This window comes from Melozone crissalis, unplaced genomic scaffold, assembly GCF_028551555.1.
Source record: "Melozone crissalis strain CALT ecotype California unplaced genomic scaffold, PUWL_Pcris_2 ptg000006l_1, whole genome shotgun sequence".
Taxonomy (NCBI): domain Eukaryota; kingdom Metazoa; phylum Chordata; class Aves; order Passeriformes; family Passerellidae; genus Melozone; species Melozone crissalis.
Genome location: NW_026535784.1, coordinates 17028550 through 17147951, shown reverse-complemented (window position 1 = coordinate 17147951; position 119402 = coordinate 17028550). Strand labels below are relative to the sequence as shown.

Below are 119402 nucleotides of genomic sequence, written 5' to 3'. Positions count from 1 at the left end.
TTCTGTCCTGTTTCCCTCCTTTATTCCACACTTTTGTTTTTCCTTTACATACGTGATGTGGCATTCCTCTTTTCCTACAACTTCCTTTTTGTTCAGTTAGAGACACAGAAAAACAGTGAGGGATTTACTTCCAAATGTCTGTACTTTAATAAGTTATATCCTTAATCAAAACCAGAAAGAAATATTTAAAGAGTAAAAAATGTTTAATTGAAAATATTCATAACAGTTCAGAACGGATACTGAAAAAGAAAACAGTAGGGGGAAGTGTTTTTTGTTCCTGCCACTCATATTACAAAGATGGCCCTGTGGTTTGTCTTTGGTGCAGATGAAATACAGATTTTGTTTGTAATAATTATCAGTTTTATTGCTACAGTAAACCAAAGTACAAAATTTATCAAAAGCTAAATAGTTACAAATATCACAAAATAGAAGTGACATGGCTGTTATTAGGCCTGGGGAAGAGATGTGTGATGTAGTGATAGAGCTTCCCTTGCTGCTTGCCAGCCAACACAAGCAGTTCTGGAAATAAACAGAGGTGGTTAATTATATTCTGAGATATAATAGCAGATCAGGAAAAATAAAATAATCTAAAAATTCCCCAAAAGAACTTGAGTACATTACTGTGACGTACAGCTCAGTTTTCACATAAGGTGTTTGCAGTAGTAAATTGCAATTATTGAAACTATTAACATTATTGAAGAACACTGTTAACTCATTTTCAGTTACCATTAAAAAAAAAACAACTGAAGTCCTGGATCTAAGTCTTTGGTATAGACAGAGCCATGCTCTCATTCTTAGAAGGATGAGTATTTCAGGCCAGTACTTGCTGTTTCCTGGGATAGATTCTGTTAAATAGGCAAGTTAAGATAATGTAACCTGCATTTTAGATTTGCTCCTTCCAGTTTGTGCCCCTCTTGCTCTCTCTCCCCCCACACTTAAACCTGTGCTGGAAGAGCTGGGGAAGTTTGGATGATGCTGAGATCTTCAAACTTCTCTGTGCTACTCAAGCACACCTGGTGTTCAGGAACATGTTCCAAACCACAACAGTTCGGGGATGTTAATGTAGTCATAGAGGTAAACTGAGTTAAAGCACAATTTAACAACCAGGTAAGTTGCAGTAGCAAAACCTACTGATGTTTGTGTGCCTGAGGGCAAACAGGTGATAGAATTAGGTCTCAAGTTACCTGAGGCATTGACCCAGGCTCCTAGGTAAGATTCCTTACTAGGAAAAACTCCAGAGCTGTCTAGAATGAACCCTGTTAAGTAAGTACAGACTGTAGGCCATACCTGAATTTACTGGTCCTCATCTTCTAGTTTAAGGTACTCTGTGCAGTCATTTATTTTCTTAAGATCAGCAATGTTAATCCTTTCAGAACACATGGGACACACATTTTCAGTCTGTAACAGGCTGTTTTAAAGGAAGGGTAACTGGTCAAAAGCAAATTCTAACATTTTTCAAAGGAAGTTGGGCCTGAGGCACAAAGCCTAGACCAGAGTTCTGACCAGTGCTTGTAACAAGTGCAGGTCAGAGCAATGGCTGCTTCTGTCTACGTTTTCAGCATTTGAGAACCACATGAGGAAGGCTGCTGTTTGCATTTAAACATATAACAAAGGAGGTTTTGCTGATACTGGAACAGAGCTAACCCATTGTCACATGTGATTATGAGGGACAAGACATTTTTGCTGTCTTAGTCTGTACCCAATTCTATGTGCACTTTGTTGGTTTTGGTGATTGCTGATGTGTCTGTGTTCCTGCCCTCCCCCCATCTCAGGCCTTCTTCCTGGACAGATCTGAGAACTTACACAAGCTCACCATCCATCTTCATTACTGTTCCAGTTGGAGCCCTGCATCCCTGGCCCAGTTCTTTTATCATATCCTATCTTTTTGGTCAACTTTGAAGCAAAGTTCTCTGAGAGTCTAAGGTGCAATTACCAAGTAAGGGGAATTCTTCCACCCAGCCCAGCCCTATTACATGTTTTTAGTACCAAATGATCCATTAGCTGCTAAAACATGAAGAAACATTGGAATACTGCAATAGAAAAAAATCCCAACTTACTTCTTGAATTCCGAGTAGAGGGCAGGAAAGTCACAGTGTGGGCAAACTGTCCAGTCATCGCGCACCATGTGCCGACCCTGCAGACAGAAACTGCTGGTAACTGAGGGGCAAGTGCTGCCTGCCTACAGCGCATTTCCTTTGGACCTGTTACTATGAGAAAGCCTCAGCAACTAACATCTTGAATTAAAAGCCCCACATAGTGTTACTGTAGCTTGATTACTGTGTAAATTCTGTAACTAGAAAAGGAGCTCTCACAGATGCAGTGTTATCATTTGCATTCCTCTTTTTAAAATGAAAATCTAGGAATATACTGAATTTCAGTGTTTAAAATTCTTCTTGTTTGGCAATTCTAGAATGCTATCTGTAGATCTGTACCCAAAGCTGTACCTAAATCTGCTGGCATTTTTGGTGTTGTATGTAACATACCAAAAATGCCCCCAAAAGCCACAGCACCTGAGCCCAGTAGGTCACATTCAGCACTCATTTGTGAGCCTGCCTGGCCTTTGCCTCTTTACTCTACACTTTCTTTTTTTTGCTACAGTTTACTAGTTTACTTTTGATAGAAGGAATTTATATGTATCTTTTTAATACTGTAAAAAAACACAGCAGCACCTTGACCATACTGAGAGATTTATGCTCTAATACAATATGCAACAGCAGACTGTTTTGACACTGACTCTGGTTTGATATTTGAAAATGCCACAGTCCTAATATCTGCAAACACTGTGACATAAACAAACTGTGGCCAAGATGGAGCCTAAATAAATATTGTGTAACATACATTAACATGTACCTTGTGTTTGGCTCATAAAGTTCTATTTAAAATCCTTTGTTTTCCTAAAGATATTACTTCTAAAGTATACCTGTCATCTTATTCTGCTAAACCAATAGAACAAAAAGACCCCCATATAATGGATATTAATTTTTTTGTGAGACTTAATTCTTTAGTTTTAATAAAGAATGTTAACTCAACATTTGTTCCCTGTTCAAGTAAGTTCTCTTTTTTTTCCTGCAATTATAGTATAACAATTCACATGAACCCAGTAAAAACTATATTAGTTATACAGTAGCTGTACAGGAACTTATATAGAATGCATGTCATCCCTTCATTTTCAGTACACTTTAAAGAAACAAAAAATGGTAGAACTTCTCATTTCTGTAAAGATGAGTAATGTGAGAAATGCTGAGGTCACTGCCTGAAGCATTAGCATTGGATGCACCTAATTTCCCAAAAGAGCTTTCTGAAGTTTTGTTGATTTTTTTTGTTCGGTTGGTTTGTTTTCAATTTTTGTTTTTTAATTTTAAGTCTTGGTAGCTTAGGGGACGTGAGCTGTGACCTCCACAAGCTCTTGTACATGGAAAAGGAAAGAGGGACTTCTGTTAGTTCTCTGAGCACTTGAGCCCCTGGGCAAATGGCTGAGCTGGGAAGGCAGCAGCAGCAGTAGCCTGTGTTCTCCTCAGTGCACCAACTACACCAAATGTGTGTGCTGGGGATTCCTGGTGCTGCACCTGCTTTCTCAGGAAGCTGAAGTCTCCCAGAATGTCTTCCTGAATTTACTGGCACCCTCAAGTGCCTGCTACTTGTAGGTAGTGAGTGAGGACACTCTTACAATAGTCAAAGACAAAAAGAAATTTGGCAACAGATTAGAAAAACCCATAAATGCATAAAAATATCTGGCTTGGATCCACTAGCAAACTGAAGAAGTTCAAATGAACTTATTTTTAGAAGGGAAAGCAGCTTTGCCTTTACTGTCACACTGCAGAAAGCACAGCAGGCACTCACAGTTGCAATGCAGTATGGAAGGTTGTTTTTACAGCTGGGACACAGAAGTTCACACTCTGGGAGCTGGAAAGCACAGTAGGGACAGGCTGTGGTTGGCTCTTCTGTCTCAGTTGTGTCCCGACGTCTAAAACAGAGATACAGCTGTGAATAAAACCCTCAAGCTGTTTGAACTTTAAAGCTGGTTTCTAATGCCTTTGATATTTAGCAAGTGTTCTTCCTTTGAGTTACTTGCATAACTTCCAGCTGTTATTTTACATTCTATCAGCTCCTTCCTTTTAACTATCACCCAATCTTCATCACAATTATGTCAACTCAGAAATAATAGATAACTTTCCATTTAATTAGAAACACCACTATCTTTTAAAAGGTGTAACTAATCCTAATACTTTACAAGATTTCAAAACTCAGAGTCTATATGTATTGACTATAAAGTTATGGTTTCCTTATTTCAGAGTTTTTCTGTGGCGGGACCACAAAGAATGGGAGTAAGAAAAAACTGTTTTCATGGTAAGATCATACAGCTTCTAACTGCCTCCAGAAAGGCAGAAGAATGTAAGAATTTCAGAGAAACACCATAAAAACCAGTATCCATAAAAAGCTATGTAAGCTGAGACTCTTTAGGTCCTGAAAAGATAAAACTGATAGAAGGGAAATAAATAAATCATGTTTAAAATCATAAATTACACAGAAAAGGGTAAATCTCTCCCAAGAGGAAAACCTACGAGGCCTTAACTAGCTAAGACCAGTCTTGACACAATGGAACTTGTTTTAGGAATCAACTGTCATTAAATATGTACATTTAAATTAAATATTAAATATTTTGTTTAAGCAGAGTGATTGGATAAGCTCATGGAGAGCTTACAGACTTCACAAATAAATACCTAAAGCATCAGTATGAGCTCAGCAAGTCCCTGAGCCTTGGTTAGAGACAAGTAGAATAAATGAAAAAAGTGTTACATATGCTTGCCCTACTGTTCTACTATTACCTATGCTTCCTCCTCTGGCAGAAAATATTGACTAGGATCAAAATAAAACTTCAGATAAGGAAGAAAATGCCAGGAACTCCTATATTTTATTTGCCCTCCCATTCTTTTTTATCTTAGCAATTTAGTCATCTAAATCACAGAAGAGCACAATGCTGCTGCTGTAGTAGCTTGTGGTGGATTCTGGCTGTGGATTCTCAAATAGAAACCAACTAAGGCTCTGTGGCTGCACTTGTGTTTGTAGGGAGAAGATGGAAAACACTATTGCTGGTTAGGAAACATTTTAAATGCACATTGCATTTAAGGCTTATCACATTCAAAGAAAGTCTTTAAATCTCAAAGAAGGGTGGAAAATGGTTCTTAGCCTTTCAAATATAAGACAGTGAATTAATGTGAAAACACTCTACAGGCTTTATGAGCAAAAACATAAACAGTAAAAAACAGTAAAGCCTTGAAACTGTGTGCATTTGATTAACATCACTCACCTGACCATTGTTTCAATTTTCTTTTTGTATTTTGGATCTATTTTACTCCGATACTCAGGTCTCATCAACATAGCAGCAAAACTGAAGGCTGAGTTTTTTAATCCTGCTCGGTGACACTCAATCACAGCTGAAGTCAGGATTGGCACAATATCTGTAATCAAATGAAACAATTATGTCAAATATTTACCAATATTAATGTTTAAAACCTTTAAGCTAATACAGCTAATAAAGTACTGATGAAAAAAGACTATTTTTCTTCTTTGTCATGGTACACAGTTGTACAATACGGGGCATTCCTGGAACCATCTACAGGAAAACCATGGTTTCAACTCCCACTGCCTCACACTCCTGAAGCTCAGCATGGCAGCAGGAATGTTTTGATTTTAGCCATTCCTCTCAAATCCTGTCTGCACTCTTTAAAGCCTACTTTTTAGTCTACATTTTCCATGTACCCAAAAATAACTTTTAAAAAAGATCAATTAAAAATTGGTGAGGAAGTTCCAGAACCAGTCAGTTCATTACACACAGTCCTGAGACTGTGTGTGGCTGAGGCTGCTCAGTACTGCAGCAAAGTGAGCACAGATTGAAGTGGGTGAGGATCACAGCACTGTGTATGGGAGAGCTGCCTGGAGGAGCATGCAGAGCACACTGTGCAGTCACACTCTGTTGTTGCCCACAGGATGACAGGGGTGGATGAACCTTGCAGGGCAGTGCTGATTAATGAGCTGCCCCCTGTAGAGCACAGCTCCTCTGCTGTCAGCACTCACGTGATGGGAACTTGCTGATGTTGTTGGCCACACGTATGAGCATCCGCGCTCCCTTCATGTGGTCACCACGTTTCACGTGAATCTGGAACACAGCACACAAACCACATTTACTGCAGCCATGGGGGAGAGGAATTCCTGCAGCCTGCTCTTGGCATGCATCCATCCTGCTGGGAGCTGCATGCCAACAGCTCCTTCATGAAACTGAGGAGAGCTGACCACAGAAGGGACCAGAGACCTCAGCATGGCCCTTCTCCAGTCCTTCTGGCCTTCAGCCCAGCACTTGCAGCTCTTGCCTCACTGCTGGTAGAGAGGGAGGCCAAAGCTGGCTGTAGGAATGGATATCCTGATGGGCATCCATGGGTTAACAAAGAGAAATCATTTGAGCCCCTGCTAAACTTCATTTACAGAAAAGCAGTGATCTACTTATGGATAATAACCTCAAATACAACAACAGCAACAATAATAAATAGTTGTAGCATAGTATTTGTAAGCATGAATGCAAAAGAAAAACAGGAAGCCATATGTAATTTTCAATTATCCAGTATTTAAAAAAAGAATACCCTACTCAAAGAGGCAGAAACAACTATGGATTGTCCTCCTGAAGCTTGCTGTTGGCATGCACTTGGATTCTGTGATACAATCTATATGACAATATAATTTATGTACACAGACCATCCATACATACAGTTCAATAAATCAGACACTGCAACTTACACATCCTTACCTTCACTAAAATATAGCTGTGTAGAATCATAAGGTTTGTAGCCATCTCAGAGGAAATTTTAATCTTCTGGGTCTTTAACTCTGAATACATACTGAAAAGAACATCACGTGCATTTCGATAGTTTCCTTAAGAAAAAAACCCCAACAATTAACAGTAAATTTAAATTTTTCATAACAGTATCTTTACTAATGAAATATAGGGAAGCAGAAGTTATGCTGATCCTTTGAATAAAATCACTGCGTGACAATTTCTTTGGAAAGCCACAAGTAGGTGTTTGTCACAGTATCCTAAACAATATCAGCCAGGAAGTTTAAAAAAAAAAAATTACACTAGGAGAAGTAATCTAAACAGTAGCAAAATATATATGATATATAAATATGATGGCAATTTATATAATGAACTTTAAAAGTGGAAGATGTTTTTAGAGCATTTAAAGATTTTTTTGTTGTTGTTGTTCTCCTTCAATGTCAGATATTCAAAAGCCACTTTTTAAATATTAATTTAGTATACTTTAACTTGATCATTTACTTTGGCAACTCCTTGCCTCTGCAACCAAACCCAAAACCTGTCAAGGGATAGTTAAAACTTGAATGTTATTTCACTAGGTTGTGCTGTTTCAAGGTATGATCAAGGATTGTCCTGAAACCACAGGATTTCATTAAACAATCAATGTAGCTGAAATCAAGTAGTGTTTTGCAATTAGTCTATTCTTAAGATGTTTTTTTCTTGTTTTGTTTTGGGGTTATTTTGCTGATTGTTTTGGGATTTTTTGCATTCATAGAGGCTGAGAAAGTCATACTCTTCACAGCTGGAGGCATTTAAAGGAAATTCTAGTTATTTCAGCAAACATTCTCCTTTGCCTCCCTGTATTTCTCTATCAGCAGATGTTTTCACTCTACAGAGCAATTTGTAATGTTTGTTATACGCTACAATTGAATCTAACTGGCAACTGGTGAAATTTGTGTGAGACAGCTAAATGTCACTTCAGAATTACTTGCTGGAAAACAACATTATTCTTTTATATTCTATTGCTGACTCTCAATATAATACAGTCTTAAAATCACGTGATTACATAAAAACAACTTCAAGCAAAACTGCACTTAAAATGGCATTCCCAAAGAAAAATACCAAGCAGTATGACTTAAATATTATAATTGGATGGATTTTTAAGGAAAGAACAAACTATATTGTGCAAATTTCACAATCAAGCTCACTGAAATCTGCGGAAGAAAGAGGATGCTGATGTAAAATTGCCTCTCCAGAAGAAACAGTTACTGCAAGATTGGTGCTTTTGATGAGACAAACATGGAGCTTCTTATTACACTGTTGCAGAACATATTTATACTACTAGGGAATATGAAATACACCATGGGATACTGCATTTTAGATACAAGTTTTCAGATTCAGAGATGCTAATAAATATTTAAACCCTTGAGCCTTTGCATTTCCTGCTTATATAATTAGCACAAATACATTATTCACTTCTATGATGAATTGGGAGATTTGCTTGCCAAGGGTTTCAGAGGTTTTTCCACTCCTTAGCCCAGTGCTGAGGAGCAGCCAAGGAGCAGCCCATAAATGTTAATTTGCCTGGGTTATTCCCAAGACTGCTATTTTTCCTCTATAGATTTTTCTTTTACATAATTGAAATGAAAAGCAAGCAGTGTTATGGTAGGGTTGTTGCCATGGCTACAGAGAAGAGTGAATAATGGAGGTGGCAGCTATTTTGCTACTAGCCCTCTCTCTTCTTATTTTTTTCTAACTTTAGCAACCCATTACAAAGAAAACCAAGCTTAAAGTAAGCATATGTCTAGTCCTTCAACAGAAATCAACTCCTCTGCCAATTTTCCACTGATAAAAGATCAGTACCAACCCAGAAACCATTTGCAGAAATAGCAATTCTATGACCTGTAGTAGACAGAAAGGTAAAGCCACAGGCTGTCTCAATCACTATGTTTACTTGAATGTATCAAGAACACAGTTATTTTCCAGAAGTTTCTTTTCCCCCCAGTATTTAATATAACAGTGTGAGTCCACAGGTTTTCTCCAAGTCTACTTCCAAATTCAAAACTGAACTTGAATATGATTAAAAGCACCAGTACATGTCTTCTCTAAGTAGAATTCTACACAAATAACAGCACCCTAAGTAGGGCACCTAAGGAGGCAGCATGAGAGTTGCCATCACATCAGAGAAAACAGACTTACCTGAACACTGCTCCTCCCTGGCAATTATTATGGCAGTTCTGGCAGCATCTCGGTGCTGCTTCAGGGCCATGTACAAGCGGAACAGGTACCTGGCATCCTGAATGAAACCATACAAAAGCAGTTAGTACTGACCAAATTCATACTGCTGTATTCCCTTTCTTGACTTGCTCATCCCAGCAGCACACCCTCCAAAGAAAGCAGACAAGCCTGCTCCATGAAGAGCTCTCTGTATGAACCCCTGCAGGGTTTGGCTGCTGCCCAGGCACAGAACAGCCACAGCAAGGGCCCGGGGAAGGCAGTGCTGGCAGGTGCTGGCCAAGCCCTGGCAGGAGGGTGCAGAAAGCCACAGACTACCATGCACACAGAGAGTTGTACAGGGGGAAACCAAACAGCTCCAGCTGTGTGGGCATTGACAGTGTCAGAAAAGAACCCAGGGACTCCTTTTAGAAATAGAAGTCTTGCCAGAAATGCTTAAATTGTGTTACGGATCTGGATGCAGACATTGCTTAGTGTGGATGCACATGACAAAATCTGGCCCCCAATGAATGTATTGTTCTGGGACCAGATGGTGGGCATCCAAGAGAACTAAAAAATTGAAAATTAGGGGACAACTAGCTGAATAAGAAGCATAAAATTTATGATTTGCTACACCAGGAACTTTTGATAATTATATAACTCAAGAATGGCAAATGCAGCAAACAGTTCACCCAAAAACTGGCAATCTAACAGCAGGCAAATTAGTGAAATAATTTAAAAACAAAACCAAAAAACAGGATGGCAGTATTGCAGAAAACAAACATGAGTTCTATTTTTGTAAGTGTACTCAAATGTCTAGAAGACTACTAAAAAAAATACCAATGAGAGAAAGAATTGTTCTTTGATAAGAAATCAGAGTTTGCTTGGTTTTGAGAAAATTGGGACTGAGGAAATCCTCAAGAGGTAATTCCTAAAAATACAAAATAAAATATAGGAATAGAAAAGAAAGAATAGAAAAAAAGTAAATATAAAAAAATATTCTATTTATTGCTATTAAAGAAGTATAAAAAATAAAAAGCAAAATAAAATGACCTTGCTTATGTTGAAAAGGAAATATTAAGAGCAAAAAAATTGGATGAGTGTCACTATTTTATATCATTAGCAGTGATTTCTAAAATGGGGTCAATAAAAATAAAGCCTGTACATGATAATCTTATAACTAGTAAATTGGAATTAAATTAAGCTAAATATTGTATATAATGGTATGGTTCCAACTTAAATGTAAAAATAAAAAAAAAAAGATGACACTGGCAACTTCTTGGAGAGCTTAGCAAAAAAATACAAACCAGCCAATTCTGCAATATTAGTAGTAAATCCAAACACCTAAAGTGTATTCTATATTAAAATGGTATAAAAATTACTACAACAATAATTGTATTAATCAATGTTGTGTTATTCTCTGGAATACTGTGTGTGTTTTGTATGTAAGGCTCAGGCACGGCAAAAAAAAAGCAGAAATTCAAGGGAACAGATATATTAAAGATATAAAGATATTTCCTCGTAGAGAAGATGACTGCAAAGATTAGACTGTACTTAAGCAAAGAAAGAATTACAAAGAAAAAAAATCACGGAAATGAAAGCAAGAGAGAAAGAAGTGCACATGGAAAGAAAAGAGAAGACAAAATTAGACTTCTTTCTAACTTGAATACAAGGAAAAACTTGAGGTGACCAAAAGGAATTACTGCTAAATTAATGATGGAATTTTAAGCAACACATGATCAGAACATCATTAAGAATTGTAACTTAAGAATAATGTAATAGTTAACTCGATAATAAAGTAACTGCAACTACTTACATTAACAGATATTAATTATCCACTGTAAACTGCCTTAAAAAGAAAAACTGCTATTCCCTTAGTGGAGTAAACGAAAAACTAATAAAATTAGTGGGTTATAATTCTTTCCAACTTCTGATATCACCTAATGGCCACAGATGGCCATTCCATTGATGATTAGCAGAAAACTGCACTATCCCACCCAGGCTGCTTCTCCCCTTTCTCCTGCTGCAGCAGGAAATGATCCTGTCCCAGCATGGACCAGTGGTCTTATATGGTGTTTGCCATGTTCCTAATTATATCTGACTTAAATAATATATTTTAAATACTTATCCCTCCAAAAGAAAAAATAGAAAAAAGGAAAAAAAAAAAGAAAAAACAGAAAAAATTGAAAGTAATTCAAGAAAAAATATTCCCATGTTTTACTTTGATACTCCTACCTTTAAAATCAGTAAGTTAAGGAGCAGAAAATGCAGGAAAGGATTTTCTAATACAATACGTTTCCTAAGGTCTTTGGAAAATTTGGTATTGCAATCTGATTTAGTATTAGATATTCATAATTTTAGTTTAATTTTCTTTTTAAAATGTATGTACTCAGAAAATATGCACATGGAAAACAGCAGAACCTTGCTGGTTAATGTCCCCCGAAAGAGGGCACATGACAAATTAACAATATATGTTGAAATTAACAAACACAATAGTAGACATAATCAGACATCTAAGAAATAGTTTATAATTAGTCAGACAATAGTGTAGCAAAATTTTGGTGAGCATAATACTTTTGATAATATGACACTTCATTAAAATGCCAGAAAATTGTTGGCTGTGAAAGATTTAAACCAATCAGCCAGTCGGTAATGATCTGGTTTGAAGATCAATGTTTGAAATGAGGAGCAAGTTTCTGCTGCATGACTACCAATAAATTCACTCTTACTTTCAGCTTTACAAAAATGCCACGACATAGAAGCTTCTATTTTCTAAAAACAATAATATCTTGCTTGATAAATTTAAGAACAGTCTCCATAGCATAATGAAGATAATGATTGTTTTTAAAGCAAATCTATATGATTGGATAAAGTAAAATTTTGTTACTCACTGAGAGAGACTATGGTAGATTGGATTAAAGCATTCAGAAGAACAAGAGAGAGCTTTTAAATAAGGAAAACAAAGCTCTGCACTGAAGTTCAAAACAATGTTAAATATAGCAATAATGGCATTCAAAAAATTCCCAAATCTTTTCTAAAATCTTTAGAACCTCTTCACTATGGAGATCATACTGTAGCTCACTTCCCTTACACATTCGTTCCCATGGAATTTGAATGAGGCAGCTAGACTGCTGTTCTGAGAAAAGAGACTGGATGCTACAATTTCTCTCCACCCAGCTTCCAGCACAAATATGGAATTAGTCTTGCTTACACTGATAGTGCATAGGTTTTTCATCCAGTGCCTCCAACAGCTTAATTTCCTTTGGGCTCTTGCAGTTGAATTCTGTTTGTTTTGCTATGCTTTGCTTCTCTCATAATTTTATTGAAGTTCATATTTCATATTAGAGGTAAAGTAAGAGGTAAATAATAAAGAGATAGAGGTTTGGTTTGGCTCTCCTTTTTTTACCTTTTACAAAAGCAAAGTTTGCTTGGCCATCAAATGCCCAACGTCTCTAAAAGTCTAAAATCTCAAACCTTTAATTCATACAGAGAGGAAAGAGACATTTTCTAGCTTCCTAACAGAATTGTAAACCACAGCTGTAATATTAGGGGTGAAATCAACTTACTGCACTGAGCCCCTGTCATATCCATAATTACCAAGCCTTATTGCCCTCAGCAAGGCATAATTTATACTTCCATATACATAATATTGCACCTGACTGTATTTACCATGACTTTGTATGAGACCCTAAATTCTTTAACTAAGCAGTTGACAGTAGACTGCAACACCCTCACCTGAGGTCTGACTTTCCCCAGATAGCTCACATTCCAGGTCTGCTGTAACAGGCAGTAAAAATTCAAGTGGTTCAGCCACTTAATTCCATGAACTCAAGCCCAAACACGACTGAATGTACAACAAGCTCTATTATCATCAAGGCCATTCAGAAATCAAAAAGGAGTTGCTGATTTTTAAAATCTGTCTGCAATATTTTATGCCTTACACTGATGTTGAACACAAGAACTATTGTAGCCTGGTCAACCTTGGGGTTTTGACCTGTATCTCCTACTTTGTACCTTACTTTCTTCCACTGCAAAAGTCAGACCAACTCTGCTCCTGCAGGAAGAGATCAGTGCTGTAGCTCATCTCGAGACATAACACATGTTGAGAGTCCAGCTGGGAAAGGCAACAGCCAGCTGGCAAACTGGCAACAACAAACAGCAAAGTTTTGTCTCTTACTCTTATTATGAGCATTAATTTGGGCCTCCTCTGTCCAACTACCTGCTTTCATAAAGATGACTGAAGAAAAAATATTATATCTAAGACAGTTGCTTCCTTTCTTTTATTCCTGAATCTGGAGTTACTGAATGACTCATGGAATGATCATAAAAGTCTTGCTCCCTAACGAAAGCAAAAGCACAGTCTGTGCCTACCAAGAATTTTAGGACAAAGTAAGCTCAAAATATCTTGTAGCACAGAAATGTGACACAACAGCAGTGATAAAAATACAATACCTGGGGCATGCCATCCCCCTCTCCCATTAGATAGTCAATCAGCTGATTTGTTAGGGTTTCATCTTTTGCCCGTCCCACCTATGAAAAAAAAGACACAAGACATTTGATATGAAAGAAGAAGAGAAAAATAACTCACTTATAAGGAGCCTTTCAATAAAGCACTGAAACCAGATAGATATAGAATATGATTTTTTTAGTTCTGTTTGTTCAAATCAGATGATTCTTTGGTTCATCAGCTTTGACATGCAGCAGTTTGTATTTATTTTCTAATGTGTTGAGAATTTTGGACATATTTAGATATCTTCTTTACTGATACAGTTTTCCTTCTATTTGCAATCTAACCAAACACACTCAGTGATGCTGGGAAAATGTCATAGTACTGAATGTAAAGTTCTCAAAAAGATGGAGAATATTTTGTTTTAATGAAGTTGCTTACTGTTTCAATTGCCATTTCCATAGCTGAATTGTCTTCTGTGCTTGGACTTTGCAAGAAGTGCCTTAATGCCTAAAATGATACAGAAGAAAAGTTAAAATTGAGATACATGAAACTCATTTTTTTCTAATTTTTATCAGGTTCTCTCTCTGTGCATTTTGATAAGACAAGTGGCACACTGAATGCTTATCCCAACTACAGAGGTAGCAGCTGCTCTTGAAACAACTGAGACTTTGTCAAATTCTGGTGTTCACCTCCACTAACTGTGAAAGATGTTCACAGCAATGTGGTGAGAACAACTTAATGATTACTGTAATTAATGTCACAATGTGATTAATGTGACGATGTTTTTAATGTCACGGAGCCCTCCATGCCACAGCAGAAGGAGCTGTCATCTACAATGGCCACAATTTGCAAAAATCAGTCTTTTTTTTTTGGTATGTGTTCAGTATGCAAAAGTCAAACATCTAACAAGCATCAGTTCACAGACTTGTAACTGATCAAAAGTGTGTCTAACAACATACTTCAATTAACATATTTTCTCTTTTTAAAAAAAGCTTTCAGTTAGGTATGCTACAGCAATTAAATGAATTAGTTACTCTGCAACCAAGTCTCCACTGGTCAAGCCAATGAAATGTAATAAATTGCTGCTGCAGATCATGACATTCAGAGATTTATTGACAATAGTATATCACTGATTCACCCCAAGCTTCTACTGCTATGAAAAACCTGTGTGCATGGCAATGTATCATTCATGGAACACAGCCTAGATAACTGTAAACATAAATAGTTCGCTTACATTTTCACCCTTTTAAAAAAATATCAGTATGTCTTCAGTTAAGGCACTCACAATCTAATATGACCTTTCCTGAAGACTGTATCTTGAACAGCTTCTATAAACATTTCACTTTCACTGGCTTATCCTTTAGGTACTGACCCGTCCATATTGACCACACAGCAAGAAAAATTTCCCCGCCTGAAAATGTTTCTTTTCTGCTTCAAAATAGAGTGCAATGCTCTGATAATCTTCATTGGTAGTACTTTCAGAACCTGCAACAGAAAGATCTGAGTGACAGCAGGGTATTCTTATTAAATAAGATAAAGACCCTACTGAATGAACATATTCCTATTCTACTTTGTTTTTCTACTGACATTCAAAGAAAACCAAAGCCAGACAGACTCAAATTATGTCTTGCACATTTTTTTACTATTTAATCAGACTAAATGTCAGACTAATAACTGTTTCCACAGGTCTTACACCATAATGAGATTTCTGTTTTTCACAGAATCATAGAATAATATAATAATTTGGGTTTGATGGGATCTTAAATATCATCTAGTTCCAAGTTCCCTGCCATGGGCCTTTTGCTAGACCACCTTGTTCAGAGTTCCATCCAACCTGGCCTTGGAACCCTTCCAGGGATGAGACGTCCAAAACTTCTCTGGGCAATCTTTTCCAGTGCCTCACCATTCTCACAGTAAATAAAGTTTTCCTAATATCTAATCAAAATCTACTCTCCTTTAGTTTAAAACCATCCCCCCTCATCCTGTCACTACATTCTCTTCTAAAAACCATAATGAAATGGTACTGCTATGATCTGATAATGAATTTTTCCATCATGTCCTGGCAACAATAAAGCAGGGCAAGTGAGGATGAGATTATCACCTGAATCACTTTCACAGTTTCAGAATATGGAAGCACACTTGTACAAAGCAAGGCTATCAGGGACAATGCAACCATGTGGTGGCAGGGAGTACTACTTAAGTCTTCTAACCAAGACTCCATTCTGCTGTACACATGTAAAACAAGGACAGACACTACTCCAAAGATAGTTTTAAACACCTTTTCTACCCACTTAGATTACAGCTTGAGACATCCTATTTTGGATAGAAGTAAGAAACTGTAGAACAATCGTGGTCACCTTGACAATCACCTGTAACCATACATCTCCGAGCTAACTCTTGCCAAGCTTTTGTTTCTTCACAATAAGAAACCAACGTCTAAACAAAGAGATTAATTGAAAACATGAGAATTTGGGAGGTAACATATGTAGAGGTGGTAGGTCACTCTTCAAAGGTGCCTCACACAAACTATAAAATTTGGTGCAAATTGACAAGGTGGACTCTGACTAGCTTGATGGCCTAAGATAAAAGGCAGCTTCTCAGTAAGGTCTCCTTTCCAATTCTCACTGAGACACAAGGAGGCCACAAAGGGTCTTAAAGAGTAGAAAAGGGGAAAAAGTGACATGTAAGAAAAGAGCTGGAACCAAGAGAAAAAGAAAAGGAAACAAAAATCAAGAACTGTACCACTGAAATGCTCCATTTTGTATCAAGGCCAAAGAAAGGGATTTGTCAATGGGCACAAGAAAATAGTCTAAATGTCTTATCTCTATGGACAAACAAAAAAACCTGTAGGACAGGCAAGATTTGAAACAAAGAGATAGCAAAGCCAAAAGCAAAGTCTGGCTTATAGGCCTGAGGTACACACGTTACCAAAACTGGGCACGATGACTGGAAATGGGAAACAAAACTAAACACCCATTGTCTTATGATTTCAAATTGGTTAAAATTAACTAAAAGAACAGTAAAACACAATGTAAGCAAACTATGAGCCTGGAATACTCACTGATGATATCAGCATAAATCTCCATCTTGTTGTGCTGTTGAGCTAATGTGAAAGCTTCATTATTACACTTGGACATAACCAGGAACTGGATGGCAGAACCATAGTCGCCAAGCCTCAGAAAGAATCTAATCCAAATGACAAATTAACACCTTAGTACTAATTAGCTTAATGAATACACCAAATGTTTTAGGAATATAGTACATAACATACATACAAGTATGACACTTCTAATCCATTTTGTATCTTGATTGTTTTAACTAGGCTCCTAAAATTAACTTAGTATTAATAATACAGAATGGCAATTTTTATTGTCTAAACTTATTACTTCAGGTTAATATAATTTTACTCAAAAAGTCAACAAGAACAAAAAAAAAAATCAGTACCTATGTAGTTGTCCAAATCTTAGAGAACTCAAATCAATTAATTGAATTACACAGTTTCTATCCAAGTACATATAACCAGAGTCTAATATGTTAGCAAGCCTCATAAAATCCCAATAGATATAGATCTCCTTTGAATGTGCATAATATGATTGTTACCTGGCCACCATCTTTGCTCCTTCAAGAGACTGTGTTTCTCTCACTATATTAACAGCCTTTTCAGGATTATTTAGGTGATCCAAATATAGTCGAATTACACTATCCCATTGCTTTGCATGTTCATAAGCTACCACAGCTTCTGTGTACCTGCAAAATAATGGCTCCACATCAGTTTTAAATTGTAAATAACTCTCTATAATATGGTGTGAAGGAAACAAAGTATTCTATATCTGAGAGATTATTTTGTGGTAACTTCCTTTCAGTTTGCATGTAATCACATTGCTCTGCATTTACTATGTTGTTTTTGGTTTCTATTTCATTTTCTCTTAGGAGAATGAAAAGCAGAGTACCACAATACTATTTTTTACCTACTCTGCCAGCATTTCTTTTGCTATATATTAAAAACAGTTCATCTCTTCCACATGAAATCCCTGGAGGGCAAGAGAACAATAAAAACCAAACGTGATAGCTAAGTGCACAATTTTAAAAACAAGACCTCTTTTCTGTTCTGTAGACAAGATCAAGAAATTTCTCATTCTTTCACTATGTAATTGACAGAAACAGTATTTTCTAGTCCCATCATTGCAAACATTGAAGTCTGGTGCTATTTCATATTTTCAAGTACCATTATTCTGAAGCAGTTTACTTACACTAAGGATTGAAGGAACTGCATTCTGTGATTAAATATAACCTACCTCGGGTTTTCACTTCAGCTAATAACTTTGCATTATTATTATGCAAGTGCAGCCATTAAGATGTACCAATAATGTGATTCTAAAATGAAAAATTTTTTTTCATGATTATTCTCCCTTTGAGTGACCTCTAAAATCACAGCTGAGGAGTTGCTAGAAACAAACTGAACTTGAATACTCTGCTAAATGGAATGATGTTCAGTACTTCAAAACCTTTGATGATTTTTGTTAGAAAGACTGGAAAACAATTAATTAGAAACACATCTTTGACACCAGATGAATGTCCTTAGATTATGTTTCAAATCTTTAATACACAAAGGATAAACTTTAGTTTACGTATTTTGGAATCCATTTTTACAAGACTATTTTATCCAAGTTTCAGTATGCATTTTAATTTATTTTACAAAAGCACTCATGTAGAATAATAACAACAGCAATAATAGGTTTTATATTAAAGAAGAGCATTCAAAAGTACCTGCCATCTGCTTCCTTGGCCTTTGCATATTGTAGGTGAATCTTTGGAGATGAAACCTGAGGAAGAAGTTCACCAACCTTTGCCCTAGAAAGATAATAGTTATTTAATAAATACAGCTGGTTCCAAGCTTTCTCTGGTAAAACTGGCATATTTATATCAACCTTGAAAAGGAGTCTGATAGAAGAAACTGAACATAATGGATAAGCTTTGAAGTAATTTTAATATTTTCAAAAAGTAGCACTTTGTAAGAAGTGGAAATTAAAGATTGCTTTAGGAGCACACAGGCTTGAAGACAGTCTCTTCTCTTTTTTTAAGTCTGAGGTGTATGAGCATAAGAAGTGCCAGACCAACAATTTTTACCTCAGGTGTTTTTGGATTAACCAACAGAAGAAGCATAGCATTAAAATTGTAACCTGAAAGATGTATAAAAACCAGCAAACTGAGCAGTTGGCCTTTCAGGACAAAGGACATGAGAGACTCAACAGAGGCTGACCTTAAATCTCACCTCTCTGACTAAAAGATGGGCATTCTTCAAACTGAACCTCCCTCTGCAAGAGTAAACAAAACTTGTACCTCCCACTTCCCAAATTAAGATTATCATTAGATGCAAGCCACTCCCCTTCACCAACCACTCTCCTGGCTCATTTTGATACCACTGACAATTCTTAGATGGGATAAAATTTTCATTTTCCAAATAAATGCACATAATATTCCAACCTAACCTTTAGAGCACTCAATGAAAGAAGTCTTACTGAACTGTCTGATTGGTTCCTAATGTGAGGAGTCCATAAAATGCAATTAGACCAGAACTGAGTCCTTAAATGTCTCAGAAAATTGGACTTTTCCAATGGACACTTCACAATAATCAAATTTACTTAAAAAAAGAAAATTATGATACTGGCTACTCTTGAATAATTTCCAACTGTCCAAATACTCAGTCTCAGCTATGCATGTTATAAAACTAAGAAATATAATTAATTAAACTACACAAATATAATTACTATATTCAGTGTGCACTAAATTCAGCATGGATGTGTGCGTGTGCATGTGCACACACCCACAAAGGACTTGAAACTGCAGGAAACTTTAAACAAAACACACAAAAAAGGGAAAAAATTATTTGCCATTTGTAAATAGACTATATAAAAACAACATAAATTTCTGAGAGAATATTTAAGCCTGAAGTTGGAACAATAAAATTAATGAAACATAGTTAATGAGGCATATTTTCTATTCAGAGAATCATTCTTTTCCAAATAGTACCCCAGAAAATCCTCTGAAATGTACCATTGCCCTGAAACCTGTACTTACCAGTTTTTACACCGGATGTACACTGATGCTGCCTTGTCATAATATTGTCCCTTTTCATACAGCTGAGCAGCTTCTGAAAATTGCTACAATATTGGAAACCATTAAAATATAATTTCTAAATTAAGACCATAAATAAATTACTAACCTAGTGAAATCACATATTCAGCCTTATATGAACTCTCTTGAGTACCTTCATATTCTCCAGAATGGTTCCACAGTCTCTTTTTAGTACCCTGCTGGGATGTTTCAGGGCCTGGTTCACCCCTCGCCGGACATCCCCCATTCGAATGGACATCTGAGCCACTCCAGCAAGGCAAACTTCATCGTGCTCCTGGTACTGGCAAGCAAATGGAAAGCAGTAACTATAGAGTACACATTAGAAACACCAGGTCACAAAAGAGACTGTAACCAAGCATTGAAACAAACTAACAAAATATTACAGACTTAGTAACATTTAATTTCGAGCTGAATTTAAAATCTGGAATTCAAATGAGTCTGAAACATGACAACTTAATGTATATTGTGACAGTACAATGCTATCATTACTAAAAAGGAATTACCTTGTTGTTTCCAGTGATTCCCTTCTCATAATGTGCCAGAGCATTTACATAATCACCCCTAAAAGAAAACTGGAAGTTATACAGAGAATATTTTCAATAGGAAGAGATGTTTGACTTCCTACCACATTATGCATGTATCTGTCTTGATTTATACAAAATGACTACAGAGAAGGTTGTGAAGTATGTAGAGGTGGACATTTACATAGGATGTCATGGCACTTCCTATGGACTTAATCAAGCTCTTAGTCAAAGAGGCAATTCCATCTCTCAATTCTGTTCGACAGGGACCAATAAACCTCCCTTGAAAGGCAGAAAATAGAAATAATCTATCTGCAAAACACACCTAAGTGGTCTCAGCTCTATTCCAGATTTTCCTGGAAGACAAATGAAACTAATCTTTGAAATTATTTAGAATTTTTGCAATACAAAATCAAAGGCAATTTTTTTTCTGGAGTATATTCAGAACTCAAGTTCCAGATGGTTGCATTGTTTCATGTGTGTCCATTCCTTCCCTTCTGTGACCAGCAAGTGTCCTCTCCCTCTGAATGGCAGGTGTACTGCCAAGGGAAGGGAGTTGTCTACAAACTATTAACAGGTAAGTTTTTCCTCTTGACTTAGATATTAAACAGGCCAGGCATCATCTGGGAAGAGTTAACTATTAAACAGACTTTAAAATCATGTCAAATGATGTCTTGTCAAATGATATCATGTGTTCTGTCTTTCAGGGATTGGCAGCCTTGAAATTTGACACACCTCTCCCTAAATGATTTAAGAAAATAAAGGCTTATAGATATTTAAAGAAAGACAGGCAAAAGGCATGGCTTTCATCCAATGCAAGAAGTATTAGATAATTTTGATATTTTCTATTTTCTAAGCACTTGCCTGCGCCAAAGTATGCAGTAGATGATGCATATAGTATATAGTGGACCTACCAGTGGCAAAGAACCTACATATACCAAAATTAGGAACTATGACTTACTAACATGTCTCTAGCATGAAAGATTGTTTGCAAAACTACTCTTCCTCATACTAGAGCTGTAAGACCTCACTGAATTGTCTCTTAGCAATGCAGTCATCTGAAATATCTTAGTTCTGTGTTCTATTGAGCTTGAGTATTGGTTTACTACTATTATACTACAACCTCACAGGAGAACTTACATGAATTCAAGCTGCACTGCATATTCCTTTGATATGAAAGGGATCTGGTCCAGGGCCAGGCGCTTAGCCAGCTGCAGTGCTTTGTCCCAGTGCTGCAAATCTTTTCGCATCTATTAACAAACAACAGTAACATTGGCTGAAGCAAGTATCAAATTTGGATTTCTATTCTGAACTTTAAATTATTCTAAATACAAATATTGAGCTAATATTCTAGAAAGATTCAGGCAATTTGAGAGATCCTGAAGGAAGGTCTGTTAGGTTGACCGTGGAAATGACAGGCCTGTCAGTCACACTTCAGTGCCTGGTAAAATTATGGAGAAGATTACTCTGGGAGTTACTGAAAAACACTTCAAGGACAACACACTCATTGGTCACAGCCAGCACAACTTCATGAGAGCAAAGTCCTGCTTGACTAACTTAATTTCCTTTTATTAGAAGGTAACCCACTTAGCTGATCAAGGACAGTCAATTGATGTAATCTTTTTGGCTTTCAGTAAAGCTTTGAATGGTCTCATAGAGTTTGTAAAATGTCCAGCCCACAGCTGTATAAACACATCAGGGGATGGGTGAGCAACTGGGTTATGAGTCAGACACAAAGGGTTATAGTGAATGGGGAGACATCAGACTGGGGACCTGCCACTAGTGGGGTCCCACAGGGCTCCATTTTCAGTCCTGTGCTCTTCAACATCTTCATAAATGACTTGGACACAGGATCCAAAGGTATAATAAATAAATTTGATGATGACACTAAATTGGAAAGAGCTCTTGACTCCCTCAAAGGCAGGGAGGCTCTGCAGAGAAACCTTGCCAAATTAGAGGACTGGGCACTCCCCAACTGTATGAAGTTTAACAAGGGGCAGTGCTGGACTCTGCACCTGGGACAGAGCAAGTCTGGATGTACAAACAGCCCGGGGAATGAGATACTGGAAAGGGACCAGGGGGTCCTGGTCCATGACAAGTTGAACATGAGCCAGCAGTGCCCTGACAGACAGGAGGGACAACCCTGTCCTGGGGGGCATCAGGCACAGCATGGTCAGCCAGGCAAGGGAGGGGATTGTCCTGCTCTGCTCTGGGCTGGTGCAGCCTCATCTTGAATATTATGCGCAGTTTTGGGCACCACAATATAAGAAGGCTCTAAAGCTATTACAGAGTGTCCAAAGGTGGCCTACAAAGATGGTGAAGGGCCTTGAGAGGAAGCCATATGAGAAGTGGCTGACGTCACTTGGTCTGTTCAGCCTGGAGGAGACTGAGGGGAGATCTTGTCACAGTCTACAACTCGCTTGTGAGGGGAAGATGAGGGGCAGACACTGATCTCTTCTCTGTGGTGCCCAGATACAGGATCCAAGGGAACAGCCTGAAGCTGTGTCAGGGCAGTTTTACATTGGATATCATTCAAGAAAAGGTTCTTCACCCAGAGGGTGGCTGGGCACCGTAACAGGCTTCCCAGGGCAGCAGTCACAGCATCAAGCCTGATGGAGTTCCAGAAGCATTTGGACAATGCTCTCAGGCACAAGGTGCGACCCTTGGGGTTCTCCTGTGTAGGGCCAGGAGTTGGACTCAATGTTCCTTGTGGTTCCCTTCTAAATCAGGACAGTCTATGATTCTAGTCACACAATGGCAAGATCAAAACCATAAAAGGACAAAATTATCAGAAAGTAAAATACTCCAGCATTACCCTGGAAACAAAACCAGCAGAAAATATACACATCTTAAATGAATACCTCAAGAGCAGCAATAGGACAGGAGGATGCCAGATACAAATCCTGAGCCAGATTAAAATCACTAGTAAACATTGCAAGATGTCCTGCTAAAAGGTTGTGGTCTTCTATTCCCTGTAGAAAGACATAATAGGTGCAGAAGTAGTCCAAAAGAAAATAAATACTGTATAAATAACATAAGCTTGTAAGAAAAATAAAGCAAAATAGTAAAACTAAATATCCTCACATTTTACAATGAAGTGTATTGGATTCTACAAACCAGAAAAAGCCCTCATGTGCCACTACAGCTAACACTGTCTAAAATCAGCAATTTGCAGAAGTATAATTTTAAGGTACTATTTCACTTTTAGATGTACAGATGCAATCTGGTTTTATTTTGGAATTTTTTTAATAGCAGTCTTCAACATTTTCTAAAAAATAACAAAAGGAAATAAGAGCCTCCCAGTGCCTGAGACATGAATACATTCTGTTCTGCTGTTCTCAAGCAAATGCAGAAAGAAATACTGTGCATTACAGTAGAGATTGCAACACTCCAAGAGAAAACCAAGCAAACAGTCTGTAGTTTGGACACTTTATCCTCTATATCCCTTGAAAGCAACTCAACTTCTGTTTGAACAAAAACAACCCTTTCCCCCCCCCAAAAAAAACCCCAAGAATTCAGCAATGCTTAAAGAGGAATTAAATTACCATATTTCCTAGGTAAGACTTTATATTTTACCTTTACTTGCTCTAGTGACATCACCATCCCAGCATTACCAGATGTTCGATAAACACGGATTGCAAAATCCACCTCCATATGATGTAAGCAAGCTTTGGCCAGCTCATTCCAACAGGACTGGTCATTCAGAAGCCTGCAAATCTCCCATGCTTCAGAAAACCTATAGAAGGTAAAACACATTCACAACTATTTTAATTTACTCTATTTTACAACTTAATTTACAACTATTTTTATCATACTCAAAACTACCTCTCAACATTTTTTTCTCTCTGTTAGAGAAAACATGAAGACATTTACTTCTAAACCATGGAGAGAGAGATGTATCAGGAAGAATGGAAAAATACAAATGTGTTCCTTACAGTTCTATTTCTCCTGTTTCTACCATACTTTTTTAGGAAACCATCTGCTTTCCCTACTCCGGCATTCTTTCCATTATATTAATTTTGCATTGCTTCATTACAGTGGGAGGAGAGTACAACAGAAGCATCCTCAGCCAGTTTCGGCAGAGTCACTGTCACAAAATCCCAAATAAGTCTTGAAAAACATTATTTTAGGTTTTTACTTGACAGTGAAAAAAACTCCCAACCATCACTGGGTCATTTACTTTGCTTGGTCTGGAGAGCTATGTGAACTTACAGATCAATCTGATTTATTAAAATTCAGCAGGACACTTTAAAATCACCAGGATATGATATATTGAACTATAAGCACAGAAGAAAACAATTTATACAATATAATTAAAATGCAGATGTACCTTTTCAACATTAGAGTCTGAGTAAGCATTTGTCTCAGCATATCAGGTCCAAAGTCTTTCAAATTGCCAAGGAAACCGTGAGTACTTAAATAGATACTGTTTGTTTTCCCACTTGGAGTCTGACAAGTTAATTCTCCATTGTACAACAACAAAGGTTTGTGGGAATAGGGGACTTCCGTGCCACCTGCCAAAATAACCTTTGATCCTAGATTCAAAGGTCGGGAAGAAAAAAGATGTATTGTAAAAATCCTTACATGGTAAAAAGTATAGCAAGCAGCTGAAAACATGTATATTTGCAGGACATTAATTCAGTGTCTGTAATTCTGGCAGTCAGCAGCAAGTACACAAGCACACATCTTTCAGTAAATATACAGAACGTAAAGCTTCTAAACCAGTAAGGTCCTTTTCCAAATGTTGGTAGGTAAATTTCAATTTTTCTCTCTTGCACATATAGAAATGGCTTTGTTTACAACTTTAACACTTTTAATGAATACAAGTTTTGTGACCCTGAGATTTTTCTCATGAAGGTTTCAACATACAACTGAAGCACAATGTGTAACTTTCAGATGAAATATGATAATAGCAAGAAGCTTATGGAGTTGACACCAAAATGCCTTGAAGCCTTATAGAGAAACCTGCAAAGTAACTAGTTTTCTATACATAAGCTGCACTTCAAATCTTCTGTAGTACTATTTATTTCTGTATGTATTTTATTTAAGACAAATGAAGATTCAGAACATGTTTTACTTTATTAACTAAAATAGTATAATATTTAAGAAAAAGCTTTTTAAAGAGCTTATGGTACCTTGAATGGTATCCTTGTGAAAAACGTAAGTGTATACTTTATCATCATCAAAAGCAACAAAAACACCTTTATCCATTGGCCAGTTTTCCCACAGGATTCCTTTAATGGTTGGTGAGAAGTCTGGAATCTCATATACTCTATCATTTACCTACATATAATGCAAAAGTAAAATTACTACTAAGTGACTAAGGTGAGAAACAAAATATTCATCCCAGCTGTGATTAAAAATTTTAAAAATAACATAAGTAGTGCAGAAATATGAAAATTGTTTTAAGAAAAAGTTTCCTTATAAGCAGTGATTCTGAATAACACAAGAATTTAAATTTGAAGTGGAGAAAATGCACATTATATAAATGATATTTACTGTTTTTTAGAAAAAGGTATGGAGAGGGGCAGTGAAGCTGGGTAAATTATCTGTATTTAAATACACAAACACATACATTTTTGAAAATTACTGATCAGGAACTTAGTATAATGGAATTGTCCTGATCTAGTATGACAGATTTTATTTCCTTACATTACCATTAAATTATCTTTAAGTCTCCTTGCCAATTTCTTCTATCACCATACATACTGGAGTGCCAAAATATTCTTCATTTTCCAACAAAAACACTATATAGTTGAAGAGCCTGCTTGTACATATATTGTATGGTATCCCACACTAACTTACTGGACAATAGACAAAGCCATCACTTTTGTCATCTATGAAAGCCATTCTGGTTCCATTGGGATCTGGAAACACCTTTCTCACACTGACAGGATGTCGATATTCATTCACAAATTGCCAGTCTTCAATGAAGAAATAATTAATAACTCCAGTCTAACGAGAAATAATAGAAAATGTCAATAATTACATCAATAAGTGGCAAGCAGGTAATTAATTTGGCTGTAGTGTCTTCCATCTTAGAGTAGCGAGTGTTCAAAAAAAGTACTTCTAAGTGGGTTTTTTTGATGCATTCTCAAACCCTGTTTTGGGTAAGACAGGCAAAACTTTTGGGGAAAAAGAAAGGATTTGGGAGGTTTGAGGGGTTTTCTGTTGGTTCTGATATTTATCTCCCTCTGCTTTGTGGAGACATCGGTGCAGGTCTCGAAATAAATGAAATGTCTGCCTCATTGCTGAGAGAAGCTAACCTTCAAAAAAAGCTGTAAAATTTGCTTCCACGGAAGAACCACACATTCTTAAGAAGAGAAGCACCTAAGTCAGGGAATAAAAGCAATCAAACTGATTTGTAATTAAGGGTATATTAAAAAAATGTGGCTTTTGACATCAGTGGTAGTATTTGCACACATCAAATTGATCAGTTGCAAATTTAGTACTTCAAATTTACCAGTACCAGTTTAGGTGCTGAGGAGGTGTGAAAGGCCTCATCTGCTACAAAATCACCCAAGTTATTAAATCAGTTATTAAACCAGGTCAATACATCAGCTGATATTACAAAGAGCATGATACTACAATGCCAAACGTGTCCTGTATTACTAGTGCCAGAAAATATTAAAAGGACAAAAAACTACCCTCATACATAAAAAACTCCAGAAAAATCAATAAGCATGTCCACATCCCTTTTCAGTGCCCTCCTTAATTCCTATCCTTGTTGAAACACATAAAAAATATTGTCTTTTGACAAAGGCTTCAGTAGCAAATGAAGGCTTTCATTTATGCTAAGACATCTGTATACATCAGTACCTTTTTGTCCACATTTTTCACATCACCACCTAAATCAACAAATTTGCAAGGGAAGTGCTATGTTTTTACCTATATGTGGAAGACATTTTGATTGCCAATCCTCTCACTAATGCAATAGAATTAAGTTCTGCTATAAAAAGCAATGTTTTGCAACAAACACTAGTAAAAGCAAAACTTAACTTTCCTGCCAATGAATGTCCTATAAATGCAACAGTAAAGGAAGCTGGATGCAATTTTGACTGTATTTGCTCAAAGTTCTTGTATAGAAAATAATCCACTCTAAAAGTTCACAGATGCACTTTTTGTTTTGCTAAAAGCATGAGAAGTAATCAAAAAATTAAAACATAAATATACTCCATCTAAAAAGATCTTTTGAAGTAAGTAATACTCACATCTGTACCAAATATGAGGAAGTCACTAGTTAAAGCATGGCACAAAATTCGGTATTTATCATCATCTGCTGGGAAAAGTCGAGTTTCTCGTTCTTCCTGAGCACCCAAAGCCCCACTTTCTATCTAAATATAAAGAACAGAATGAACTGAAAATCTCCACTGTTAACAATAGGGTATCATAGTGTTGCTTTTATCAAACTGTAAGAAAATTATACGGAAAAAAACTTGCATGTGCATCTCTTAAGAACCTAGCATCTGCTTCTGTCACATTACCAGAGACCTTTAAAATAAAACTTGTTAAATAGCTGACAAGAAAATGTTTTTCTTCACCTGTTCTAGTCTAGGTTGTATTTCTAAGTCTACAGAAACTCAGCTCTATATTTTGCTTAGTCAACAAAACTATTCTGGAGAATTTCAAATATTTACCTCCATTAACTGAACATCATTCCATTTTATTTAATTTTTAATATTACATTAACTTGCTCAGCTTATCAACTCATTAGGTAACTGGCAATCCAAATTGCCAGAGCTCTTACCATATGCAGCTGGACTTTACCCTCAAAGAGAGCAGCAGCATAATCAGAATTAAGGTGCATACTTGCTACTGTCCCCAGGTACTCCATATCTTTAAGCTTTTTTACATCTAAAGGATTCAAACAGAAAAGATAAGGTAAAAATATTATGATTTTGTACAGGTCTTCACTTAACTAAACTTGCAGTTGAGTAAGGAGATGTGAAAATCTCACAACTAAGTAGAGAGGGGACAAGTCACACATAAAGAGACTTTCCTCTTGGCAGTCAGAGACCTGGTTAGGAACTACAAGAGAAACTCTTTTCCTATGCAACTTTGACTTGTATTGTTACAGTTTTATTTAATTTACTGTCACTGAAAAAAAGGGATGCTTAGAAAAACATGAAAGTTTGAAATCCACCATCTAAAATTTGGACATAGCATAACCAACTGTTCCTTATCCCATACAAACAACATGAAGATCTGCCAAACTGAAAATTTAAACTCTCTGATCATAGTTCCTAGGTACTTTGCCCAACTTAGTACTTTAAGACACAGATATATAATATCTCAAAAGCCTGAAGTCCTTAATTGATTAACAAGGTGATGTGAAGAAAACAAGTAAGCAACAGTCTACATTTCATGACCAATACCTCACATCTCAAATGAGAAGTTTTATTTCTATTATTTACAATGTCTTGCCATAACTGCTTCAGCCTGTGAAAATTATTATCCCATCCTAGCAGGACCGTTGGCAATTCAAGGTTTTATTGTACAACGTGGAATGTCCAGAACTGCTAAACACAATACTAAATTAATAAAATAAAATATAGAATGCTGCATTAGTTTTAAGAGAACTCAATTTATGCTTACTATTCTCTCCAAGTGCATAAAACCAAGCCCGGTTGTTCATTCCTACAGCCAAATGATAAACACCAATAGCAACAAAACTGGGCTCTACTTCAACACAGACTGTGACTGGTAGCTCCTGTAAGAAAACAAAACAAAATAAAACAAATTTCATCCACTTTCAATGCTTACTTTGATTACATCTACATGAGGTTTAAAAGTAAGAGGTTATCATACGCTTTCCACATGATTTGCTATGGTGACTTCAAGCAGAGAAGTGAGGTATGCAATCCGTGTACTGCAAGCATCTCCAAGGATTGGAAGCTTTGTCAAGAAAACATGGAGGGATCCTCTTCGTGTAGATACTGCCAACAGCTGTCCATCATCTGTCCAAGCCATCTGATCTACACCTAAAATATTCACAAGTTTTTAAAAAATAAAAAATACAGTTCTTTCTGTAACTACTGTAACCAACAAGCAATTATTTTGCTCTGAACTGTGAAAACTGTAGGAATTAATAGCTAGAATATATGTACTAAAGATAACCTATTAATATAATTCCAAGATGAATTAGAATCACTCAACTCAAACACATAATTAACTAATACAGTGTTTTCCTGAGAGTGAAGACTTGACAGAATCACAGAATGATCTGATCTGGAAAGGACCTTAAAGGCCATCTAGGTGCAACCCACCTTCACTAGACCAGATTACAGATCTGTTACAAAACTGATCAACATCCTTCCTCTTTTCAACACTGAAAAGAGCACATTCAGTTCAGGCAGCACATTCAAAGTGATCCATAATACTGGAAGCAGCTGAGCAGAATTCAATCTTACTCCCCTTACTGCCAAATCAGTAAGCACTAAACACAGGAACTGCTGTTCCTCAGTGTCTGTAAATGCCATTAGAAAAAACATACTTTAACTGGCTAATACTAATATTCCAAGGGAGACAGAGAAGTGTTGTGCTGAAAATATCCTAGATTTCTTAAAAAGAAAAAAATTTTAAAAGGAAGTTTTCTAGAAATAAAAATGCTGGAGGCAACCATCTACTTTACAATAACTGAAGCATTTACAAACACTACATGAGGAGACAAGGGTGGAAACTCACTACTCAAGAAAATGGTTTTGTAACACTGTTCTGGAAGCCACAGGCACAAGTCCTGTACATCAGGACAAGAACAGATCAAATATCAATGTTAGAACAAGACATATCGAAAAGCACCAAAAAAAATCATGGAAAGAAGCAGAAACCAGTTAAGTGTATTATTGTAATAATCTGAATACATTGTAATACAGATTCAAAACTGCACAACACTAATTGATCAAATGTTTTGAGAGCTGTACTTCTCTACACTTTGAATAGGTAAAATATGCTCCCATATTCCTACAGGTCACCTAATAAATACAAGTTGGGAAAGCAGGAGTTTTTGAAAAATTCTATATTTAAACAGTTTTTCCAACAGCAGTACTTTAAGAGCAGAGACACTGCCAAAATTCCAGTTTACTTAATTTGTAAAATTTTCTATCCCCATGGAGAAAGTTAACATACCTTTGTTTTCATCATCCAAGTTTATTATGGCATACATTTCTCTCATATCAGTCAGATCATGGATTTTGATGCTAAAACAGAAATGAAGAGTCAGTCATTCCCACCAATCCAAATCTCAGTAATCATTAACTGGAAGAAACACAGTCCAATCAAGACAGCCTAACTGAGCAAAAACTAGAACACGGATGCAAAATGTCTTCAATTTCCTAAAAACAACAGATTATTATCCATCACTGTAAATAGTGTATCACTGCATCACAGAACAAAAATATTTGCTCAGAGAACTAAAATTTGAGGAAAAGGCACAAATCCAATTTGAAAGAATAGAAGGTTACGGAACATAGATTGTTATTCCCTTTTGATCTGTTATAGCATTTTAGTTTTAAAAGATATTACTGATGGACACACAGGGCTTGAAACATGGATGCAAAAAATACTTTCAATTCTCCTGCATATAAAGGGAGAGAGCAAGAGTTTACTTATGCTATCACATCACTCTTGATGTACAAGTGTCATAAATCAGCAGTTGGTCCTACACAGAGCTGAGAACACAGAGAACTGTTTGACTCCTCTACTATGACACAAGTCCTCTTTTGCTGAAGAATTCAGATACCACAGAATCAGGGATTAGCAGATGAGAAACTAAAGGAGCTCTTCTATCATATGCACAAAACATTTTGGAAAAACTCCAGTGTATTTAATTCCAGTTATTTATTTCCTTAATTGCTCACACTTTTCAACTTTTGTCTAGACTGCAGGTAAGACCAAACACTGGAGAGGAGGATATCAGGTATCCACATTTTCAGTGCAGATTTAAATTAATTTTTCTCCTGTTGTTAAGCAGATGTTTATGTTCAATCAATAAATCTCAGTAAAGAAGTTTAGACTATCTTGTTGCCAAGCAACATAACAGAAAAAAAATTGATCAAAAGGAAAAATACATACAAAAGTTTATTTCTTTTTCTGTTTTCAATTAATGATATTAATTACAGTTGCAGAGATTTTTGTCAACAATAGCTTCTCCTAGCTCTAGGCAGAGCAGCAGTTCCACACAGCCATTAATCTTACCTTTTCTAAATTCACTTCTCAGGGAGCCTTGAAGGCTTAGGAAGCAGAGTGTGAATGCCCATTAGCTCCAGTCCTGAGAGATGAATTCTATTCTTTATATATGAACTACCACTTACCAATTGTCCCCACATGATGCAGCTTTGTTTAATGACTGTGATATAGCAATGCTGCTAAGATAATCCTTATGATTATGAGCTTGAAAGACTTCTTGTCCTATTTCACGAATGTGCGTAGAAATGACTACAAAATACCCTTGTGAGAAACCAATCATAATGTAGCCATCACCATACCTGTTACAAAAAAAGTAACATTTTAGAAAAGAGATCTATTAATGCAATATGCAAAAAGCATTTTCTTTCAGACTGCTGGGGTACAGTCAATGCCTCCCAGTAACAGAAAAGAATAAACAAATTATGGGTATTTATATATATCATGTTGAACCATATAATATAAAATAGGTTAAGGAAAAACTATCAAAGGTCCCTGAAGGACAGAATCATGCCTGTGCCCAGATGCCTTGTAAGTCATCTTTATTGTCTCCTGTTTGTTTTAATGTCACTTTATTTTCAGCAAGCTGTACACCTGGCAGTGATGCCAGGATAAAGATTTCTGGTATCCTCATTGAAATAAGCATACAAGAAGATGGCAACTTTCATTTCAAGGTTCTGGCCTATGTGGTCCCATCAAAGCCATGTTAAAACAATAATGCCAGTCACTGTGCCCTTAAGGGCACTGCAAACACAGTGGCAGTACCAAAGCAACAAATTTGTGAATATTCTGTTTACTTTTCATAGTATCAAGCAGAAATGATGAGGTTAAGGCACAAATAGTTACAGCATGTAAAGATTAATTCAAACAATATCTCATTAGCTCAACTGCAAGAAAAATCCCTGCAAGGGAAGCAGCCCAGGTACACCTTGTACAAACGGTCATAAACTAAGAAGCATATAGCTTCAGAATTTTTAGAGATGTAGTATAAAGGGATGTCAATGCCATGTTGACTGAACAGGCATTAAAAGACAAGCTGTAATGATTCAAAGACACAGAAATAGTACAGCTACGTTTTTGGTACAGATCTGAAACTTCTAGCTTTGGTTTTCTTCATAGAAACATTACCAATGGTATTGCACAAAAAGAAGGCTACAAGAACTTTGCACAGCTTTGCAAACCAACAAACTAGCTGAAGGACACAACTCTACCCCTAGCTCTTGCACCAGTTACTCATCCAAACAGAAAACAACCCATAAACCCGTGAGTTTAATCATCTGTCACGACAGCAACATACTTTTGTTTAAAGCCGGGCATACCAACAGTGATTCTGTTGGAAGATACTGTTTTACAGCTATTGAACAGTTAGAAAATGTAGACTACCTTGTGTTCAGAAAAGAATTACTGAAAAGTCTACAATGCAGCCAACAAAAATCCAGTCTGAGCATGGGATAGATGATTTTGTTTCCAGCATTTATCAGAACTACATGGAAAATCTCAACTTCTTAATACTAGAATAATTAATTAAGAAAGTTTTGCTCACCATTTGTAGCTTACAATACTGCCATAAGGCTGCTGAAATTTCAGATCAATTGGGTTATCAGGATCATTCAAATTAAAAAGGAAGAGAGTCTTCTTGCCAACCACTACACTGACCTGCCAATGAATGAAAAGAAAAATTAACATGACAAGAATGGCATTACTTTAAGGCCCTATATTTTCACTAGAAGATGAGATCTAGGAATTTGAATAATCCTTAAGAAACCCATGGATCTGAATTCTGAATCTTCATCAACAGCAGAAGAGATTTTCAGGACATTCCCCTTCGTAAGCCCGTGGTTCACAAATCTAAATGCAAGCTTAGAAGAATACACTCTCAAATCTTTACAATCTCAAATTCAAGACTTTCCCCTACAGAAGTCAGCTCCATTTCCTCAGAAGAAAAGGCAGCAGGTCACATGGAGTTATCCTGTTAGATTATTCCCACTCGAGCTACAGTATTTTGTGGTGACTTCTTACTGTGCTTTCCCTGGTTGATACTCTGTCATCAGTCTTCATAACTGAGAACTGCATGTCACTGGGATCTGAGCTGACTGAGGTCTGCAAGAAAGAAGTGCAGATTGAGAAATCAACAGTTAACGCAGCCCATGCTGATGATAAATAATGGCATTACTCCTGCCACGTATAATTTTGCATAAGGACAGACAGGGAAAGTTACTACTGCATTTAGTACCAAAATCAAGAAAATCACTGGGAGAAGACATGACCTCAGTTTAGGTCTTAATAGCATGTTGGCATAAAATGAACACTGAAAAAAGAAAAAGCTCCTGGTCCTTGAAAGCCCTGGGATTCAAAATGCACAAGATCCCATAGATCCCAGCTTTCTTGGAAACCAGTGCATCTTAAAATCAAATGTCCATTATAAATACTACCTGTCTTATAGTATCCCCCTCCTGATTGCTTATAGTAATCATTCTATCTTCACCTCCCAAAGCAAGGAGGTTTTCAGTACTCCAACAGCCACAAGTAATCCTCTTGGTGTGTTTACCTGAGAAAGAAAAAAACCCATAGAACACAAATCAAACACAACAACAACAACAAAAAGTCTGTGATGGAAATATACACCCTTCAGCCAGTCACTCAAACACAGAATGTCAGAATGTGAAACAATCTGTCAGAGCAAGAGCCTTTTTTAAAAAAATCTGCTCTCAGATGAAAATCTTTTGACTTTATATGAAACAGCACAGCCCTTGTTCTTACATTTATTTGCATCACATTTCTGGGGAATGTGTTACATCCTTAGCCTTTATGCCCAGAGGTACTCTAAGCAGGTAAGAAAGAGTAACTTAGCAAATGAACAATCACACAATTCCTTGGCAAGAAAGGTAACACAAGTCCCCCAGGAGGCAGTAAGGCAGTGTTAGGTATTTGTGTATATATACATATATAACTTAGTATTCTCTCAAAATACTCTCCTGAGTACACCAAAGTAAAAAGTGCAAGTTGAGTATGACCACATTTTTTACCTGCATGTTTATATAGAGAACTGGAAAGGAAACTATGTATATTAGCAAAATTCCACTTTCACATGTGCCAGAGCAGTTTCAAAGCAGTCCATACCAAGGACAGAAATCTTGCGAGAAGTCTGACGGTTATATATGAGTAAGTTTCCCTTTGTTGTTCCAACAGCAAGTAAAGCTCCTACTCGAGACCATAACAAGAAAGACATTGCATCCCTAAAACAAAGAAAAAATTTACTTTGTATAGTAGAGATTCCTTTCATGTGTTCACATATTCAAACATTTAGCAAAATAAATTTTGCATTTGTCTTTAATTTCTATGAGTCATACAGACCAAGGAGAACTTTCAAATTAAGTAAATGTTCTCGACCAATATCAGAATTATCTAAGGATGCAGAAGATAGTAAAAGTAATAAAAAATTGTATGAGGTAATGTAGCATGACTTGTACTTGAAAATGGGTCTGCAAACATGAAGAGTCTTAGATGGAATCAGTGGTTATTTTCCAGTCTCTTTTTGTATTGTTTTTTTGTTTGTTCTTCAATAATCCAATGCATTTAGCCAACTCAAAAGTGAGTAGGTCTGGTTCTAGTCAATGTAATAAAGAAGTTAGGAAGATCTATTTTAACTTGAAGTTTCAGATAGAGCAAGGCCTATTTTGGTGTACAATTAAGGCTATGCAGATACTATATATCATGTTAAAAAACCAAGAGCCTCTTAAGCAAAAAAAACTGTAAACCAAAATTTTCCAATTAGTGCAGTCCCTCCCAACTTTTTAAGTTTCACTCTAGGCATGCAATAGAAATTTTAAATATTGACAGGTGAAATGCCCTCCAATGTATTTGGTTTGCATATAAGGGTGCTTTTCTAATTACAAAAAGGGAAGGATATCAGAAAAGCCTCATTATCACACTGTTTATGTTTTGGTGCTTATTCTACTTAAGCAATAACACTATGACAAAAAAAAAGGATCAGGGACTTACATAGATTTATATTGCTCTAGCAAGACTGCCTCCAGTAAGCAATTTACCTCCAGTATTGGAGAGAAAGATCATGAAGGAACTGCAATTAACTGCAGACTCCATTCTGTTAAGTACCTTCTATGTTCCTTTTTGCTTGCATACTGGGAGGTTACTCTTTTCCCCATCGTATTTGCTCACACATGAGCAACAGACCATATCTGTTCATTCCCTCAATATAATACATGTATAACACACATCTTAACAAACACAGGAAAGAGTTGTTTACACTCTCTCTCCTACAAGAAGAATGTTTATGTAGAATGCAAGAGTTTAGTGAAATAGACTTAAAGAAGTCACAAATTTAATTGTTAACCCAATGCTTGATGGTTATGCAGAGCCCAGAAGAGTCTAAAGTCTATGGCCAAATTCAGAAAAATAAGGCTGTGAACCTTAGACATCTCCTTTCATCTTAAACTACTCTACTTTGTGAATAGCATTTTAGCCCCCTTATTAATCTAAGGGGAAAAAAATTCTTAGCACCACTGATATCACTTCCCTTACTTTTAAGCTCCCTTTAGCTGGTGTAAAAGACTTAGGAGAAAGAGTAGCAAGTGCACATACATGAAAAATTCACCCATCCTTGTTGCTACCACAAAGGTGAAACATTGAAGAGAAGTGCTCCAGAGACAATTGCATTGCTGACAGTCAAAAAAATAAACAAACACTCTGTAACCCCCAAAATCTCCATCCATAACAAACACTTCAAAACCAGCAAATTATATATTTTATATAAAAATATAATTTTAAAAATATAATATTTTAAATTAAAATATAATTTAAAAATAAAATTCATAATAACATTTTAAAATATAATTTTAAATTAAAATATATTTTAAACTATAATTTTTATAAAACTTATAATAAAATACATATTTTTATTTATATTAAAATAATTTAGCAATGAACTGTAGCATATTATTTTAATTAGTATATATATTACGAGGACTCCAATAAAAAGATGATCTTGAAATATAGCCTCCACATCAAGTTGCAATGGTAAAACTCTTTAAATATCCACATTAAAACAAAATTTCTTACCTCATGCCACTGTCTACCTGGCTTGTTTTGTTTGTGATTGCATCCCACAGAAATATGGTGCTAGATTTGTCTGTGATTATTGCTAAAGTATCTCCATCCTTATCCCAGTCCATAGCAACGCAGTTACTGAAGAAAAAAAAATCACTAGGAATGTTAAAATGTGTTTGTAAGTGTACAGAAACAACCAGAACTATGCAACTGAGTCCCTATTTTTCCCTTCTCCTCCCCTGCAAACCCAGACTGGAGATTTATCTGTAAACTATTTCTATAGCAACCCCACTCTTATTCAAATTATTATTATTACCCCACTTATTATTCAAATCCCATTGATGACAGGGGCTAAGAGGAAGGCCATAAAAAACACTGCTACCTGTGTTCTAGTACTTGAAATACGGTCACCTTGATTTTCAAGAGACACTGAAAGTCCTCTGTAAGGTTGTGGTTTGTTACAGGCCATTCAGAGCTGGGATTACTTTTCTGACAACACATCTCTGATTCCACACAGCTTTCCTCACTTTGGACAATTTTCTGGAGAGAATGTGAATTTATCACACATTGTGCAAACACTGCACAGAAAGAGCTGGGCCATGGATATTACCAAGCAGAAGAGACTGACACAGCCAGACCATTTCATGAACAACACCTACCCTGAACAGCAAGGTGTGATGGTCAGTGAAAAACATGTGAGTCTGGTAAAGACTATGAGAATTGCATCTCCTGGTTTGGTGCAAGGTGCAATTACCACAAACTACAAAGACTGGATTTCTAGACTTTTTGGGGAACTGAGTGATTCTGGCTCATATTAACCAATGACACAGGGCTATGTAAGTGATGATTTGGAAATTAAAGTTATACTCTTGACTAGAGGTTTCAGCCTTAAAGACCATGGGAGTTTTGCCTTGACTAAGGGGTCTATCTTAATTGAAATTCATCAGGTAGTTAGAAATAAAATTAAAAATTGCCATGATGATTAAGAACAGTTAAAGTGCTGAGAAGAGATGAATAGTACACAAATGAAACTAACATGAGGTATTAATGGTGCCCAATAAAAAAGTATTTATTGAGCAAATCAACATGATGACCCAATGTCACACCATTTTTCCCTAAGGAGGTTTCCCCTGATCCATATCCAGCCTGTTCCTATGGTCTCACTACCTTTTAAGAAGTTCAATATATCTTCCCAAAGTACATAAGTCTTTAGATTTAATCTGAAAAAATCCACTTTGTAAACTTCCATACCACTCTCTGATGTGAAACAGAGTGTGGTAAGCTGGGAAAAAAGTATCATCTTGACCTAAAGCAACAATGCCAATGTACAGCTATGCCACTGATGTAAACAGAAGCACTAAACCAAAGAAGTACCTTTCCTCAGCAAAGCCATGAAAACAAATTGTTAGACAATCAACAAGACAACAAGATCCTTGCAAGAATGCAAGGATGTATTGCCCACCACCTCATTATGATCCTTCTTAATGTGATAGGTCTTTTTTTTTTACATTTTAATTACATAATTTGTCTTGTCTGCCAGGTATGTTCACCAGAGACAGTATATCATCCTACAAATTCCTCCCATTGTCTAAGCACCTCACCAGAAGAGAAGCATTTTTAAAGAAAACAACAATGAAAATAATTTAAACCTATCTTAGGACATACCCTGGCAGGTTGATGTCATTTCTCTTCTGACCATGACGATCAAATATTTTCACAGAACGATCACCTCTAAAAAAGATTAATATATAGAATAATTCCCTTTCTTTATCAGCAATTTTGATGGACAAATGCAATGAATAGTTGCAGTCTTACCCTATTACAGCAAGAAAATTTCCTAAAGTTTTCTGCCAAGCAAACTGCACAGGAGAACCAGACCAAGCTTTTTCATACAGAGTGAATACTTGCTGGAGGAAAAAAAGAAAAAAAAAAGTAGGAAATTATACATCTTAAAATCATCATATATAAGAATATTACAGCTGCCTAGCATGTTAGTAACTGAGTACTGTGGAGGTAACCCCCTCTCCACCACAAACAGCTTCTGTGTGATTCCAATGCACTGAAGTAGCAAAATCCCAGATAAACATTTTTGAGTGGAAAAAATTGAAGTTTCTGCTGCTGGGTGTTCGCATAGAGAACTGCAGCTCTATTAATAATAAACTATTATTTTTGCCTCTTAGTTACAAGAAAAAAAATTGCATGAGACTCTCCCCTTGTACTTCAAAGACCACATGGTTAATAGTTCTCTAAATTTAATGGAAAAGTCTGGGACCAGAAAGCATCCTTGGTTTGTAAACACAGAAGGCTCAACATTCACTCTTTTAGAGACAGGTAATATTTTTGTTACTCTGAATTTCTGGGTCTTAAAAGCTAAGATCCCAAACCCACATACTATAGAAAGAGATTCTGACTTCCAAAGGAGAAAATTTCTGAACGGCCTTTTCCTTTCACAGCCCCCACAGGTATTTTTCTGTAACCTGGGTCTAAGATAAAGCCCGCAAGTTTGCTCCATAGCTGGCTATCGTGACTGATATCCCTACATGTCATAAGATAAACACCAACCCCTGCTGTCCACCAAATGCCTGTGAGGTTTGCTCATCTGCCACAGGTTCTTATCCCTTCTTTTGGGTCAATGTAAACTGAGGCATTCTTCACACTGAATCTGCATTCTGCTCACAAAACCAGCAAAAACACAACCACCACATGCCACACTCATAAACGACATCTGACAATGACGTTTGATTTTGAAAAATAATTTTTCAAGGAAGAGGGCCACCAAGATGATTTGAGGGATGAAGCATCTCTCCATGTATGAGGAAAGGCTGAGAGAGCTGGGCTTGCTCAGCCTGGAGAAGCGAAGGCTTTGGCGTGACCTAACTGTGGGCTTTCAGTGCCTGAGGAAATATACAAGATAGGGAGGGACTATATAAAGGCATGCAACCACACAACAAGAGAGAACGGCTTCAAACTGAGAGAGCAGGTTTGGATTAGTTACTAAGAGGTTGCTGTGATGGTGGAAAAGCACTGGTACAGGTTTCCCGCAGAAGTTGTGGACACCTCATCCGTGCAGGCATACAAGGCCAGGCTGGATGGAGCCCTGAGCAACCTGGGTTGGTGGAAGATGTGCCTGTCCATCGCAGAGGCGTCGCAACTGGATGCCCTTTAAGCTCCCTTCCACCCGAAGTCTCCCCACACGAAAGTAAACGAGGGAGAGCCGGCAAGCACACCAGGCCCCCCTGCCGCTGCCTGGCGGCCCTTCCCGCCGCGCCTGCCTCCCCAGCCCAGGCCGCAGGCGACACCGCCCGCTCGCTCCACGGGCCGGGCCCCGTGGCCCCCGCCCGGTCCCGGCGCCCCGCGGCCCCCGGACCCACCTTCATCGCGGCCACCGGAGCGGGCTGCCTGCGCCGCCACCGCGCATGCGCTGCCCGCCCGCGGCGCCGCGGTCACCGCGGAGACGGAGCGGGCCGGGGGCGGGCAGAGAGCGGCCCGGGCCCGGCCCCGGCGGGAGGAGCTCTGCCTGAGGCCGCGGCACCCAGAGCGGGGCGGGCAGAGAGCGGCCCGGGCCCGGGCCCGGCGGGAGGAGCTCTGCCTGAGGCCGCGGCATCCACCTCTTAGAGGAAATGCAGGGTTTTAGACCGCGGTCACGGAGAACTGGTTTCTAAACCAGGGAATAAAGACACACAACTCGCCAGCAAAGCCTCTTGAGATCAGCTGTATTCCAACTGCAAAGCTTCATCACAAAGTGTCACCGATTTCTTTTAAAACAATAAATAGTTCGCCGAGAGCGTTAAAACACACGTTTAAAATTAGAAATGTACAAAGGACTTTGGGTATCGGGCACTTCAAACTTTTTAAAAAAAACAAAAAAACAAACCCAAAACATTCAATGAGTTCACATCTTCCCGTTTTTCACGGGCGGTGCTGTTCGGAGAACATAAGGGACAAGGCACATAAAAGCAAATACAAAAAGGCTTCTCCCGAGAACATTTAGATCGTTCAAAGCAATTCGGTGTAACAGCAGAGGGCTCGAGAAAGGCAAATTATGAAGTATCTTAAAAAATTAGGTAACTGTTAAATAAGGTAACTAATTTAATACAGCCCTGCGAGGAACACTTCACTGTCCTGTAAGATGCTGAACATGCTTAAATGGTGGCAGCTGAGCATCTGGCAGGATTGGGCCCTTTACATTTTTAAATAACCTTACAGGAAAGACAGACAATTTCTTCATCTTATAAAAGTATACTTCTCATAGTAGTGCAAAGCCTCATTTAAAAATGTAATTAGTCTAATGTAATGGAATGCTTCAAAAAATCCAAAGTGCAAATATTAAACTTAAATTGGTTAATTGTTAATCACACTTTAGAATTCTTCCAATAATGCATACAAACAGCAAAGTAAATACAAGAACCAAAGCAGAGCAAAAGGTATGATGCTCTGCATCTTGCATAACAACTCTGAAAACCCAAAAAGTACACTGGATGTCAAAAATATCTGTCAGAAATTATTAAATAGCAGGTTTCTATTAGCATAAGACAATATTTAAAATAAGGCTTTGGTTAAAGAAAAAGTTTGCTTAACTAGGAATGATGCTAAAAAGTGCAAAAGATTCACCAAATACACAACTTCATTTCCAAGGCAGACATGACACCTGCCATTTACAATAGTTTGCATTGGTTTGTTAGCCTGCCTTGTAGTTACTCAGATACTATTTGCATTTTATTACAGGCAAATTAAAACTATGGGGTCCAATCCTATAACTTGTTTCATCCAGAGATAGACCCAATTATATCAAAGTATATCCATTTACAGCATCATTGCTCTGCATTTAGGGAAATCAAGGCCCCAGAACCATAACATTTGATTATTATAGTGAGTTCACTCATTTTCTTAGCACTTCCTAAACAGAAGTCCTCTACTGCCAACTGGCAGGTTGCAGTTAACTTTCTTACAAGAAGAGTTCGTGTAACATATGCATAACAAAAGTTTTTAAAAAGTGCTTAATATTGGTCCATAAGAACATCATGTCAACTTCAGACCAAAAACTTTGCTGTGGTAGAATATCCTGCACCTGGTGCTGATTGGTGCACTTGTAGTTTGCTTGAGGAAAAAGCAATCCTCTGAGTCTACACAGGAAAATATCATCTTCCCAGAGAAAATAATTCAGAGTTTCACAGTCACAACACATGCTCCAGCTCTTCCTAAGCACAGTGGTGCAACCTGTAAACAAACAAACAATCTGTGAGATGAGTGCAATCAGTTTTAAGTAATTTCCCCCCCTAATTATATGGCTGCAGCAGAATGACAATGTCACCCATGCTCTGTAAACATGACTTACAAATTGGTTCAAAATTGGATTCAAACACAAGGCAAAGGTAAAGATATTTTATATAACAGAGTGAAGCACTCCGAAAACAATAGCAAGCCCTAAGGACATCAAACAATTCTTATTGATAATTTCAATTATTCAGTATTACAGGGAAAAGAAACCTTTGTTATTGTACAAACTGGATACCTGAGCTAGACAATCAGACAATTGAGTAAAGGGTGGTAAAAGAATGCATTTGTCAGAAACAGAAAATGCCTAAAATTATAGGGGCAACCTCTCCTTTTTACTTGATTATTTGATAAAATCCTGTTAAGAGTTCTTGAAATCAGAATAAATTCACCAGTCTTTATTCTTTAATTGCAAACAGAATTTACTTCTGGCAAGACCCTTTTCTACTGAGATTCTGCTGGACTTGAGCAGAGGGCAGTAGTTTCTAACACTCCCCCCTTTGCTTCCCCTTTTATCTTTAATAGTGTTGCAATATATGTGAATAGCACACCAAGTGGTACAGAGACTATCCTAAAGACAAAAAAAAGCTGTTTATGCCAACTCCCCTATTTCTTTTTTTCCCCCAGGAACAACAGACTTTTATAGAGCTGTCTGTGGCTCTGACAACCTTCACCTGAGAAAATTCCACTGCCTTCTCCTGAGTTGTGTGAAGATGAAGAAGTGGCAGACTGCTGACATAATGAGAAAAGGAAGGTACACAAATATTTCCTAATCCCTCTGGGAAAAATTTGCAACTATCCTATATACTGGGATTGTGGCATTCAGTGAGACATAGAGGGTCAAGGCTGAGGATATAGAGGTACATACAGATGACCACCACCTAAACATGTGAGATTCATGAGATTCATTTAGATGCAATGGTGAGAAGCACAGTTTCTCTCCTCTGGTGAGAAGCACCTTCTGTCCTCTGATACACTTTTTTTTTTTCTTTAGCAGGACTAACAATGCCATGGGTTATCATTACCAGTACCAGTGGATGCCCCAAACTCTGATGATCCTCCTTGATGACTGGTGTTTTAAGAGCTTGCAGCAGTAGGAAACAGAGAGAAATGGACAGTTGAGTTTTTTTGTGTTCCAGGGATTTTTATACACAGCAGTTTAGTTCTCTTTTTGAGTTAAGAATTTGGGGCTATTACCAGAATAACATATCCAGGTGGCTTAGAATTCAGTAGCCTAAATACTGGTGTCTGATGCTACTACAGATGAGCTTGGACATTCATCCTGGTCTGCAACTGGACTCCAGGAGGGCCTTGGTGTCCCCCAGGGTCTGTGCTGTGTCTGCCAACCTTTGGTGGATGTAGATGCTTTACGGTATCTCAAATGGCATTAGATAGCAAAGGACAGTCAGCTCAGGATGTCCTTGTGTGTGCTCTTCCCACAGAGAGACACATTCCTGGAGCTATATGAAAGTAACCAAGCTCTGAACTGGCAGTAATAGTTTCTGAGCATGAATTGTAGAATTATTTTTACTTTAAAGCTGCAAAAAGAAAAATGGGAAAAGGCTTTCTGGAACCTGCATACACTGTACATGGCATTCACCTCAGGAAGGGATTATTTATGAAAAAATGACCAAAACCTTGATGAAATAAATGTTGAGCGACACATTAGAGCTAAAACTAATCTACATTTATCATTTATCTTCAGAACAGGAAGTCATGTAAACAGAATCCTTTATGACAGTTTGGGGAATGTGGCAATACATTTTATTAAAAGTAGCTGAAATGGTCAAAGAGAATAGCTGTACTCTAGCAAAAGCAAGGAGGGCAGTTTATTGGAAATTAACAACTGTCTGTTCAAGAGAAGTCATCTCAAGATGGTACACAAAGGAAAAAAAGAGATTCACAACAGACTAGTAAGAAACTGCTTCTTAGAGAAGGAATATTTGAATTCTCCCTGCAAAAGGAGGCACATTTGAAATAACAATATTAATAGTAGTGTATGGTCTGATCAGAAACTATACCTGTGTCCATTCATTTGTCTGGGGATCATAGGACTCCACAGTATTAAGATATGTTTGCCCATCATATCCTCCAACAGCGTACAACTTGTCACCAAGAAGACACACCCCCACTGCATCTCTGCTAATGCTCATGGAGGCCACAGCAGTCCACATGTCTGTTTTGGGATCATACCTAAAAGATAATTTGTGTTATGCACTAAAACTGTTACCAAAATTCAACAACAAAATGTACTGGAATTGATGCTGTCAAGGTAGTAGAAAACAGAACAGCACAGATCTGAATGCCAATTTCAAAGGACTTTCTGCCCTCAATTCCCTCCCTTTGAAACTGTTTCTTTAGCCATCTGGTAACACAAGTCACTGGTAGCCAGATATCTACTTCATGCTGCTTTCCAAATAGTCATACAGCCATATACAGCTGCTCTTACTACACTTCGTATCTCTAAACATGCCATGCCAAAACCAGTTCTGCTGCTACGCCACAATAGAGCAAGTGCTTGCTTTAAGTATGTTAAAGCACAGGCTGCTAAAATTTGGTTTGGCACTAAGATTACCATTACTAAGATTACCAATTTCAAAAATATGACCCCCAAAAGTGGTTTGAAAAAATTATATGGGAAATACAAAATCCTTAAGACAATTTACAACACTTTTGAAACCAGAAGTATCAGCACAGTAAACAGCAGATGGTTTAATGAAAAAAATTGTGTGGTTCTAGAACATAATCAACATTCTTTACAAGTCAAATTGAGAACTACATAGGAGACTCCATGCTATGCTTATGGCAAGGAATATATTTTAATCTGACTAAAAGAGACAATCTTTTTTAAGACTGCAGATGCTTACAGCAGAACTAATGTAATTACAGAGCTCTGAAGGGCTCTAAAAACTGTACAAAGAAAAGAATTATTTGGCTAAGATCATACTTGCTAAAAACAAGTTGAAAGACAGTAGTCTTAATTTATTTGCATGAAGAGCATAGATACAAAGAGCTCTAGCAATTTTATTTGCTGTCCTCTAGTCAAAGTATTACACAAATGCATGCAAGCATAACTGTAACATGAAAACTACTTGAAGCACAGATGCAAACAGAAGAGTGTGATTAGTAAGCTACTTTTCCAATTATTTTATAATTTATAAGGAATTATATTTATCTGGGAATAGCAACTTCTTTTGCAAAATATAATTTAGAAGTTTAGTGTGGTCATAAAAGCCTGATTTTTTAAATTAATATTTCTTAATTTTTTTTTTTTTTTAAGGAACTAGTTCCATGAATTTGATGGTCTTCAATTTCAACTCACTTAAAAAACAAGGACAAAATGCATTACAAGATGATTCTTATTTATTAAAGTAATGAGTTCTGTAACTTTGTTTCAGAAAATACACAGACTTACTGCTTCTCTTGGTTTCTGATTATCTGTATAGCCCTAAAAATTTGGTATTTGTTGAGAAGTAGCTTCCTATCTGCAAACCTTTCTGGGGTCTTTTCAGTGCAGCTTCTGCATGTTAAGGGCTATGGGCCACACTCTATTCTCAGGTCTACTAGGATTCTGAAAGTTTGAAAACTACAGCTCTCTTGTGGTGGATTTTTGTGGTGTGGGTTTTTTTTGTTGTTGTTGTTGGTTTGGGGGTGTTTTTTTATTTTGTGTTTTTTAGAGGTTAACGGTAGAATATATATCCTGGCATGAATAAATTTAGTAAAAGAAGAATATGGGCAATGAGGACTTACTCTAAGTGTTGGGAGGTAATAGAAAAGAAGAAAAGTTTTACAGCTGGTGGTGGGGGAGCAGGGAGAGAATTAAAGCATAGTTCAGAAATATCTAAAATGACAGTGAAGATTTAATACAGTGAATTATGAAATATTTACTACCTTCTAAAATTATTTTATGGATCACATGTGCTACTGCAATTTGTGATACAGTCATTCATTAATCACATTACGAAAAGATATACCAACCTAGGAATGACTGAATTACATTCCAATTTCCCAGTGTCATTAGAGGGTACAAGAAAGAATTTGATATATAAAGATCCACCAAACCTTACTGTTAACTCCTTTGGAAGTTATTATATGAATAGATTCAGACTTCTTGTGTAAAAGAAGATCTGCTCCATTTTTAAAAGCAATCAACTCCACGTTGTTTCAGTTACCCAACATAATTCATTCAATGAGATTGTTAAAATAATCTAGATGAATTGCATTAAGAAGAATTTGCTTTAAATATTCTGTCCTGGTAACATTTTGAATCATAGTATGCCTACATCGCATATTTTTATATGTAAGTTTCCTCTGTTCATGCTAAAAATAACACACCTATTCTATTGGGTTTCTACTCACAGCTCTTTCCATAAATCCCCTGACAGACTGGCACAACCAGAAGCCCATGGCAGGATATGCCTCCAGCAGGACATTACCTTTCCACGCAGTCTGACAGCCTGGATGTTAAGTTGGATGCTGGAGCATCGTGGCCCCCTATGGCATACAAGAATCCGTTCCAGGTGGTTACACCTACACCACCTCTTCTTTTTGACATCTGAGCACAGAGAGTCCATTTGTTTGTATGAGGATCAAAACATTCTACTGACTTAAGACAAGAACTTCCATCTCGACCACCAACTGCATAAAGCCTACAAAGTAAAACAAAAAAAAAAGAAGAAAATAAATGTTGTCTGAATAAGACAGTTTCTAGTGAAACACGAAGGATTTCAAGTTTGTTAAAAAGGGAAGTTTAGAAGAGGACTTTTAACTTTCAGTAGACTGCTCTGCTGTGAATACTCATGCAAGATTTTGCTCCAATCTTCTCCTATTGTAACGATCAATGCATCACAACAATAATTTCCAGAAAACTGAATATCTTACACAGCATTTATATTTCAACCTATGCCTATAGCTAACAATTTCAAAATTACATATGTGACTTGCAGGGTCAGAAGGACAAATTCAGTAGTGGATCTGTGCATGCACCATCTCTACCCTGCCTCATCTTAGGCATTCAAGTGTTTTTCTGGACCAGGGTTTTAGTTCATGACTGACAGCACTACCTTAAATCCCTCACACCCACTAGGTGGCCCAATCTGCTTAGTCCTAAGAAAAAGGTTTCTAGCATTTGGTACAGAGGAATTAAATTATTTGCAAGGGCTGACTGAAATCAATAAAAAAAAAAATTTGGTTTAGGAGGACACAATCACAGATGAACCTTTAAAACTAATCAAATAATCAAACTTCATAAAGAGCTTATGAACAGAATTTATGAGCACTCTAGGCATAGCAGCCAACATGCCCAGCACTATTATTTGGAAAAGTAGGAACACAGAAGCCATTCTAAAAAGGAAGCAATGCATCAGAAGTAAAATCCAGTGAGAAATCACCTCAAATTATTTCAGAGCCTAAGAATGGCTAGATAATCAAACAAACAGATAATGATAGTGTGAATTTACAACAGTTACCGTGAAGCACGATTCAAGATGTCTTCAGTTTGGGTAATACTAGTGTTTGTTTTTTAAACATACTGACCAAGGAACTTAAATACAATCATCTTGTAAATATGGTTGATCTAGTCCTTCTCAGTAACAATTTTAATAAGCTTTAAAAAAATCCACGGAAGTTTCTTTGTTTAGTAATAAAGGTACTACTAAAACAGTAGTGGTACCTGTACTACAATATATTGTAAAATGATATATTCCTTACCTTAAACAGTACAACAATATATTTCTTATTGTAAAACAATATATGCCTTACCTTAAACAGTACAGTGTTTAAGGTAAGGAATATATTGAAGGTTTCTGTAGAACTCTGCTGTAGTTCCATAAAGTTCATTACTAAAATCAATCCTTTATGCAACATAACATTTATGAAGCTCCCAACTTTACCTTCCCTCAAAGCATGGAGAGAGTTTTGATCATTTATGCAGTGATTTCACATTCTGGACACAGAGAAAGCCATATCAACTTCTCTATATGAAGGTTTTTCAGTTTCAATCACTGAAACTTAACCAAGTTACAAACAGACATTACAGGAAAGTGCAGAAGTTACTGCTCCTGCATCTGAAATGCTGCATGTGTTTTAAAAAGGTCAGCTGTAGTGATCTTTTGTTGCTGCCTCCATTAAGAGTCTAGGCAATGTTCTATAATAATAGGGAAAAGTGAGGCTCTAATTCTGGTGCTTTTCATCATACCTGGGACCCACTGCTGAATATATAGCAAGCTTAAGACCCAGCTTAGGTATCTGAGACTGCAGTTCCAAGGCAGTCAAGGCACTCTGCTTGCTGGTTGTTCAAGTTCATCCCTCCCTCCTGTAGGCAGTGAGCATTTCCACTCATTCTTGGACTTATTCCAGATCTTAGAGAACCCTTTGTAGGTGTCTTTCAGCAGTACTAATTTGCCAGTGACTAGGCTTTCGAAATAAAAAATGGGTGAAAAAACTTTTTTTACCTGGCAGCATTTAAGTAGCTCAAGGGTGATGAATGGATAGCACATAAACAGGAAGTGAAAATTTGTGGACAATAGAGTGTAAATATTCTGCCATAACCACAATGCTACTCAGTAGCTTTTGTCTGCTGTGTCACCCTGGCAAAACATGGCTTGCACCTCCCTCTACTCCCAAAGCAGGGGCACTTCTTTAGTAAGAATTGCATCTCTGACTGAGTAAGTGCATACCAAGGTGAAATTCAGCTTAATTAAGGGTGAAGCAAGAGACTGAATTTGTTAATTTAGACTGAATTGCTAACTTAGCTTGGTTAATCATTGATTAGCCTTAGTATATTTAGTGCTGATGCAGTAAGTGCATTCATAATCAACAGCTCCAAATCTGCATTTCTATAGCTTCAAAAACCCACAGTGTTTGTGGATCTGTGATTGTTCAAGTATTGAATGCAACCAGACTTACAGCACTGAACTACTTATAAACAGAAATTAGGCCCAGCTGCACCCAGCCCCTCTGATCTCTGGGGACCAGCTGGAATGCAAGGGGGATTATTTTCTGCCAAATTTCATACTCTAATGCAGCAGGTTCTTGGTTTAAGAAAGATCTTGCCATACTGAAGCAAGTCCAGCTGACTGTCACTAGGATGATGAGAGCCCTAGTACACATGACACACAGCTGTAATGCTGTGGAGAGGCTTGCTTGGCCCAGCACAGTATCTCTTCTGTGAATGAAGAAACATGGCTCTTAATGCTACTAACTGGTATCTATCAAGAGAAATTTATTAATAGTCATTTAAGATGGTCTTTTAATTACATTAAAATAATGAGATTTTAAATTTGAAAACAGAAATTCCTTCACATACTTTCCATTTAATATTGCTACACCAACAGTGCTCCTGGGAGTTGACATGCTAGCCACGAAGTTCCACTGACGAGCCTGTGGATCCCATCTTTCTACTGTGTTCAGGTAGCTCCAGCCATCATGTCCTCCTACAGCATACATGGGACCTTCCAATACAGCTACTCCTAAAATACAGATATGAAAACAATTAAGGGGAATAAAGATCAGACAATTAAGAGGAATAAATATCAGAATTTCTTAGTGGCAGTCTATCGTGCACCACAAAACTGAAAAGCAAAAAAAAAATCCTTTTGGTAGCTGATGCTACCAAATACAATCATCTTCAATACAATCTGAAGGAGAAAGGACATTGAATAAGCAGTTGGCATCTAAACAAAATTTCCACCCCCCTCAAACTTCATTTCTGAATGCTTTTTTGGCCAATCCTAAACCAAGTAACCTTTAAAAAATATGCAGTCAGGCTTTACAGAACTGTCCATACCAAGACCATGACGATGAGTGGACATTGGTGGCATTACACTCCAAGTTTTTGATCTAGGGTTGTAGCACTCCACAGTATTCAATGTTTTCAGTCCATCTCTGCCACCAACAACAAACAATTTATCATCTAAGACTGCAACTCCAAACTGTAATCTTCGTCCATTCATGTTTGCAACTGGAGTCCATGTGTTGGTACGAAGTTCGTATTTTTCAATGCTTGTAGCTCCTGAATGACAATATATGCAAGTTACATATGGAAAAAGAACAAGCTCTGAAGCACTAGGGTAGTTTGCATTTTAGTAATATGCTGATTCCCACAAGACACCATGATATCCTGCAGCATATTCTTAAGTCTGTGTAGACAAATAGTCTTTTTTTACTTCCTAAGCAATTACCTGCAACATTACAAAGGACAACTTTTTTGGAGGTTTTCAAGACAAAAACCAGGTTTTGTAAATGCTTTCCAGAATCAAGCCTTTAGAAATAGAAATATTAGGAATATAAATCAGCCATGTGGAATGCAATCACATATTGAAATCAACTGTTTTGTAATATTAGAGAAAAAAGCTGATGGTATGTGACATGAACTACCAAGAAACAGCTTTAAAACAACAAATTAAAGAAAACACTTTCTCTGCTCTCACTTTTCTAACTTATCAGATCCTTTCTAATTACCATTAAAAAGTATGGAATTTTCTATTAAAAAATCCAAGTAGTTTTGACAGAACTATTTAACAATTAGTCAAAATATTTTTGTTGTTTTGGCTTTTTTTAAGCATGTTTAGGTCACCTTTGTGGCCTTTCAGACCTTTTCTTCCAAGTTACTGCCCCCTCAAGTAAATAATGATTAGTTTGTATTCAATTAAACACTTCCCTACTCAGTAATCAGCTATTCCTATGGTAATTTCAAATCAGAACTCTAGATTCCAGAATATTTACAGCAGTCTCAAAGATATACAGACCTTTTTAACCTAATAAACAGTATACACTTTAGATGTTTCCTGTTCTGTACTGCCAAATGCTTGAATTTTACATTTAACAGGTTGTAAAAAAATCTATCAAGCATTTTCTTGTAAAAAGAACCAAAAGAGCTCATCAGCTAAACATTACATAAGCCAATACCTTTTGTTGCATCCATTCCTCCAACTGCAAACAAAACGCCCACTGTAGATTTTCTAGGTTTGGTGCGAGGGCTTTGCAGCATAGGTCGTCTCTCTGGCAACAGATGGTACTTCATTGCTTCCATAATGAGCTTTTGACATTCAATGTCATCCCTAAAGAGCGCGTTGTTCTCCATGTCTGCCAAAAACTGTGAAAAAGAAAGAAAATCAAACAAGCTGTATTGCTATAAACAATAAAAACATGAAAAATAAAACCACGATTACCAAGATAATGTTTTATACAAACACTTTCACTGCCTGATTTAAAAATGTCTGTATTTTCAAAATGGTCATATAAAAAAAATAGGGTAAGGTGAAAATAAACTTCTAATAAACAGAACATTCACATTTTGAGTGAAAACATCAAATAAATAAATATTTAAAGTAGAAGGCCATCTGATCTTAATGGATGATTTCAGCTTAATGGTCCAAAGGAAGGAAACATAATCTCGAGTTCCAGTGCTATGCAGGAATGTTCAAGAAAACAGAAAAAGGCTTTGGGTATGTAAATCAGTCCAACCTCATGGTTTTATTCCCAAATTCACCCAATGCAGAGGTCTGTAAAAGCCCTTTCAGCACGTCCTGAACATTTTAATATATATTCTGTTCCTCACCCTACCAGTGACCAAGATCACAGTGTACCACTTAATAAAAGTCTTTGTTAAAATTTTTATATCAAGCTTGCAAGCAAATTTGGCAACTTTTAAATCTTAAATATGAATTAAATAAAATTCAACCACAGAATAGTAAAGACTACTAACAGAAGTTTTTAAGTTCAAAGATTCTGGAGTGGTTTGTCAAATATTTTAGTGATTTGTCCATATTTATCAAACTTCAGGAAAAAATTACTTTGAGAGTCACATTCTACTTATTAGAAGTCTGCAAACTGGCATTTTTCTGAGCTGCACAACATGGCATGAATAACAGAAAAAATAAATGAAGTGGCCCACTGGGATTTGGACATTTGTCAGAAAAAGAGAGAGGGGAAAAAAGGCAGATGCCTCTGAAAAGCCAAAATCCAAACACTTTGTGAATATTAGACATTCAAGTCCAAAAACCAGAATGAGATGTCTTTATTGAGCTGTTGACAGCCAAGCACTAACAGGTACAAAACTGCAGTGGTATCAGTCATCAGAAGTACTAAAGGGACTTGCTGTGAAACAGATGTGCACAATATGGTTAGCTATAATAAAGCTGCCTTAGGGCTGCAAAGTGGCAAACATGACAACCATGTTTCCAGAAGGGATACAAGTAAGTACAGATGGCTAAACCTGAACACCTCAGTATCAGGCAAAATAACACAAAATATGACAGAAAACACAACCATCACAGAGAGAATAAAAAACCTTCTCAAAGCCCTTCATCAGTGATTTTCAGAAAACTGAGATTTCTGCAGCATTTCTCTAAGTGGATAAAGTTCTCACTATTTCAAATAGCAAATCAAGTATTTTCATGTAAATTAGTAGAGAGAACTTAATCTCATTCTTTACTTTCTTGCCTTCAATTATTTCTTCTTTTGACCCAAAGGACCCTGCTTGTATCACTTCACAGGGGCACTTTGTGATTATAAAAAAATAAACTAAAAGCTGCCTTTTAACTGCCAGTGGGCAATGCTATAGAATTGCACATGGTTTAAAATATATATAAAAAAGAAATCAATTAATTCCTATTGTCCTAAATCAGACACTCTCAGAGCTGCATGTATGAAAAGTAAGGCTTGAATACAACATGACCAATTCAGACTTTCAATATATTTTTCTGATGGACAAGGAGCACATAGTATTTAAAGCAACACTATGTGTGAATGTGAGTTCTGCAACAACAAGATGCAACCTACATTTTCTACAGTTTCTAACCCACTCAACCTATAAAGAATTTCTCACAGCAGAGTCAGTCTCTGAAAGCAACTTGATTTCAGTCCTTGTACTGAAAGCATTTCTAACAGCATTTACAAATCACATGTTAGCATGAAATCATAGAAACTGCAAATCTGATAAGGAGAAAGGTAGTGCAGACACTCCAGTACTAGGAATTTCTGTCCAAAAGGAATCTGAGCCATCTTGTAATTCAGAAATTTCTAATTTTTTCATCTTTTTCATTATTTATCAGAGATGTAATATATGCCACCTTACAACTAAAGAGGCAGACAAATATTCATCTTTAGGAAAAATAAATGTACAACTATTTAGGACACTGCTAGCACTAACCAGAGATGCCTACAAAGGATGCATGAAACCAACCAATAAAACTAACAATTGCTTACAATTTTTTTGCTTCCAGTGTTACAGTTTCACAGTATTTCCTGAAGATTTTTTTAAAGTGTATCTACATCTCTACTTGCATTTGTTTTGATTTCAGCAAGATGTTCAATTTTCTAATTTTATTTCTTTCCGATACCTTTAACACATCAACCATAAAACTAAAAAGCTTTTAATTACGCTATATTTGCTGTCAGATAGCCTAATGTCACATAATCATAAAGAAAAACTTGATTCTGAAAACATTAAGACTGTTTTAGGCACTTCAAATAAGTTTACTCATCTACTAAATATTTCCATATTAAAATCATAGCTCTAATACTTTAATGTGCTAAAGAAAGTAATAAATCAAAAAGTAACAGAAAAATATTGTTTTAGAAATATAAGTATGTATTTGGAGATGAGATTAAAAATTAAAGATAATAAGTAAAATATAATTTTGCTTCTGTATTTCATCTTGCTATTTTCCTAATCAGCTACTGAGTGGACATAATTTGATTTCAGTACATATTTCTGGGATAAATTCTGTACTTTCAGTTCCTAAAGATGTTTCAATTACAGACAATTAAGTAAAAGGAATACAGGAGGGGTCACTTAGTTATCAATTAATTAAATGTTCAACAAAACAATGATTTTCTCCTCATCAATTGCCTTACTCTGAATTATGTTTCTAGAAAAAATGAATGAAAGTCAAGGCCACAACTGAGAAAATCCTGCTTTTGAATGTATAATAATCAGTATGGAAATAAATACTAAAATGCTTGGTAGAGAATCTTACTATCCAGCAAGAGGACATCAGATTAGAAGAAATACACAGAACATAGTGCATGTGATTTATCACTATGAATTAATTGAACTCTTTTTTTTTTTGTCTTAATGAATTTTACTTATTATTTGGATTCCATAAAAATCCTATTTTCTTCATTTAAGAGAGAATTCTCACTAAGCAAACTGAAAATCATAAAGCAAAATCCTTTGACTATATAGCAAATACTAAATATTACTAAAGAAGGTCCAGCAAGGAAAAATAAGAAAGGAAAAAACAAATAAAAATAATCAAACCTAGTTTACAAACTTGCTATCAGGAAGTGAATCACAGAAGCATGAAATAAGAGTTGGAAGGGGCCCATAAAGATCATCACCTCCAATTCCCAGCACCCCACAGGACATCCCCAAGGACCACCATGTGCTTGAGAGCATTGTCCAAACACTTCTGGAACTCTGTCAGGCTTGCTGCTGTGACCACTGCCCTGGGGAGCCTGTTCAGTGCCCAGCCACCCTCTGGGTGAAGAACCTTTTCCTGATATGCAACCTAAATTTGCACTGATACAACTTCACACCATTCCCTCAGGTCCTGTCCCTGGGCACCACAGAGAAGAGATCAGTGTCTGCCCCTCCTCCTCCTCCCCTCCCAAGGGAATTGTAACTGCACCGAAGTGTCCCCTAAGTGTCCTTTGCTCCAGGCTGAACAGAACAAGTGACTTCAGCCACTCCTTATACTTGAGGGCTTTCCCTCAAGGCCCTTCACCATCTTTGTTGCCCTCCTTTAGACACTAACAGTTTTAGTTCCTTTTTATATTGTGGTGCCCAAAATTGCACATAATATTCAAGATGAGGCTGCACCAGCCCAGAGCAGAGCAGGACAATCCCCTCCCCTGCCTGGCTGGCCATGCTGTGCCTGATGCCCCCCAGGACAGGGCTGTCCCTCATGGCTGCCAGGGCACTGCTGGCTCATGTTCAACTTGTCATGGACCAGGACCCCCAGATCCCTTTCCCTTTCCATGGCACTGCTGTCCAGCATCTCATTCCCCAGTCTGTCTGTACATCCAGGGTTGCCCCATGCAATTTGCAGAGTCTGGCACTTTCCCTTGTTAAACTTTGTACAGTTGGTGACTGCCCAGTCCTCTGATCTGTGGAGGTCTCTGCAGGGCCTCCCTGCCTTTGAGGGAATCAGTCTGAGACTAACAAGAGTAGCCATTCCTAGGGGAGAAGGAAAACTGTAATTCCCAACTATTTAAACAAGCTGAGCCCAAAGCTTCCCTCTACATTTTCTGTTAATCTTCTCCAAGAAGGAGAAAAAGTATTGACTGGGAAGAACAAGAAGTATGCAGTGATGGCCTATCAAGAGTTAATAGAAAAATCACTCCAAACAATTAATTCAAATTGCATTTCCTAGCTATTTCTACATGGAGGAAATGTAATGAGCCAAATAAACCGTGCAAGTTCCATATAGAAGAAATTTAAAAAGGACATGGCCTCTAGTGACTAAGACAGCTTTGATAAGCATTTTTATAGGCAAAAAAAGCTACTTTTTCTGGAAGCTCCCTCTCCTTTTGTGTCAGAATATGCTGCAGTTTACAGAGACACAAACTATCATGCCTGTACAAGATGCTAAGTTCTTACATGCAGCTCTAAGAATCCAGATCACTATAAATTTTATGATTTGTCACTATCAGCATAATTATACTGCAGACATTATGCCCATTGTAACCATGGTATAAACTAGAGAGGAACTGAACAATTTACTTGTGGAGCAAGCAGAGGCAGTCTAATGTAAGCCAGGAGTTTACTGAGATCTTTCCTTCTCTGTTCCAAATCGTGTCGAACCCATGTGAGTAGTGCATTCAGAATTGTTTCTTCATTAGGAATGTTCATGTCATCACTTGCTAAAAGCTTAGCAATTTCAGTGGCTGGCAATAACAGAAATTCCTGATTTCTAATTACTTCCATGAAGTTTTCCTGAAAAAGAAAAGTATTTTAATAGAGGCAACATCATACTTTGAAGACATTTTATGGAACACCTGCTGTATCCTCCCCTCTTTTCCCTCCCTTCACGCCATCTCTCAGTCGTCCCACTGGATTACTGCCTTGGGAAGAAGACCAAAAAAAAAGTTTGAGCACTGAATTATTTTCATCCCTGATCATTTCCCCAACTCAATCATTTAGTCCCACAGAGAGATGTGCTGAAACAACTGAGGGAAGTGTACAGACAGACAGACAGAAATAAGCCATAGGTTGGGGGTGTTAATATCTTGGCACTGCAAAGTGAAGAAATGCTTTCTGAAGTACAGTTAAAAAGATGCAGTTTGTTCATGCTGTCAAGCAAAGAGCTCAACATGCTACAACAACTGGGCACATGTAACTGTTTTCATTACTGCTAGATGAAAATGTGGCAGTAAGTTTTCAGAGAAAATAAACACTAACTATTTTATTGTTGATTTAAAATGGATTATTTTAAGTTTATTTTGCTATTTCATAGGTTTTATACAATTGATCTGATTTGACTGGGGAGCAAAACATACAAAGAATCCACAATATTACACATGCCTTGCTACAGTAACAATATTTATTCTGATAGGATTCAATCTTCTAACTTTCATCCTTTCATTTTCAGCAACAAATCCTTACTTCAAAACAAGAAATTCATAATATGAAAAACATCCTATGCTGATATCTGATTACTTCATAATATGAGGATTTGCAGCATATTCTGTGAGGATTCTGATCTGTTTAGGCTGGAATAGCAGAAATATGTAGAAATACAATCAGCATCATGAACATACAATCAGCACCATTACAGTGAAAAACATGGATGTAACAGAAAAGGCTGATATTATTTCTATCCCCTCTCCCCAAAACTTTGACAAGGCAGCAAAGCAAAGCAAGCAAAAGCAGAAAAGTAAAATCACAACATATTCTTTTATTTTGGTAGCTCAAACTGCAGCTAAATTCACACCCAAAACTGAGAGTAGCTTCATGATGATAACAAAGTTACAATCAATTTATTAAATGCACTGTGGATTGCTAGATAGGCAGCTAATGGGGTGCTGGTTTTGGTCTGCCATCACATGCACCTCTAAAACACCTGGAGAACAAAATGTGTGAAATTCACAAACACGGAACTCTAAGCAGCCCTAATATGAAAATTGGCCTTAGAGCCTTGTTTAATGATTTTTTAAAAAAAGAATTGCATGCTAATAAAAAAACCCTGTAGATTAGAAGCACATACTGGAAAGAAAAAAGGATTTTTAGGTCAAAAAAGGGGAGAAGTTCACAAGAAGAAGCAAGAGATGCACTACAAAACAGGTCTGAATTTAGTATTTAAATTGGCAACAAAAACAATAATACAGTTTGGCATTACATATGCAATGGGCATAATGACAACAAAGCAAAAAAGTTAATACTTCTTTTTTATTGCTTGGCCTAATGCTTTCAAAGCTATACCTCAGTACTCCAAAGATACTGACTAAACAAAAAGCTGAGCTAAGAGAAAAAAACTAATTAGGTGTAAATAGTCCATCTTACATGAAAGCCAGATGTACATAAAACCGCTACAAGATTTATAAGGGGAAAGATCAAAGTTACTTCACTCCATAGGTAATTCTGGAAATCAGGAAAATAAATCAAAATGTTATAGGTGTACATAATTCTACTTGCGGATAGAATTTGGAAAGAAAACTTTCAAAATATTTAATATCTGAAAAGCTTTCCTACAACAAAGATCTAATTGTCTACACAAAAAAGTAATCCAAGTGAGAGCTATAGTAGATTAGAAGGGAGATAGAGTTGTCTTTTCCTCTTTAATTCATTTAACTATTTGTATTACAAAATAAAAGTAAAATTGAACAAATAAATGAATTAAAATCAGTGAAAGGAACTGTACCACTATTCAGAAGCACTACACATGCATTGCTATTTATTTTACTCTGATATTAAATGCCTGGCAGTAAAATTGAATCTGAGAAGTGATCAAAATTATTTCCACAGTTTAAACACACAGTTCACAGGAATTCATATTCCACTGAGTTCATTTGTTTTCACTGGCTGCTTTTTTTTGGTTCTTTTTCCTAGAGAGTATGCAAGTTGGAGCTGTGCTTTTAGTTTTGCTGAATGAACAGGCAGTGAGCTCTGACAGAGAGAAACACCAACACTTACTACCTTAAACTTTCCAAATTGTCTGTCCAGATCTCAGGAAGAGGAAGGGGAAAGCACTTGCATGAAAAGTTCTTTTGTCTCTGAAGGCAACAACAAGCTGATCTTGCGTAAGTCAATCAGTGATCCTCTTTGGAAAGCTTTTTTCCAACTGGATTTCACCACTTCAACAGCTGTTATGTGTAAAAAGCCTGATTTCCCTTCCTGTTGCTTGCAGACCATTGCTTTCTGATGGGAACAAGTTCAGTTTCCTCTTGCTCCCATTCTATTTTTAAAGCAGAGACTCCTTTTGAGCAGAGTATCAAAGCATTCCACTGGGAATACAGGCACTCTTTGTCCTATGTCTGGTTTTTTTTTATAACCAGAATCTGAAAATTCCTCTTCTTTTACAGACAGAGATTCTGAAGACAAAAAGAAGGAGCCAGTGTATCTCCTAGCATTCTTAACCTCCTCATTAGCCTTTTCTTTCCTTCTTCTTATGGGAACTCTCTGTGGAAGAACAGGATATTTCAGAGAACAAATGATCTGCAGTTTCAATCCCTTTCTTTCTGGTCCTGAAAGTAAAGGGAATTTCCCAACCCCAAAATTAGCTCCTCAAAGGGCTTGGAAACTTCATCAAATAAGTAGCCTGAGGCTTATGCATTAACCAAGACAGGGACATGCAGTCCTTATGCTCAATGCTGGGTACTGCTCATTCACATCCCCTCAAATTCATTCTTCAGCATCTGCAGAGTGATTAATACTGCTGATACTCTTAACCACAGATCTGCCTCGGACTTGGTACAGAACAAAAAACATTAGGAGCACATAAAAATAAGATGCCATGATATGTATCTCTAAATGATACTTAATCCCTACAGTGGGATGCAGTGAGGTGGTTAGTCTCCCTGCACACTGTGTCAGAAGGATGAAAACCCTGGAGAGCATCAGACACCTGCAGCTTGAGAGGGACTGAGGCTGCCCAACAGGCAGCTCAAGCCCAGGGCTCTGCTTAAACTCTGAACTTGGGAAACAAAACGCAAGAGGTGTTTGACTCACAGCATCTGAAGGAGAGCAATCAGGAAATGTTATTTTGTCTGCTGACTGCTTCAGTCCACTGGTCAACTAAGTATGAATTCACTAAGAACTGTGCTACTTGACTTCCTGGTAAACTATTAATAGTCAAACAGCTGTCAGATATCACCTTCTTTACCTTTACTCAGATTTGACTGATGTATTAAACAATTAACCAACTGAATACTTGCACTGTGTGCAGGGGCAGTACAGATATTTTAGCTTGAGTCCTTGTTGCATTATTTCTGGATTCCAAAACAGCCTGAGCAGCATGGAGCAACCTTTTCACTCTTCATAAGGCAGTACTGATCTATTGCACTATGCAGGACTGAGAGAACTTGAAAGACAAAGATATCTTGGGTTTTCACAGGTGAAAAGGAAGTGAATGAGTATTTTCCAAGTATGAGTATTTTCCTCAGTTGATTACTGAGCAGGATATTCTGGACTGCAATTTCAGGTGCAAGAATGTAAAATCCTTGTTTTGGCACTATCATAAACTTTATAGCCCTTTATGGACAGAAAGCATTTAAATTTCTCTGCTCTTCATACTCCCCACTAACAAAAGAAAAACCTATCCTGACTGTTGCAAGAAAAAAAGGACAAATTATCCCTCTTTAATTCTTTCTTCCAAATCATAACTCAATGATTTTGCGTTTCCAAACTACTGCCTTACAGGAGAAAGCAAGTCTAAGTGTGCCACACCTTTTCTTCTGCAAAACTATCTAGGTTTTTCTGCTTGGACCCACTCTATTATTCTGTTCTTCTGAGTTTTTCTTTTTATAGATCCACTGGCTTGCTCAGAAATCACACAAATTCCAAAACTAACTTTATCTGAATCTTGTAATACTATCACTGCTTACATACCTTCTGAAGACTTCTGATGAAAATCAAAATGACTTTTCACTCTGCTTTAAGCATGCATAGCTGATCAACAATGATTAGACAGGGACTAACTCAGGCATCATCACACAAAGTTTTGAATGTCTACTCTTTCTCTTTTAGTTATAAATCAGAAAGTTAAAATCTGGCTACTGAAGAAGCTACTGACACTTACCTAAGAATAACTCACTAGTAACCACAGATATTTCATGTTCTGGAAATAACACAGGCTAGCTTTTCCTCATCTCAAAGTATTAACTTCCCTTTTGCTTATTTTGTGGAAAAGGATCTATTGGTTTTCATTCAAGGTACACTATCAACTGTTTCAAACAAACAAGATATCAAAAAGGGGCGTTTGTTCTGACTTTGAAGACAGCAATAAAAATGTGCAGAATTTTTTTTTGCACAAAATGCCATTACAAATTCATTAAAGCAAGCAGATACAATATTGGCCAGTCCAATAAAATTCCTAAATTTATAACTGTATGTCCCAAATACAATATATAAACCACAGCAAAACAGGGTAACCTCTGCTCAAAACATATCTTTACTCAGATACATTTCATTATTCCATCAACTCTGTTTTAGAACTGTGATGTGTAAAAATCAGAGTTGCTCTTTATACAGCATTAAATCCACTACAAATTGCTTCAGTTCTTGTTTCACTTCATGTATACTGAAGATTTTTCAAGCTTAAGTTTGTAATGCCAATAATTGACCAGTTTTGATAAACTGTTCCCTTCTGTCAAAACAATTTATCAACTGTCAACACAGCAAGCAATAAAGTAATGCAATACTTCAGTCCTTTTAGCATAATATATATCTGCAATATGAAGAAATGCAACATTTAAGTCCTTCTTGTTTTTTTTAATCACTGATGCTTTCCAATGACTAATGTACTTTACTCAGACAGAAGAACCCTATTAACAAAGGCAGACCTAATGGGATAACTCACTCTTTCATCCTCCAGTTTAAACAAATGCTCATTTCACCTGAATTTCAAACTTCATGTAAAAAGGTACATTAATGAAGCAGGTAAGGTGATTACAAACTCATTACATGTGTAACAAAAAGCTTCAAAGCAGAGAAGTTGTTCTACTTGTAAAAATATTAAATGGCAATCAGGGTTTCTTTTCTGTCAAGGAAACATTCATAGAAAATAACATGTGTAAATTAAAATTTAAGTATTTTATATTATTCAGTAACTTCTACTACAAGTATTTTAAAAGAACCAGAACTATAAACTGTACTCAATATAGTCCCACACTGTTCTATGCAGCCCAATGCCGCATAAAAATAATTCCCTGTTTTAAGAAAAAGAATTTTGCCAGCTACTACAGGTGTACTTAACCCTTACGTTCTAATACTTCTTAATGGAAAGAGCATCAAGTACCTAGCACTTACTAGTGTTGAACATTTTATTTTTTCAAACAGCTTTTAAACAAATGAAATTACTTGGGGATTTATTTTAATTGAAGATTCAATTGGACTAGACATTTCTATGCAGTTTCCATAGCAACATTCATTTCAAAATAAAGAAGCTTCTTCTCTATTACTCATTATTACTAAAATTCAATTTAATGTCTCTGTTGGAACTAAACAACATTAAAAGAGGCCTTGGGAAAAATTCATCTAGCACAACTAATTAGTTTTGAAAATGGCATTTTAAAATCCACCTAATTGGAATTTCATTCACATCAAAGCCTTAAAAGCAACAATTTTGCCACCGAAGTAAACAACAGTGAAAAGGCACAGAACTATTTTCCTCTGGTCTGAACAAAAGATAGGTGCTGCAGAAGAATGGCTTTTAGAAAGTTCACAGCACAATTTTCCCTAAGTCATGCATTGCCAGTCAGAATACTAAGACTGGAATGCCAACATTCCCCTTTAAGGATGCATTAGTCTAATAATTCTTACTACTCTGATTTTGGCAGTTCACTTAAAAAGGACATGACAATTGCCCAGACCAAAATACATACTTATTCTGAAAAAGAACAAGTAGATCAGAAGAGACAGTTTCTCTTTTCACATATTTTTTCTATCACTGGTCTCACTCAACATAAATTCTAATACTCCTCAAAGGCATAAGCCACATTTACTTCTCTGTTTCATTGCACATTATACCTAACAGCAAACTCATTATTTTTGTTTTTGCCAAAATGAAGACCAAGAATAGAAACATGTAAGTTACAATCTCCACCTTATTTATTGATCTGCCTCAGTAAATTTGTCCATGATATTAAATATCTGAGAGATCCATTCACTGCAGAGGAACATTGTTTTGTATATGGAAAAAAAAAAGCTATTTTAAACTGTTATACATAGTAAGGTAAATAAATTTAAGCCAATAAATAATTTTTTTAAAAAATGGTTTTAAACCTGCAAAACCTAAGGCAGCAAGAGGAAGAGCCATGGATTTCTAATACTAATTACAAGACATAAATTACAACTCTTGGATCTTAGCCAATAACTTAATGGCAAGATAATGCCATGACACACAAGCAAATTAAGTACTATCCTTATTCCCACATCTCTTATGCAGTATCTACATGCCCTCATTCAAATCCCAAGAGCTTATTTAGGCAAAATTTCATCAACAAGTAAGCAAAATGCCTCACAAAACTGCAAAGAGGAGATGAACTGACTTGCTTCAGAGATAGATCTTCTGTCTTCTTCTGATAACTTTACTAAAATACACTTGTGAGAAGAAAAAAAAGAACATTTTGTATTAAAATAAAAGGATGACTGTTAAGCAGATGAAGTTTACTTAAGTTGGTAGGTGTGAATTTCTAAAAGTTAACTGAAAAATATAATTGGCAAGTTTGCATCTAGTCACATATTACCTAGCCTAGGATTAAATTCTTTGATGCCTGACATCCCGTTGCTAAATTATTAAGGATGATGCAGAATCTATATTGCTGAATCCACATTCATACCCCAAGTACATCTTGGAACCTGATTACTCCAGGTCATTACAAAAAAGGAACTCTACATTTCCATTTAGTAATGTGTAATTTTGGAATAGATGATGGCAGATTCCCCACTGTGAAGTCTGTAGTTTTTGACTGTCAGAAAGAAGAACAGGCTTTTGAAATATGTTATTAAATGCATACCCCACAATTCCATTTCTGTTTACAGGGCACTTATGATTGTGTGTTTCCTTCCCACTCTAAACCAGCAACTTTGCAGCTATTTTGTCATTTTTCATCATGGGAACATATTCTTGTTTGAAAACTATGAAGACTTTCTGGGGGGAGAACATTAGTACCATATTTAGGAAAACATTGTATATTTTCCCTACTAAATAAAGCAGATGCTAGTTAATGTAACAACATACCATGGTGTAATTGTGAGCCACCTTGTGCAAGTCAGTGCAACCCTGGGCATCAGCAAAGGATCGGATTCCAAGGCAATTGGATGGGTGAAGCTGCTTCATGAGGAATTTGCAGCATGCTTCTACAACCTGAGAGAGCTGAAGAAGGCAAGCTGTAGACAACAGGCACTCAATGTTATCTTCTTTTAATTCAAGGCGACCTAGTAACATCAAAAAGAAAATCACATTAGTTTGCTCTTATAATCTTACAAATTCCCTAAAACTCCAAGGCAATAGAATTATTTACAGATTATATGACAGAATACAAGGCTTAGTAAACATCACCCTCAGCATTAGATAACTAATAGTTTTCAAAATTAGTATCTATAATGATGAAAGGAAAGGGAATCCTAATGAGATTCCTTTTTTTGTCAGTCATGACACATTTAAGAGATTCACATAATTTGTTAACTAATTGAATGTAGTATTACCAGAGAAACTTTATCCCATCAGGTTGTCACAGGTAACAGCAATGAGACCTAATTGCTGTCTACAGCTTTCTCACCAGGGAAGGGGGGGGAAGGCACTGATCTCTTCTCTCTGCTGACTGGTGACAGGACCAGAGGGAATGGCCTGAAGGGGGTTAAGAAAAAATTTCTTTTTCATTAGGAAAAGGTTCTTCCCCCAGAGGGTGACTGGGCACTGGAACAGGCTCCCCAGAGAAGTGGTCACAGCACCAAGCCTGACAGAGCTCGAGAAGCATTTGGAAAACACTCTGGGACACACAGTGTGATTGTTGGGGTGCTCTAAGCAGGGTCAGGAGTTAGACTTTGAGAATCCTTGTAGGTTGCTTCCAACTCAGAATATTCTATTATTTATTTTTATTTATTTATAAGAATTTAAATAATGTGAATAATTTGTAAAGAGCATTTGAAATCTAGTAATGGAATACAATGCTCACATGAGGACAACTCATTAGATGAATTTCCCATTTTCACTTCAATTACCTGTATATGCATATTGAACCAGAGCCCACAATGCCTTTGGCTCCACACCTTCCATCTTGATTTCTTCCTGTCTTGCTTCCCTTACATCATTAGTGAACATTGCTGCAAAGTAGTCCGAAACAGAGGAGAGAACCAATCTGAGTATGACATGCAGCACAAAAGGAGAGAAACAGAAGAGAAGAAAAAAAATTCTTAGTCAACCTGATGTTTGTTAATTTATGATTCATTACTCTGCCCTTTGCAGAAACACTGCAGTGAGAAAAACATTTAAAAATTGACGAAGTGCTCCATGCTCTAGTTTCTCTCTATGAATAATGAAGTACTGATACTAAACCTACATTTGCTACTGATCTAAACTAATTAGCCTTTCAAAGCAATGACTTTTAATAGCCAACACAGACATAAACACCCCCAAATCCACATAAATTGGAAATGAAGTATAAATATACATTATTAAAATAAAATGGAATTGATTTTCATTTATATTATGTTAGATACATTTTTAAATGTGAAAGAATGACTTACCAGTCTTTTTCAAAGTGCTTTAAAATGCTTTTACTCTTAGTGCACACATATACATTCAATTACTAATACTGATAACAAAATTACTAATACTGATAACAAAATTTGTCAAAGTAAACGTGGAGATGATACAGAGTAATATCTTTTTTGAGTATCTATTTAGCCTTTCTTAATAATCCTGACTATTTTACTGTGTAAGTAAATGTTAGTGCACAACGGACATTTCTTTTATCGAGAAAAGAAGGATTATCGAGAGTAAAACACTCTTTACAAATAATAATGCCACTCTGCAAAATGTGAAAGAATTTCCATGTGTTCAGAGACTGGGGTAAAAGAGAAAATTATATGAGACGGGAATATGAAACCAACCATAACTATTCATGAGGAATAAGAGACCTCCAGGAATGGCCTTCTGGCTTAGATCAATTTTTGTGCTGTAGCAGTTCACTGTTGCCTTGCCCACAGGGATTTCAATATAAATACATGTGGTATTTGTATGGATCCATACAAAGAGCAAGCCCAAGAACCCAGCCTACTGCAAATACATTAAACAGTCCATGTGCATATCTTCAATTAATCTAATACTTCAGGCAGTTTATGCTGTGCTGAATCATTATACTGGTGTGGTAAAATGGCAGAGGTCAGGAACCACAAAATAGAGCAAAACTAAACGAAAAGGTGAGTACCAGTGCTTAGGGGAGAATTTACATGTACATATACAAAGTAATGAAACACAAGGAGCAGTCTCTTAGTTAACTAACTGCAAAGTAATAAAATTTTGATTCATTAATCTCACAATATATTTTTCTTGTGAACTCTCTGATCATTGACCATTTGGTCAGGCTTACAGGCTTACAGAAAAGAAAAGGTAATTTTTTTTTCTAGCTGCTGAGGCAACAAAGTAAAGCTACAATTGCATGGGAAAAAGATTAATTTTATTTTAGCACCTTGTATGATTGAAGTTTTGTCAAAAAAACCCCAAAGTTCTGTTCTTTTAAAGAAAAATTAAATTCTGTTAATGAAATATGAGAATTATTCTGTAGCTGACTAGCTAAGAAAAATCAGAACTTTCTGCCAAGCTATGGCCCGGGCATCACTTCTAGGCATTTTAACCTCATGTTTAATGAAATCTGCATTTAAATGAAAATACTGCCTCTCAGAGATCTATAGAACTGGAGTAAATTAGAAAGTACATTCATGAAAGTATCAAGGGAGAATTTCTGCAACTGCTTTTGATGCTAGAATGAGATGACAAGACCAGATTTCTATGTACAAAATAGGTGTTCTCACTGGAAGTGGTTTGAATAACCCAATTATCTCTGCAGGTCCAATTCAGAATTTAAAAATGCAAAACAACCAACTTAACATATTCACATCTGACTGTTCTGACTTGGAACTTCTACACAGAACAGAGCTTGAAAAAGACAGGTCTTCTGCAAAGGGAAATGGAATTTAATACTTAGTCATATCACAGTTTGGGGGTTGTTTTTTTCTTCTCTTCCTTCCCCCAGCAGTGCAACTGGACTAGGTAGCTGCACTATTATTCAGAACCCTGGACTGTACACATTTTAGAAACAACTGTTGAAGAAACGCCAAAAAATAATACAAGGGTCCCAATGCCTTCTATCAGAGGTTTGATATCAGCAAATTTCTCCCTGTAATTTCCAGACTCAAGAGCTATCCAAAGGAAATTAACAGAAATTAAATCCATTTACTATTTTTGCAAACATGTTCAGATGCATGAAGAGGTATGCATGCCCCACAGTCTTTGTAAAGGCTTTCCAGAGGGTGACTTGCACATGCTGACAGAGGATGTGAAGCCCAGAAGTAGTTTAATACAGGTAATTTGAAAAAGCACAAATTATCCTGAGAGCAGTTTTGCAATGATTTCACAATGAAAAGCCTCAGAAGAGGTATCTACACTTTTCTCTTAATTTGTCTAATTTAGAAAAAAAAGTTCTTTCAAAGAAAGAAATGGGATTAAAATATACAGTGACAATGCATCAAGGTGACACTGAGCTAGGATAGAAGAAAACAAAAGCAGACTTTCAGCCAACTGGCCTTTTCTTTTTCCCACTAGTCAATAACAATCAATTACTGCTATACACATGTGATTTGATATTCACTAGTCACTAAATACTGACAAAATCCAAAATCAGAACAATCTACCATGACGGCTTAATATATTTTGAAGAATTTTCCAGTTAGAGCTAGTAAAACATGTGGCACTTTAAAACCCATACTTGTTGGACCTGCCACAAGCTGCACCATCTTGATAGTTTTCTAGGTCACCAAAGCAATTACTATGTAAAATGATGACAGCTACCAAACCTGGCAATTTGCAGGTTTAGTATCCCCAAACCCGTCTCAGCTGACAGAATGCTGCTTAAGATCTGAAAGATAAAAGGGACTCTTCCTAGGCAGCTCCTTGTTTGTGGCTGTGTAACAGCTGAAAACCATCCTTGGAAACTCACTGTCAGCATTCACTGAAGCTGTAAGGTGATAGTGAAGAGTTCAGGCTCTTTCAAACAAGCTTTCTAAACCCTAGAGTACACAAGGTTCCATTTTCCTTCTTTTCTTAAGTCCCATCTCTTTTGTATTTCCATCTTTCAGTGTCAACAGAAAGACACACAATGGCTCTCCCCACACTGCTGATTAAAGGATGTGGCAGGCTTTAAATGTCCTCTGGGCAGGAATTTACACACATTTCCCTTTTTTACATGAATGTTCTAATCAGTGGGTTATTGCTAAACAAAACAAGTTTTTATTATGGATATTGCAGTTAGCTGAATGTAATAAATAAGAACATAATAAATGGCAGACATCTGAAATTGCAGTGGACACAAAATAAACATGAAAAACTATGAAAAACTAAATTAAATTAAATCAAAGTATCCAAAATTTCTTTATGGAACTGCAAGCTGAAGGGGTGGGAATATAATACATTTCTTCCTACTGGAGAATGATCCCCTTTTCCTATTTGCTTTTTGACATTGCAAATAAGATTTTAGCTATGATTTCAGCACAGAATAAGAAGATAAACACTTTTGGAACAATAGAGAATATTCAGAAAAATCACGACTATATGTGATGCTTTTATTTGTAGTAGACTCATAGCCTGAATTCTTCATAGATACAAAACCTCTCAGAATTTCAGTAATGTATTACCTGTGATTATTACCATGGCAGACACCAAACTCATGTCTCTTTTCTCTAAAAACATACATAATGGACCTCACAACACTCAATAAAAAGTAGAAATTGATAATTTAAAAATACAGGAATTATTAAAAATAACAAGTTCAAAACTGAAAATCTGAATACTCCTCTCTATGAGTGTGATTAATATTAATAATGAAGAATGTTCTTTTTTACCAGCTCTATGTGATCACATACTATGAACAACTCTTATCTTTCTTATGGAAAAATAAAGAAAAACAAAGTTGTCCATTGTAAATGAAGTTTCTGTTTTCTTACTCATTTTAGAATGCCAAGCCATTAAGCTAAGATGTATTTAATACATATTCTGTTGCTTATTAAATCTCAAGACAAAATAATCACTGGTTTTCTGAAATGCACTGACTGATCCAGCCTGCAGTCAATACTAAAATAGTCAGAACTTGTATAGAGGCAGCAAAAAATACTACAGAATTTTTTTCTTATGACATTGGCTACTACAAATACTTAAAGGCAGTCATTGAATTTCTATAAAATTTAAATGAAATTTAAGATTCCCATATTTATCCTTCCCACTATGAAAAGAAATCAGTTTTCAGTGAGATACTTTGGATTTACTGAGAATAAGACTGCAGTTATTGCTATGTTTCTCTGTGAAAACAAAACAGTTAGAGAAAGAACTTTTATGCAAAAGGCAAAGCTTCTTTGTGAGTTGCTCCAACATTATAAAGTGAACAAGAGAGAATCATAAGCCTCCCACTTCCTGCTACAAGCACCAAGTGTGCTTCTTTGGCTTTAACTTTCATACATATTTAACACAGAATATCCTAACTACACCAAGATGTTTCTCCTCAGAAGTCCAGAGCAGTAGTAGCATATGCTTCATAATAATAACTACAGAAACAGATACAGTAGCACCAACTGGAGAGGTGAAGTCAGTTCTCTGAAGAAATAAGAAACAAGCATGAACCACATTAAAGGACTTTTTAGTGTGTTCTCTATCCATTTATTTCATTGCAAATAGAACCTTCCAGTCCTTAAAAGATATTCATGGCTGTCCTCTGCACCCTTTCTACACATTTTTAACTATTACATAAGCCACAGTCCAAACATATATTGCAAAAGGGTTACCTTGGCTCCATAAAGAAGCAAAATGACTTCCTAATTACAATCACCATTTTTTCCTGTTTACACCACTCCAAAGTTTTTTGACCCTAAATTACTAGAGCATGTGCCCACCAGAGGTGTGTCTATTCCCTATTTTCATCTGACTAATTCTTTTCACAGGGACAACACACTTTAGTAACTAAGTGAACACTTTATAAAATGAAGTCTCTGAGAGCAACAGCAGGCTGTGGTTCAAAAGCCTCTCTGATTCTCAAGTCAGTTTCCATCCCCATGCTGTCATTCCCTCAGCTGAGTCAGCACAACAGTGTGGATAATATCCGAATAAAAGCAGAAATCTGGCTTTTTAAGGGAAGTACCAACTCCAAACCAGCAACATCTTCCCATCTTTTTATTACCATTACAGCATTAAGCTGCAGTTTCACTGTGGGAGCAGGAATCAGCAATGGAAAACAAGAATGCTTTAGGATGCTATTTCTGTTGTAGACCTCAACTTAGGAAACCACAGCTTACTTATACCTAGGTTCCTATTAAAATTACAAATTCTGTGCATTAAATAACATAATGTGCTTCAGCTACACATGCCTGTGTTTTGCAATCTTTGGTACTTTCCTAGATTTTAAGCAGCATACATATGATCTGTTGACTACACAGATGACAGAGAGGATAAAGTTTGAACTAATTTAGACCTCTAATACTGGCAGTGTTCAGAAGTCTCCTATCAAATGATTCCTCTTACTACAGGAGCAAAAAACCTTTATGTGAACAGAAGACTGTACTTATTGTTAATTGTGACTCCAACAGCATAACTGCTAGTACAAAGAAAAAATTAAACAAAATTAAATCTAAGCAAAAAATTTACATCGCTCTATAGTAAAGAAACCACTACAACTTATAATATTCTGGGAGTGTATTTGGGACTTCAGGGGGTTTGCTATGCAAATATCATAAGTATACTTGGAAACAAAAAGAACTTAAACTTTTTTATTTTGTATTGCTTACAATAGAAAAATTAACTTTTCATTTCCAAAGAAATGTTAAAAATATATACCTGTTTAAATTGAATGGTTTAGGATGTTCTGACATTTTTTAAACAAAACATGGGACACACTTTGATGGTGCATTTGTAAATAATTATGAAGTTATTTCAATTTATAATAAACTTACCTGTGAGCTGGAATTCTACGATCACCAGCAACTAACACCACATCACACAGCTGATTGTGTCTAAGATAATTCTCCATCTTTTTAAAAGTTTGTTCAGCATGGTTGAGAGCCTGAAAAAATTCATCTGAGGTACAGGGCTCCATTGTCTGACAAGATGATAAGGTGTGACTGCTGTTGGAGGTTCTGCTGAAGACAACAACAGAAATCTTAGTTCATACAATATTCAGGTGAAATTTTATCTACAAAGGGTAAAATAAAAATCACATGTGATTTTAAAGTGAATATGCATTATTTGTTTTAATATTTATTTCCCTGCTCTTTTATTTTTTTCATATTTTCTTTATTCCTCCAAAACAATCCAGACCCTTGTGGAAAATGTATAATCATTTCATGTTGTACTCTTCAACTAAGTGAGACACAGAGATCAGCCCAGCAATTGAATCTGTAGTGCTGTCAGATGGTTAAGGAAGAACATCCACCAAGGGCCTGCAAAGTGAAAAAGTAATGGAAGGATGGCAGCAAGGAACCAAACCCCTCCCTGCCACTTATGTTTCACACTTAACCTAAGGTGGCCAGAACAAAACTCAGCTACTAAGAGCATATGGGCATGCAGGGAAAAAAACCTCTGCAAACACATTGCTACACCACCACTCCTACTGCCCTCCTTGGGTCTGATATGAGATCAGAAGTCAACAGGAGTGAAAAGCAAGGGTAGATGGGAAGAAAAATTATTCCCATCTGTATACACAAACACAGAAGACTGGGAAAAAACAGGAATAGAGAAAATGTAAAAGGAATGCATGGCCCTAGGAGATAAAGGAAATTAATCCCAATGATGTACACTGTGGAAAGCATGTTTTCCTCCTCACAGTTCTTGAACTGACCACTGCTTAGTTTTCAACAATGCAGGTGACTTATAAAATACTCTGGATCTACCATAACATTTGGAAAGATGTGGTTTCACAATATCTGCATCCCAACCCCTGCTTCCACAAAGATGTCATGAACTGAGCAGCATGCCTGGGGCTAAATCCACCATAAAACTTATCTCACTCCTTGGTGTTGGATACTCATTTCAAGACAGAGCTCCTCAAAACCAAAGTCTAAATTTCCAGCAGAAGATTTTCTGTAAAGGGGAACTTTGTGGTTTGGTCTTGGGTTTTATCATATGTTTTGATTTGGGGTTTTTTTTTTGCACATACCCAGATAGCTAAAAAAGCCAAGCAGTTTGGTATTTAATTCAGAGCTAAATCTAATAATGGATCAGAAATTAGATACCTGCCTACTGATTTCCCTTGGGGGACTTTATATTAAATATTCTCGCTGAAGCTGTGGTTAGCCATTTATTTATGTGTCAACTTCTTCCCTGCTCCCTGTAGCCCAGGAGTCACTTGTTTTGCTCCACCACCGGCCCCCTTACAGGCTGGAACAAGTATTCTTTGTGGCCATTTTGGAAACTGAATCTGCGCTCATACAAAGCTGTAACCATGTAACCATGGACAACATTATATTGGCCAGCCGGGTGGCATTCTCAAGGGAATGAGCAAGAAGTACTCAGTGAAAGCAACTCTTTAACCAGCAGCCCTGAAAAACAAAAACCAGAAGTGGAATGGGTAGGTTGCTGGTCAATGCACAAATACTGAGGAAACTATTCTGTATCTCCATGTCAAAATTTAGTACATTCTCAATTGGGTTAATATGCTGTGGTTTTTTTCTGGTTTGTTTGAACTATATATTAACCCATATTCCTCAAAGTAACTTCATTAATAACATTTTAAAAAAATTACACACTATCAGAATTTTATTTACTTTACAACCTTAGAAAGTGTTTTGCAGATAGAAAGGAAGAAACCACAAAGGAAAAAGCTTGATGGATCACAATTTCGCTGGAGCTATTGCCATTTTCAAAATTGCACATTTTCCACACAGAACTCCGGTTATCATGCTCATTCAATAAGGAAAAATAATTGCAATTGTGTCTGTTCTCCAGTATCCACAATAACATGTATTCAGGACACAAGGGAGTCAAGCCTAGTTCTCCCTCTCATCTAAAGATGCTCAATCCCATACCTGCCCTCGAGCTAGTAACTTACAAACCATTTTCCATAATGAAGGAACAGGAGAAAGACTGACTAAGGTTCAGTGGTCCATAAAGAGAACATGAAAAAGAGATTCTAATAGTTACAGTATTCGCAAAAATTAAATAAATTTTAAAAAAGGAAAAAGAATGATTCAAAAGCTATTTGTGTCTGTTACCCTGTAACTGGAAATGAAAAATTTAAATGCCCCTCCTTCCACAAACTGTTTTATGAATATTTTTCCAGTTCCATTTGCCACAGCAATGACAACCTGGGAGAATTCCAAAAGTCCTTATACCCTCAAAGGTCAGTGAGACTGAGGTGAAAATAAAAGACATATCAAAGGATTCTGTAGCTTGAAAACTCAGGGTGAGGAGGCAAACTTAGATTGGAAGTTACAACATACTAACTCCAAGAATGATCAAACAGAGCAATACTGCAGAGCTGGTACCACGTGGTACATTCAGACTTTGTCTTTAAATAATCACAGACATTTTACTAAACTGTTCAAAGTCAGCACACAGCTGATGAATTCTGGAATCCTGCTTGTATTTAATGTTTAAATATAAATATTTTAATGTATTTCCCTACCTCAACCTACAATAAAGCAATTCCAGTATTTTAGTGCACACACGAATGCAATGAAGCAGACACAACATTCTGCACACTAGGTATGCCCAAGTATTTTTAGCTTTATCTCCACCATGCCTTCAAGGTCTGTAGATTGCTGCTAAGGCACCACCAAAAAAAGTTAAGAAAAATAAATCTAATGCTAATAGCTTACACTTTCTGTACAAGAGTCTGCAGAGCTGTTGGTGAGTTCTTAAAAGTGTATGAATCCAAAAGGATGATCATTGCCTCAGGGATGCAGGACAGTTAACAAACAGCAGCAATAGAGGAAATCTAGGAGATGAACATCTGCAGAAGAATTCAAAACTCCCTGTCCCAGTAAACAACCATTCGAGCTAACGCTGGTTACAAATGACACCCAGGAGTATGATGTGAACAGTATTACAGCTGACTAGCTCTGATTCTTGAATGTGAATGATCTGTTTGCATCTCACACACAACCTTGGTCAAAGATCTGGTACTAAATTTGGAATTGAACTCTATATAACACCAAATTAATCTGACAGCAGCTCTCCTCTAAATGAATCACATAATGATCTAAATGATGTCATAGTGACAAAGACCTTATCTAAATGCTTTTCTCCTTGTGCTATATGGCAAGGCAAAGAGGAAGGACTGATACAAACAAAGCAGTAGAGCTGCTTCTGTTACTTCGTGTTATTAGGGCTTGTAACTGGGCAGTAAGTTACAGAGGAGCATAGAGGAAAGGTAACTATAGCTTCTACAGAAGGTTTTTTAAAAACACTTTTTCATGCACATGATTTACTTGTAAAGGAGGCAACAATGTTTTCATATGGGAAAAAAAGCTCTTTGTAAACTACATAACAAAAGTGTTGGTATGGGATTTTTTCCCTCGAGTCAACATATAAGAAGCCATATTTTAGACTGCATAGAAAAAACATTTAATTAAGTCCTTAATATCAGAGAAATTCCAGGTGTTAGGCAGAACTGTGTAGTCTGTCCAAGAGCTTATACATTTTTAACAAATGACGTGAAGAAAACATGGCATAAGAGCAGTCTCTCCATAAGACAGAGATACAGATAACAATACAAAGCAAGCTCCCACACTGCCATTAGTTGCATAATAAATTGTACTGACACAGAACTCAAAATTTATCTAAATTATTTAAAGCATGTAAGTAAACATTAGCATGAATATATACAGAAGACAGTAACAGAAATACAAAACCTCTAGATGCTATACATAATTAAGCACATAATTTAAAAGATACTTCCAATTTACTAAGTTCAAATCCTTTGTGAATTTTCCCTAGTATATAACTAGAGAAAATTTTCTGCAACAGAAAAAAAACCCAAACCAAGACTTCTTAAAACCTCCTAAATAAGTATCTGCAGTTCTCCAGTTCAACAAAGGAACAAATTAGTTTTACCATATGCACATTATTCTCTAACAATTAAGACCAAATGTTGTACTATTTTCAATCTACACATTTATCTTTTAAAATTACATGTTTATTTTCCTACAGTGATTGCCTTGCTATGAAGAGAATATCCTAACTGGGATAATGCTGCATGCAAAAATTTCCCATCAGAAATATATGTTGCTGAAATGGAAAATGATGTTATATCTGCATCATATCCAATAACATAGTTATTTAAAAATTTATATCTGAATGTCATTTAAAATGGGATCTCTTCAGAGGTGTGTTACTTACAGCTACATAGTTTTTGCAGCACAGTGGGACTGCTGTTATGATGCAGCAGTACGTAGCATTTCCTTTCCCAGTAATTCTAGTATTTTGACATGGGGTGATAAAAGCAAATACACTATGTTCACTTCTAAGCAATTTTACTCTCCTTCCTTTCCTTGAATCTTTAAAGGTCATATATACAATAAACAGTTCATGTTTATATTATGGACTACTTTGCCTTTCCACTACATTGATTCTTCTCCTAAGGAATGAAAAACACTCAACTGCTATAAGTAAATTGATCTATTCTTAATAGCCTTTATTAAACAGTGTATCCTTTTAAGTAGCCACACTTTCTGAAATGCCACATCAGTGTGGCAAAGCTGTCTTAAAAGCAAGAAAGCAAACATAACATTTTCTGAAATGGTAAGCAATTATGCACTACATGAGCTACAAAACAGGAAAAATACTTTTAGTGAAAGACCGACTGACTTATACAGCAAATGAAATAAAAGAATTTAACCGATATTTCACAATAAAGGTTATTAACTTGCCTGATTTACAATAACTGGCAAACAACTTTAATTCAAGAACAAGTTTTACAGTTTCATCTTTAGTAACGATGTATAAGAAAAGAACACCAAAACATCTTTACAGATGCAATAGAAACATTTTTTCTTTTTCTGCCAGATGCACAGTTTAATTCAACCAAATGGGTTACTGGAACCTCTTTAAAGTACAAATTGATTGACTTTCAATTGATGCAATTTTTGTCTTTGATTTATAGTCTGAGTATTTTTTACAGCTCATTCTCTGTCGTCTATAGATACACAGGGAAGCATGAGATCAGAATCAGAAGTTTACATTTTCATAATCTTGTCCTAACTGACATAACTAAACAATCAGTATCACTTCAAAATAATGTAGAAAGCATTCTGTAACGTTACCACGTAATGGGCAGTACCTTGTTCATAGCAGCATGTACTAGTACACCGTTTAAAACACGAGTGCATCCATGTTTGCACTTTGTTTATCCCCACTGACTGCCTTAAAAAGGTCCTAGTAAACACACAGAACCTGATTATAATTAATATTCTGTTCCTGATGCACAGTAGCTGCTAGGTTTCTGAAGCATTTGAGTTCAGAACAAAGGCTAGCCTACATATGCATACTAACTACAAACATGAAATGAAAACACATTTCTCACAATAGGAAAGTAATAATTAACCTGCACGAGCTGCTGTCCGATTCATTTTCTTCTTCACTTGCTCTATCATCTGTTTCTTGTCTGCCAAGCCAACGTGCTCCTCCACAGTCTTCTGCTGAGAATTCAAATGCAGGGATTTCTGAGGTGGATGCCATTGGCCAAAGAGGTGAATTCTGGAAATCCTGTTGGCTGGACCTTCTGTAACCAACTGATGTTAAAGGTAAGTTACCCGAGTCTAAAAACTTCCTGCCAGCAGTTGTTACATTTTGTCCTCTATTCCAGAAGTCTCCCTGATGGTTTTCAATTGCAGAGTTCGGGGCTGATGCCTGATGACCAAACCACCTCCATCTGATTTTTAAAATCTGCTTCACGTCAAACTCTTTACGAGAACCAGACATTCTTAGTGAAAGCCAGCGATCGTCTAGGCAACAGGGTAAGAAGCAGCACACATAAAAGAAGATTTGTGCACCCAACCAAGACAAGAGAAACACATGCTCTGCCTGTCTGTGGCAAGCAGATTTTCTACAGAAGGAGGGGAAAAAGCATTGCAATCACACAAAAAAAGGCTTCTTTAACGGTATGTCATTTGAATATAAACAAAAGGCAACAGACAGTGAAAAACGCTGACATAAAAGAGGAGGAGAAACAATCACCTCCATCAGGAAAAATGCTAATCACTTCACCCTAAAAGCTCTGAGGCTGTTTCTGTTGCTGCCTCTGACCATTAGGTTTCAAAAACACTAAACAATATTCATTAAAGCCCTTTCAAGCCCTTTCAATACCACCCCCTTTTCTTAAACCACAAATGACAGCAAACTGCAATTTCTATACTGCATCCCACAATCTGTTTCTTATTCTGTTAACTCTTGCTACTACAGAGGGGGAAAAAGTGCAAAGATCAAATTAAATTCCTTCTACGCTGCTAAAAAATAAATTTACAGAGAAGAATCAAAGCCAACTCAAAGAGAACTGATTATGCTGGGGAGAAACTGAACTGTAAATAATTCTTTTTCCCATTACAGGACATGAATGAACTTAAAAAGGACAAGAACAGCCTTGGAAGGCTCAAGGGACTAGGAGTGGAGGCTATAAAGCCTTTCATCTTGATGTGCTTTGATTCAAATCTAGGTCTGCAGTAACCAAAAATTTCTATGTGAAATGAGCTAATTGTTTCCATTCACTTATACATCACTAAAACAGAAAGCAAGAAAAAACCAATCACTGCAAGACACCAGACAAACCCCTGCAAAATAAACAAGTCACAAGACGACTGCTCAAAATGCTTCTTTCTAATCATACACTGTTCCACATCTCATTAGGAGTACTGTGATGGAACAGTGAAAAAGAGAGATGCATACTCTTGAGACAGAACTCCCTCTAGGACTGGTAATTTACATAACATCTTTAAATGTCTAGCAAAAGTTTTTTACTCAAATGAGGAATAGCCATTCCTATGAATAGCCTAGAAAGCCGATTACTACACTGATATTCTCTGATATTATATACATTTTTTCAAAAATTGCACAATAACCAATTTGCAGTTCCCATGAAAACCAGCCCATTTCCCCTCCGACACACGAAGCTAATTAGGTATAAAATGCTGAGATTAATTTCAGTCACATGCAAATTGTAATAACAATTTTGGAACAAAATGAGGCACTGGATTTTATCAGTCCTTGATACAGAGATCTATGTTTTCAAATTTTACAACTCAGTTAGTCTGTTCAACTCTCCAGGGTATATAAGCAACAAACATACAAGTGCTTCTTTATTGCCCTACAGTTTTCATCAAAAGTGAAAGCCACCCTCTCTCAGACAAACATGATGAACTCCAAAATGTGGCATCTTGTAATTAGGCTACCTGCAGTATAATTTAAAACAGGCTATATGTAGAGTCCACATGAAAACTTAAGCAGTGCCAAATTTTACCACCCAAAACCCAAAGATTGTTTAAAATTAATTGCCAGGAGAATATCATGCTATTTTCTGAGGAAACACAATGCTGTAAGTGCTAGTTTTAACCTGGAGAGCTCACCAGTCATTGCCCAGAGCACAGTTATTGATCTAAGTGCTTCTCACAAAGGCTAGCAAAAGCTCATTTCTACAGGAACTGCATTCCAGCTGCTTCCACAGAGATGCATTTCAGAGTGTGCACCTTGCCAGCATCCTGGCAGAAACCAAATACTGAGACCTTTGCAGCATATTCAGAAAATAGCTGAAGATACATCAGATACAAGATGATTAATTAGATAAGTTGACAAAGCTCTTACCATCTTTCCTCGGGATTTAAACACAGAAAGATAGGGAAATATTTAAGAAAGAATTAGTGTTTTAATATATTAGCATGAAAACTGTATGGTTGTTTAACCAAAATGATATGACATGCAGACCCCACTCATCTGGTACATATATAGCTAATTATCAAACACTTAACTGTAGTGTTCAAATACCATCATTTGTGTAACTGCAAGTTGAGTGAAACTGGAGTAAGGCTTAAGAAGTAAAAACAAAATGGCATCTTTTTATTTACCCTCTCCTTCTGTTTTATACTGGTGCTGAGTGTTCACCAAGGGAGAAGAAAGAGGACAAGCAACTGGTGTATTTGTTAACATTCATCAAACCTGCAATATTTTAATTATCCATCCAGCTATAAAAAGTAAGTTTTAAATACCTTTATTTCTGCAGGTATGGTAAATCCATTATACATAAGGAATGACCTGGATTCTCATTCTTGTGTAACAGACTCATTTAAAATTCAAGCTGTCCCAGTGCAAGTCTACTAACACAGTGGCAGATTTGTGATTCTAGTGCTTTTTCAGCACTTTTCATTGATTTACTGGCAAAACCAGCCCAATTACTGCTTTTCTTTGGCTGTGAAGCTATGGGCTCAAACATAGATTAGAAAACAAAATGTGCTGTAGTTTTAACAGACCAAACCACAAAACTGTTTTCTATTCTCTTTCATTTTTCTAGATTAAAGAAACTCTTGCTCCTCTACACACTCTCAAAATTACAGTTCTAAGACTGACAGCATAAATATCTAAAATATTTCTCTGTTTCATAGGAATATTTGTATTATAGATGACAAGAAAGACAAGTGACAGTTAATTCTTCAATTTAAACTGACAGTATTCCTCAGAAATAATTGAGGGCCTCTTTTCTGGACAATCTTTGTTACTATGAATAGTGTGATATCTTTTATCAGATCTCCAGCCAGAAGTTATCAGACTTTTGAGGAGATCTCAAACAATGGACTGTTAGGACTTCCACTGACTATGATCACCCAGACTTCATTGTTGGCATCTCATCTGGTGATTGGTGTCACAAATCCAAACGCCCACCCTCTATGGCCTCCCATCACACATCCTTCTAAAGCACTAACACATTTCTGAGAAACCTGCTCAATCCATCCTAGTCAAGCACAGTATACACAGATTTGGTAAGGATTCTGAAATATTTTTTCATCTACTAAGGCAAAAGCTTGCATTTATTGAGAAAGCAACAGTGCTTATATCAATTTTTTCTGACCTTGGGGACTGTTGCAGTTTCTATTTTGTGGTGAATCAAAATATTTCAAATACAAGTACACTGTCACCTTTGAGAACATAATTCAGTTCGTATTAACAAGGTTGTGTAAACTTACTGTGAAAACAATTTTGAGAACTCTGATTTTTAATTGAACAGATTGATATTCCTTCAAGTGGAACACCTGAACATTTAATCTCATATGAAGAGCTTCACAAAGCTATAAATCCCTACAGTTAGCAGTGGGGGACATTTTCCCAGATTTTGGATTGTGAACAAAAAGAAACATCTAAATAAATGCTGTATGTTAAATCTGCAATTGTGTAAATAGGTAACACCAAGAACATAGCATGACAGCTTCAGAAATTGCCCTTTTCAAAACCTTCAGACAGTTTATCTGCACAGAGATAAAAACCAATTTTTTAACTAACCAAAAAATTTACTACACTGATATTCTCTGATATTATATACATTTATTCATACAAGTATTAGAGACTGCAATCCAGTATAACTAGATAAATTTAAACAATTACAGTCTTAAGATACCTCTACTGTATATTTTGAGGGAAGGTGTACTTCATATTTAGAGTGTATCACTAGGAAATATGGAAATACTATAATTTATATAATAAGACCTAGTGCTTTTGTTGATTTTTCCTTTTTCTTGCCAAAGGAAATCAATCAAGTTTTCAAATAAACAAATATGGAACACTTTTTTGAGGCATTTTTAATATTTAAATTTCAATACTACTTTTCATGGTAACATTTTTTCTGTCACTACTATGATTTGTCTCCAACACCTTTCACCACTCAACTTCAAGGCAATTCAAATAGAATATATTCAAGGTATTTAGTGTGTCAAATTAATTTTAAAAGGGGCCACAAAAGCTCAGGTAGTCCTGAGAATATATTAATGATCATTTAAAGTGCCAATTAAGAATGTAAATGTCAAAATAATTACATAAAGTCTTTATTGTGACTGCAAGAGTTATTTTTTGAAAAAATAATGCTGAACAAAAGCATTAAATATAAAAAGATAAGTTTTAGACATAAGCAGACTCATTAGGATGTGAAAAAGCAATATTGTCAATGTTTAGTGATCCTAGATGTGTATTTGAAAACACAAGAAAGACTCACTGACCATAAGATGTTCATCAATTAATCAAACACATACTTACAGCATTAAAAGGCATTCAAAATTTAACACTTTTAAAAATGGGATTTCTGAACTTTAAAATATTCATTTGAGGCATTAAAATAACTGCTCAAAGAAAACTGCTATAGATGAACTTCAAACTGCAATTCTGCTTATAACTATGCTTACGTTAGAAGAAGTGTTAAATACTTTCTTTTTCCTTCCCTATTCCTGTGTTCCAGACCCAAAGTTACAGAAACAGCTCAACCAAGCCTTCAGGAAGATTGCTATATTAATGCTTCATGATTCTATAAAACAATAATCTCTTCCTATCTCGAATTTTTATATAAATGCAAACACTTCTGGTTTGCAGTTATGTGAAAAGGGCCGTACATCAGCAGCTGTGGCACAGTTCATTCGGGAGAAAGAGAGGAAAATGTCCTACAGCTACTGACTTCATGGACTTAAACTCATTGTTCTGACTGGCAGAAATGAGCTGTAGCCAAAGTACTGGTACTGCATCACAACTTTCTGCCACTCTGCATTGAACGTTTCCCTCGAAACACGAGGGAGCAGCCAACTTAACAACAGCATGGAAAGAAAGACCTGTACAGAACAACAGCCTGGCTTGCTGCTCATTTTATTCAGCTAAGGGTGGGGTGGGGAACAAGAGAGATTTCCACATGTAATACAAGACAACATTGTTAGAGCCAAGCTCAAATATCATACTGGTTCACCCACAGGAGAAGTTCTGATTCAAGGCATTAGTACTTCTTTAACATTAAAACATTAACACTGCTTTATTTAATTAATACTGAAGCATCATCAGGGACTGCACCATCTACAAGTAAAGCCATAGTGTAGAGCTCTTCCTCAGTAAACAGCACAGTAACCTTACTCACTCAAAAAATGAGCACTCCAATTCATCAGGTCAGATGCTGTTTTTAAGTTAAAATTTACTTGTAATACGAAATGGACAACACTGTGAAGGACCAGTCTTTCAAAACACAGAGCCAGTTTTCTGTACTAAAAGGGTCAAGTAGCACCACACAAGGCGAAGACAAGTAAGATTCCCAGTTCATCTACTCCAGGAATACTAGTAGCACCAGTTCTAATGGAAACAAGGTAGTCACAAATTTAAGAGACAAATCATCTCCTTTAGAAATGTCACTGTTAAGAATGAAAGAGGTGACAAAAGCACTGTTCTGCAGACACTTAAAGATGTCCTGCTGAAAGCAAAGCCATTCTTTAGAATCAGATTAGGAAGGTATTGCCTAATAAAGTTACAAAAGACCATAAAGGACTGATTGAAAGATTGAGACAAATCAAAACAAAATAACAAGGAGATAGTTTCCTCTTGTAGGCAGGTCTGCTGGGCAAACTAAGACAATATTGCAACATTTTTCCAAGACAGCAGCAGTGTTATTTCACCATAAGTACTCAGATTTCCTCAAACTCACAGAAAAAATGGGTAAAGGATAACACTACCAACATTGTCAACAGCAGAGAGGATGTTTATTTGGTAAAAAATGACAAGTATTCACAGTTCTACATTAGGCACCATATAAAAATCCACCAGGTTAAAAAACACATTAAAAAACAGTGAAGAAGCAGATTTGCAAGTGATTAGGTAATGCAACATAGTACTCCATGCCAGACTACACAAACTTCTAAGAGAAATACATAGAGGTCTGTGGGCGAAAAGTTTACACTGTATTTAAATGTCAAGCTATGCAATGCCACAGCCACTGAAGCAAAGCACTTCAAGACACAAACTTGAGCATTCTAAATAATCATTTAACACCAAAAAACACCTCAAGAGACCAATTTCTCTCTCAGTGAGGATTTTTGTTTAATTAGCAGCTTCAGTTAAGCCCATCCCCCCAACTGAAAATTTAAGTTGCATAAGAGATAATATATGAGGATATCATATCTTATTGCATATTTATAAAACAAGTGGTGTGATCTCATTTGGAATTCCTTGTGTGCAACTGATCATTGCAACTGATCACTGCAACTCAAAAGCAGTGTTGCAGAAAACAGGGTTCACAGAAAGGCAATACACATGATCAAAGTATAAAACCAACAATCATGACACTTGAAGGCAGAATGCTTTACAAGAATCATATCAAAATCTGTAAGCATCAAGTTTAATGTTTATGAGAATCATAATGTCTCATAAATATGAAAAACAACTTCTATTTAAAGAATCAATGTTGGGAGTTACAACGTTTTTAGAACCCAATTATGCACAACATTGCAGATGCCAAACAGAACTTCTCAGAAAAATCCTTTCAATATAAAGATTTCTACCACCCTTTTGCCCACCTGGAGTTGAATCTTAGAAGAGGCATCATAGGCAACATGAAGGACTCAGGGGGGTCCCATCCATGTGCATAAATAAATATACAGAAATAAATAAATAAATGTCTTTCAGGGGTGTCCAGTGACAGGGCAAGAATCAATAGGCAACAACTAAAACACAACATCTAAACATGAGGAAAAACCTTCTCACTGTGAGGGTGGCTGACTCCAGGTAGCCCAGAAAGGTTGTGGGGTCTGCACCTTTAGAGATATTCAGAAGCTGTCTGGACATGGTCCTGGGCAACTTGCTCTTGGTGACCCCACTTGGGGAGAGAATTCAATGCCTTGTATTACCTGCTTTAATTACAAGCATTGTAACTTGGTGATAGATTTTTCATGTTACAATAAGCTTCATGAAGTTAAAAGCAAGATGATTAAACTGGAGATGTTAACTAAAGGCTTCCATTGACTTTACTAGTGATTTGGCTCAAGGAAGTATTATCAGAAAAAAAAAGAACAAATCACAGTATATTTAACTATTCTCTTCACTCTAAAACAAAACTAGTCCACTGCCTGGATCAATGTTGCTTAAAATCGTATGTATCTGAAGCACATAAGGAAAAATATCTTTTAATTCTTTCCTTTGATACTATTAAATCTCAGGTTAAGCCATGCATCAAGCCACTGTGTACTCCTAACCACAATCAGAAAACTGGTTTCATAGGTTCTTTATTCTGTCTCCACAGTTTCATGTGAAAGTAACCTCAGATTCCCCACTATGATTTATTTTACAAGCTCTTCTGTCAAAAACCACAGTTCTGCATGTTTCACCTCAGGTGGTCTCCCTTATCCCACATGTATGCATATCCCTCCCTACCAAGTACCAGAACAGGCAGGACAAGCAAATTCTTTGTCATATTTAGACCGAGAACAGACAGGCTCATCAGCTGGCAGGTCAAATAATATTACTTATTTGGGCTTTTCCTACCTACTTGTATTCTCAAAATCTTACAGGAATTTAAACGCAACAAGGGCTCCATTCTGTCAGAGTTTGACTGAAACTGGCAAGTAGACAGAAATGTTATTAGGGAAGAACTGACTAAACCACAAGACATAAACCAAACTTGCCTGGGGAGCTTACAGACTCACAAGCTGCCTATCTTTTGCTCCTGAGTATGCACAACTTAGCCTGGGTGGCTACATATCACCTAAGCCCAGGATTTATAAACAAAGTAAAACAGAAATCAACACAAAAGCTGACTGATTGTTCAAACACAGCTCTGAGCTCCTACCCTTCCATGGTTGTGTAAAACTGAAATGAGCTTAAGGATAGAGGGAAAAATGCAGAAATCCAACCACTTATTAAATCACTGAGGTACTTGCAGAGTTAACTGTTCAGCTATGCTAAGCAGCATACTGATCCCATCTCAGCTGCCTTACCCATGGTTTCAAAGGAACCCTGAAATGTTTCCTGTTCTGCACTGAGAGCAAGAACTAGACACCAGCAATATAAATAAAGTGCCAAGAAGAACACAAGATACTGTTGGCACTCTCAGGGGCATGAGGCCCATTACTGAAGTAATATGCTCAAAAAAGAGAAAAATCTTGAATTCAGATTGCTAAACTGTCAGAAGGAGAAAGCATAATTGATAAAAAACATTAATTATTTGTTTAATGTGTATTTTTCCCATTCTCTCATATCAACTATAGCCATTTCTTAAGAGAAATACAAAACTATGTATTGTACTGTTGCATGTAGATCTCAGATTTAGAGGGTCTGCAATCATTTGTCCATTGCTCTTCTTCATTAGTTTAAAGTTCTAAAAATTATTTACTTAGCTTTCAGTATTTGTAAAAATTATTTTTCATTCATTGAATTTATAAGTTTTCAAACAACAATAATGTTTGACTATTCACTGAAACTATCAATCTGGTTTAAGTACAATTGTTCTTGAGTTGAACCATCAGACAATTTCTTATGCAGAGATTCAACTTAGGTTTGTATTTGTTAATTGCAACAACTGTCAGGAAGTGAGAAGAGGTACAAAGTTAAGTTCTATTACTTATCACTTGATCTGCCCACATATTTATAAACTTATAGCCTAATTCTAGTTAATTACTTTTATTTCCTTGAAAAATACTTCCAAGTTTAAAATGCTATGTTGCTTGGTGAAGATCTTGCCAAGCCATATCAAATTATGATAACATTATGCAATGCCCTACCTCCTTAATGCTCTCATTAGAGTTTGAATGCAAAAGCTTGTGATTACATTTACCTTCAAAAATATAATTTCCCATACTGCATGTAAAAGAGCAAGATTTAAACTTTGATTTCATCTTTGGCAAGGATGAAATGACCATTTAATATTCAAAAGTAATAATTTTTAGAATATTAGAATACATTTAACTATCTACCAGACAAATGCATATGGATCTAAAGAATAACCAACATATAATACTTCACAGCAACTGTCAGGCTAATGGCTTATTCATGCAAAAGTCAACATAAAATATCTACTCTGCTAACAAGTATGAACTTGCTTGCAAACAATCTAACCATCAAAACCACTGATAAAAAACTCATCTTCCTATCAACTTCTCCTACATCTCCTCACCACATGCATGCTACTTGTAAAATTTTAACTAATTTGCTAATTCAGCCATATGACTATTTTTATTCTTTACAGTTCAGGTTAGTAAACCTCTATGGACTTGAGTCTTCTCTTACTCTACACCATGAAAATGCATCATATGACACAGCCAGGTGCTGTGAATATTTAATCTGTTTTAAGGCTATACTTCAGTCTCATTTTGACAAGTTTTGTTCTGAGACTGAGGCTAAGTAAGTCCCAGAACGGTGTGAACTTTTATTTGTAATAAATGACACTACTTCCACCCAAATCAACTCAAAACTGCTCTAGACAGATCATATCATCATTGTGCTTTAGTAAGTTCTTCTCAATAGAGTCAATACAACGTGTATTTGCTATCAGACAAAAGAATTAGCTAAGGCAGTGAGACAAGCCTATCCACACGCATTTTCAAAGAAATTAAGCCAGTACTCACTCTACCTTAAATTTCACTGTTTTACAAAAACATCCTGTACAATTTTGTGAACAGTCTTCCATTTACTCTGAAAATCTGATGGATGCTCTTGGAAGAATCCAAGTTACCACTCAACATTTTTAAGTATATCCAGTTGTTATGGAAGACATCAGGATTTCTAACATCAGTTGCACTTAGAACTGCCAGAAGAGGTAATTAATTGACAAAGTATTCCTCTGAACAGATTCAAATCAATAGTCAACTTTACAGAAATTTGTCCTCTGGAAAAATGCCAGCAAAGTCCCTAAGACATAATTAAAAACCAGCAGCTCTGCTCAATAATTAGTCATTCTACCTTGCAGTAAGATGGGAATAAAGATATATCCCACAGTGATTGACCTTTTCAGATCCTTCTCTTTGTAGTACACTTAGGCATTTGTTTCAAATCCCTTTCAATTTTCATGACCACTGTAGAAAGGGTGCAGGTCAAGTCTGCACAAATTCTGACAGAGTTTGGCTGTTTTGGTAAGTGGAGCTAGCACATCTTCAACTACTGCAAAGCAGTGAAAACACAAAGCCTGTTCACAAAGTAAATTCAGAGAAACCTTAGCAGTTCTTACAATGTTTAAAGCTCAAGAAAGTGTTGATACCATCTGTGGTGGAAGCTACCAACAAGGATATGGATTGATTGAGGGAAACAATGTGATCATGACATGAACAGGGAGAAAGACCATTTCCTTTTTGTATTTGTATCACATGAGTAAATTCTGAAGGAAACATTCCCAAAGCAGAGACATCTCACAGTCAAGAAAGCAGATTTTTTTCACTTTAGTAAAATCTAGTATTTCTAAATTAATTGGATTGCTTTTGTCACCCTTAGCACTTATTTTTCTGCAGTATTTTACTTTATAGAGAGTTCAGATAAAGCTAGATTCTTGCATGTATTCATGCTTTCAACATTCTTTTATCCTTTTCCTTTGTGCAAATGTCAAAGCTACTCCCTTTGACAATTACTTTCACTTGGAACAGTCTTACTACTTTGTTGCTAAAAAAATGAAATAAAGTGAAACCCAGTCACTATTATTGGAGTGATGAGATTTGATTGTGCATTTGGTGGGCCTTTATTCATATTAATTTCTACCAAAAGCAGTATTTTCTCTAACAGACTCTGTATCAATTTCCCTGTTTATCCTATAATGACTAAAAGATGCAAAGGCTTCTCAGGCACTTTGAAAAGATCAAAATTGAACTTTATAGTAATACTGACAGTCTTCTATAAAGCATACTTTGATAAAGAGCACAAGGGTTGAAATCACATAAAAACAGTCCAAACACTAGCATGTGAAACCCACAAAAGCAAAGTCATTGCTGCTTATACACACTTGCAAAAAGAAACCCTTACATGATGTGTTATATAATACAAAAAAAAAGGATGAAATTTCAGGTGTAAGGAAGAGTATGTACCCTTGTGGGCTAAAATCACATTCATTGTAGCATAATTAACTGTTAGAATTGAGTAAATACAATACTTACCTATAACACTGGAATCATCTCTAGTTGTTCAAAGAATCATGTAGTTCCATTTATCTTCCTCTTTTCCAAGAAAAATTGAGGTAGCAGAAAAAAATCTAGAGACAGAAAAATACAAGTAAGAACCATCCACTGGAGGGGAGAAAAAAAAAAGTAATAATCTCAAAAGCAGATTTCTGTTCAGATAGAACTCCTTTCAATTTGTTTTGTGATTATTACACTTACTGATAGGAAGATGCTAAAAGTGTCACTGCAGGACTGCCACCTCAGTTCCTTCCACAACTTCAAGTTACATACCCATCAACAAAGACTCACAAAAAAGAGGGGAAATTATTATGAAATGTGAATATGTAAACTCTCAAGAAACACTGTTTTTTAAAGACAGTACCTCTTGAAAAAAAAAAAATAGCCTTAGTCCACGGTCACCCTTATCTTTGACTCCCTTCCCTGAAGGGAAAAGCAGTGAAGAACTGATCTGCCACATGAAGCACTTAAGCTGAACTAGTTCCAAAGAATAACACTAACTGCATTGGTGAATAAAGCCAAGTACCACCACTAAACATGCTTCCCTGAATGGAGCAGCTCTATAAAAATTCACACTTACTGTTACAGTGGTTCTCAACCCTTACCTATTTACAGGCCACTAAAAATTTTCTTACCAAAGTTAGACTCTGCTCAAAACATCCAGCTTGCTGAAACAGTATGCATCTCCTTTTGGCTTGGCACCAAACAAATTACTATTTGCACTGTGCAGTGAAAGAAAGTAGCCTTACATGATACCAGCATGCATAATGTGATACCTAATATGTAACCTCTCATGGTCTGGCCTTTCTTACTGGCTTCCAGAACCTTGCAGGTCTCTGAAGGGTAAGACCACCTCATTCTTGCACCTGCAGCACATCACCTCATCTCTCCCATATGAGTGCTTCTTAAGGCCACTCAGCCCAATAATACACATGTCTTTGGGCAGCATGGCCCGGCTGGGAACTTTGAGTGAAAGATTCTGTTCTTGTGACAAGAAGCAAGCAGTGGATAGTCAGGTTTGTAACTTCTGCATTTTTCTACTTGGTAAGACTGCTGTAAGGAAAAGCAATTTAATTGCTATAGAAAGAGGAAAACTGCAAGAATTTTGTAAGGGAAATATAGAATCATACTATAATTTCTTCAGAGCTGTAGAAACTTCCACTATTGGGTCATGCTATGTCTGATTAGGTAATCTATATCACCACATCAGGAAACACTGAATTATATCAACAAAGCCACATGACATAAACATAAGCAAACAATAAGCTTTTAAAAAGCATGGGTGATACAAAAGTCCAGAGAGTTGGAATAAGTCCATCAATATGAATTGTCATTGTTAGCAAGAGCTTGCAATTACTGTTTGATCATAATGGTCTAATGGAAGATTTTCTTCATCTTCACTCAAATTCTTTTCAATTTTAAATTACCAGTTATTGCATTTCTGTGAAACACAATGTGTTAGTGTACTGCCATGGTATAAACATGCTGTGCTTAGTAGTGGACCTGCTCATGCAGAGGAAACTGACTGATGGATGGATGGTCCAATGAAGTTGACACAAAGCAGAAGAAAACACTATTTGACTCAGATTAGGGTTATTATTTACTATTATTATTTTGGTTTTATCCTGCTTTATGCTCCCTATCATTGTTCAGCAAGGGAAAAGCATAAAATGGGAATACAATCTGCCCTACCAGGAAGGCAGATTCAAGAACAAGGTGCTTTTTTTTTTTTTTAATATTAATCCAACTATGCCCCTGGAAATTCCCAGGCAAAAAGGCCTATGTGAGAAATTATCAAATTATTTCTGGCAAAATTGCTGAATTGCTCATGAAAATACATAGTGCAATTTCCTTTTAAAAAGGATCCACCTATCCAGTACACAGTTTGTCTAGACAGAAAAGCTACACCACCATTACCACAAGCTCAAGTTTTTATTCCTGTTTATGCTCGTAGAAGACCTGAGCAATAATTTTTTCTTCAAAAGATGACTGTATTTGGAGATCAGCTCATGTAATTTCATAATCGACTTTTAAGTAAAAGAAAGGAACAAAACCAAGCCTTCCCTTTTCACTGTTCTGACATTACTGCCCAAAAAGCCGAGCAGGAGGAAGCTCAAGCAGTCCGAGCTCAAAGCCCTTAGCCACAAAAACGCTTTAAGGAAAAACATAAATCAGTAATGTATATAAGCAGCAGCTGTTTGATGTTCAACACTTATACTTCTGTCCGTTCCCCGTGTAATAACGCCGCTCCCCATGCAGTGAGGTGGCAGTCAGACACTGCTCTATTCTGTTCGACCGGTCTCAAATTTGAAAAAAATTTGTTTTCCACTATTTCATCCTGCGACGGTGAAGGTTAAGACACATGGGGTAAGTCCCCGAGAGCTGTGTCAGTGCACTTGTACCAGGTCTCCGCTCTGACCGCTTTGCACCGGGGCGGCCACGGCCGCTGCCCGTCTCGGCGGGACCGGACCCCGCGTCCCGTCCCGCCCCGCCGCCCCCGCCCCGCCCCGCTCAGGCGAGCGCGGCACTGCCCCGCCGAGCGCCGCGGCTCCCGCCGGGCCCCGCTCGGCCCGGGCGTCTGGCACCGGGCGTCGGACACCGAGCACCGGCCGCAGCCCCTCTCCGCAGCCGGCCGGCAGGAGGGAGCCCGGTAGCCGTGAGGGCGAACCCGCCCCACCCCACGCCAAGCTCCGGCCCTCGCCCTCCTCCTCCTCCTTTCTCCTCCCCCTCCCGGCAGCCGCGGCCCCCTCCCCTCGCTGCCGAGTCCCCACCGCCCTCCTCACCTCTCACGGTCCGGGAAGGGGGCGCGGCTGGGAGGGGGCGGAGAAAGAAAAAAAATCGCAAGGAAGGCCCCCGCACCCTCTCCCGTCCCCTCCCGCGCCCTCTCCTCCCGCCCCGCCCGGCGGCCGCCAGCCCTCCCGCTCCGCCGGGAGCCGCGGGCACTGGGCGCTCCCGCCCGCCGCTGTCGCGTCCCCGCGGCCCCGCTCCGGCCCCTCCCTGCGCTCGGGCGGCCCGGGGGGGCGGGGCCATGCAGGACACGCCTCCTCCCGCGGGCCCCTCCCCCTGCCCCGGGGTGGGAGAGGCGCGTGGCCGCGTGTGGCGGGCCGGGGCCGGGGCCGCTCCCGCTTCCCTCACGCTGCGGCGCGGCGCGCGGGGCGCGCCCCCTGCCGGCGGGGCAGGGGAAGTGGCCGGGGAGGCGCTGTCCGGCTCATCCGGTTCCTGGGAGTCTTTTTCTTTCTTACAAAAACATAAAGCCAAACATTTCCGTAGCTGCCCGCTGCCCCATTTAAGAGAAATAAACGTGTGGTAATACCGCAGCCTTTCACCTGCTCTCAGGACCCTGTACTCGCTGCTGAGTACACCTAACCACCCCATGTGCAAACACACTCAGCCTTTCCTGCCCTTCTCACGCAATGCCTTACCAGTGACCGCTGCCATCCAGAGGTGGAATAATTTCCCAAATTAATAGACTGTGTGACAGCCAGATGCACCTCCAACTGCTCAAACTGATTTAAGCGTGCAGGAGGCCATTGCTGAGGCATGGTGGTGCAGGTTGGACGCAGTAATGAGATCCACAGTGCTTGCTGGGCCTCGTTCTGCATGGAAATATGGCCTGCATGGCTGTGTGTGGCTGTGCGCTTCACTGTCCAACAGGTCTCATCCTGGCTGGAATTAAATAACTGAGCTGCTTTTTACTAAACTTGACATTAGGATGGGGGTTTCAAAGATGCTAGTTGTTCCAGCTGTGTAAAAATTACTAGCTGGGGGAGGGAAGATTGTCCCCAAGAAAGAAAGCTCATGTTTTCCAGGTTGGTGTGTGGCCAGGCCCCACAAACACAAACACACAAACACACACACACACACACACACACACACACACACACACACACACAGAGATCTGCCCAAAGGTAGCCATGTCTAAAGTTTACAGTGTCCCTGAGGGATGTGCAGACAGATCATACAAGGGCACTCTGAACTCAGAAACAAAACAAAACTAAAATCTGCCATCACAATAGCCCTAAAATAGATATGCCCCTTATATCAGCTTACTGCAGAGTTCTTGGAAGGCACCTTCTGTAGAATCTGATGCTCAGAGTATTCCACAGGTTAATACTGTATCAGCCTGAGCTTGGGTGGAATCCTATAGCAGAATATCTATTCTGACCTTAGACACTACCATCAGTGGTGATAGTCTGTATCAGAAAGGGACAGACACACATAGTACTTGAAAAGTCCTCCTGCGGTTTTGCAGTGTTTTCTCCTTTTCTTCTGGACAGATAGGATGGGTGAACACCATACAACACTGAAAACAGGAAAATGTAAGTAACTGATAAGGAAGATACTTAAGGGGCAATGCAAATTAGCAAAAACAAAGTAGAGCTAAATTCCTAATGGATGACACATAAATTGCATAATTTTTTTCCTTTTCAACTCATACCTATGATTTTTTGTATTCTATTGCTTCTATTATACCAGTCTGTCAAAAAATCAGCGTTCATTTTGCTTTGATTTAGTTGCTTTCATTGCCTGAAAGTGCTACATTTAAAATTTCATTAAATTTATATTTACTACAGCTTCATTAGGACTCTTTCTATAGAATGAATACTGTATTTGCTCCCACTTGCCTTACTCATGTTCTGAGGTAACTAGATGACAAAAAGAGCATTTCGAGTTTGTAGAGCGTTTCTTATTTTAAGTTCAACAGTATTACTTCATTTGGCTAGTACTCAATATTTAATGGCTTTTGCGAAAAATACTTCAGAAGACATCTTTCTGAATTAATGAAATCCTTTATACTATACTACTCTATATTTGAGTCAAGTTATTTGTTTTTACATTTGCATCATTCAGGGTAGTTTTATTCACAACATTTCAGAAATGTTCTTTGCAGTCTCATCTATAATAAAAATTTATAGAATATCATGGTGGTTGTCAGAATTAATACTTCACTTTTAACTGAAAAGTTTAGCTGAAAAATTTTGACTATCATGTCATAGAAATAGCAATGGCTCTATCCAGTCTTCTTGTGGTGTAAAGAATAGTAAAAAGCAAACTGAAGACACTTGACAGATTGGCAACACATCTGTCATCTTTAAAGAATACAGCAGCAATTGATAATATGAACAACTTATCCTCAGTGCATTGTGCTTAGCATATCACTGATTGCCAGTAGAAAAACTTTAGATTATAATGGTCAAATCAATAGTCTAATAAAGTCTGAAAGATTATCTATTACATAACATTATCTTCCACCTAGCCACATACAAATGTATATAAATAAAACAATAAAATCCCCATAACTGACTCATGTGGTTCTGAATAATTTTTATGATGAGGGTCTGAGTCATTTTTTAAAAAATCTTCTTGGCCAAATGAGAACAAAATTCCTTCACAAAGATAACTGACTTACTGTTTAGCAGGTATATGGAAGTGGTTATTAAGGGGTTCTTAAAACAAAAACTTCCACAAACATATAAAATAGTTGGGTTTTTTTCCTTATTGTCCTTGTGGTACATGAATTTTATCTTGAGCATATTTGAATGAATCATCCTCATCTATGCCCATGTAAGAACAGAATGTGGTTTTTTGCAAGTTAATGCAGTGAGAAGTAAAAGGGAAAGTCATTATAAGAAAAGGAAATGAATAGGTGTTATTTTGCATGATGTCTGCACTAAGTTAAAAGCTAAACCAGGAAGGAAGTTGCCATCACTATGCTAGATGGGAGGGCCTTGGTGACATGTGCTTGCTTTTGAGAAAACCAGTAGTCTTCAGATTAGGTCTAGGAATAATTATCGTGTTTATTTTGTGTTTACCTGAATTTTTCAAAATCCATGAAGGTAAGTGATCAGCTTTTAAAATAACCTTTTATTTGTTCTGAAGTCTGCAATTGAAAAGTTGGCACATGCTTTCCTAAAAGCAATGGTTAGGATGCTGCACACATCTGGAAATTGCAAAGGATATAGACTCTATTTGTTAGATTTTTTACCAACAGAGCTAATTATATGTGGTAATTTGGAATGAGTTCATAATTTCCGTACACTGCAAAATTTTTGGTAATTATTTCCATGCATGTATTTTTATGGCCTTCATAATGAAAAAGTAGTGAAAATGATAATGTTCTTTTATAGCAGGTGCTCATGTCTTCAGAAACAACTTTTTAGAAGTTTTTATACTTAAATGCTGTAAAACTTTGTACAATTACTATCTGGCAATGAGATGCTGTCTGTGAAGGAGATATGCAGTGTAATCTTACAAAAAGTAGAGCAGAATGGATGTAACTGAGTAAAGCAAATCTTGTAGCATAAATGCCAAATTCTTCTTTGTGATCCTAGAGGCTGATACTGAATTTAGGATAAATGCAAACTATGCATGTGTGCAAGTTACTTTTTAAAAACTGCATGAGTTAATTAAAATTGTTTTGTCACATCCATTCCTAAGAAGGCTTTTGACTAAATAACTATTATAATAAAAAGCATCCCTTTGACAAAGAGTGTATTCTCAGGCATCATAACATAATTTCTTTATGAAGCATATAATTTAGTATCAAAATATCCAGATTCATTTACTTATATATTTTTTTCATTAACCATAAAGAGTAGACATATCAGCAATTAGAATATAATGTATAAATTTGTATAGTTTATAAATGAACAAACTTGGTAAGCTGTCATAAGTTTTGAATATCATAACTTTTATAATTCAGTTTAAGATGTTGGAATAATTAATGTTTTACCTCCCTGAAGAGGTAAACAAAGTATTTGTAGCACAGATTATCCAAATAAACAATTACAGAACTATTACTAGAAGGGAACATTAACCTTAGTGTCAAATATCAAAGAATAATTATATTTTTCCATAATAATTTTTCTAGATTGCTCTTATTTTCCATGCTTTAGGCTGCAATAGTGCGATCACTGCAATTCTGTCTTAATCACAGCATGTCTAAAATAAGATTGTGAAGTATATGTGTGGAACAGAATCTTAGTCGGAGCAGCACAGATTTATATTTGGAAAATGAAAATTATTGCTGCATTTTGGATGTTTTAAAAACTAAATTACTATATAACAGACTGTGTAATGATGTCTGAATTACATTAGAAAGTAAATATGTTGAACAATTTATTCAAAATCTCTAAGGATTTTGGGTCTCTGGTTCACCAAAAACCCTCTGTTGAAAACTGGTTTTTTCAGATTTTGTGACAAACCTAAAATGTACAGAATTTTTTATAAGTGTTTCAAATTGCTGGTTACACCATGAGACTTCAGCAGACAGAGTTGTTGGAAATCTTTGAGTTGTGAAATATAATCACTGGCTCTTCCTCTGTTAGTTCCTAAATGAATGGCAGAAAGCTCCTAATTCCTGGATGTCTTATCCCAGGGGAAATTCCAGCATTTACTTTCTTTATGGAGAGGGAATAAAAATGGAAATTTATCATTAAACAACAATTTAGGGGGAAATCAATTTGCAAAAAAAAAAAAAAAAAAAAAAAAAAGCCTTTAATTTTTTTTCAAAAGAATACAGTTCAGCATTACCAGAAGTGAAATGTTTCCTTTCTGTTTGTAAAGCAATGCATTTGTCGGTTACAAGCCACTGAACCTTTAAATGACACTGATTTAGAGCAGGACGTTATCCTTTTGGGCTCTGATGCTTTCAATCCCAGTCCTATCCCTTGGGTCCTGCTACTTGATGGAGTGCATCTCCTTTAATCTATCAGTTGTGCATTCCCCAACTTGTACCATAGGTCTTTTATCTCTGCAGTATTATGTGGCAACTCAGCTTCCATAAGGAAGTGATAAAAAATGCAACTGTACTGTACACTGCAGCTCTCACTCAAAACAGAATACTGCAGAATGAAAGAGTCAAACCCCATGCAAAGTGAAATATTTGCCATTTTCTTAATGGGAAGCAAGTTTTTTGTAAATTTTGATCTTCCCTGTGAATACTTTTAATGGATTTGGATTTTATATGAAAAACCATCCTGTAAATAGAGGTTCTATAGAAGAATTTAATAATCACAGAACTTCTTAACATTAAGCATGTGATTGCAGGTCTTTGAATATAAAACAGTTCCCTAGAGTTACTCTGCATGGTTTCATCTCAGCAATCCTTTTTTACTATTCAGGCTGCCTGTGTTCAGATTTCACAAAATCCTTTCCAAGTTTCCTTTCACAAAACTTTTCAAGTTTCCAGAATGATGTTTACATTTGGGAGGGTGCTTCCCAGTCCTGCAGTAAGGAGCAAGGAGTATGGTATGGCTCTCTGTCTGTCATGTAATCCACTGGGAAAGGATAGTTTTGATGGAGCCCTTCTTCAAGTGTTCAACAATCTATATCCCTCCTTAGAAAGGCCACAGTCCTTTCTAAGGACTAAGTGATGTGGGGAAAAAAAATGTTTGTTTATGCTAGATTGTCATTTGATCTGCTGTCTCAGTAGAGACCTTTCAAGAGGATGGGAAGCACCCTCCCTAACTCAACAACATTCACACCTTTTCCACTCAGATAACAGGCCTTTGACACACCTACAACAGATAACAGGCCTTTGACACACCTACAGCGAGGCTCACAGGCAGCTCTGGGATCTGTTCAGCCATTTGTGCAGTTCAAAATGGACTTTGCAGTGCTGAACATAGATGTCTGTCACAGGGCAGTCAGCAGCTTCCCATGTCCATGTACAGATTTCTTGGTGAAAAGGATATGTTAGGGAATTATGGTTAGTTGCCCTTGAAAGCTGTAGCAGTGGTTTTAGACTGGTTGCCCAGATGCCATGGCTTGCCATGAGAGCAGAGTAAGCATTCCATTTTTGCTCCCGGCTCATCTCCACAGACAAATTCTACACAAAATGCCTCTTTCAGGTGGAAGAATTTAATCTCAGAAGCCTGCTCCGTGACCTGTTGTGTGGGTCAGATTGTAAGCATTTCAAGAAAAATTCTGTGTCTTGCCTCAAGGAAAGATCAAACCCTAAATTTTGTCTGTTATTCTTCCTTTTTATATCAAAATGAACTTTTTTATACCTGTGTTTTACATTTCAATTTATTATGTTTTATAAGGAGTTCATGACTCTCTGATGTAGTGTTAGTAAAGGGAAGATAATTGACTTTGACATTGGAGTTTGGATTTTATTTCTGTATCCTATCTGGAATCTCTTACTGAATCATTTCTGAGGTCAACCTGCTGCTCTGTGAGCACAGGTGGCCGAGTGCAGCTGAGCACTGAAAAACTAAAGGATATATTTTGCTCTCTATTCATAAGGATTTATGATCACATTGCTCCAGTTGCTCATAAGGGGAGTTGGATACAAAATTTTCCCTTTATAGAGGTGCAAGGGTGCTACTAGAATGGGAAACATAAAGCTGTAGGTTAGTGCAGCATCAGCTCTGGGAAGTGGTTATTCATAAAGACATATTTCATGTTGGGGTCACACAAATTTTTTTTATTCTTGAGGTTTTTTATCTGAAAATATACTTCAAAGTTACTGAAAAAGTGGTTCAAAGTTAACCCAAGTAAAAATTTGCATGATAAAGCTCTACTGTAATGTGGAAGACAAATCACACTCATTTATAATTATGTGTTTTTGCTGCTTGCCAGAACTGCATTAATGTACTCTAGCTATGGTACCTTGATATTGAAATTTGACTACGAATACCAAACCCAAAGGTCATAATTAAAGTCCCTGTTTGCTGACTGAATATAAAAGAATGTGAAGGGTGTGGCTGGAGGATTCACAGCATTGCTGTGTATTTTCACTCTGTGGTTTCAATGTCATTTGGAAAGAAAGCTTTCATACTGATTATAGCTACTTTACAGCATAAGTACATTGGAGTGTTGCAACTCACTGTTCCAGGGCTGAGTTCCCTCTACAAACAAGTTTTCCATTCTTTTGAAGAAGCATAAATGTGCTTTCTCTTCTTTTGAAGAACAGTTAAATTGGAACAGCTTTGAAACAGGAATGTGACTAGATACCATCAGAAATTCCAGCTACTATTACAAGAGTTTTAACACAATTCAGCAAATAAAATCCAGCATCTAGGTTGTGAGAAGACTGTGCTTGCTTTCTCTTACATATGATGCATTTAACATCTTGTCATAACCCTCAAAAAAAAAAAAAAAGTGCATTTCATCATAAGATGGTTGGAATATGCACTACATGACGCTTCTAAGCACATGTCCATGTGTCCTATATGACTGTCTGACTAATGTAGCATTCTTTCTTTTACAGCCAACACTGTAATGGTGTCCTGCATGGATACCTGCTCATCAAGTAACATCACTTTTCCACTTTGTACTTTTAACAATTCTTACAAAACATCAGTGCAACAAAGAAGAGAAACCCAGACTATTTTGTTGAAGGTCATTATAAATAATACCAATTTCCAAAATGTTCCATGTATTTGCCAGTCATCTTGGAGGGAACGACAGTCCCACCCTAAACAGAGAGAGTGTGAATCCAAGAGGGATGTGAATGTTGATCATCAAGGATCAGGGTCAATAGCTAAAAAAAGTAAGTAGGATAAGAGAAATACTTAATTTTGAAGTAGCTAATTACAAAATAAAAGGCAAGTTTTTATTTGGTACTTAGAAGAAAATTATATGCTTCTGGTTCTCTGTGGTCTTTGCATGTCTGTGAACAATGGCGGTTTTTAGCTTTTTTTGCGTGGCTAGAAAATGCTGATTTTGTGCCAGATTCTCAGTGGCATTAATTCCTGGCTGTCAGTGAAACATGTTGGTAGCAAGTACTTTCTAAAGTACTTAATTTATTTATAAGGAGTTGTACTTTCTGACAGTTTTTCAAGCTGAATTTGCTTTTAAATGTCATTATGGAACTCTACCTGTAGATTGCCTGCATTATAAAGATAGGCCGTGTCTGAAGAACTAATTCAGGAGGTAACTATTCCAATGGCAACTATGGAAGAAATAACCATTTTTTTTGGTGTTTGTAGTCTACATTATCCTCAACTGTGTAGCATCAGAAATGGCCTTACATGTTTTATAGAAAGCAGCACTGACTAAGGAACGGCACTGCAATACAGAGGAGAGATAGCAACCCACATCTTTTCAGAGCAGTAGCAGCCCATTCCTTCTCCGCCATATACACTTGCAAATATCTGAAAATCTTTGGGGAAGAGGATACTTCTTTCTAACATTGTCAGCAACAGAGGCAATAGGCCACCAAGTCCTGAATATAAGAAATACAGTTATTTTCCAACCTGTGGAAAATATATATATTTTCCTTGTTACAAAACAGCTGTCTGAACAAGTATGAAAAATAAAAGCTTATATATGGACAACCTCTGTTCTCAGTTATACCTGTACAACTAAGACTTTTGGCAATATCTCACCTGTTTATGGTAAACACAGAACAAGCCTCACATATTGTGTGGTTTGAAGGGAAGCAAGGACCTCCTGCAAATGATAGCAGACAGACAGTGTGTGCACTTCAAATCTCTATCATCATGTCGCTTCTGCCAGGGTTCTATCTTCTCATAGCCTGATTTTTGCCTGTTGCCTTTGGCAACTGACAAAAACAACTAAAACTAAAAGGTGATAGTAAAGCAAAAAAGAGTTATACTTTGCAGGGAAAATGCATAAGATAACCAATGCTCTTTAGATCTATTCAGAGTAACTTTACACAGTATATATTTATCCATCTTTTTCATAGTCAGTGATGTAGAAACCTTTATGTTTTTGCAAATGAGACAGAGAATTCACTGTATTTTTTGAGTTGTCTCTTGATTTACCACTTGTATAACAGTTTTTTTTAATTTTTATTTCCAAAAGCAAAAGGCTCGCTTGAAGTGAAAACAGAAAATGCTACTTATTTTTATAAATATTTTAATTTCACTACGGTTTCCAAGAAAGAAGTGGAGCATAATACAAACTACCTGATAGAAATCCACATCAACAATTCTATGGTCAGAGGACAAAACACAGCCAACAAGCAAATAAATCATTCTTGTCTCTTGGCAATGATGGAAGACCAAAATGACTGTGTAAATATTTCACTGCAACTGAAGTCTTATATGGAATGTAAGTTACAAAAGAGATTCAGAATGGAAATCAAACTAGAAACAGTATAATCTTGCAAAAAATCTCAAGTAGGTAGTTGTCTGCTTCCAACTACCATTTGAAAATATTTAAATATTTTACAAGAAGAGAGTACAATTTTGAATACCCCTTATTAAAAAGCAGACCATAGTAGACGACTGATGATTTTTATAATGATTTAAAGCAGGTTTAGCTGTACTCTTTTTTTTCTAGAAGAAATACAGCAAAGATCTGTACACTGTTTCTTGATTAGCAGCAACAGATGCACACATTGCATGTAACAAAACCTGGAAATATTTTTTTTTTTTTCCTTTCCTGATAATGGCATAACCCTGTTGTCTTGGAGGTAAATTTAAAAATCCCTGTTAACTATGGTGATAAGAGAATCAGGAGATAAGTTTGACCATTCTAATGTTTTACTGCAGTAGCCTACTATATAGCCTCACTGCAGTATGCTTAAAAGATAATTCTACAGCTGAACTAAGTTTAGTTCCCCCCGAGGACAACTTCAGCTTTTTATATTTCTCTTTGTGCTGCAAAAGGGTTTTGTTTGATTTCCTGACCATGGTTAGGGCTTCCATTCTGTCTATCTACAACACTTGTCATTTGCAAATTGCTGAATTATTGCATTCACTTGGTTTTGCATAGAAAATTTATTTTATGCTGTACCTTTGCTGGAAAAAATATGGTTTTTAGAGTTGGATTTATATGTGTTAAATAAGTCCAGGGAAAATCCTAGAGAAGAAAATGCAGTTTAGGATTGTTTTGGGTTTTTGCTTGTTTGGATTTTTTTTTTAATAGGTGTGTCTAGCCATGAGAGGAGCATAATTTGTAACTTGCCCTGCTAACTTGTGTCAATACTATGAACTAACCACCCTTTGTTAATGCTGATTTACCTGGGTAGCAGTAATCTCATATTAGCAATGAAAATTAACAATATGTCCTTTTTTTCTCTTTACTTCAAAACAGCTAAAGAGGTGCTCAGGGCTTTTACTAAGCAAGGCTGATAATCAAGTCATTACAAGCCACTACAAGATGAGGTAGACTGCTCTATTTAAAAGGAGCCTAGATTACTGTAATAAAAGATATTTTTAGTTCTAAATTAGGAGGAATGAGCCATGGGGTCATTGGCATTTGCTTCATGGAGAAGATACCAGGGAAGTTGAAGTCTAATTATGTTGTTCTAAGTCAGGGAAAGGGAAACAGTAGTTTGGCTACAGTCTGTCATTTGGTTTTTTATGGGTTATAGTAACACAGCTGGTTTTTAAAACAGTTATTTGACAGTGCTGAGGTATGCAGTAACATGCAGCTGCCAAAGACAGTTGAAAGGCCATTCAACCAACCAGAGGGGAAAGTTCTCCACATCATTTCTTTGTTGTGTACAGCCCTGACTTGTACTAGTTATTGAACTAAATCCCTGTGGAATGTGGGTGCATTTCTGCAGCAGTTGTTGTCCAAAAGAGCAGCCTACCTCCTTTATCCAGTCCCATGTGATTCTTCCTCAAGGCAACTTTAAAGGAATTCCCCAGAGGCCTCCTGTTGGTGACATTTCTTCACTTTTTTATAAGAAAAAAATCTATATGTAGAATCTTGCCTTCTCTCATATATGAAGATAGACCAGGAGGTTAAGAATGCCAGTACAGGCCAATGTTGGACAATGGACCACTCCCTTCCTTGCTTTATGCAGACAGAGGGGACACATGTTACCCTTGTTCTACCTTAAATATAAATGTTCATCTTTGAAACATTTTCATTGGCTGAGTTGAAAAGTTACTCAGTCATCGGTATCTATTTCAGCCGTGGAAATATTTATAGATATAGAAATATAGATATAAAAATACAGGAAAAAATTAAGCTAAATTCTAGACAGGAAACCTAACATCAAAAACCAGAGAAGGCTGAAAGAAAAAGGCATAATCTCTTCTCTTTTTTTGAATTTGTTTTGTTTTTATCTGTGGGAATAGGCACAATTCATAAACCTACCCAGATGGAATGTTCTGCTTTTCTCTGCTGCCAGTGATTTGCTGCTTAATTTTCTCTCTTGTACATTTTATGGACAGATCCAATGTGTATGACGAAGATCACTTGGCTCACTATGATTGCAGTAGTTTTTGTATTTACTGTTTCAATTGTCATCTACAAAATAGTCCAAGAAAATAAACAGAACTGTAAGTAATGAAAAGTTAATCTGCATCAATCTAAATTTCTATGCAAGTAAGAATATATTAATTTATAATAACAAAACTGTTGACTATTGTTGTAGCTAAGACTGATACTTTGATTGTCAAATGGTAAAAGCTTCTTAGAGACTGACTAAAGTACTTAGATGATTGATAGTATTACCTCTCACCTCTTTGGTGGATGCAAAAATTGTAGATGCAAATCCAAGCTTGTTGATGGCAAATTAAATGTGGGGATTTTGATAGATGGCTTAGTGATATGAACTTCTGGTTTCACACTGATTTCAGTAGATGAAACAATTGCTGTAAAACTTTGTGGAAAGTTTTAAGCAAAAATCCCAATGACCAGTATAAGTGAATTGAAATACCCTTTCCTTCCTGAAGAAATTATTTAGGTCACAGTCAGGAAAAATTACAGGATAGATATGAGGAGATATACACTTATCTGTCTTCCTAAAAACTGGCTATTTAAATTCATTGGTGGTGTAATCCCATGCAGGGCAACCACGGTGCACCTTATTAAGCCAAGAGCTGAATTAAGCCCAGATAACATTTCATCTCTTTGCTATTACTTCAGCAAAGAAAACATTGCTGTGATTTCTGAAACGTCACTATTGACTATACCAAGTGATTGGAACTTTGCTATGAGAGAATTTGCCATTAGTTCAGAGATTGAAACAATTGTTTCTAGAATATTCTTTCAGCTATGACAGGCTCTTCTCTTGGGATACAGGTAGAAATCAGATTTACAGTATTTTCTCCAGCAATATACAATGAATAAAACAAGAATAAAATTGTAGAGGTACCCTGAGCTTGAGATCTTTGAGCAATTAAGATAAAGTCCTCTGCACAAAAACAGTGCTGAAAATTGACCTCTTGTCAGTTGCTGGTCGTTGTTTCTCTTCCCAAGTCAGAGGTAGGTGGCACCAGGAGCACATTACCTTTCATCACTGTGGAAAGAATATTACTTAAGCTGTTACCTGAGGGAATAACTCTCAGGTGCTTTTCACAGCAGTTTCCAGAGATGTTCTGCTTGTGTCAGCCCTGAGTGGGCAGCATGCCTCCAGACAACCAGCATTTAGTTGCTATTGCCAGGCAGGTGTGCATTCCCCTGTAGTTCAGAGCTGCTGAAAGGAGGCCCTGGTCACAGGGGTAGTAAACCAAATAATAATCCTTATCCATTCCCCTGGTCTTCCTTACTGTATGCACAGGTGATTTTGTAATGAAGGAGCAACAGAAGTCTAGCTTTACTCATAACTGAACAGAAGGAAGAGTAGTGCCCACACACAAAATGTTTCTGTGATTTTTTTGCATAATGTAAATACTTTATGCATATATCTTTAATGACTGAGCAAAATAATTGCTTGAGATGTCAAGTTTGTACCCTCCCCACCTCGATGAAAGGAGCTCCTTACCAGATGAAGTTGCTTAAAATACATGATATCTTACTTATTGCTAGAAGCAATTTCTGAGACAGATTTCATGTATATAAAACCCACGAAGTGTAAATTATGACTTTTTAAGTGGGCTATTAAGTGCTTTAATTTAAAGGACTTTTATTTGTAATTTGAAAACCACTTATAAATGTCATGTCTCTGATTTTTTCTGCTTTGAGTCATAACGTTCTATTTTGTTCTATTAATGTAGAACTGTAAGTAGGGATGACTAATGATTTAGTAGCTTTATTCTTAAACTACACTTTTTTATTAAATTCAAGTTTTCAGAATCATTGTGAACACAAACAGGGAGGAAGAGATGCCCTTTTGAGGCTTCTAATAATTTACTAGTTTCAGGGATACATTTGATGCTATTTGAGGAAAAGTGGGTTTATGAGTTAAATTTATAATATATAACATTATAAACAACATCATTATGTTACTGATAAAAATACAAGTGCACAAAAAAATAAAACTTAAGGTTTATGTGTATATATTAAGATGCCACCTTTCATTGCATATGAATGGTGGCATCTATACACTATTTTTTTTCCAGTGGTGCTCAAAGAATAGAGCAGAACTATTAGCTATGTTTCTAAAACAGCTGTTATGAGTTTTTCCAGCCATAGTTCAGTTGGTATTTTTTCTCTTCATTTCTGAGCACCGCTGAAAGCTATTAAGAAATGTGGAATTACTCATTTCCTCTTGAGACCTTGCAAGATATTCTGCTAGGTAGGCTCTGAGACTCTCTGAATCATTAAGCTATTTTGATAAGTGCATAAAATAAAATATCCAAATAAACTTGGTGAAGGTTACAACTGATCCATTACAAAGGCCTTAAACTGGAAATTATTTGTTTTGCCTTTTCCTTTCCACTCTTGTCTCACGACCACTTCCAGAGCTTCCTTTGACATTAACTGTTACAATGTCTACTTGGGGCTTTAGTGCTTTACTTAGATCTCCACTGGCTAGTCATAAAAAAATTCATGACCTAAATAATTTTAACTTAATGAATTCCTTAGTGTTCTCAAAGGAAAAAGATAAAAATAAATTCTGTTACATAGAATTGGAGTGAGCCTGTCACCAGAAGCTGGCTGGGCCCTGGACTGCCGTCGCTGCTGAACAGGACTAACCACAACAGCTGCACCATGTCTGCAATAAGCCCACTGAGAGCACAGCATTTAGAGAGCAGCAGAAGGATGGAAGGACTGAGAGTTTATGAACTGGGTGCTGAGGAACAGCCAGAGGTGCCCAATCCAGCTCTAGCTTTGTCAGGGGTGTGGAGCTTGCTCTCAGACTGTGCTATCTGAGATGAACACCCCACACTAGCAAGGAATCTGTCAGCCTCCTAGGTTGCCCATGCAGTCCATCCTTGCTACTCCACTGTCAGCAGTGAGAGTCCAAACCTGTACTGAAATATGTACTTTTCTTAATATCCTTCCAAAATTTGTTCAAGGTACGCAGTTTAGAAAAAGGCAAGGAATAATTTGAAAGGGATAAATCTGAATTAAATTTCTACAAAATTTCATTCAGAAAAATACAAATCATCTGGCTCTTGGTTTTCCTCATCACCTTATTCCAACACCTTCCTGATTTTTTAAACACTTTCCAAGGTATTCAACAGTTTAATAATAAGGGATTTACAAGCTTTCCTTCTAATCAGGGCTGATGCTAACATAAGACATTTTGTTTAAAGCAGATTATAAACAAAGAGTAGCAACATCAGTTTCTACTGTTCTAAGAAGAAAGAGTTCCATACATGCAAGAAGTACTGTATCTGCTACTAAAATTCATCCTTTTCCTGGTAAGTATATAAAAGTAAAACAAAATTTAACAAATCTTGAGGCATGAGGAGATCAAGAAAGACCTTTTAAGACTTTCCTGTCAAGAGATGCTTCAAGTTTGTTTCAGAGTTACCTTGGTCATACACAAATTTGATCTGCTTATGTTAAGGAAACACTTTTTTGGTTTAAAGAAATAAATCTGACAACAAAACTATAAGAAGACATATATATAATGTGAGAATGCTTCTCCCAGTCTTTCCAGTGTGTTGCATTAATGACTTTGAACTTTTTAATTTTTGGTCATATTGTGTGCCAGTTTTGAGGTTTGTCACCTGAGTGCTTTGTGTGTGTATGAAAAATATACAGAGATGTACATATGTGTTTGTATGTTCTATGTGTTTGTGACTCTTGATAAAATTTGCTATCAAAACATGGAATGAATGGCTGCAGCAGGACTCAATAAATGGTTCTGCTGGCACTTCATAGCCTGTTTCTAGGGTCAAATTCCCACAAAATAAAATTTTTGAGTTTCAGATAGGTAAAAAATTGTGGTCTTCGGAGAGGGTAGTATGCTTACCACAGATAAATTAAATGACATGGCTAAACACAAAGTTTGGATTCTAGAAAACTGGATTTGGCATCAAATATCTGTGTGAGTGCCAATTACCATGTGTTTCTGTGAGTGTTACTGACATTGCTCAAAGACTGAAATGTTTTAATAAATTTCATGGATTCTGGTTTGTGAAGGGAGCTATATCTTTAAAAAGATTAACATGAACATATAGAATATGCTCTGAATGGCAAACTAATGGCAAACTGTATTTCCCTTCAAAACAAGAAAAATACAAAGCCAGCAAATTACAAAAGTGGTTTTGAATATGACTTAAGGCTTAAGTACTTTGCTTTTTGTTTTGTTAGTTCTTCAGGAGTAAGAGGAGACTCACTAATTTATGTCTACAACTCAGTATTTCTTGGCATTTCAATTTTACCTAGAAAAGAGTGAATAGCTTCTTGTCTGTCTGAACTCCCCTGTGAGTACAATTTATGCTTCTTGCTCTTAAAGCACTGGCTACCTCTGAGATAAATTTATGAGCTCATTCTTTTCATTCTGCATGGAAGGAATTACTTTTCTGACATCTGTTGTCTTGAGTAGCTTCACTAATATCATGCCTGTTTAAACACATGTTCAGAATGGCATTTTTAATGCCATTTAATGTTGTATATCCAAGGCATTTTTGATGATGAGGTCTTATGGAAATTCAAATCTGATTTTAGTAGATTTTACTGAAGAGAATAAGAATCCCTTATTGGTCTGTCATTCTCATTTTTAAGTGCCTCCTACTACAATCAATCCATGAAACCCAGAAAGATGCTTAGGTGCATGAACTGCTATAATGGGGTTTATTTTAAAATAAAATTCCTTCGTTTCACACACCATAATTTCAGTCAATCCAATCAATTTCATGGTTTATACCAATATAATTTAAAATATGATCAAATCCATATGAAGAGTTTATTCTTTCCATAGTTGCTAAGCTTAGGATTTGTTACCATGATAATGGGTTATAAATAGCTACAGATGACTTTGTTGACAGCCCTTGACAATATTTTCCTTATAATTAGAGCATAGCTTGCAATCTTGAAAGAAACCATTGAGATCCACTGAAGACAATACAATCACCCTGGAAACACAGTAATGAGTACTTGAGAGGATGTGACAGTACATTTTATAGATGAAAAGATGGAAAAGTACTCCTAAAAGGTTGTTTGAAGTAAAGAAATTACAAGGGAAGAAAAAGAGGGAAGCCTATACTTCGAGAATGGGAGTGAATTCTTAGGAGGCTTAGTAAATGACTGGCTTAATGTCACTGTAGTCCTACAAAAAAGTAATTTACAGCATGGATGTTAGTTCTGTAAAACTGTTAGTGGCTTTATATCCATGAGTCATTGTCATTAAGTCCAGTGACCAGAGGAAAGGGGGGAAAATGTACAGAATGTTCTCTGGGGAAGGATTAAATTTACAACCTTCCAAATTCACAGTACTGCAAAGGATTAAGCACATATAGTGAGGAGAGGAGAGCTTAACAGCATTCTGTCATAAATATTAACTAAATGTTGTCTGGGCTGTAAAGCTAAAAAAGAATGCATGGGTTATGCAAACATGGGTTATGCAAACATTTTCTAGACTTCAGAGCTGGCCCTGCCATTGCATTTATGTATAGTAACTGTCCCTTGAATGGTATGAACTGACAAAAAAGAGTTTCCCTTAAATACATCCACAAGACAAGTGAAAGAAGACAGGATACCTTTTTTTTTAATGCAAGAAGTATTCTTTAAGTGGCTGATCTGTATTTCCAGACACAGAGGATTTTCATCAAATAGAACTTGATAGTAATAACACATGGAAAAGGATCCATTGAAGCCACTTCCTTGCTTTGCATTTACTACAGAGAATCTTAGTGAGATTCCCACTCAAGAATTTTATTGCAAGAATTTCTTTGAAGAGCTTTCATAAATTCAAGAAGCAGTAGAAGAGGTTTTAGAACAGCTTAATAAATTAATAATGGCAATTAGAAGGAGTAGAATGTATTCCCCACAGAGTTTTAAAAGAACTCAGATAGAAACTGCTGAATTGTCATTTGCAGCTTGCTGCTTAAATTGGTCTCCAATGCAGATAAAAGGAAGAAAGTTATACTTACCCTGCTGTTATTCCTCTTCCTTAGCCCATTTTCCCTAAACCACTTGGGTACCTCTTTGGTACCTCTTCCAGTCTAGTAACTGACTAAGTGTAGTTATTCTCATGTAGCTGTATCCTAGAAAAAAATTAATCCTGGGCACAAGGCACAAAATTACTTGTTGGGAGCAGGCCAGTGTGCATGAACTGTATGCTACATCATTCAAAATCAAAAAAAAAAGGCAAGAATAAGTTGCAGAGGAATGAGGTTGCATAAATCAGGGCATTTAATAACTAGGCTGAATCTGCCTAGTAGGGTCTGGAAGATTCACTAACATAATTAGTTGGGTTATACTTTAGTGGGAATTTATATTACTGGAATCTTATCACCATAAACTCCCATTCAGACTTTATTTTCCTAGAGTAAGAACAACATTCCTTGTTTATTTTGATTGTATTTCAAATGTGGCATAAGATGTGTTAGAAAAAAAAGGCTTGTTCTCATTCCTGTACTAGAACTGGACAATGCAGACAGGGAATCATATTATTAAAATCATCATATTATTGCTCTACAGTCTGTGTGGGCAGCCTTAGTTCAAGCATAATATCTTGTTCTACATTGCTCAAACAATATATTCATTTTTAGTGATGCTCCATTGGCTCATGGAGTCACAGCTTGGTTCCTTACATTTTGGGATACAAATACAAGATTTCTTGACTCATTGTCTGGCTCACAGTAATGCAAAGTTAATTCTGATGGATGGTGGTTTCATAACTCATCCTAAAAGAAGAGCATTGCAGGGTCACAGTGACAACCAGGATTCAGAGAATAAAACCTCAGGCTTCCTGGCCTGCAGTTGTTTCCTGGACTGTTTAGGGTTTGTGACATCCATACTATTTGATACAAGTGGGCTTGACAGCTATAATTTCCACAGAAGAGACAGCAAGACAAATTCCCTCTCATTTGAATTCCTGTATTGTTTTCAGTGCTATCCTATTAAAATAATAGTTCCTTTCCCACAAGATTCGAGGAAATAGGGGAAATTCTGCCATATCTCTGATGTGTTGCTATAGCTTCAGGTTAGTTGACATGTAGGAAACAGAAGCAAATGCTGGCTCAGCAGTGTCAGGGCTGGCATCCCAGTGAGTTCAGACTTACTCCTCCTTGTATTCTGCAATACATTTTCTTTTTAGCAAAGAGAACAGGCAAGACACACCTTCTACAGCAGCAAATAGATGCCAAGACAAGAAAGAGAAATTTGTTTAATCTTGGCTAACTGAAACATCACCTATTTGGTGGTCCCTCTCAGTTCCTGACATAGCTGAAAAATTATCTTTCCCTCTGCAATTTACATGAATTATATTGGCAAAAGCAAAGCTTCTCATAGTATTCAATATTTAACATAGACTTACATGTTTCTGAAATGCAACATAACCAAGAAAATTGTGAAGCTTCATTAAGACTTTGGAGCTTTTAAATTTTTTTTTCAGATAAAAAGGAGGATAAAATCTACAGGATGCAGGTAACTTTTTATAGCCCCTGTATGCTTTCCATAGAGCCCTGATGCACAAAGGACCTTTTCTCTGCTCAGTTTGCATGCATGCAGAACACTCTTACACACAGGCACTGAAGGGGATATCAGCCTATATTCCCATTCTCTCCAGATTCATCTCATTCATCTTGAGGGTCAAACAACATCCACTGTTATTTTTTTAAAAACTTTTTAATTTTTTTTACTTTTCATTTCATATTCAGCTGCTTGAGTGCCAAGATCCAAACTGTATTTTTAAATTGCATTTGTAAAAAGAAAAGCCCAAATGATGTAGTCAGTAGAGAATGAACATAGCTAGATATAAGTGGCACAGTTTATCCTCTTGTTGTTAGCTCAGTGGAAACCCATTTGTAGGTTTATGGAAGTAATGGATAGTCAGGGACAGGATGGACCTGGAGTCAAAATATTATTTGTGTTCTATAGCAGTTCTTTCAAAAATGCATTGGATAAACAACTCCGCGTGCATTTGCCTGACAGTGTTATCTCTGCATTTCCTTATCAGTATTCCACTGAGATACTGTATCAGGATCTGTGTGCTAAAGGCATCACCTCACCCCTTCCTGCTTCTGAGGTGTATGCTGTCACCTTTGTTGACGACTGGGTGAAACGGGTAGCTCTCCCTATGTGTGTGACAAATGAGCTGAGGCCACACCACCTGTGCCTGTGGCAATCTGTGCTGCCCTTATGTGAAAATGAGTCAGGAATTTCACACTCTAAATTTCCATTGTTTCTGCTTAACTGGCCAAATTTAGGAGTTTGTATTTTGGGGGGCACTTACATAACCTCAAATTTGCATGCTTTTGGATTTTCACTACAATTTATTCACAAATTTATTTGTCTACCTTCAAGCTGCTTCCCAGATCAGTGTAGAATCAGGACATTGTAGTCCTACTAGCATTAAAAGGAAGTTAAATACCAAACATGGTTAGTACTTTCAGTACTGTCCATCTCTGCCTTGTGTTCAGATAGGTCTCAATTATTTTTCAAACTTGCATATGCAAGTTCAGCACTCTGTAGATATATTTGCTGTTAATAATATAGATAAAAATTATTTTAACTTTCAATAGTGAACACCAGCAAACAACAGGCCCCACTTCCTGCACAGACCACAAACAGACTATCTGTAATTCCTGAACAAGAGCATTGTCACGTGGAACAACTGTAGAAGGTAAGTAAACATCTTACAACCCTGATTATTCTGGTTTGCCTCATATATTTAGAATTAATAGTGTGGATATCTGAGGAAAATAATTACTACTTCTTCTAGCCAAGTGAATAAGATAAAAAACTGGATAATGTGTTTTGTGAGAGCTAGGCATGAAAAGAGAATCAGTTTTACTTCTGCTACCAAAAGTGATCTATAATCATATGTGTTAGCCTAATAAAGCCTGTGTGCCCCTGCAGACCTTGGTGCAAATTCTGACACTTTTTCTGGTGCAAAATATTGTGTCCTAAACTTTAACACTGTGCTGACATTTGTTTTTACAAGGCGGAGGAAAATAGCAATTAGCAAATGATCTCTGAAGAAAATTCCATATTTGAAACAAATAGCCTCCTTATAAAATTCCTCAAGCAAAAGAAATTAATCACTCTGTTGTTCTTACACCAGTCAGAAGGAATGATGAGAAGCTGGTTTCTGTTCAGAACCAAGACTAATCTCCCAGTCCTAACTTTCTGCAGCCACTGTGCTGCAGTAATTGTTTCAGGAATTCCAGATGTAAGGAACCAAATCTTCATAGAAACGTGCAGTAGGAGATAGCTCTTCCTGAAAATGCTTGTAATGACTAGAAAAAACAGATGCTACTTGAATAAGTAATACAGACTAATAGTTCATAGACCGGGTGATGGCTACTTGCACACATGATATTATTGTGTATGGTGATTTTTTTACATTAAAGGCTTAAGGAGTTCCTTCTTTTATATTTCTATTTAAATTGGATTGATTTTTATTGGAAACTCAATATAATGTCATGCTATCTTTTTATGGTGTTAAAAAATTTATGTACTGAAGAGCAGTTTGATTTTTGTGCTTCATGTGGAACGATGAAGATGAAATTGCACATTGAGAACAGAACTAAATGAAAAATTTTGAACAGCTTTGCTGACAGAATATGAGGTAATTCCATAGTAAATTAATAACTGAGCTAGAGAAATTTTTGGTGTTTGAATGAGACTAGCTGTTATAGGGTTATAAGATAGTATATTATAGTTATTAAAAATATTGGCCCCTGTTTAAGTGATTGTCATCCATAGATCTTGTGAAGACTTACAAAGATAAGAAGTTGTTACTGTTACTATTTTTAAAATGAGGCTATCAGGAGACACAAAGAGATGACATGACTTGGGAACTCTGTGACATAGCTGAGAGTAGTTCCCAGATCATCTGAGTTCAGCTGTTTGCCATTTGGGCTCAGTTTCTGACTGAGCAGGTGCTTTCCAGCCCCCGTTAGCCTTTCTGTAGGGCAGCTTCTTCCTTTTCTGCAGGGATTGCTCCCAGACACTTCAGTACTACACAATTTATTTTTCTGGTCTCTGTCGACTCTCATATCCACATCTCCCAGGTACCTGCCCAACTTAATTGGTTTTTTTACTCTTGGCTTAAAAATAGGACATTTCTAAGGTTGAAATGTGCTGCTAAGCAGGTGCTCACCTGCCTTCACTTTTACAGTATTATGGCTGATCATTAGCATGCTTTGTTAATTCTGTTCTTCCAGGATGTTGCATTCACCTAAAACTCATCTTTTAGAAGCAGAGGGAAAAAGTCATGGCTCATTCCCGTCCAAATTTAACATTTGTGTTGCTAGAGGTGGGAGTTACTGTTGGGGTGACCTTTTGCTTTTATTACCTTAACTGTTAGGAACTAAAGGATAGAAAGAAGGGGTGGAACAGCTTTTCAGATTTTTGGTTCCTCTGTGAGACAATATATGAGATCCAGGACACTTTAGGTTTAATTATTCTCTTTCCTTAATCTCTGTGTGAATAACTGAAAGAAAAAGACTAGGTATCTTGAGAAAGTCCAAAAGCCTTGTTCAGTGCTGTGCAGAAGCAGGCTTGCTTTTCCAGATAGTCTTCCTCTCAGAGGGACAGCTGGCAGTGAGGTGAAATTCAGATGTGACATGTGGGAATAATGCTGACTACATTGTAAATTGTAATGTTACATGACATTGTGTGGAAATATTATTAAATAATCCAGCTGCAGAAACTTAGATCTAGATCTTGCCTTTCATCATGTTTTGTTTTGAATACATTTCTTAAAGGAATACTCTCTCAGAGCTAAATACTCTGTGAAAATAATAAAAAGCACTTTTTGCTTTAGTTTTGCTTTGCTTCCTGCAAAAACCCCCTTCTTCTCACTTCATCTGATAAGGTCAGATCCACGTCATTACTGCTTGTGTCTCTGGGTGCCTCAGTTCCAGGAAAGCTTGCTAGGTATGAGTGCTTGTGGTAACTGAGGCTGGGGAAGGAAACTGTGATCTGCTTTTTGCATGAGTGCTGGGTTTGTCTCTGTGAAGGCTCTAGAATGTGAAGTCTCTAGAATGCTGCTAAAGACTCGTTCACTCAACGAGGAGAAGCTGTGTTACAAGTACTGCACATGGAAGCTAAGTACTAAGGCTGGAAAAATGCAAAAATAATCAAATTCCCAGAATTGCCAAAGACAGTTCTAGACTACATTAGCTTGATGAAGCGTGGGCTTTTCTCTGAAGTAGGAGGTGGGCTGGAGATGAGAAGTATGTACCAGGGAGCTTCTTGGTCAAACCCACCGTCTTTGTACCACTGACAGATGCTCCCCTGAAGAGTATGCACTTCAGATCACTGATACAAGAGCCTCAAATAAGGAGGGGTTCTAGGCAGAGCTGGAAGCCTGAGAGAGCTTCACTAGGGATACTGCTACCATCTGCCCTTCCCTGTTTCAAACCTGGCTTCTGTCTGGTTGGTAAGAGTTACTTCAATGCCTGCCCTGAATCAGACAGGCAAGATGAGTTCTACTTTTCCTCATCTTCAGCCAGCTGGAGCTGCACTCAGAGAAATCATTAACCACAGCACAGAGTGTTTGATTTCTCTGTCAGGAGACTACCTACACAGCAGCTGTGGTAGGTGTAACAGCAGTTGTGAGGAGGAGGAAATGTAAAAGCAAGGATAAATCTGATCACGATCATTATAGCTAATGAGCTGGAGAACATGCTGATGGCCTCAGCAGTGGCCCTTAACACAACACATGGAAAGATGAAAGGCTGAAAAACATTGGTTTAGCCATGGGAATGGTCAGGAGAGATCTATTTGCCTGTTCTTTGCTTGTTGCTCCAGTCTGCAACATTGAAGTATTGCTCTTACTAGTAGATTGGGAGAGGTATCAATAATCAATTACTCATTGCAATTTTCCACTGTTTTTCTTTTTATAACAAGAAAAAGACATTTCTTTCTATAAATGTATTTTTTAAGTCTTTAGATTTAAGACAACACTGTTGATTATGAAATGTAAATATATTGATAAACATATGCCCGTACAAGTGTTGCCATGTTTATCAATATACTTAGATCCAATTGTGTGGTCGGTCGGTCTATCTATCTATCTATCTATCATCTACCTATCATCTATCTATCTTATCTGTCTATATATATCTATTGTGTGCACACAGAAATGCACCCAAATGCTTCATTATTCACTATTGCACCAACAGCTAATTCAGCTAAAAAAAAATGCACCAACTTCTGCACTTGTGCCTTTGCCAAAGGTGAATCTTTTCAGCATAGATCACTTAATGTCTCTGTATTTTCACAATAACTATTACAACTACACTTGAGTACCAAAGGTAAGAATCCTCTGTTTCTGCCATCTTTCATTAAACTACCATATTAGCAACTGTCCTGGAAAACAAGGAATGAGCCACGTCCCTCAGGTTTTGAAACACACTTTACATATGTTGTGGTTTAGGAATGGTGTTTTCCTATTCAGTAGTCCGGCTAAAACCACTATGCAGCTTGCTTCCCCTCCCCTCCAATTGGAACCACAAAAGGAAAAGATCATGGCTTGAGATATGAACAGATATGAATGAGATAAGAAGACAATAACAAAAGGTATAGGCAAGGAAAAAATTTACATAGAAATAGTGGGACAATACTAACTGGCTCTTCCCTACCACTTTTCTCCCCACTGGAAGGAACACCCTTCTCCTTGGAAGCAAAGTCCTGCTCCTGACAATGTCCTGAGGTGGTATAGAATAATCTCCTAGCCATGCCCAGACAGCTCCAGGCTCATCCCCTCACAGCTACTGCAAAATATTAACTCTGTCCTGGCCAGACCCCAGGACAACATATGACAGCTGTCAATGCATTTCCCTAGTGCTATGAGAAGATTGTGATTTTATTTACCCTAATTTTGTTTAGATTGGAAACATGAACATTTTATTCAGGGCATATATTTGCATTCAGGGCAAATATTTGCATTCAGAGGCAATGCAGTTCAGGTAAGAGCATGCCAGAATAAGGCTCTGGAGACACGACTTTTCTGTCTCTCCTATGATACCTCCTAACTAATTCGCAGGGTTGTAAGAAAGAACTGTTTATCCTCAGCTAAAAGAGAGATTGCTTTTAACAAAGCTTTACTTGCATCAACTGGTACTTTTAACTTTAAGAACTCTACTTCCATAAAATATTATTTTCAGCAGCTGTGAAATGCTGTGTGATGTATATCTGGTTTGAAAAACCACAAGGACTAGCACTTCTGAATGTGTTTGATTCAATGGCCATTCCCTAAACAGTGGGGGCAAAGAATAATTGAAGTAAGAAATGAAAGTGGGCAAGTAAGAGCCAAATCACTGTACCCATGTGTACGATGAAGGTGTTGGAGCATTCAGAAATATGGGGTTTTTGGTGGTTATCTGTGAAATCATTGTTGAGTAGGGAAGGCTTTGGCTAACCTTTCCCTTGGAGGCTAAAGAAACCTGCCTCAAGGAGTGACTTTCTGAGTCCTGCCCTTGTGACAATCTGTCTTTCCCTGGGGTGGGGCCACATGGAGTCTGGGCAGACTGTGGGGGGCTCACTGGCTTCTCTCACACCAAAGCTGCACTTCAGTCCTAGAGTGGTCAGGGCAGAATAAAAGCCACGTGTAGCGTGAACAGAACCTGTGAGCCCTCTCCTGCAGTACCTCTGTCCTCTCCTGTTTAAGGGGAAGCAGCACTGTTTTGGATCAAAGGCAGCATCAATAGATTTCATGAATGCTTAGGGACAGAACAGTGTTCTGTTTGGGGAAATTAGGGACAGATAGACTTGACAGTTCTTGGATGAAGTGCTGCCATTTTATGAGGAAAGAAAGAAAATAAAAACTCAGTGTCTCAAAGCCAACTGTTGTGGACTTTTTTTTTTTCCCTTGAAAGTGCCCAGTATTATGCTCTGAGTTGGTGCTAAATCAAATTCACACAAGCTGGTCACTATTACCCAGACATTTTATTTACTGCATCAATCTCTTTGACAATCAATGCCTCAAGGACAAGATAAAAGAATCTTGGTGTCCTGCATTGCATTAATTCTTATAATAAAACTGGTAGACACGTCAAAGTCTGCATAAAACTAATGAAAGTTCCACATCAGCAACTGCCAAAGATTTTTAGTACATTGCCTTTTGCCATCTGTCTTTGTGAAGGGCTTTGAGATCCTTGAACACCAAAGATGCTTCATGCCTCTGTAGCTCTTTCTGAATGACAGTGTAGCTGCACAGTTAAATCAGACAAGTTGGTCTCCAGTGAATATAGAATTTAAGACACAATCTTATCTTCAGGTGAAATGGATTATAAAACTGGAACATAAGGTAGATGACAGGTAACTGGCAGGGGCAACACACAGTATATGGCTAAAAAGATGAAAACCTCTGACAAAAAAATTGTAAAATAGAAGAATTTGATGGGTCCCTTTCTTCTCTTACAATCTGAGACACATGTGGGCATGGAACCCCCTATGGGTGCAAGAGTTGGCACAAGAGATCAAAAACTGTATGAGAGCTGTGTCTTACCCAGCAACATTCAGAATATCGTCACCATCGTTGTTTTCTAATGAAACACTCCCATAGGAATTAGAAATTTGATTGTGCATATCCCAGTGTGATGCCAAGAAAATTTCAGTGCAGATATACCTATGGCATTACCTGGGTTTCGCTCAAGCTGCTGTTGCCTTCCTGAAGAGGTCTTTAAATGCCATCTTTGCTGAACTTAGTAGTAGAAACAGAAAGTGCAACTAAAAATATTCTTTGCCTGTTTTCCTTATGTGATTGTGGCTTTACGAAAATGTTTTCATATTTAAAAGAATCTCTCTCTCATCTGTCTTCAAGCAAGACACCCACACAAACAACAGAAGACAGGAATTATCAGAGAAAGCAGTGAAACTCATAAGACATTCTAGCAAAGGCATGTAACGAGTGAGCTCAGGAGTGAGAGGAAGATTACAGTTAAGCTGCTTTCAGGCAGGTATTTGTGAAGAACAGTAGGTGTGATTTTAAATTGCTGGGATCCTTCCAATTATCCTTTTGACAGATTTTCTGAAAAGCATAATTTCAGTGCTCTGAAGTGATAGTACTGTCATTAAAGTTATCATAAAATTTGGTGTGAAGCTGCTGAAGGGAGAAGTTCCTACTAGTACTGACCTACTGGCTTTGAGGGTTGGCCATTTCTGTAAGACTTAATTTTTTACACCATAATTCCTCTTGATAACTACGATTCTATGATTTATGCCCTCAGGAAGCTTTAAATTGTTTTCAGAACTGTATGCACTCAATGAGGTATTTATTTTTTAAATATCATGAAAGGTAATTCCTCCTGTTTCTGCTTCCGTAAGAGATTCTAGTCTTAATTGCACATTAAAGTGACAACTCCTCTCAGCACAGAGGAGCTCACAGAATCAGATTGCTGAGCACATTCCAGGGTACTTGGCACAATTACTGGGTCCTGCACTAAATGCATGCCAGGCTGTGTTTCTCTCCACTAAGGGTTTCCAAGGGAAGCACTCTCGCTTGCTGGCAGAACTGGACTGGAAGGGACACTGTGCAGGCTGTTTAAACCCGCTGCTCCATTAGCTGGCATCAATTTTTGATGCAGTCTGTCCTGCCTACACTTATCATTTTCCAGCTCACTTTGGCAGCTGCTGCCTTCAGTATGATTTCACAGCCAAAGAACACTTCTGAATCCAGTTCCTACCATGTAAAAGAAAATGTAGACAGATGTTGTAATCAGGCCTGCAGCTATGGGAACTACCAGAATGGGTGACAAGCTATATTTGCTTTTTCACTCAGTGTGCAAGTTAGAAGAACAGAGATCCTGTACTTCCACTCCACCTCCCTCTTCTCCTCCCTAAAAAGTAAGACAAGCTTGGTTGGAATCTGTGAGCTCTGGGAGCTGCAATCCAAATTTGAAAGTGTCATTGATGGTTAGTGAGAAGCAGTTCACTTGTGAATGTGGAAAAAGCTGCTTTCATTTCATTATTTCCAAATTTGTCCTGCCATGTAGCAGTATAGAATGGGAAATGCAGTTGGGCACAGAAAAGCACTTCAGCTAGGTGGATGTGGTGAATGTTCACCCTCCCATTGCCAGCTTCCCTGGAAGTGGGTAAGGCCCGGTGTGCCTTGCTCAAGTTCCTGTGTCACACTCTGGTGGGGCAGGTACGTGGGCCACTACTCAGCTGCCAGTCTTTTGCTCCAACCTGATGTGCATCACCTATTTTGTTTGCCTTTTAATTACAATGTTGTTTTCTTTTGTAATAAAGAGGAGAATTCATTATTGTGAATATCAAAATTACGACATTTGAGATAAATTGGAGAAGACTTACCCTCCTCTTTTTTTTCCTGATACTATTTTCTTTAGTTTCAGGTATCACCCTATGAAATACCAGCACTTCTGGATGAAAGAAGACACATCATACACCACAGAAGAAAGCATCCCCGCTTCCAGCTTGAGAGGCTATGTTATCCATCTTTTCATGGGAATAACAATTATGCATTTTAGCTGACAAGTTCCATTTTTCCCATCATAATTACTTTGTGTTAAGAAAATATGATTGATGAACAGGCATATTTTGCTGCATAAACAACTTTGATAGCAGAGTATAGATTTCACATCTATTTTCTGTTCATTCAGGATTCATACTTAGTTATATAGTTGTAAGGTAATCCTTGTGATAATTGCATATTTTTATCAGGGCATAGATTTATTTTATATATTCTATAGGATAAGAAATCTGTATAAAGCTATGAATTATCCTCTACTTTCATGAAATAAGCACAATTTTCAACCTACTTAATGCTCTAGATGACTAAGATGCCTAAAAGATACAGTTTCTGGCTGTTGAGAAGGGTGACCAAAGTATTACAGAAGGAAAGAATTCTGCAGCATGTTAGTTTCTGCAGTAAACCAGGAAGACCATGACAATTTGTGCAATATCTTAGTGGATAAAGAAAAATTGTGGAAAAATACTAATTTGGCTTCAAATCACAAAATGGTTATTACAGATTTTTGATAACTCATTAAGACAGTAAATTGGTTTGTACTTTTTGAGAAATTGCATCTCCATCTTTTGTTCCAGCTTGGATCATTAGCATTCCAACCCATTATCTCTTGGAACCTTTCCTTACTTTCCATTTACTGCTGCTCCTCTGAGTGCAGTGGAGCTGTTTGGGCTGAGCAGGGTCCCAAACTCCTTTGGTGCTAACAAATGATTTGTGGGTACAGCTTAGCCATCAGTCACTAGGCAGAGACAGAAATTGCCAGGACTTCAGGCTCCCTTGTGCTAAATCCATCAGGATGAACAGATTGTAAACTGCCCATTGCAAACACAATAGGCAGCAATTTAGCATCCAGTAAATACTTCATTACCTCCATTCCTTACATTTATACAGCCTTTCCCTCCTGAAGCTTTCTGAAATTGAATTTTCCAGTCTACACTGAGCAGTTCAGATTTAATAGGAATAGTTGTGAACATTAGCTATGTTTGAGGGCATATAGATTTTTTTTGTATTTTGTTGGATAAGTCCGAAACATTTGTTTCTATTGTTTTTTATTTTACCATCTTATTAAAAAAATAAGAGAAAAATACTTTCTTGATTTGGGGGCTTTTTGTTGTTTGTTTGTGGTAATAATGAAGCTTCTCAGAAGCAGAGTTTTTAATAAGATTTTCAGAAGAAGAGTTTTTAATACAGTCTATAAAGTAAGCCTCTCACAATTTGCTTCTTGGTTGTGTTTTCTGCTTATTATAGAGAGCAGCTTACAGACAAAGAGACATATTTGTCTCAATTCACTACAGAGTTGCTAAGGCAGTTTTGGTCAGTGTTTAAATGCTTCAAGTAATTCAAGCTATCTATCACTTTTTCCCCTTCAGTTCTAGAGATCTTGATAGGGGCAGCCCTGCTTCTTGGGACGCCAACTTAATTTTATTTCTTCTATAATTTAATTCTATTATTATTCTTGCTGCCTATAACCTACCTCTTTTCCTTAGACAAATAAACTGTGATTTCCTATTTTATTACTCAGTTATCCCACAGCTCTCCAAGTATTTGGCTTTACTACCCTGGAAGGTTCCAAGTTACCTTTAGGAACACCA

General features: G+C 37.0%; 3 protein-coding genes across 5 annotated transcripts; 1 reads left to right on the top strand and 2 right to left on the bottom strand.

Annotated features, from left to right (window-relative positions):
- Positions 1–432: 432 nt before the first annotated feature.
- Positions 433–39832, bottom strand: WDR19 (WD repeat domain 19). Of its 2 annotated transcripts, XM_054295687.1 has the most exons (37): positions 39745–39832; positions 38189–38280; positions 38039–38104; positions 36386–36511; positions 34427–34542; positions 33739–33854; positions 33326–33406; positions 32850–32962; positions 31435–31608; positions 30251–30321; positions 28934–29106; positions 28721–28835; positions 27873–27979; positions 27337–27459; positions 25931–26080; positions 25261–25408; positions 24456–24660; positions 23702–23861; positions 22987–23097; positions 21266–21375; positions 20108–20165; positions 19738–19884; positions 19548–19630; positions 18237–18320; positions 17070–17216; positions 16531–16655; positions 14842–14954; positions 13908–13976; positions 13472–13549; positions 9005–9101; positions 6800–6924; positions 6076–6157; positions 5309–5459; positions 3841–3964; positions 2058–2134; positions 1288–1408; positions 433–519 (listed from the first exon to the last, which is right to left on the bottom strand). In XM_054295687.1, exons 1-36 carry the CDS (start codon positions 39748–39750, stop codon positions 1294–1296), a joined length of 4038 nt encoding a protein of 1345 aa, XP_054151662.1. In that variant the 5' UTR covers positions 39751–39832; the 3' UTR covers positions 433–519; positions 1288–1293. The 2 variants fall into 2 exon arrangements, with proteins under 2 accessions (XP_054151662.1, XP_054151663.1); XM_054295688.1 differs by lacking the exon at positions 38039–38104.
- A 237-nt stretch (positions 39833–40069) lies between these two features.
- On the bottom strand, positions 40070–90031 carry KLHL5 (kelch like family member 5). Of its 2 annotated transcripts, XM_054295690.1 has the most exons (12): positions 89939–90031; positions 87135–87229; positions 70026–70211; positions 64035–64171; positions 63052–63248; positions 55377–55589; positions 50555–50741; positions 49434–49658; positions 48954–49116; positions 46084–46296; positions 43669–43840; positions 40070–41590 (listed from the first exon to the last, which is right to left on the bottom strand). In XM_054295690.1, the coding sequence occupies exons 3-12, from the start codon at positions 70166–70168 to the stop codon at positions 41534–41536; spliced, it is 1707 nt and encodes a 568-aa protein (XP_054151665.1). In that variant the 5' UTR covers positions 70169–70211; positions 87135–87229; positions 89939–90031; the 3' UTR covers positions 40070–41533. The 2 variants fall into 2 exon arrangements, with proteins under 2 accessions (XP_054151665.1, XP_054151664.1); XM_054295689.1 differs by lacking the exons at positions 87135–87229; positions 89939–90031 and adding an exon at positions 75614–76007.
- Positions 90032–92892: 2861 nt separating this feature from the next.
- On the top strand, positions 92893–109989 carry TMEM156 (transmembrane protein 156). The gene is made up of 6 exons (XM_054290094.1): positions 92893–92992; positions 97372–97653; positions 98931–99179; positions 101258–101365; positions 104510–104617; positions 109892–109989. The coding sequence occupies exons 1-6, from the start codon at positions 92893–92895 to the stop codon at positions 109987–109989; spliced, it is 945 nt and encodes a 314-aa protein (XP_054146069.1).
- Positions 109990–119402: the final 9413 nt, after the last annotated feature.

Bases quoted from the DNA above. Each gene is read 5' to 3' on its own strand.
- WDR19 (XM_054295687.1), bottom strand. The intron at 32,963-33,325 runs GTAAGAAGTCAC...ATTCATTGGCAG, and splicing joins TATCAACCAGGGAAAGCACA to GTCAGTGTAGTGGTTGGCAA. The intron at 25,409-25,930 runs GTAAGTTAGTGT...CATTATATGTAG, and splicing joins ATGGCTTTGTCTATTGTCCA to GTAAATGATAGAGTATATGA.
- KLHL5 (XM_054295689.1), bottom strand. From the start codon at position 75,990: ATGTCTGGTTCTCGTAAAGAGTTTGACGTGAAGCAGATTTTAAAAATC. The intron at 64,172-70,025 runs GTAAGTTTATTA...TGTCATACTCAG, and splicing joins CGTAGAATTCCAGCTCACAG to ATTGGTTCTCTCCTCTGTTT. The intron at 49,117-49,433 runs GTATGGACAGTT...TCTGTATTTTAG, and splicing joins CACTCATCGTCATGGTCTTG to GAGTAGCTGTATTGGAAGGT.
- TMEM156 (XM_054290094.1), top strand. From the start codon at position 92,893: ATGTGCTTGCTTTTGAGAAAACCAGTAGTCTTCAGATTAGGTCTAGGA. The intron at 92,993-97,371 runs GTAAGTGATCAG...TTTCTTTTACAG, and splicing joins ATTTTTCAAAATCCATGAAG to CCAACACTGTAATGGTGTCC. The intron at 99,180-101,257 runs GTAAGTTACAAA...TTTTATGGACAG, and splicing joins ACTGAAGTCTTATATGGAAT to ATCCAATGTGTATGACGAAG.